The sequence below is a fragment of the Mesoplodon densirostris genome, chromosome X (genome assembly GCF_025265405.1).
Source record: "Mesoplodon densirostris isolate mMesDen1 chromosome X, mMesDen1 primary haplotype, whole genome shotgun sequence".
Taxonomy (NCBI): Eukaryota; Metazoa; Chordata; class Mammalia; order Artiodactyla; family Ziphiidae; genus Mesoplodon; species Mesoplodon densirostris.
The window spans coordinates 83,865,764-84,009,942 of NC_082681.1; the positions used below are offsets into that span (position 1 = coordinate 83,865,764).

At 38.7% G+C, this 144,179-nt stretch overlaps 1 protein-coding gene across 1 annotated transcript; it reads right to left on the bottom strand.

Moving 5' to 3' along the window:
• Positions 1-9,056: 9,056 nt before the first annotated feature.
• HEPH (hephaestin) lies at positions 9,057-117,482 on the bottom strand. Its single transcript, XM_060086944.1, has 21 exons — positions 117,346-117,482; positions 110,668-110,870; positions 108,807-109,051; positions 107,612-107,824; positions 92,620-92,802; positions 91,286-91,540; positions 88,621-88,789; positions 87,332-87,468; positions 74,880-75,011; positions 72,225-72,436; positions 71,073-71,223; positions 68,430-68,642; positions 59,768-59,981; positions 58,077-58,216; positions 57,167-57,298; positions 19,535-19,641; positions 18,219-18,444; positions 15,658-15,797; positions 14,642-14,804; positions 11,725-11,769; positions 9,057-9,394 (listed from the first exon to the last, which is right to left on the bottom strand). The coding sequence occupies exons 1-21, from the start codon at positions 117,367-117,369 to the stop codon at positions 9,162-9,164; spliced, it is 3,537 nt and encodes a 1,178-aa protein (XP_059942927.1). The 5' UTR covers positions 117,370-117,482; the 3' UTR covers positions 9,057-9,161.
• Positions 117,483-144,179: the final 26,697 nt, after the last annotated feature.

The window sequence follows — 144,179 nt, forward strand, 5'->3', positions numbered from 1 at the left end:
TTGCCTCTTGTAATTGTTTTTGTTTTAAAGTCTATTTTTTCTGATATGAGAATTGGAACTCCAGCTTTCTTTTGATTTCCACTTACATGGAATATTTTTTTCCATCTCCTCACTTTCAGTCTGTATGTGTCCCTACGTCTGAAGTGGTCTCTTGTATACAGCACATATACTGGTCTCCTTTTTGTATCCATTCACCCAGTTCATGTCTTTTGGTTGGAGCATTTAATCCATTTACATTTAAGGTAATTATTGATATGTATGTTCCTATTACCATTTTCTTAATTGTTCTGTGTTTGTTATTGTAGGTCTTTTCCTTCTCTTTTGTTTCCAGCCTGGAGAAGTTCCTTTGGTTTGGTGGTGCTGAACTCTCTTAGCTTTTGCTTGTCTGTAAAGTCTGTAATTTCTCCATCGAATCTGAATGAAATCCTTGCTGGGTAGAGTAATCTTCGTTGTAGGTTTTTCCCTTTCATCACTTTAAATATGTCCTGCCCCTTCCTTCTGGCTTGCCGAGTTTCTGCTGAAAGATCAGCTCTTAAACTTATGGGGATTCCCTTGTATGTTATTTATTGTTTTCCTCTTCTGATTTTAATATTTGTTCTTTATATTTAATTTTTGAGAGTTTGAGTAAAACGTGTCTTGGCATTTTTCTCATTGTATTTATCTTGTATGGGACTCTCTGTGTTTCCTGGACTTTATTACCTATTTCCTTTCCCATATTAGGGAAGTTTTCAACTATAATCTCTTCAAATATTTCTCAGTCCCTTTCTTTTTCTCTTCTTCTTCTGGGACCCTTATAGTTCAAATGTTGGTGCATTTAATGTTGTCCCAGAAGCCTCTGAGACTGTCCTCAATTCTTTTTTTTTTTTTTTTTTTTTTTGTGGTACACTGGCCTCTCACTGCTGTGGACTCTCCTGTTGTGGAACACAGGCTCCGGACGCACAGGCTCAGCGGCCATGGCTCATGGGCCCAGCCGCTCTGCGGCATGTGGGATCCCCCAGACCAGGGCACGAACCCATGTCCCCTGCATCGGCAGGCGGAACCCCAACCACTGCATCACCAGGGAAGCACTGTCCTCAATTCTTTTCATTCTTTTTTCTTTATTGTGCCCTGCAGTAGTTATTTCCACTATTTTATCTTCCACATCACTTTTCCGTTCTTCTGCCTTAGTTATTCTACTATTTACCCTTTCTTTGTAGAGAATTTTTAATTTCATTTATTGTGCTGTTCATCACTGTTTGTTTGCTCTTTATTTCTTCTAGGTCCATGTTAAACGTTTCTTGTATTTTCTCCATTCTATTTCTGAGATTATGGTCATCTTTACTATCATTATTCTGAATTCCTTTTCAGGTAGACTGCCTACTTCCTCTTCATTTGTTAGGTCTGGAGGGTTTTTAACTTACTCCTTCAACTGCTCTGTGTTTCTCTCTCTTCTCATTTTGCTTAACCTACTGTGTTTGGGGTCTCCTCTTCACAGGCTGCTGGTTCGTAGTTCCCATTGTTTTTGATGTCTGTTCCCAGTGGCTAATGTTGGTTCAGTGGATTCTGCAAGATCCCTGGTGGAGGGGACTAGTGCCTGTTTTCTGGTGGTTGAGCCTGCATCTTGTCTTTCTTTTGGGCAGGTCCACATCTGCTGGTGTGTTTTGTGGTGTCTGTTGCCTTATTATTTTAGGCATTCTCTCTTCTAATGGATGGTGTTGTTTTCCTGTCTTGCCAGTTGTTTGGCCTAGGGTGTCCAGCACTGTAGCTTGCTGTTCTTTGAGTTGAACTGGGTCTTGAGATGGAGATCTCTGGGAGATTTTTGCCATTTGAAAATCCGTGCAGCTTGGACGTCTCTTGTGGACCAGTGTCCTGAACTTGGCTCTCCCACCTCAGAGGCACAGTCCTGATGCCTGGTTTGGGCACCAAGAGCCTGTCATCCACACAGCTCAGAATAAATGGGACAAGAAGAAGAAAGAAAGGAAGAAGATGATAAAACAATATGAAATAATGTTATCAAAATAAAAATTAACAATTATATTTTTAAGTAATAAAAAAACAAAGAAAGAAGAGAGCAACAAAACCAAAAAAAAAAAAACATATTCAGCAATGATAACAAATGCAATAAACTATACAAAAAAAAAAGAAAAAAAAAAAACCCGGAGAGACAGAACCCTATGACAAATGGTAAAAGCAAAGCTATACAGACAAATTCACACACAGAAGGATACACATACACACTCACAAAAAAGAGAAAAGGGGGAAAAAAAGCAAAATATATATATATAGTTGCTCTCATAGTCCACCCTCTCAATTTGGGATGATTTGTTGTCTATTCAGGTATTCCACAGATGCAGGATACATCAAGTTGATGGTGAAGATTTTATCCGCTGCTCCTGAGTTTGCTGGGAGGGATTTCCCTTTCTCTTCTTTGTTTGCACAGCTCCTGGTGTTCAGCACTGGATTTCACCCCTCCTCTGCATGTAGGTCCCCTGAGGGCATCTTTTCTTCACTCAGACACGACGGGGTTAACGAATCAGCTGATTCAGGGGCTCTTGCTCACTCAGGCTGGGGGTGAGGGAGTTGCACAGAATGCGGGGCGAGCCTGCAGTGGCAGATGCCCGTGTGACGTTGCACCAGCCTGAGGCATGCCGTGTGTTCTCCCTGGGAATTTTTCCCTGGATAACGGGACCCTGGCTCTGGGGGGCTGCACAGGCTCTTGGGAGCGGAGGTGTGGATAGTGACCTGTGCTTTCACACAGGCTTCTTGGTAGCTGCAGCAGCAGCCTTAGCATCTCGTTCCCGTCTCTGGGGTCCACGCTGATAGCCGTGGCTCACATCCATCCCTGGACCTCTTTTAAGTGGTGCTCTTAATCCCCTCCCTTCGTGCACCAGGAAACAAAGAGGCAAGAAAAAGTCTCTTGCCTCTTTGGCAGCTCCAGACTTTTGCCCGGACTCCCTCCCAGCTAGCCATGGCACACTAGCCCCCTTCAGGCTGTGTTCAGGCAGCCAACCCCAGTCATCTCCCTGGGATCCAACCTCCAAAGCCCGAGCCTGAGCTCCCAGCCCCCGCCCACCCCGGCGGGTGAGCAAACAAGCCTCTAAGGCTGGTGAGTGCTGTATGCACTGATGCTCTGTGCAAGAATCTCTCCGCTTTGCCCTCCATACCCCTGTTGCTGCACTCTCCTCCATGGCTCTGAACCTTTCTCCCTCCACCAACCACAGTCTGCACTCACAAAGGGGCTTCTCATGTGTGGAAACCTTTCCTCTTTCACAGCTCCCTCCCACTGGTGCAGGTCCTTTCCCTATTCCTTTGTCTCTCTTTTTTTCTTTTTTCTCTTTAGCCCTACCCAGGTACATGGGAGTTTCTTGCCTTTTGGGATGTCTGAGGTCTTCTGCCAGCGTTCAGTATGTATTCTGTAAGAGCTGTTCCACATGTAGATGTATTTCTGATGTATTTTTGGGGAGGAAGGTGATCTCCACGTCTTACTATTCTGCCGTCTTGAAGCTCCTCTCCCAATCTATGTTTTTTAAAGTTCTCACAATTTGCAGTGGAAAGAATGGGTAGTGGGAAGGCAAGGGTAAAAGTATGAACAGAGAGGAGGTTATTGCTTTTGTTGAGTTGAAAGTTGATAGTGGCCTGGACTTAGCTGGGGTTGTAGCAATGTTAAAAATAGATTGATTTTGGATACATTTTGTATATATTACTGGTAGAAATTATGGTTATATTGGAAGTTAGGGGTGAGGGAAAGGGAGGGCTGAAGGATGACTCTTACATTTCCATCTTGAATAGCTTAAGAGATGGTGATACCATTTGCTGAAATGGGACAGAATGGAGGAGGAGCACATATAGTGGGAAAAAGTAATATTTCTCCATTAGACATTAAAATATGAATTTCCTTTTCTACATCCTAAAGACACAATACAATCTTAAACTTCCTGCTGTCATATATGTTGTTAGCCTGGCATAGAATGCTTTTTCACCTATCTACCAAGTTTCTCCTCATCCTTCAAGGTTCAACTGAAGTATACTCTCTTCGCTATTCCTCCTGATCCCTCCCAGTTATCTGGTTCTTCCATCTACTTTCAGAGTGCTTTACTTATAACTGTCTTCTGTACTGGAAAATGAGCTTGAACAGTTTATCCCTGTATCCTTTAGTGTCTAACATAGTGTCTGATTTTTTTTTAATTGTAACATGAGACTGGCTGGAGGTATGGACAAGATGGCTGACTAGGTAGACGCTGACCTCACCTCCTCCCATGGACACAATGAAACTGCAACTATTCAAAGAGCAACTATCCATGAGAGCAACCTGAAGACTAGCAGAAAAGATATGCTACAGCTAAAGATACAAATAAGGAATTACAAGATGAGTAGGAGAGACAGAGCTTCCGTATAGTTGAGACCCATATTCCCTGGTATATAACCACGAAAGGAGAATAATCCCAATTGCACTCATTCTTCCCACATTGGGCTCTCCAACCATGCGGTCCTGCACCAGTAAGATGAGCCCCCAGAACATTTGACTTTGAAGGCCAGTGGAGCTTTTTGGAGAGACAGAAGACTGTGGGAAACAGAGACTCCACCATTAAAAGGCACACACAAAATTTCACATGCTCTGAGACTCAGAGCAGAATCAGTAATTTTAAAGAAGCCTGGGTCAGATCTGCTTACTGATTTTGGAGAGCCTCCTGGAGAGGCAAGAGGCAATTGAAACTCATCCTGGTGACACAGACACTGGCATTAGCCATTTGTGGGAGCTCATCCCACCAAGAGTACACTGGTGTTGGTAAGCACCATTGTTGCTTATTAGTGCTGAACCTGGCCCCACCCATCAGCCATTTGGCACCAGTTCTGGGATGCTCCATGTCAGGCAGCTAGCAGAGCAGGAATATAGCCATACTCACCAGCAGGCCAGCTTCTGTAGGACCCCCACCCCAAGACCCAAGCCCTCCTGGGATTGGACCCGCCCACCAGAGGGCCCAGGAACCAACCCCACAAACTAGTGGACCGTTACTAACCCTGGAACCCAGCATCACCCACCAGGGCATGGGCAACAGCCCCAGCATCCCCTGAGCCTTGTTCCTACCCACCCTTGTACTGACAACATCTCTGAGACCACCAGGGTCATGCAGCCAGTGATGCTGGGACCCAGCTCCACCCATCAGTGTGCTGTCATTAGCCCTAGGACTTCCTGGGCCCTGGCACCACCCAGAAGTAGGACAACTTCAGCTCCAGAAACTCTGGGTCCCATAGCCAGAGACCCTAGGACCTGGCTTTGCCATCCTGTGAGCTGGCACCAGCCCTGGCACCAGCCCTCACCCACCAGCAGCCTGGCACCAGCCCCAGGATCACCAAGGCCCTGTAGGCAGCTGTGTCAACACACAGTGCAAACACCAGCAGCCTGGCACCAGCCCCAGGATTCCCTTGTCCCTTGCCTTATCCACCTACCTATACCAACTCTAGGGTATCCAGGGTCCTGCAGAGACCCACCAGTGTGTTGGCATTAGCCCTGGGTCATCCTGGGCCCTGGAGCTCGACACCAGTGGGCCAACACCAGCTCTGGGAACCCCTGCCCCACAGCTAGGGACCCCAGGACCTAGCTCTGCAAGTCAGTTGACACCCAGGACCGAGCTTCAGCTGCTTGTGTGCGAGCACCAGCCCTTTGACCACGGCAGCCTTGCATCCAGCTGTGGAAAGAACCAGCCCATCCTCTAGCAGGCCAACACTACCGCAGGATGTCCTGGGGCCCCACCCAACAGCAGGTCGACACTTGATCTGAGATCCCTGGCACTAGAGCCAGCCACCATGGGACCTGGCTATACGCACTGGTGGGCCAGCACTAGCCCTGAGATCCCCCTGAGCTCAGTAGCCAGTCAACCTATGACATGGCCACAACCATCTGTGGCTTGACAACAGGATCTGGAGTCCCCTGACTGTGAAAGCAGCCGTACCAGGACATGGCCTTGATCACCTGTGGCTCACAGCCTCTGCAAAAGGCAGTGTCTGGCAACCAACTGGATAGGGGAACAGTCCCACCTACCAGTGTCCTCACAGTAATCAGCCCACCACAACAGAAGTACCCACACAGCCCACATAGAGGGCACCCAGAAAGTATACTGTCTTTTCTCATTCAAGTTGTGATTTTACTGATTCTTGGTATGATGGAACTCTGAATCATATTAAAACGATCTATTTTAGGAGGCAGTAACCCTGTTTATGTTTAGCATAAGTCCTGGCATAATTTTGTGTTCCAATGGCAATGTAACTTTCAGAGACTTTGCTGTGCTTTTCAGTTTTGCTTGGTTTCTCTGGTGTCACTGAGGTTCCTGTTGACCTCTTCCAGAACCATTATTGTCTCTGGGTAGGAAAAGGGATTCTCCAGCTTACAGGCACAAAGAGTGCTTCCTGGGCTGCAGCTTGCTATGTTGGGATTCTCCTTGCAGTTGCTTCCTAATGTCTAACTGGGGGAGGAGAGTCTCTGGTCAGCAGGGATGAAGAGCATCTTCCATGGTTACTTGATGTAAGCAAGGCTCCTCCCCAGTCCCTCGTTCCAGAGACCCAGGCCCACCTGGGGTTGTCACTAGGACTCCTTTTTGACTTTGGGCTGCATTCTTCTAGGTTAGGTGTTAGCAAGATGCTTTGTTGCTATGTTTCTCTTTCTTTTTCAGGCTGCCTTCCTCTTCTCTATCTTTTTGAGCCCTTCTATTGTTGTCTTTTTTAAAAAATTATTTCCAAGGTTTATTTATCTCCAGAGAGAGGTGAACATATGGCAGCTCATCTAAACTGTAAGTCCAATTTATGTTTTTCAAGCATCACTTTTCTGCATGGAGAATCAATTGTAGGAGGCTGGAGTGAATGTAAGGATATAAGCAGGAGGCTTCCACACAAATCCTGGTAACAGATGGTTATGTTTTTGTCTGGGGTGGTAGCAATGAAGATAGAAACAGCTGAATAAATTAACGATATTTTGGAGAAAAAACAAGCAAGGCTTACTTTGGGGATTTCTGACTTGAGCAATTGAATGGATGGAAGTGCCAATTAATTGTCAAAAATACCTCCTACATCCCCACAGGGAGAACACCCACTACAAAAATGCATACTTTTCTGTAATACATGGGCTTGAGTTTACATTCCCCAATCAGGAGCAGGGTTACACATTCAGAAGAAACTTATCCCCATCCCACCTACTTCTCCTTGTCTCAGATTCGTGACTGAGACCACCTTCCATTTACATACAAATTACAATAATTGAGTAGAGTCCCCAGAGTGCACTGAGTTTTCAATAACCTTCACGTTAACAATACACCAACAGAGTTCTGCTGTTAAGTGCATTGATTATGCAATGGTTTAAATACTCTCATTTGATTTTATCACTAACAATCCAAATCTTCTCCCTACTCCACGCCCTGATATGTTTCTGAGACTTCCAGTAAAGCTCTCCACAGAGCCATTGACCACAGTAAACCAAGATGAATGATGGGCTCTGGCCTGTGTTTTACCCTCTAACTTTCAACATTATTTAACACCTGAACATCAGCTTTGTGGGTTTCTACAGTTAATCTGCAAAGTGTTGCTAACTAGGCAGACAGTTTGGAGACAGGAAAAGGGAAGTTGGATTCAATATGGGTAACAAATGATGGAGATTAGTGGAGTTTCCCTGATATAGAAGGATGAAGCAGGTATTTGGAGTCGAACAGATGAAGGCTTGAATCCCCACTCAATTTTTATCTGAATGGCCTGGGGTAAAATCACTTACTCTCTATAATCATTTGTTTACTAAAAGGTAAAACAAAGTATCACCCTGATAGAACTAAAGGAAGTAAAATGCAATCAGGTATTAGATGCTTTGTAAAGTGTAAAGCACTATGCATTTCAGCTATTATTTTAACTGTCCCTGATGCCTCTTCCATTCTCCACTTGCCATGTAAAATGGTATTATGGATACTATAGTAAGAATGGGCCATCTTATCCCATCCCTACTCTGTGTCTTGTCTGTGCTCTCTGACCAAGGTTTTAGAGAGGATTGAACTTGTAAGTGACAAAGGAATATTGCTTTAAATTACCAGAGGAAGGATTCTACCCTATAAAGAGACCCCCAAAATTGCAAGTAGACCTCTCATACCCCCAACTACCAAAAGAGCCCATTAGATCTGTGCCCACCTCTCCTTGCCCAGTGTAAAGGTTTGAGCCTAGTTTCAGCCCTCTATTTCCCTCTGGCAACTTTTCTTTGCATTCAGAATACTTTTGGCACTTATGGGTCAAAAGATGGTACCTATCACTCTGATTCTGCGGCTTCCTCTTGGGCAGCTTCTTCACTTCCAAAACACAAACCTGCAGGGTCCACAAAGGATAGGCAGACCCATTCTATGCCCAAAACTAGTCACCCCCACCAGTCTCGCTCAGTACTCTCTTTTTCAATAACAGTCACAACCTCCCAGAGACCACAGAGACTATCAAATTCACCAAGTTCACTCTTAACGGTGTTCTAACAAGCATTTTAATGTGTAGGATTTTATGACTAAAACATGAAGAGGACACTCAACATTCCCTTCAGTGCAACTGTGCCAAGAACTTGGAGTACTGGCTTCCTGAGGAGCTTTTGCCTCCAAAGGCTGTAGTTGCTCATGACAACAATATTCCATCTACCCACTTAACCAAAATAGTCCACTGCCAAGAAGAATCAAAATACAATTTGGATCTTAAAATCCCAACCCACCCATTCCCCATCATGCCTATGTTCTTAGTCCTTAGTTTAGATTTGGATTATCATCACAGCTCACTTAGCCTCAGTTCAAACTGAACTTGCCTAGGTCCTGGAAAGCAGTAGAAACCTAATCAGTAACCCTTACTCTTGGTATCTACTTTGTGAGAAGAGTCTGTTTTTAGAAATTTTCAGACCTTCCAAGTGTCAGTGGGTGATATAATATAGCTGTTGAAATTTGTGATATTAGATACTAGGGGACTCACTTAGCCCCAGGTGCCCAAGTGGAGTAAAGAAACTAAAGAAAAAGAAAGCATATCATTTCCATGTAAATAAATTAGTGAAGAAATACTCTCTTGATTTTGATTCCCTCCTCTGTCTCTCTAAAACCCATGCCCCTTTGAGAGTGACAGTGAGGTCAGCTGCTAGCCCATGGCCTGCTGGGAGTGTGTCCCAGATGTGCAGTTCCAGGATCCAGCTGTTATTGCTTGAGAGACAGAAGCTTGAAGCTGTCATCCAGGATGGATCTCCTGTTGCGCCGTAGCTTTCTCTGCCGATGCTGGTACCACACCACACCACCAAGAGCCAGAGCAATGAGCAGGAGGGTGACACCCATGGCCATCAAGACAGAAGTCAGTATCTTGATATCCTTTACAGGGATTTGCATGCCCAGCATCCTCACATTGCTTTCTCCAATGTCTCTTGGGATTGCTACTGAAATGGAACAAGAGGCAAGTGGGAATCCTGGGATGGAGAATACTCTAAAATATCTTCTTTTATAGTCAACTCTGGGAGAGGAGAAATAAGGTCATCCAAATAGGACAGAGGAACTATCCTAATCCCTCAAAAGATCAGCCAGTGATGACAGATTCGGAGGTTACAGAGAACCAGCGTAACAAAAGGCCATAGCTTAGAAAATTATTAGGAAGCATTGAGGCACCAATAACCCCATGGAAAGAGCTAACACTAAGAGTGAGAAGGGCCTTGACATATTTCTTTAAATATATAAAAGCCTGTGATGTAGAAAAAAAAAAGAATTGAATTTGGTTTGCGTGGTTCCAGAGGGTAGAACTGGGAACAGTAAGTAGAAACTCCTGAGAAGCAGTTTGACTCAATTATCTAGCTTATCAATACTCACTTTGACCATTGGACCATGACAAGAGCCTGCCTCTGTGCTGTCTGGTCTCTCACATCTTTGGGTCATTATAACATTGATGTCACATTGATCTTTCTAGTTGAAATATCTAATTTTCTTAGTTCCTGGCATACAAACTTTTGATGATCTCCAATTAGCCTATGGAATAAAGCTCAGACTCAAGTCAGACATTGCAACTCTCACTATCAGTTTCTAACTTAGCCTACACTTATTTACTATCTTCAGGGATAGCAACTCATTCTTTGTTCTGCAGAATGGGTGAGCCTCTTTCAGGTCTCCAAGACTTTCTCATGCTCCTCCCGTTGCCTGAACACCCTTCTTCTTCCTCACCATTCTATCCCTAGCTTAAACATAGGTCTAAGCAAAGCTTTCTTAATTCAGCTGTATAACTAACAATGGTGTTTCTTTTGTGTGCCCAAAGTACCTGTACTGTTTGTACTCCCACAATTTACTTGCTTGGGCCAAGTGACCTAATTCACCCTCACCTCTGGATTTCAGTCTCCTCTTTTATAAAATGGGGAGAATAACCATACTTAATTCAGTGGTTTATTGTGAGACTTGAGTGAGTTGATGTTCATAAAATATTTAACATAGCTCCTGGAAGACAGCAAATGCACAATAATTGATCAGTTATTATTATTTTTTCCCCACTTAAAAAAAATAACATATAGTATCCAGCACTGCAATTATTGTCTCTGTGTCTCATTCCACTTTTAGACATGAATCTCTTGGAAAATAGTGACGATGTCTTACTTTTGTGGTGTCTCTGGCAGTTAGTATGTGTTTGAATGTATAACTGGATGAATCAATATTCTTACAGAACTGAGAGAAGATGGAATATAATGAGTTCAAATGGGAGCTGGGAAACATTCTGGTTTTGAGTTTACATTCTACCACTTACTTCTCTTGTGACCTTGGAAAAATCACTTTCCATCTCTCAGTTTCTCATGCAGAAAATATTGGGCTTTAGTAGACCACCAGTTTTGAGGGGTTTTCCCCACTGTTGAACTTTTTTAACAAACAAGAGCTTATGAGGATGTATGTATGTATGTACACACTGATATGTACAAATTCATATACAAATGTATGCACAAAATATGTATATATAAAAATATATGTGTGTGTATATATACAAATACATATACATATATGTATGTCACTGCTCTCTCTGCTTCACCTTACCTCTCCCTAACCCTCCAGGACATAACCTAGTCCCCTGGTTGACTGTTTATAAGATACTTAGATCATTAGGACCTTTCCAAACAGAGCTGAAAAATCTCCAGACTAAACTGAAGATCTCTAACATCCATTCTAGCTTCTCACAACTTTCTGAATCTTTCTCAGTTCAGGTACAAATGAGGTAGAGAGTGAAAGCATTATTTGAACCCAGCCTGGATAGAACAAGAATCTCTATTTTCTGGAAGGACAGAAATGGATGGTTCTAAAGCATCAACTATTTAGTATTCTATAGTATTCTATACCTGGTGCGGACTGAATGGCATTTGTCCTAGTTTCACACTGTCCTTGTGGGGAATTCATGTCTGTTCTATAGCACCTTCATTCACAACTCAGCATGACCTTGAATTTTATTTCCCCTCACACATTAGTAAGAGGATAAGATAGCAGCCTTCAACTGAGCATGAGGTAATTTTCCTCAACTCAGGATGTTGGGCATGGGGGTCAGAGAGAATAAACCTGCTGAGGGAAGCTTAACTGGAAGCTTAACCTTAGATTCCTGACTTCTGAAGTCTTAAATAAATCTCAGGATGTTTTCTGCTAGTATTGAGGTCACCTTTCAGCCATGAGAAACCCATCTTCTAGAGGCACTGAACTTTTCCCCAAATGCACAACATATATAACTACCCAATCTGTGTATCATTCTCCCTACCTTTTCCAGTCTCTTCAGAGATGATGGTGGTAGTGCTTAAGTGTTCTGGAGGAAAAAGAGAAAAGAGGTTAGTCCTATTCTTGTTTCCTACCTATCCACAGGCTTGTTGTAGGAGGTTAGCATTGGTTGGAGGAAACTCTCTGTGATATAGTAAGCAAAACGGAGGTGACTGAAATTAACTGTCTTGTGATCAAAGTCAGTATTGGTATATGGATTTGATTTTGAGCAGTGACACAAAATATAAGCAAGAGCATAGGCTTAGGAGTCCAAAAGGTAAGTCACCCCTCTGCCAAAATTTACATATTTATTGGCACTTTATCCTCATTATTGCTATTTTTGCCACCTTTCCCCATCCTTCTTTCAGGAAGCCCCTGCTCTTTGTCAAAGCTGCATCCCTACATATTCAACCTTTTTAGAATACTTCTTCCTCTTCTTGCTTTAATGAGGCTGAGCTCTTTTCTGAGAACTATACTTCCTTTTTATCTTCTCAATACTGCTTTGAGATTATTTATTATTTCTCCCCTTTTTGCAAAGATCCATCTCTTTTGAGGCTTATATTATTTGGCTAAAAAATCACAACCACTTCTTGTCACTGTTACCTAACAGTTCTCTTCATTCATGGAAGTCTTTGGTACGTGGCTCAGTCTTTCTTGTCTTCAATTCCCATCATGAGTGTTGACCTATCCAACACTTAAGCTGCACAGTTTTTAAACCTCTTAACTCTAACAAATTTCAAATATACTCCAATTCTATCAACCACTCTTATGGTCACATTGGACTAATTATGCAGAATTGCTCCATCTCATAAGTCTAAAATCTAACAACATCCTCCTATTCTCTCCATGTTCTAATGCTATTTATTCTATTTCACCTGTTATTTTCTCCTCTCATGAAGACCTCTAGCTCCTGGACACTTCTATTTTTCTAACCTCACCAGCTTCATCCTGTTTTTTTCTTCCATTCCTGGCCAGGCTGGACTCCATTTTCTATCACTTCAACTACTAACTTACCAGGAAAGTTATAATCATTTGCTGAAACCCCAGTAACTATACTTTCATTGCATTTTTTTCTGGTATGATGAATGCTGGTGGAGAAACGTCACACAATTATAAAGATCAGTATTCTTTGGGTCCAACTTCAACTAAGTCCTCAGTGCTGCTTGGCAATACTTAATTTATTTTCCATCACTCAGAGTAACTTTTTCCCCACCACCCAGAGTTGTTATTTCATAACCACTTTACCCACTCTTCTCAAGCCCCTTACACTATCATCTATCTTTCATTCTCAGTAGATGACTCTGTCTCTCCATCACAGATGAAACACAGACCATTAGACAGAAATATCTACCTTTTTGTCAAGCTGCTCACCCAAACCTACACATTGGTCTTTTTCTGTTTTCTCTCTTCTTTTAGTAGAAAAAGATGACCTTACCCCACTCTAATATTTTTTGTAACTCTGGCTTTCATCCCCTGCTTCTTCACCGGGAAGCCCTTTCCAACAATTAGTCTTTTATTCCCTATCTGTCTTCAACTCTTCCCTCTGGTTGGCCTGTTAGCTTATATGTGATTGGAACAATATCAAATTAGACCATAGTCTGTCAAACAAACAAAAGGTAAATAGGTAAAATTTATGGACTGGCTCATTATTATAGAGAGAGGTAAGCTATTATTATTCATGGAAGTTCCTTGATGATATATATTGATGCAGTCTCTTATCTATTAGATGGTCCATATTTGACATGACCCGTTACTACACATGGAGACAATCTATTGCTTTGGATCTATAACATCTTGATGATACATCAATTCACCACTTGACTTTGATTCTAAGGACTGACAGGATACAACAAAGAATTATGTGTGCCTGTCTGGGTGGTAGGGAATAGTACTACAGTAGTAACTGGAAGACACATTCTAGCAGTATGTGTTACCAGAGAACAAAGTTTTCCAAAGATATAAGAAATCATAACGTATAATTATTTGTCTCCCTCCCTGGGGGTAAATAGCAGAGTTGTATTTTCTACCCTGGTTTGCTAGCCCTGTTTAAATGTCTAAAGACATATTCCCACTTTCTATTCCTGCTGACAGAATGTCAATGGCTGGGAATCCCAGAATACCTACCTCAATATAACCAGTTTTCAAAACAGCATGACTTAAAAAAAAAAAAAAAAAAAAAGAACAGGAGAAAAAATAACTTCTCTTGATTCATGTGGGTCCCAGGAGTTTCTATTGAGCCTCTTGCAAGGGGGACAATGATGAGTACTGGATTCAGGTTAAGAGGCTTAAGAAGTGAGACTCAACCCTTTAATGGCCCAAAGACACAAAATTCAACACAGCCTATTCTTCTATGTTATTGGTGGTGAACAAAGATTTATTGGTAAAGAAAATACCCTGGCTATTACTTCTCCATATAACAAATACAAGGAAAAAGTTTTTTCCATCCTTGTTAGCATCTCTCTGGGATTAGTTGTAATTGAAGGCTAATATCTCTTTCCAGCCTTAGACAATCCCCACAAAACAAACCAATTAAGGGGTGACTGTTAGAATTATATTTTTCCTTTATATAAAAAATAACATTAATAAGATTCCTTTGAAATAATTAATACCTCTAATAAACTCTAAAATAATAAATTTACATACAAATTAAATGTATTCAAAGGAAGCAAATCTACACTAAACATCAATGCATACAGCCCAGCCAGGCTGAGTCAATTCATGTGAGCTCAACAAGTATCAAAGAAATTAGGAGGGGGCATGGGCAGGGGAGCAACAGGGAATGAGAAATATTGGTTGGGAGAACATGAGAAGGGGTCTGTTCTGTCTTCTTGGGATCAGAAGTTGGATGTAAGTCACTTCTTGGATTATCTGGTTCTTACAGACTAGATACAGTGCTAGAAGATAGCTTAATTAGGCTTTACCTCTTTGGGACAAAACCATAAAGACAGTCTCCATGCCAGCATGGACATGGTCTGTAACATGACAGTGAAGCAGCCATGTCCCAGGGTTGCTGGTCACCATCTCCACAACCTCAAAAGTCCCTGGGAACAGATCCACCACGTCTGCCCGGTAGCTCTCTCCACTCTGCAAGAGAGATTGTGGGTGAGAGAGAGAAAGTGAAGGGTAGAGATAGTCTCAGAACTTATAGGACTTAAAAGGCTTGGGTATCCACACCAGGGACATAGAACTTTAAGATTCACAGACCAGAGAACAGCTTAAAGATTCCATCTTATCCATCTCCTCTGTGAACCCACCCATACAAACTGACTCAACAGAGGAGACTCTCTCCTCCTAATTTTTCTTAAAGTCTCCCAAAGTAAAGTTCATTTAGTCTTTCATTAGGGGGCTAAAAACTAGTATATCCATAATTTTTAGCAGGCTTAAGCCTTGACCCCTAGGAAGGATCCACATATTTATTTTAGAAATGAAACTCAATTTAGTTTCTCCTCTATGCCACCACCTTTATCAGGACTTCTAAGTCTTTAAGTCCACATTAATGCCTACAACTCTGACCCCTTTTCCTAAGGCAAAATCTTCTTCTTCAAAACCCACATGTAGTCGCATATAGGTCCTAAATTGAAGTTCTGGAATGGATTAAGGACTTTCAGAGATTGTGAGACACTACTCTGAAATTTCTTACTCAGTCTGACTGCTTACTGGACCTCAAGTCCCTGACTGAGACCCAATTACATTTATTCCTTCAATCTCTGTATCCCATAAATGAGCCATTCATTTCCTCTATATCATAGGAGAAAACTAAGGCCTCGAGGGCAATGACTGACCTTGGGATACAAAGCCAAACTAGAATTCCCTGATCAATATTCCACGTACAAGACCTTTCTTCTTTTAACTGATTATTATCATGTTTCTTTTTATTCTCTTCTTTCTTAATGGATATCAAAGCACTCTGAGGGACTCAGCCTTCTTTCCAGCTCACCCGATAGAGAAAGCTTTCTGCATGGAAATGGACAGTGTGTAGGTCGATATCTTGTCCCATGGCCAGCATGTACCAAGCCACTCGTTCTCCTTTGTACATGGTAAGACCCCTGAGATTGGCATAGAGCTTTCCATTAATGGCTGTAAGAGAAGAAAAACTATTTTATATTTCTCATTTTGACTTACCACTGCCACTACCCTAGAGCTAATCTCTATCATCTCTGATGATAGCAATACCCTCCTAAATTCTCTCATTTTTATTCCATTTGTCCCTCTCCAGTCTATCTTCCACATTGGTGTTATAAGACTGGTCTTTCTGAATAACTAATATGATCATGCTATTCTGCTGCTTAAAATACTTTAATAGCTCCCCCCTGCCAAAAATATCAAGTCCATGCCTCCTTAGCTCAGCCAACAAGGTCCTTCAAAATAGAGCCCCAAACTACCTTCCAAAACTCATCTACCACTATCTAACATATTTATTTCAATTAAGGTGATTTTTTCACCATCCCCCCATATGGCCCCATATTCATGTTCTCTGTGTTCTTGCTCATGTTTCTGATCTTCCCTCCCAGAAATTTTCCCTCCTTTTATCCATCTTTTCAAAGTCCAGTCATACCTTCACCTCTTCTAATAATACTTCCCTGATCTAGCACCTCTCAGCACCTCTCATTGCCTGCATTACTTTCCACATCTGAACTCCTCTAGTACTGTCTATACTACCCTTTGGAACTCACTAGAAACTGCCTTCTACATTTACCTATCTTTTAATTTGTGGAATTTTATATCCCCAACTAGGTTGTAGGTTTCTATTAGGCAGGGAATAAATGTATATACTATATTCCTTGTATTCTTCAGAACACCTAGCAGACACCTGAGCCTACAATAAATGTAAAAAAAAAAAACCTGTCATATTCTTGGAAGTTATAATGACATTAACACATGGGACTCATCACCTGCCTCTTCCCAGGCCACATCCTATGCTTTAAAAACAACAAACCACTCATCACCATGTTAATTCACACTGTCAAGACTATGCCCAGGATACACTCCCCCACTTTTCATGTTATCACAGAGGGAAGATGATTTATACCCTACATCCCAAGAGAGGAAATAATGGAAGGAACATTTATAGCCTATTTACTCTGGCCAAATTTTGTATTTGAGAGAAGGGACTAAATATGCTCAACTCAGTCTGACCATAGAAAGTGGTGCAGATGGATTTGTTATTCCATCATGGAGAAGATTTTGTCCCTGTGAAGGAGGAGGGTATTGTTGTCCCTCTATGTCAATGACAGGATGAAAAATCTATACATTGTTGGGGGAGTATTAGTAAGCCTATTTTGTTGCAGAACTAAATTCAGTTTGCCAATTAGCTTTCTCAGTAAGTTCACATTTGATCTTAAGCGTCTCTGCCTCTTTCTCAATTGGTTCAGGAATCTGGAAGTGAGGGAAAGGGTATTATTTGTTAGCCCTCAGACACCAACATTATTTTTTTTCTCTAGTGCCAGCACTCAGAGAGTTTTCAACAAATGCTTGATAGGTAGATAGATTGATAGCTGAAGAGTTTGGATGAATAAACATAAACAAACAAATGGAAATGAGCATTAGCTAAACCCCTGTACTAGCAAGATCTGTGTCCTCTTTCCATTTTTGTTTTGGGCAATTTATTTCTCTGATTTGAAAGGAGCTAAAAAATTCATTTTGTAAAGTTTATGAATCACTGGATTCCATGTGAATCACTCATATTTCCATCAAGGGGAAATAGCTAGAATCTGTGTGACAATGAGATACTACTTTTGAGTTCCAGTAGAGTCACCATCAAAACTGCAACTTACCCTCAAATCAAAGAAATACTATACTAGAAGAGCTAGTGAGAAATCACTTCATACTTAAATTCTCCCTCTTCTTTGAGATTTTCTCTATTTTTTTAAAGATACACAAATCTCTAGAACGAAGGCAGGCTTGAGTGCACAATTTACCTCCAAAATCCATTTGAGCATCAAGAAGCTCTTATTTGTATGTAATATAACCCAGTATGCTGCTCTCTGAGGCTCTCTCTCCAATCCTTCCATCTGTAAATTGAACCTTTGTTTTAAAAATAGATTAAAAGATAAGCTGTCCTTCATTTGTCTATATTAGAATATATTGAGAAAACAGATCTCAGATCCAGAGTGGTAAGGAAATAAGATAATATTGAGAAACTAAACTCAGAATTTTTAAGTAGAGAGGCCCTAATCAGCCAGTGCACCAGTTACATTGAGGGTCATAAATGTCCATCTTGCCTTCTCTAATATGTTAAAATGTGCTAGTGTCACCAGAGCAACTTTACAGAGTCAGCTTCCTGCTTTCTGGGCACTTGAACTAATGTAGACCACATTACCTATTTTATGTATGAAATATATAATACTGTAGTAGGAGACATTTCTTCTAATTTGTCCCCATTCCACTTTCCTATCCTTTCAGAAATTATGCTCCCTTGGGTTGTGATGGGCCTATCAGATACCCCCATGCAGCCAGTAGGGACTTCTTTGGAAGAGGGTTAGGTTCTTTTCTACAGACCATGCATTTTATTGCTCTCCAAGAAAGTCTCATCCTGTAGGTTAATATGGCCTGGATCCTGGGGCCCATAAGTTTCCACATTCTCTTCCAGATACCAAGACTGGTTCTCATCAAAAATCAAGAATAACAAGGCAAATTCTCGGTCCATGTCACGTCGTCCTCCATTGGGCTCTAGGATGCCCTTTCGGCAGATGGCCAAGGGTCCCACCAGGCCACTGTACATGTCCTAAGGATAGGAGGAAGAGGGAGAGAGTGAACTATATGGAGTTGTTTCTGGGTGGTAGTGCTCTGCAGAGAGACAGGCTAACATCCAAGCCCACTGTGCCCTCAGCAATTCATCATAATGTCTTGTATTTATAAACACCTCAACTATATTACCTGAATTCATCTTCACTATCATCTTGGGACACAGGTAAGATATGCTATCTCACTAATGATTTATCTCTGCTGGACTATTCGTTGATCTCCAAACTCACCAATCATTTTCACAACACAATGCCTTTTCTCAGGCTGTTTCTTCTTCCTGTAATGCCCACCCCCCCACCATATCCCTATCTTTTATCATAATGCTATTCAGCTTTCAAGGCTCAATGTTTATCTACCTACCATTATGTTGCCTTCTCCAGTTTCCCCCTCGTTCATCCTCTCCTCCAAGCAAAAGTAATCATTCTCTCATGGACCCCCACAGCAGTTTCTATTAAATGGTTTTAAAGATCTGCTTATACTATGCTATATTTAAAATTTATTATATATATATATGTATATATAATATATATATTTAATGTTAACATTATGTTTATATTCATCTGTCTCCCACAACTAGATCACACTCTTTGAAAATGGGAACTGTATCTTACATTTGTATCATCCAAAGCACCAGGTAAAATGTAGTAGGCTCTCAATAAATGATAGCTGACATCTGCCTGTGGATGGGTGGCTACATAAATAAGCCCATTTTCAAGGAAACAGAGGCAAAATGACTTGCCTAAAGTCACTTCAAAAGCAAGACAGAACAAAATTTGGGTTAGAAACCCAATCTCTTGACAACCAATCCTAGGTTTCTTAAATGATAACATACTGCCTTATATTATCCAAGAAGAAGAAACAAAGAAGAAAATCCTCAGAACTAACATGTGGTGTTACCTATTCCCTTCATCCCTCCTCCTACCTACTAGAATAAGCCCAGCATTTGAGGAATTTCACCTGAACCCTGGACTTTAGTGCTGGGCTTCTTATTACATCTGTTTAATAACTTATTTTTGCTAGGCAGCCTGCCCACTTCTGAGACAACTCCAGGAAGCCAATATTGTCTTTACCTTGATGGGATCCACTGCAGAATAATAGATCCAGGAAACACAAGTAGAATCATTGGGCCCAGGGCCAGATCTCTCTGGAATGTTCCATTGGTAAGTGAGAACTTCACCTAGAAGTGGTAACAGGAGTCTCCAGTTGGACCAGATTAGAAATTTCTCCCAGTTCCCGGGTATCCCTAAGAGGTTGTGGCAGGTGAGTCCCAGGACCTTTAAGATATTTCTCCATCATTTCCATATCAGTCTTCATTTTATTTTTGTGACTTTATTCTTCTCCCTCCTGGAACACCCTCAACATCTCTTCTACTGTCCCTATCTTTAAATATTCAGGTCCAATACTCTAGTAAGGTAGTTCTGCTACTATTCTCCCTGCTTATAATGACCTTCCTTCTTTGGCTCTGTTTTGGTCTCCTTATCCTGCTGCTGCCTCCTAAATGCAGATGTTTCTTCAAGGCTCTGGCTCTAATCCTCTTCTCCTCTTTTTCCATACTGTCTCCATGGAAGCTTTCAGCCATCTTTCTGACGTCAATTATGATCTGCGTGTATTGATGTCTCAAATACTTAGACAGACTTTCCTTGTCATTAAGCTCCAATCAAAAATGGGCATAGAGAGAACGTACCTCAACATAATAAAGGCTATATATGACAAATCCACAGCAGGCATCATACTCAATGGTGAAAAACTAAAGCATTTCCTCTAAGATCAGGAACAAGACAAAGATGTCCACTCTCACCACTATTATTCATCATAGTTTTGGAAGTCCTAACCACGGCAATCAGAGAAGAAAAATAAACAAAAGGAATACAAATTGGAAAAGAAGTAAAACTGTCACTGTTTGCCGATCACACGATACTGTACATAGAGAATCCTAAAAATGCCAACAGAAAACTATTAGAGCTAATCAATGCATTTGGTAAAGTTGCAGGATACAAACTTAATGCACAGAAATCTCTTGTATTCCTATACACTAATGATGAAAAATCTGAAAGAGAAATCAAGGAAACACTCCCATTTACCATTGCAACAAAAATAATAAAATACCTAGGAATAAACCTACCTAGGGACACAAAAGACCTGTATTCAGAAAACTATAAGACACTGATGAAAGAAATTTAAGATGATAACAACAGATGGAGAGATATACCATGTTGGTCTTTTTGAAGAATCAATATTGTGAAAATGACTCTACTACGCAAAGCAATCTACAAATTCAATGCAATCCCTATCAAATTACCAATGGCATTTTTTACAGAACTAGAACAAACAATCTTAAAATTTGTATTGAGGCACAAAAGACCTCGAATAGCCAAAGCAGTCTTGAGGGAAAAATATGGAGCTGGAGGAATCAGACTCCCTGTCTTCAGACTATTTATTTATTTATTTGTTTGTTTGTTTGTTTGATGGGATTAACAGAAACAAACTACTATATATAAAATAGATATGCAAAGAGGATACACTGTATAGTACAGGGAATTATAGCAATTATCTTAAAATATCTTATAATGGAGTATAATCTGCAAAAATATTGAATCATGATGTTGTATAACTAAAATTAACATAATATTGTAAATCAAAGACTGAACATTGGGGACAGAGTCAAGATGGCAGAATAGGAGGATGTGGAGTTTGCATCTCCTCACAAATACATCAAGAATACATTGGAACAATTCTCAGAGAGCACCTACCGAACACTAGTGGAGGACCTCGGACACCTAAGGGGACAAAAAAATCCCTGAGCAAGCAGGTAGGATGAAGGAAAGAAGGAAAGGGGGAAGAAAAGTGGAAACAGGATGGGACCAGTGCCCCTGAGGAGGAGCTAAAGGAGAGCAGAGGTTCCCACACTCAGAAAAGCTCACTTACAACCAGGGGAAGAGTGGTGACAGAGAGGGACTTTCAGAGGATTGGGAGATTGGAGGGGAGTGCAGCAACCAGTCTGTGGAAGGCAGGACAGAGTAATACCTATTCACATAGTCTGTGCCACAGCCCTGCACACCCCAGCCTGAGTTGTGTATAGGAGGGCTGGGTGCTGGAGAGTGAGGTTTGGAGAGTGAACCCAGAGAAGGGGTAGCTGTTGGTTGTGAGGAGACAGCCTGAGGCAGCAGGAGGGAAGGGCTCCACAGCCAGAAAGGTTTGCAGAGGAAGCCCAGGCCACCATGGAGGTGAGATGCAATTGTTGAGTGGTGTGCAAAGGGCAGGGCTGCCATTGGAATGCCCTTTCCCACTCGTTGGGCTGGCCTCCTTGGGTAACGTCAGTTGTGCATGCCTGAGCAGGCTCGCCCACCCTGAAAACCAGGGTTCCCCTCACCTGCTCAGGCCTTGGCAAACCTGCTAGGGCCCCAGGCCTGAGCCACATCCCTGCCAAAGCCTCCTCCGGCCACATGGGTCCAGGTGGACCTGAGCAAAACTCCCCCAAAGCATCCATGGGCTCTGTGGGTCTTGGCAGTCTGCTACCACCCCTGACAAATCTTCTTTTGTCCACGCAGGTCCTGGCAGGCTGAGCACCACCCTTCTCCAAAGTCTCCTCCATCTGTGCCAGCCCCTGAAGCCATGCCCATGGAAGTCTGCACTTCATCTGGCCTATGCAAGCATGTGTGCTCCAGGCCAGCTTCAGGAGCAGATGCTGGTGAGAAGAACACAAACAGAGATGGGGATGACACAGCTGGTCCAGAGACCTACCAAGAGGTCTTGGAGGAACTCCTGGGTAGGTGGGGGTTGGCTGTAGCTCACCATGGGTGCAGGGACATTGATAGTGGAGGCATCACAGAATTTTCCATTTTTTAATTTTTTTTTATATTTTTATCTTTAACTTTATTTTTTAAACTTTTAAAATTATTTTATTTTATCTTTTTGCTGTTGTTCTATTTTGTTTTGTTATTTCATTTTTATTTTTTCTAATATATTTTTTATCTTTCTAATTTTATTTTTCTTTTTATTCTTTGTTATTGTCCTGCTCTTTGTTATTTGTTGTCCTTTTCTTCCTATTGGATTGCTATTTTGATATTTTTGTTTAGTTTTGTTTTGCTTTATTATTTTCTTTTGTTTTTATCCTTTTTTTCTAGTTTTGATTTTTTGTGTGTGTCATTTTTGTGTGTTTGTCTTTTCTTCACTTAGCTTTTCTTTTAGTTTGTTTTTTGATTTTGTTTTCAGTTTTCTGTTTGGGTTAGTTTTGTTTATATTATTGATTTTGGTTTTGGGGCTCTCGTTCATTTTGGTGTCTTCTTGTTTTTTGCTTTCCTTGGGGTTTTTGTTGTTGTAGTTGTTTGTTTGTTGTTTTGTTTTTTGTTTATTTGGATTTGTTTTATTGTCTTTGGTTTTATTTGTCTGTTTGTTTTCTTTTGTTTGTGCGATTGTTACTTCTTATTTTTGTTGGTTCGGTTTTGTTTTTATTATTTGCCTTGGAATTTGTCTGTTTTTTGTTTGTTTGTTTGCTTTTGTCACATCACACAGCTTGCAGGGTCTTGGTTTCCAGGCCAGGGGTTAGGCCTGAGCCCCTGTGGTGGGAGCACCAAATTCAAACAGCTGGACTATCAGAGAACTACAGGTCTCACGAAATATTAATCACTGTGAGGTCTCGAAGAAGTCCTCCTCTCAGCACCAAGATCTGGCTCCACCCAACTGCCTGCAAGCTCCAGTGCTGGACTCCTTAAGCCAAACAACCAGCAAGAGAGGAAAACAGCTCCACACATCAACAAAAATGATATGACAGAGAAATATGTTACAGATGAAGGAGCAAGGTAAAAACCTACAAGACTAAATAAATGAAGAGGAAATAGGCAACCTACCTGAAAAAGAATTCAGAGTAATGATAGTAAAGATGATCCAAAATCTCAGAAATAGAATGGAGGCACAGAACAAGACAAGGATACCCACTCTCACCATTTCTGTTCAGCACAGTATTGGAAGTCCTAGCCACAGAAATCAGGTAAGAAAAAGAAACAAAATGTATCCAAGTTAGAAGAGAAGAGGTAAAATTCTCACTATTTCTAGTTGTCATAAGACTCTATATAGAGAACTCTATAGTCTCCACACAAAAACTATTAGAACTAATAAAGAAATTCAGCAAGGTTGCATGGTACAAGGTTAATATACAGAAATCTGTTGCATTTCTTTACACTAACAATGAAATATCAGAAAGAGAAAGTAAAAAGTAATCCTGTTTAAAATGGTGTCAAAAAATACCTAGGAATAAACTTAACCAAGGAAATGAAAGACCTATAAACTAAAAGCTATAAAACATTGAAAACAGTAATTGGAGATAATTCAAGGAAATTGAAAAATATCCCATGCTTTTAGACTGGAAGAATTAATATTGTTAAAATGGCCATACTACCCAAATCAATCTACAGATTTAATACAATCCCTTCAAAATACCCATGATATTTTTCACAGAACTAGAACAAATAATCTTAAAGTTTATATGGAATGAAAAAAGACCCAAAATTGCCAAAACAATCCTAATAAAAAAGAACAAAGCTATACTTCCAGACTTCAGACAACACTACAAAGCTACAGTGATCAAAACAGCATGGTATTGGCACAAAAACAGACATTTGGATCGATGGAACAGAATAGAGAGTCAAGAAATAAACCCACACACCTACAGTCAATTAATCTTTAACAAATGAATCAAAACTGTACGATGGAAAGAAAGCAGTCTCTTCAACTAGTGGTGTTAAGAAAGCCAGATGGCCACATGTAAATCAATGAAAATAGAACACTCGAACACTCCCTCATACCATATTCAAAAATTATTCAAACTGGTTTAAAGACTTAGATCTAAGACATGAAAGCATAAAACTCCTAGAAGAAAACAGAGGCAAAACATTCTCTGACATAAATCATAGCAATATTTTCTTAGTTTGCTCTCCCAAGGTAAAAGTAATAAAAGCAAAAGTAAACAAATGGGACCTAATAAAATCTAAAAGCTTTTGCACAGCAAAGGAAATCATCAATAAAACAATAAGACAACCTGTGGAATGGGAGGAAATATTTGCAAACAATGGAACAAACAAGAGATTAATATCCAAAATATATAAACAGTTCATACAATGCAATATTAAAAAAATAAAGAACACAATCAAAAAATGGGCAGAAGACCCAAATAGACATTTCTCCAAAGTAGACATACAGATGGCCAACAGTCACATGAAAAGATGCTCAACATCGCTAATCATTACTGAATTGCAAATCAAAATCACAATGAGGTATCACCATACACTGGTCAGAATGGCTACCATCAAAAAATCTACAAACAACCAATGCCAGAGAGGGTGCAGAGAAAAAGGAACCTTTGTACACTGTTGGTGGCAATGTAAATTGGTTCTGCCTCTATGGAAAACAGTAAAGAGTTTCCTTAGAAAATTAAAAATGAAGCTACAACGTTATGCTGCACATATATTCAGAAAAGGTGAAAATTCTAATTCAAAAGATATGTTCACCCCAATGTTCATAGTAGCACTATTTATAGTAGCCAAGACATGGAAAACACCAAATTGCCCATCACAGATGATTGGTTTAAGAAGATGTGGTATATTGGGCTTCCCTGGTGGCACAGTTGTTGAGAGTCCGCCTGCCAAAGCAGGGGACACGGGTTCGTGCCCTGGTCCGGGAAGATCCCACATGCCATGGAGTGGCTGGGCCCGTGAGCCATGGCTGCTGGGCCTGTGCATCGGGAGCCTGTGCTCTGCAACAGGAGAGGTCACAAGAGTGAGAGGCCTGCATACCGCCAAAAAAAAAAAAAAAAGATGTGGTATAGATATACAATGGAATATTACTCAGCCATAAAAAAATAATGAAATATTGTCATTTGGAAAAACATGGATGGACTAGAGAATATTACACTCAGTGAAGTAAGTCAAACAGAGGAAGACAAATACTATATGATGTTATTTATACGTGGAATCTAAAATATAATACAAATGAATCTATATACAAAATAGAAATAGACTCACAGATATAGAAAGCAAACTTATGGTTACCAAAGGGGAAAGGGAGAGGGGAAGTGATAAATTTGGAGTATGGTATTAACAGATGCAAGCTACTGTACATAAAATAGATTAGGAACAAGAGTTTACTGTATAGCACAGGGAAATATATCTATATCTATCTATATATATATAACTGAATCACTTTGCTGTACAATATTGTAAATCAATTATACTTCAATAAAAAAATCGGAAACAAAAAAAACTAAAATCACAAGTGAGTGTAGGGATATTTTACCAACCTCACAGAAATAAAAAGGATTATAAGAAAATACCAAAACACTTATATATCCACAAATTATATAACCTAGATGAAATACACAAATCCCTAGAAATATACAAATTACCTATCAATACTATCAGTTTTTGATTTCATGTATGTTGGAGTTCTGTTGTTCAATGTGTGCATATTTAGGACAGTTTTTGTTTTATTTTTGAGAATTGATCTCTTTACTATACTGTATTATATTTCTTATTCCTGGTAGGTTCCTTAGTCTAAAGTGTACTTTCCCTGACAGTACTATTAGCAATGTTAGTGTTTACATGGTATGTCTTTGTCCATTCTTTCACTTTTATCCTATTTTTGCCTTTATGTTTACAGTGAATTTATTTTATATAACATATAGTTGGGTAATCTTCAAAAATCCAGTATCACAATATACATCTGTTTTTATTGGTGTGTTTATATTTGTTTAAATTTAAAATTATTATTGTTATCATGGAAATAAACTCTATCATATTGGTAGCTTTTTTCGATTTTTCTATCTTTTGTATTTTTCCTTCTTTCTTGCTTTCTTTGGCATTAATTGAGCATTTTATGTGATTCCATTTTTTCTCTATTATTAATTCACTCTACCCCTTTAAAAATGATTTTACTTATTGCTCTGGAATTTACAACATATATTGGAATCTATCTTCAAATAATATTATATTGGTTACTATGTAGCAAGAGATCTTTCCAACTGTATATTCCCAATACACCACTTCCAATCATTGTGGTATTTTTTGTCATATATTTTATATTTGCATATAGAAAAATACACTACATTAATAAAGTTTTCTTTTAGACAGTCTTTTGAGCACTAAAATGAAAAAAAAATTTTTATCTTTATTTATTCTATTTCCAGCACTCTTTATTTCATTGTATAGTTATCACTTGCTTTCTGGTGACATGTCAGTTCTTCCTGAAGTGCTTTCTTTAAAATTTATTGTAATATAGATATACTAGCAATGAATTCTTATAGCCTTTTTTTCTGAGAATGTTTTTAGTTTTCCTTATTTTCACAGCATATATAATTCTTCACTGACAGTATTTTTATTTCAGCACTTTAAAAATGTTTCATTACTGCTTTCTTGCTTTTATAGTTTCTGATGAGAAATCTGCCATAAGTTTTATCTTTGTTCCTTTGTATGTAATGTGCTTTGGTGTTATTTTCCTGGCTGTTTTCAAGATTTTCTGTTTGTCTTTGGTTTTAGTAGACTTTACATGGCATGACTAAGGGTGTTTGCAAGTGTGTGTGTGCATGTGTGTGTATTTATTTGTTTGCTTTTGGTAATTATCCCCATTGGTCTTCTCAGAGCTTCGTGATTCTGTAGTTCTGTGTCTACTGTTGATTTTGGAAAAGTTTCAGCTATTATTTCTTTAAATCTTTTGCTTTTCCTATCTCTCTTTCTTCTCTTATGATTTCAATTTCATTTACGTTAGAGTGTCTGATATTATCATGCAGAACTTACATGCTTCATTCTGTTTCTTTTTCCTCTTTTTTGTCTCCTAGTGTTTCAGTTTTGGTATTTTTTACTGACCTATCTTCAAGGTCAGTAGTCATTTTCTCAGTTGTGTGAAGTCTACTGAAGAGACCATTGAAAAGCCTCTCTCTCTCTCTCTCTCTCTCTCTATTTTTCATTTCTAGCATTTTCATTTGATTCTCTCTTATAGTTTTTAATTTCTCCACTGAAATTATCATCCCATTTTGCATGTTTGTCACCTTTTCCATTAAGGCCTTTAACATATTAATTGTAGTTATTTTAAAATTCCTGTCAGGCAGTTCCAACATCTATGTTATACCTGAATTTGGTTTGTTGTTTTTGTTTGTTTGTTTCTTAGAAGTATGGGTTGTTGAGGAATAGGAATCTGGTGTTCCCTAATATGCAAATTTTCCTATCTTCCAAATTCTTTTTTTTAAGTGAAAAGAATCTAGAAGTCAAAGGCTAAACTGTATGATTCAATTTTTATGACATTGTACATTGGAAAACCATAGGGATGTAGAACATAAGGAAAGTGGTTGACAAAAGTGGCAGGATTGGGGGAAAGGTTTGACTACAAAGAGGCAGCCTGAAGAAGTTTTTTGGGGGTAATGTAACTGTTCTGTATCTCAGTTATGGTGGTGAATACACAATTACATGCATATTCAAAATCCATGAAATTCTACAGTATGAGTGAATTTTACTAAATATAAAGTTATTTTTAATTAAAAAAATTCTAAAACAGAAGTATTAGTCCTTCCCTCTGTTAGAACCTTGGGTATTGACTAGGCCATGATCTGTGTGGTCAGGTCTTAAACTCTGCTGGGTAACATATTTTTCTTTGGCTGGGAGCCATGCAAGTCATCAGATGATGAAGTACAACACATGTATGGCTGAACAATTAAAATATCTGGGGCCCCTAAAATATTTATATTTGAAATGATTGTCACTTATACACAGAATTCTGATCCAAGTATGCACAAGATCCTTAGTTATTTAAAAACATGGATCAATGACCCTCATCCACAATCATGATTGCTGAATTCTGAAAGTCAGGATTTTGGTGCATAATGGAAATTTGAAAAATGCCTTGATTTCCATTTTAGGCTTTTTAAAAGAGTCTGATTTCAATTTAATTTTACTGTAAAATATTTTCATTAATGTATAATATATACTTCCTTGAAAAAGGCTAAAAAAATTCTTATAGCAGGAACACAGATCACTTCAGTCACTGTTGAAGAACCAATTATTTCCCTGAGTTACTGAAGTTTTTTTAATGCTGATGGGAGTGACAGTGAAGGATACAGAAGTAGCCTAAGATTTGAACATTAGCCAAAAGAAAATGGATTGCCCAAAAAGAATTCTCAACAACCAGATCACTTATATCTGCTGTTGGAAAGCTGCTTGCAAGCATCTGGCTATTAAAGCAGACACAAAAAGCAACCCTCTTTACCAGAGGGTAAAGAAGTCTCATCATCACAGGGTTCTCAGGAGGCAGTCTAAGACACAATGTAGGAATGTTGTGAACACACTTCCTTTCAGGAAAACATCAAATCTAAAGCTACTTATGGGAGAATTTCCTCTGAAAACGTCCTGAAAACTAGCTGAGTGGTTCCTTCACATTGGCAAATGAGAAAAGGATCATATCGAGGCAGTAGGAGAGGCTGAGACATGGTCTTACCATAAATCCCACCCCAGTTCAACAATCCAGAATTAGGAGGGAACTCACAAAACCGAAGCTTCTCCCTGAGGAGCAAAGTGTTCATACCTCATATCAGCGCCCTCCCCCTTTAATACCTGAACTTGAAATATGAAGCTGTAAAATACCTGGCTTTTTAAACCAATGGGGCTCATGTTCATGAGATCCAAAGCAACGTAGTGAACTAAGAAATACCTTCTAAATGGCTCACATGCAGACTCACTTGCCCCAGGGCCCAGCATAGAGGTAACCATTTGAAAAGCACTCAGACTTTATGTCAAAGAAATTCATTGCTAATCTTAAAGCACTGACCTAAGGAGCAGGGACATGTTTGGATAATCTCCATGGATGAATATGCTGGTGGACACCATTTTCACACTCTCCCTCTAAAATGCTAAAGCTGACAAGAGCTATTTTTTCTCAATGGGTGCCATCTTTACCCACCAATTGGTGGGCACCATCTCTGTGCTCTGTCTCTCTCTCTCTCTCTGCCTTGATAAAGCTGGCAGGCACTAAGTCTTTTTTCCCTCAGTAAGTGCCACCTTCACTGTTGCCCTCTGCTACTATCCAGAATGCCAGTATCTCCCAGAAGGAAGCTTTTATACATGTCTGGTGCCCCAGTTTTTATATCTGGTGCCCTGGTTTATGTGGCTGCAGCCCAGGAGATTCCCCTTAAATGCCTGGCTCTGGTGGCCAGGGGGGCTTGTGTTCCTGGGTAACATGGGATTGTCACAATCAGAGAGACAGGTCCTAGAAGGCTACCATCCCTGGGGTACTGCACACACAGCAGACTGAAACAAACCCCCTGTCTTTCCTTGAAAGAGGCCCGTTTGTCCTGGAGTTTTGGCTTTGTGTGTGGGGGACGAGGGCTGTCTTCAGGTAAGATAAAGAGTTTTCCAGACAAGCAAAAATCTTAAGAAGTTCATCAGTACTAAACAAGAAAACTAGCATGGTGGATAAAAGACAAAAATAGTTAAAATAACTATAAATACAATAATTAGTTAAGGGATATACAAAATAAAAAGATATAAAATGTGACATCAAAAACATACAATTTGGGGGGGGAAGAGTAAAAATGTAGAGTTTGAGAATACATTCAAACATAAGTTGTTATCAACTTAAAATAGATGGTTATAAATAGAGGTTGTTATATGTGTCGTAGTAACTACAAAGGAAGACCTATAGTAAATACACAAAAGATAATGAGAAAGGAGTCCAAGCATATCACTAAAGAAAGTCACCAAACCACAAAAGTGAGCATGAGAAGAAGAAACAGAGGAACTACAAAACAGCTAGAAAATAATTAACAAAATGGTAATAAGTACATGATAAACATAGGATTATCATGAACATAGATGCAAAAATCCTCAACAAAATATTAGCAAACCAACATCAACAATACATTAAAAGGATCATACACCATGATAAAGTGAGATTTATTCCAGGGATGCAAGAATGGTTCAGTATCCACAAATCAATCAACATAATTATACACCACATTAACACAATGAAAGATAAAAGACATATAATCATCTCAATAAATGCAGAAAAAGCGTTTGCAAAATTCAACATCCATTCCTGAAAAAAACACTCAACAAACTGAGAAGAGATGGAATGTACATCAACATAATAAAGGCCATATATGACAAGCCCACATATAACATCATATTCAATAATGAAAAGCTGAAAGTTTTTCCTTTATGATCAGGAACAAAACAAGGATGCCCACTCTCACAATTTTTATTCAACATAGCATTGGAAGTCCTACCCAGGGCAATTAGGCAAGAAGAAAAAATAAAAGGTACTCAAATTAGAAAGGAAAAAGTAAAACGGTCACTATTTGAGGATGACATGATCTTATATATAGAATACTCGAAATACTCCACCAAAAAACTTTTAGAACTGATAAACAAACTCAGTAAAGTTGCAGGATACAAAATCAACATACAGAGACACATTGTGTTTCCATACACTAATAAAAAACTGTCAGAAATAAAAATTAATAAAATAATTCCCAGTTATAATTCCATCAATAAGAATAAAATACTTAGGAATAAAATTAACCAAGGAGGTGAACTACCTGAAAAATAAAAACTATAAGACAGTGAGGAAAGAAATTGAAGAATACACAAATAAATGGAAAGCTATTCATGGATTGGGAAGAATTAATATTGTTATAATGTTCATACTACCCAAAGTAATATGCAGATTTAATGCAATTGCTATCAAAATTTCAATGGCATTTTTCACAGAAATAGAACAATTCTAAAATTTGTTCAGAATCACAAAAGAATCTGAATGGCCAAAGCAATTTTAAGAAAGAAAACTAAAGCTGGAGGCATCATGCTCCCTGGTTTCAAATTATATTACACAGCTACAGTAATCAAAGCATTATGGCACTGGCATAAAAACAGATACATAGATCAATGAAATAGCATAGACAGCCCAGAAATTAACCCACACTTATATGGGCAACTGATCTACAACAAAGGAGACAAGAATATACAATGGTGAAAAGACAACCTCTTCAATAAATGGTGTTGGGAGAACTGGACAGCTACATGTAAAATAATTTAACTAAACTACTTTTCACACCATATACAAAAATAAACTCAAAATTGATATAGATTTAAATATAAGACCTGAAACTGTAAAAATCCTAGAATAAAACATAGGCACTACACTCTTTGATGTTGGTCTTAACAACATTTCTTTGGATCCGTTTCATCAGGCAAAAGCAACAACAAAAAATAAGCAAATGGGACTACATAAAACTAAAAAGCTTTTGAATAAAAAAAATTTTTTTTCAAAGAAACGAAAAGGCCACCTACTGAGTAGGAGAATATATTTGCAAACAGTATATCCAATAAGGGGTTAATATACAACATATACAAAGAACTCATACAATTCAACATTCAGAAAAATAAACAACCTGATTAAAAAATGGGCAGAGGATCTGAATAGACATTTTTCTAAAGAAGACATCAAAATGGCCAACAGGTACATAAAAAGATGCTCAACATCATTAATTATTAGGGAAACGCAAATCAAAAACCATGATAGCAACTCATATCCATTAGAATGGCTATTATCAAAAAGGCAAGAAATAAGTGTTGGCAAGGATGTGGGAAAAAGGGAGCCCTTGTGCATTGTTGATGGGAATGTAAATTGGTGCAGCCACTATGGAAAATAGTATGGCAGTTCCTCAAAAAATTAAAAATAGAACTACCATATGATCAAGTAATTCCACTTCTGGGTGTTTATCCAAAGAAAACAAAACCCCTAATTTAAAAAGATATATGCACTCCCACATTTATTTCAGCATTATTTACAATATCCAAGACATGGGAACAACCTGAGTGTCCTTCAGTGAATAAAGTTGATGTGATATATATGTGTGTGTGTGTACACACACACACACATACACACACACACAGTGGAATTCTATTCAACCATAAAAAAATAAAATCCTTCCATTTGTGACAAATGAATGGATCTTTAGTACATTATTATGCTAAGTGAAATAAGTCAGAAAAAGTCCAATACCATATGTTCTCACTTATATCTTAAATTACAAAAAAATAAACAAACAAAAATAAACAACAGAAAACCCAAGGTCATAGATACAGAAAGCAGATTGGTAGTTGCCAGAGGCATGGGTTAGGAGTTGGGCAAAATGGGTAAAGGCAGTCAAAAGGTACAAACTTCCAGTTGTAAAATAAATGTCATGGGGATGCAATGTAAAACATGGTGACTATAGTTTATAATACTGTATTGCATATTTGAAAGTTGTTATGAGAGTAGATGTTCAAAGTTCTCATCACATAAAAAAATGTAACTATGCATGGTGACAGATGTTAACTACACTTATTACAGTGATCGTTTCATAATGTATACAATTATTGAATTATTATATTGTACATCTGAAACTAATATAATGTCAAATGGCAATTATACTTCAATAAAAAAGAAGCCTCCTCATACAAATCCAAGATTGCTGTTGTCATTACCATAGATGAACAGTGTCTCTGGGAAATCTGTTGTCTGGGGCTTCAAAACAGACTTGAGGTTCTTTAATGCAGTGATGGGTACCTTTCAGGAGTCTGGTGAAGCAGACCTGATGGTTGTGTTTCTCTCAAAATCCTAACTTGTGTGCATCTTCAATAAGAAGTCTTTATCATATCCAGATATATCCAGTTGACCAATCTGTTACATAGTTTTACTGAAGACAGTTTTTATGATGTCTTGTGATCAACTGTGTAAAGTGTTCCAGTTTTAACTTGTGATATTTTTGTAATGAATTGTTTATAATATGTTGTAGCTGTACTTAACTTAGCCCATCTTTAACTTAGGGTAATTGTTTACAGACATAATTATGTGGGCACTGTTGATTTGGAGTTGACCACCTGTTAATATGCAGAAGAGATAGATGATAGTTCTTGATTCTTGTGATGAATGTCTCTATATGTTAATGATTTGTTGGTTAGCACTTAAGGTACTAGAATTGATATACACGTAATATAGCATGCTTCTGAAATACAATTTATTATTTAATCTAGATGTTTAACAACACTATTAAAATATAAACTTTTCCAAGGGTGTAATTTTTCCATGTATAATTTACAGTCTCTTTAGAAAAATAAATATGGTGTCTATAGAATGTGCTATGTGCATTTATAACAGCTATTTATATATTATGGTGTCAGTATTTTTAAATTACATGTTTTACATAGATATGTGGGAAAACATTTTTAAGGTGGGTGTACAGTTACGACTCTAACTACATGATACTTTTTTTTGTTTTTTTTTGTTTTTTGTTTTTTTGGTTTTTTGCGGTATGTGGGCCTCTCACTGTTGTGGCCTCTCGCGTTGTGGAGCACAGCCTCCAGACGCACAGGCTCAGTGGCCATGGCTCACGGGCCCAGCCTCTCTGTGGCATGTGGGATCTTCCTGGACTGGGGCACAAACCCGTGTCGCGTGCATTGACATGTGGACTCTCAACAACTGCACCACCAGGGAAGCCTGATACTTGTTTTTATAGTAGTAAAATATTATGCTGCATTATTACTTGCATAATCCTCATTTCACCACAAGTTAACCAACACTCTAACTGATAATACAGACACTAAACTAGGATTTAATAAAGATTTTAGGTTAAAATACAAGTTGCTCATGCCAATATTCTGAAGTAGTAAGTACAGTTTTTCAACAGTGGTGTGATTGGCCTCATAATTGGGTTGGGTTTTTCCTCTTTACTAAGAAGAAATTTATTGAATACAGGAAAATTTGTATGCCATATGGGAGTATGTATTATAAAACCTTTAAATTTCTTTGGGGAAGAGGGGGAGGTATACAAATTCCAAGCTTACCAGAACCTATACCATTTAAGATGGTTTGGAGATTAGGGCATGTCTGGTATAACCATCTTGGAAAAATCACTATACAGAGGTAGGCTTCAAAGTAGTTTTAAAATGATCCTTCTATTAAAGGTTTTAGTCATTTACATTGACTAAAATTTAAATAAAGTTATCATCTTCCTTCAAAAAAGATCCGTAGCAAAGAGTGAGAAAAGTTAGCTGTATCCCCCTTGAGATTAGGAAAAAGCTAAGGGTTACCACCACTATCAATATTAGAGATCCTGGCAAACACATATGTCAAAAAGGAAATAATAAGTAGAAGGATAAAACACTCGTTTTTTGCAGAATCAACAAACTACAGAATTAATAAGGAAATTCAGGAATCCTACCAGATAAAAGATTAAATTATAAAAATCAATAGCATTTAACTATATTAGCAATAATCAATTAGAAATATAATGTAAAATTATCAACAAAAGCAATAAAACATCCACATATTAACTTAATTAGGCATATGTAATAGCTTAATGGGGAAATTTTCATAACACTATGAAAAAAGTGTTATGTGTCTTCACAAAGAAGACTATCTGAAAAATGGAAAGTTATTCCAACAAGTGAATAATATAAAAGTGTCAATTTTCTCTAAAATAATCTATAAATTCAACACAATGAAAATTCAAAATCGTAGTTGGATTTGTTGTTGAACTTGATAAACTTACTCTAAAATTTATATGAAAAAATAACACATACTTCAGTCAATCCTGAACAAAGGAGACCTATCCTCCAAATATTAAGACAAATTTCAAACTTATATTAATAAAAATAGTATAATATTGTTACAATAACATAATAACATACAAATACAACAGAATAAAAACTTGGAGTCAGATCTATTTATTTAAAGAAAGTAAACACTGAATGTCCACCAACAGGAATGGATAAAGATGTGGTACCTATATACAATGGAATATTACTCAGCCATAGAAAGGAATGAAATTGGGTCATTTGTAAAGATGTGGATGGACCTAGAGAGTGCCATACAGAGTGAAGTAAGTCATAAAGAGGAAAGCAAATATCATATAATAATATGTGATATATGCTTGCATATATGTGGAAAGCAAGTATCATGTAATAATATGTGATATATGCTTGAATATATGTGGAATCTAGAAAAGTGGTATAGATGATCTTATTTGCAAAGAAGAAATAGAGACACAGACATAGAGAACAAATGTATGGATACCAATGGGGAAAGGGGTGGGTTGGGAGGAATTGGGAGACTGGGACTGACACATATACATTATTGGTATTATGTATAAAAAAGACAACTGATGGAAACATACAATATAGCACAGGGGACTCTATCTAATGCACTGTAGTAACCTAAATGGGAGGGAAGGCTAAAAGGGAGGGGATATCTGTATGTGTATGGCTGATTCATTTTGTTGTGCAGTGGAGGCTAACACAACGTTGTAAAGCAACCATACTCCAATAAAAATTCATAAAAAAAGAAAGTAAACTATAAAGGTGGCAAAAACAAGTAAAATGGGGAAGAGCTGAATTGTTTAAGACATGGTATTGAGAAAACTTGCTCACTATATGGAGAAAAAAATTAAATGGATACCAGCTAATGGAACATAGAAAGGTAGATTCTGGCATTATTAAAGATCTGAATGTGACAAACTTATAAATAGAAGATAATATAGCCCAATATCTTTGTGACCAGAGGTGGAAAGGACTTTATAAACAAAACTTATAAAGCACAAATCATGAGGCCAAAATTTGATTACAAATGATGTTCTGTTCAACAAACAACACCATGAACAAAATGAACAGATGAATGACAAATTGGGAAAGAATACCTGCAATGTATAAAACAGATAAGGGACTAATAACTAAAATATAGAAACTCTTGAAAATCAAAAAGAAAAATCTATCTAGAAAACCCAGTCTGTCTAGAAACCCCAGAATCAGAACACTTCTCACTCCTTTCAGTGTATTTGGCTGGCCTGAGCTGCCATTATTTCATACCTGGATTAATCTAATTATCTTGGTCACTCTTTATTGTCTAACTCACTCCCTAAGTGATCTCATGCATATTATATCTTTAAATATCATCTACATGATGATGACTCTTAAATTTCTATCGAGTTCACACCTCTTCTCTAATTTGGCTACACGTGTAGCCAAATACCTACTTGATATTTCCACATCTTAAACTTTATTTCAAACTTCTCCATTTCATTAAATGACAACTATTTCCATTGGTCCAGACCAAAAACCTTGAAATTATCTTTTTCTGCTCTTTCCCCCTCCCATCTCACATCTAGACCATCAAAATATCTCATTGGATCTACCTTAAAAACCCATCCTAAATATGACCACTGCTCATCACTTCCAAGCTACCGTCATCTCATCATCTCTAAACAGAATTACTGCATTGCTTCCTAGATCATCTCCCTAATTCTTTCCTTGCCTACTTATAATCTCTCCTCAACACAGCAATCGGATTGATCGTGTTAAAATGTAAGTCAGATCATGTCACTCCTCTGCTTAAAATCTTCCAATGGCCTCCCAATCCACTCAAAGTTCCTATTATGGCCTGTAAAACCCAACATAATCTGCTTCCTGCTCTTCTTCCACTTTTAACTTTCTGACCTTTTCACCTACACTTCTCCCTGTGGCCTACTCAATTCCAGAATACTAGCAGTCTTTCTCTTCTTGATCAGAATGAATACACTCTTGCTTCAGGGTCCTTACCCTTGCTGTTCATTTTTCTTGGAATTTTCTCCCCTTCCTCGAATACACTTCTCATAGTTGTCTCCCTAGCTCCTTATATCCATCAGGTCTCAAATTAAATGTCACTGCCTCAGGAAGATTTATACACCTCTCCCTCCACCCTGTCACACTATCTTCTTCTGCTTCCTTCATAGAGCTTACCTAATTTTGTAAATATGTATGTATCTATTAGTTTCTCACTTATTACCTGCTTTCTCGCCTAGACTGTAAAATTTATGAGGGCAGAGGTCACATTGGTTTTACTAAACAATTTGCACTACAATATTTATTAGTGAACACCCAATTTTTTTTCATTAGACATTTGTATTTCTTCCTTCATAAATTTCCTGTCTATATACTCATTTTTCTTTTGCTACTCTTTAAAAAAAAATAAGTATCCTATATGTAGTAACAATATCTTATGTGTTAAACATCTTTTTAGGGTCTCAAACTTAGAAAAATCTATCTCCACCCAGAATTCAGATAATTTTTCATCTATATTTTCTTTTAATTCTTTTATTTTTAAGCTATTTTGCCTTTAATATGTTTGTAATTTATTTTAGCATATGGTAATAAACAGAGATCTAATTTTGTTTTTGGCAAGAGACAACTTGTCCTAAAGCCATATATAGTCCTCTCTCGGTATCCATGGGGGATTGGTTCCAGGAACCACCATAGATACAAAAATCCATGCTTAAGTCTCATATAAATGGTACAGTATTTGCATATAACCTACACACATCCTCTCATATACTTTAAATCATCTCTAGATTACTTATAATAGCTAATATAATGTAAATACTATGTAAATAGTTGTAAATAAAATGTAAATGCTATGTAAATAGTTCCTGGCCCATGGCAAATTAAAGTTTTGGTATTTGAAGCTTTCTGTAATTTTTTTCTGAATACAGTTGACCCATGAACAACACAGGGTTAAGGATGCCAACCTTCCACACAACTGAAAATCCACATATAAGGACTTCCCTGGTGGTGCAGTGGTTAAGACTCCGTGCTCCCAATGCAGGGGACCCGGGTTTGATCCCTTGTCAAGGAACTAGATCCCACATGCATACTGCAACTAATAGTATGCATGCCACACCTAAGGAGCCTGCAATCAACAACTAAGGATCCCGCCTGCTGCAGCTAAGACCTGGTGCAACCAAATAAATAAATAAATATGTTTTAAAAATGATATAAAAAATGAAAATCCACATATAACTTTATGGTTGGCTCTCCATATTCGTGTTTCCTCATCTGTGGATTCAACCAATCACGGATTGGGTAGTACTTTAGTACATATTTATTGGAAAAAATCTGCATATAAGAGGACCTGTGCAGTTCAAATCCATGTTGTTCAAGGATCAACTAACTATATTTTCAGTCTGTAGTTGGTTGAATCCATGGATGTAGTTGGTTGAACCAGTGGATATGGAGGGCTGACTGTATTGATCAATTTTTCTTTCCTGCCATTGAAATGCTAGATTTTTCTAATATTAAGCTTGTATATACACTCAGCATTAGAGGCAAGAGGAAAGATTTCTATGCTATTGTGATGATATTAATACAGGACCACAAGAATATCTGACTTTTATTAGTTACTCCTCTCCTTGAGGCTTTTGAAAAACTTTGACTTAAAGTCCTAAACAAAGCTTCCTCATTCTAGCCCCTTGAAACTAAGATAGCTCGATCTGCAGTTCAGGCATAACACAGAAAACCAGTTATATGAGCCTTAACTCATATAACCAGTTTACCCACTTGCAGGCACAGATCAACTTACCACATGGAAATAGGCAGTGAAATAGAGAGTGCTGAGATGAGAGAAACAGTAACACTGCCCACTAGTAAGGCATTGCCCAACAAATATCCTGGGTTCTGACTAATCAGTTTAATAACATTTCCTTAGTGAGGAGACCTAAGGAGGGAGGTAGAAAGAAGAAATGTGGGCTAGTAGTGGAATAGTTGTATTCCCACAGCTGTTGACAAAGATAGAACTTTGAGTCGGTTTCAGGGATTTTTTTTGTCCTATTAATTATTTTTTAACAGTACCATGCTGCTTTAATTATTGTACCTTTATAATACACTGTAATATTGGGTTGTGTTAGTCTACTCTCATTAATCTTTTTTATTAAAGAGTAGTTGATTTACAATATTATGTTAGTTTCAGGCGTACAGCATAATGATTCAGGTTTTTTCTGATTATATTCCATTATAGGTTATCACAAGATATTGAATATAAATTCCTGTGTTATGCAGTACATCTTTGTTGTTTATCTATTTTATGTATAGTAGTTTGTATCTGTTAATTCCATACTCCTAATTTGTCCCTTCCTCCTTTCCTCTCCTCTTTGGTAACCATAAGTTTGTTTTCTATGTCTGTGAGTCTGATTCTGCTTTGTATATAGACTCATTTTATATTATTGTATTATTCTTTAGTTTCCACATATAAGTGTTATCATATAGTATTTGTCTTTCTCTGTCTGACTGACTTCACTATGTATTATATTCTCTAGGTCCATTCATCTCATTCATCTTTTAAAATACTTCTTGGATCTTCTTGTCCAGGCATTCCTTATTCTTCCAAATGAACTTTACATACAATCATTTCATTTAAGTATAAAAATGTCCAATTGTGCTTTTGATTAGAACTGCTTCAAATCTATAAATTATTTAAGGTAAATCACCTCCTATTAAATAATGGTATTTTTCAAAGTTCCATTCTCAGCTCAATGTTATTGTCACTTTACACACTATCTCACTAGGTGATCTCACATATGATCATGATTTCAACTATCATTTATTGTAGTTACTGGTGACTGTTAAAGCTCAACATTTTTACAGATATTTCTTCCAAATTACGAACCCATACTCAAATTGAGTACAGCCTCCTATTCTTTTTTTTTTTTTTTTCAGTACGTGGTCCTCTCACTGTTGTGACCTCTTCTGTTGAGGAGCACAGGCTCCAGACGCACAGGCTCAGCGGTCATGGCTCACGGGCCCAGCCACTCTGCGGCATGTGGGATCTTCCCAGACTGGGGCACTAACCCATGTCCCCTGCATTGGCAGGTGGTCTCTCAACCACTGCACCACCAGGGAAGCCCAACCTCCTATTCTTATCAGTGTTCTCTTTTCCACCTTGATGTCTTACAGGTACCTTATATTCAAGACAATCAAAAATAAACTTAATATCTTCCCCCTCTAAATAAACAAACAAACCAACAAACAAAAACACCCCATATTTCATGCTTTTTTATCTTCTTTTGTGAGTGGTACCACCATCTAGGTGTTTAATCCAAAAAATCAGTTTGTAATCCTTAACTCTCTCTTACCCTCTAACACCTGTACAATCATCATGTCCTATTGATTATCCATTAACATCCCTCAAACCCAACTAATTCTCTCAATCCTCGTTTCCTACCACTTTTGTTAAAGTCATTATCAGCACTTGTATGTACTACTACAACAAACTTCTAAATGTTTTCCCTGCTTCCAATGTATCCCCTTTCTCCTTTTACTCATTTATTGATGATTTTAGTACCTGGATCACCATCTTCCTTTCTAACCCAATCTCTACCACTCTTCTAAGTAATTTTAAAGTCTATATGGATGACTCATCCAACACTCTAGCCTTTCAGTCCCTTGATCTTAATTCCAGTAACTTTCACTTCTACTTTACTTTAGCCCCTGGTCAAACCTCAGACCATCTTGTCACCTGAAATTGCTCTTCTTAAGTCTTAAAATTAAGCCACACTCACTGTTTCCACTCCCAAATCTCACAATTGCTCTTTATTCCATTATAATCTGGCTTCTTTTCCCACCAATTTATGAAAAGCACCAGCCATTCCTCTGTTGCTATATCCAATGGGAAATTTTATGTTATCTTAATCTCTCTGTGGAAGCTGAAACTGTTGACCTCTTCATCTTTGAAATGATCCTTTAAACATTTTTGATACAATCTTATCCTGGTTTTTCGTCTAACATCTTGCTCACTTTTTCTCACGCTTACCTTTCAATTAGTATCTCCCTTAAAAGTTGGTTTTCCTCAGGGTATCATTCTGGGATTCCTACTGTCCCATTAAATATACTCTTCCAGGGTGACTGTGTTTATTTCTTTGCCTTCAATTACTACTTAAATGTTGAGGTTTTTCACATTTATTCCCTCAGATCCTACCTTTCTTTTGAGCTTTGGACCTTTATGTCTATTAGATATCTCTATTTGGTTGTCTTACACACATCACAAATTCAAGAAATTCAAATGTGAACTCACCATCATCCATTCTTCCCCACCCAAATCAGTTTCTGCCCATGTTCCCTATATTGGTGAATCACATTACCATATATCTGGTTGTCCAGGACAAAAATGTGGGAATCATTCCAGGATTTTTCTCCAAATATCTGGCTGTCATTCAAGAATCCTTCTCCTTCTCACCTTCCATATCCAATTAATCAAATCTTGTTGATTCTACATACTTGATCTTTTTAGAACCCTTTCCTCAACATTAAATTTCATCTCTCTTCCTACTGAATCTTTACATATTGCATTCCCCACATACGGAACTCTATTTTCCCTACTTTTCTTCTACACTATCATTTACCTGTATACGTACTTCTCATTCTTTAGATTAGTGGTTCATAAGGTGTAGTTCCATATCCAGCAACATCAGAATCACCTAGGAACTTGTTTGAATAAGAAAATTCTTGAACCCTATCCCAGACCTACTGAATCAGAGGCTCTGGGGTTATTCCCAGAAATCTATGATTTAACAAACTTTCCAGGTGACTCTGAAGCATGCTAAAGTTTGAGAACTACTGATTTAGATCTCAGCTATCACCTACTCTGGGAAACAATCCTTGACCATTCAAACTTTAGATTAGGTACCCTATTCTACACTTCCATGGCACATTTTTAAAGCCCCTATTTAACAGTTAAAACATGGGATTATAATTACTGGTTTACTTATCTATCATAATAGCCCAAGTTTTTTTAGGGTATGAAAAAGTATTATTCCCCACTCTTTCCATAATTTCTAATATTTCTCCTGCACCCAGTAAGCCTCCAGTAAGTGTTTATTCAATGAATGAATGCATGGAAGATAATGTAGTCAAGATTATGGTAACCCTACATTTAGTATTAGAAGTTTAGTATATGACTGGAGTTAGGATTTAGTCTGTACTAAGAGGACAAGAACTTTATCTATGGTTGACTTTACGAAACAGTTTGTGGTCTGGGACAGGCCACTCTCTGGTCATGATTAGGAGCTCAGACAATAACAAAGTTCAACTTCAGATCTAGAGAGGGTTAGAAGCTAAATCTGTATTCAGTGCTAAAGACAATATAAGGCTCCATGTGTGGCAAGTGTTGAGTATGTCTTTGATTAAACAAAAGACCTAAGGTGGTGGAATATGGTGGAAGAGGAAGATGCGGAGATCACATTCCTCCCCACAGATATATCAGAAATACATCTACACGTGGAACTGCTCCTATAGAACACCCACTGAACACTGGCAAAAGATGTCAGACCTCCCTAAAGGCAAGAAACTCCCCACGTACCTGGTAGGGAAAAAGAAAAAAAACAGAGACAAAAGAATAGGGATGGGACCTGCACCAGAGGGAGGGAACTGTGAAGGAGGAAAGGTTTCCACACACTAGGAATCCCCTTCATGGCCAGAGACTTTGGGTGGCAGAGGGTGAAAGCTTCGGATACATGGAGGAGAGTGCAGCAACAGGGTTGCAGAGGGCAAAGTGGAGAGATTCCCGCACAGAGTATCGGTGCCAACCAGCACTTACCAGCCCGAGAGGCTTATCTGCTCACCCGCTGGGGTGAGTGGGGGCTGGGAGCTGAGGCTCGGGCTTTGGTAGCATCATAGGGAGAGGATGGGGGTTAGTGGCGTGAACACAGCCTAAAGAAGTTAGTGTGCCACAGCTAGCTGAGAGGGAGTCCAGGAAAAATTCTGGACCTGCCAAAGAGGCAAGAGACATTTTCTTCCCTCTTTGTTTCCCAGTACGCGAGGAGAGGGGATTAAGTGCACTGCTTAAAGGAGCTCCAGAGACGGTTGCGAGCCACGGCTAACAGCGTGGACCCCAGAGACGGGCATGAGACGTTAAGGCTGCTGCTGTCACCACCAAGAAACCTGTGAGCGAGCATAGGTCACTATCCATACTGCCCCTCCCGGGAGCCAGGGCAGCCCGCTACTGCCAGGGTCCTGTGATTCAGGGACAACTTCCACGAGAGAAAACACGGCATGCCTCAGGCTGTTGCAACGTCATACCAGCCTCTGCCATCAAAGGCTCGCCCCGCATCAGTACCCCTCCCTCCCACCAGCCTGAGTGAGCCAGAGCCCCCAAATCAGCTGCTCATTTAACACAGTCCTGTCTGAGCAAAGAACAGACACCCTCAGGTGACCAACATGCAGAGGCAGGGCCAAATCCAAAGCTGAATCCCGAGAGCTGTGCGAACAAAGAAGAGGAAGGAAAATTTCTCCCAGCAGCTCAGGATGTGGATTAAATCTCCACAATCAACTTGATGTACCCTGCATCTGTGGAAAACCTGAATAGACAACGAATCATCCCAAATTGAGGAGGTGGACTTTGAGAACAAGATATGTTTTTTTCTCCCCTTTTCCTCTTTTTGTAAGGGTGTATGTGTATGCTTCTCTGTGAGATTTTGCCTGTAAAACTTTGCTTTCACCATATGTCCTAGGGTTCTCTCTGTCCGTTTTATTTTTATCATTTTCTTTGCATTAAAAAAAATCTTACTAATTATTTTTTATTTCAATAACTTTATTTTATTCTATTTTAAACTCTTCCTTCCTTCTTTTCTTTCTTTCTTTCTTTCTTTCTTTCTTTCTTTCTTATTTTCTCCCTTTTCTTCTGAGCCGTGTGGATGAAAGGCTCTTGGTGCTCCAGACAGGAGTCAGTGCTGTATCTTTGAGGTGGGAGAGCCAACTTCAGGACACTTGTCCACAAGAGACCTCCAAGCTCCACGTAATATTAAAAGGTGAAAATCTCCCAGAGATCTCAGTCTCAACACCAAGATGCAGCTTCACTCAACGACCAGCAAGCTACAGTGCTGGACACCCTATGCCAAACAACTAGCAAGACAGGAACACAACACCAGCCATTAGCAGAGAGGCTGCCTAAAATCATAATAAAACCACAGATACCCCAAAATATACCACCAGATGTGGAACTGCCCACCAGAAAGACAAGATCCAACCTCATCCACCAGAACACAGGCACTAGTCCCCTCCACCAGGAAGCCTACAAGACCCATTGAACCAACCTTAGCTACTGGGGACAGACACCAAAAACAACGGGAACTACGAATCTGCAGCCTGAAAAGAGGAGACCACAAACACAGTAAGATAAGCAAAATGAGAAGACAGAAAAATACACAGCAGATGAAGGATTAAGTTAAAACCCCACCAGATCTAACAAATGAACAGGAAGTAGGCAGTCTACCTGAAAAAGAATTCAGAATAATGATAGTAAAGATGATCCAAAATCTTGGAAACAGAATAGAGAAAATGTAAGAAATATTTAACAAGGCCCTAGAAGAACTAAAGAGGAAACAGGCAGTGATGAACAACAGAGTAAATGAAATTAAAAATACTCTTGATGGGATCAGTAGCAGAAAAACTGAGGCAGAAGAACGGTAAGTGACCTGGAAGATAAAATAGTAGAAATAAATACTGCAGAGGAGAATAAAGAAAAATGAATGAAAAGAACTGAGGACAGTCCCAGAGACACCTGGGAAAACATTAAATGCACCAACATTCAAATAGGGGTCCCAGAAGAAAAAGAGAAAAAAAAAAGATTGAGAAAATATTTGAAGAGATTATAGTTGAAACTTCCCTAATATGAGAAAGGAAATATTTAATCAAGTCCAGGAAGCACAGACAGTCCCATAAAGGATAAATCTAAGAAGAAACACAGCAAGACACATATTAATCAAACTATCAAAAATTAAATACAAATAAAACATATTAAAAGCAGCAAGGGGAAACAACAAATAACACACAAGGGAATCCCGTAAGTGTAAAAGCTGATGTTACAACAGAAACTCTGCAAGCCAGAAGGGAGTGGCAGTACATATTTAAAGTGATGAAGGAGAAAAACGTGCAACCAACATTACTCTACCCAGCAAGGATCTCATTCTGATTTGACAGAGAAACTAAACCTTTACAGACAAGCAAAAGCTGAGAGAGTACAGCACCACCAAATCAGCTTTACAACAAATGCTAAAGGAACTTCTCTAGGCAAGAAACACAAGAGAAGGAAAAGACTTACAATAACAAACACAACACAATTAATAAAATGGGAATGGCAACATGCATATCAATAATTACCTTAAATGTAAATGGATTAAATGCTCCCACCAAAAACCAAAGACTGGCTGAATGGATACAAAAACAAGACCCATATATATTCTGTCTACAAAACACCCACTTCAGACCTAGGGACACATTCAGACAGAAAGTGAGGGGATAGAAAAAAAGATATTCCATGCAAATGGAAATCAAAGGAAAGCTGGAGTAGCAATTCTCATATCAGACAAAATAGACTTTAAAATAAAGTCTATTGCAAGAGATAAAGAAGGACACTACATAATGATTAACTGATCAATCCAAGAAGAAGATATAACAATTATAAATATTTATGCCCCCAACATAGGAGCACCTCAATACATAAGGCAAATACTGACAGCCATAAAAGGGGAAATCGACAGTAACACAATCATAGTAGGGGATTTTAACACCCCACTTTCACCAATGGACAGATCATCCAAAATGAAAATAAATAAGGAAACAGAAGCTTTAAATGATACATTAAGAAATATGGACATAATTGATATTTAAAGTACATTCCATCCAAAAACAACAGAATACACATTTCTCGCAAGTGCTCATGAAACATTCTCCAGGATAGATCATATCTTGGGTCACAAATCAAGCCTTGGTAAATTTAAGAAAATTGAAATTGTATCAAGTATCTTTTCTGACCACAACACTACAAGACTAGATATCAATTACAGGAAAAGATCTGTAAAAAATACAAACACATGGAGGCTAAACAATACACTACTTAATAACCAAGCGATCACTGAAGAAATCAAAGAGACAATCAAAAAATACCTAGAAGCAAATTACAATTGAGAGACGATGGGAAGATGGAGGAAGAGTAAGACACGGAGATCACCTTCCTCCCAACAGATGCACCAGAAGTGCATCTACATGTGGAACAACTCCTACAGAACACCTACTGAATGGTGGCAGAAGACTTCAGACCTCGCAAAAGGCAAGAAAGAACCCACGTGCTTGGGTAGGGCAAAAGAAAAAAGAATAAACAGAGACAAAAGGATAGGGACGGGACCTGCACCAGTAGGAGGGACTGGTGAAGGAGGAACTGTTTCCACAAACTTGGAAGCCCCTTCGCAGGCGGTGACAGCCAGTGGCGGAGGGGGAAAGCTTCAGGGCCGTGGAGGAGAGCAGAGCAACAGGGGTGCAGAGGGCAAAGTGGAGAGATTCCCCCACAGAAGATCAGTGCCAACTGGCACTCACCAGCCCGAGAGGTTTGCCTGTCCACCTGACGGGGTGGGCGGGGCTGGGAGCTGAGGCTCGGCCTTTGGTTGGAGTGCAGGGAGAGGACTTGTGTAGGCAGCATGATCACAGCCAGCAGGGAGTTAGTGCACCACGGATATCTGGGAGGGAGTCCGGGGAAATGTCTGGAGCTGCCAAAGAGGCAAGAGACATTTTCTTCCCTCTTTGTTTCCTGGTGCGCAAGGAGAGGGGATTAAGAGTGCTGCTTAAAGGAGCTCCAGAAAGAGGCACCAGCTGCGGCTAAAAGAGTGGACCACAGAGACGGGCATGAGATGCTAAGGATGCTGCTGCTGCCACCAAGAAGCCTGTGTGTGAACACAGGTCACTATCCACAACCCCCTTCAGGGGAGCCTGTGCAGCCCACAACTGCCAGAGTCCCGGGATCCAGGAACAACTTCCTTGGGAGAACACACGGCACAACTCAGGCTGGTGCAACGTCACCCCAGCCTCTGCCAACACAGGCTCGCCCCACACTCCGTACACCTCCCTCCCCCCGGCCTGAGTGAGCCAGAGTCCCGGAAGAGGCTGCTCCTTTAACCCCGTCCTGTCTGAGAGAAGAGTAGAAGCCCTCCGGCGATGTACATGCAGAGGCGGGGCCAAATCCAAAGCTGAGCCCCGGGAGCTGTGAGAACAAAGAAGAGAAAGGGAAGTCTCTCCCGGCAGCCTCAGAAGCAGAGGATTTAAGCTCCACAATCAACTTGATGCACCCTGCCCCTGTGGAATACATGAATGGACAAGAATCATGCCAAATTGAGGAGGTGGTCTTTGAGAGAAAGATTTGTTATTTTTCCCCTTTTCCTATTTTTGTGATTGTCTATGTGTATGTTTCTGTGTGAGATTTTGTCTGTATAGCTTTGATTCCACCATTTGTCCTAGGGCTCTATCTGTACCTTTTTTTTTTTTTTTGGTTTGATTTTTTTTTCTTTAAAAAATATTTTTTCTTAATAATTATTTTTTTATTTTAATAACTTTATTTATCTTATTTTATTTTATTTTATCTTATTTCTTTCATTGCTTCCTTCCCTCCTTTCTTTCTTCTTTCTTTCTTTTTCTTTCTTTCTTTCTTTCCCTCTCTCTCTCTCTTTCTCCTTCCTTTCTTTCTTTCTTTCTTTCTTTCTTTCTTTCTTTCTTTCTTTCTTTCTTTCTTTCTACTTGTTCTCACTTTAATCCTGAGCTGTGTGGATGAAAGGCTCTTGGTGTTCCAGCCAGGAGTCACTGCTGTGCCTCTGAGGTAGGAGAGCCAACTTCAGGACACTGGTGCACAAGAGACCTCCTAGCTCCACATAATATCAAATGGTGAAAATCTCCCAAGATATCAATCTCAAAAATAGCACCCAGCTTCACTCAACGAGCAGCAAGCTACAGTGCTGGACACCCTATGCCAAACAACTAGCAAGACAGGAGCACAACCCCACCCATTAACAGAGAGGCTGCCTAAAATCATAATAAGTCCACAGACACCCCAAAACAAACCACAAGAAGGGGACCTGCCCACCAGAAAGACAAGATCCAGCCTCATCCACCAGAACACAGGCACTAGTCCTCTCCACCAGGAAGCCTGCACAACCACTGAACAAGCTTTAGCCACTGGAGACAGACACCAAAAACAATGGGAACTACGAACTCATAGCCTGCAAAAAGGAGACCCCAAACACAGTAAGATAAGCAAAATGAGAAGACAGAAAAACACATAGCAGATGAAGAAGCAAGATAAAAACCCACCAGACCTAACAAATGAAGAGGAAATAGGCAGTCTACCAGAAAAAGAATTCAGAAAAATGATAGTAAAGATGATTAAAAATTTTGGAAATAGATTAGAAAAAATGCAAGAAACTTTTAACCAAGATCTAGAAGAACTACAGCTGAAACAAGCAACAATGAACAACACAATAAATGAAATTAAAAATACTCTAGATAGTATCAGTAGCAGAATAACCGAGGCAGAAGAACGGATAAGTGACCTGGAAGGTAAAATAGTGGAAATAACTACTGCAGAGCAGAATAAAGAGAAAAGAAAGAAAAGAACTGAGGACAGGCTCAGAGACGTCTGAGACAACATTAAACACACCAACATTTGAATTATATGGGTTCCAGAAGAAGAAGAGAAAAAGAAAGGGATTGAGAAAATATTTGAAGAGATTATAGTTGAAAACTTCCCTAATATGGGAAAGGAAATAGTTAACCAAGTCCAGGAAGCACAGAGAGTCCCATAGAGGATAAAACCAAGGAGAAATACACCAAGGCACATATTAATCAAACTGTCAAAAATTAAACACCAAGAAAACATATTAAAAGCAGCAAGGGAAAGACAACAAACAACACACAAGGGAATCCCCATAAATTTACCCGCTGATTTTTAAGCAGAAACTCTGCAAGCCAGAAGGGACTGGCAGAACATATTTAAAGTGATGAAGGAGAAAAACTTGCAGCCAAGATTACTCTAGCCAGCAATGATCTCATTCAGATTTGATGGAGAAATTAAAAACTTTAAACACAAGCAAAAGCTGAGAGAGTTCAACACCACCAAAACAGCTTTTACAACAAATGTTAAAGGAAATTCTCTAGGCAAGAAACACAAGAGAAGGAAAAGACTTACAATAACAAACACAAAACAGTTAAGAAAATGAGAATACGAGCATACATATCAAAAACTACCTTAATTGTAAATGGGTTAAATGCTCCAACCATAAGACACAGATTGGCTGAATGCATACAAAAACAAGACCCATATATATGCTGTCTACAAGAGAAGAACTTCAGACCTAGAGACATATACAGTCAGAAAGTGGGGGATGGAAAAAGATATTCCATGCAAATGGAAACCAAAAGAAAGCTGGAGTAGCAATTGTCATATCAGACAAAATAGACTTTAAAATAAAGACTATTAAAAGAGACAAAGAAGGACACTACATAATGATCAAGGGATCGATCCAAGAAGAAGATATAACAATTGTAAATATTTAGGAACCCAACATAGCAGTCCCACAATACATAAGGCAAATACTAACAACCATAAAAAGGGAAAATGCAGTAACACATTCATAGTAGGGGACTTTAACACACCACTTTACCCAAAGGACAGATCATCCAAAATAAAAATAAATAAGGAAATACAAGCTTTAAATGATACATTAAAAAGTTGGAATTAATTCATATTTATAGGACATTCCATCCAAAAACAACAGAATACACATTTTTCTCAAGTGCTCATGGAACATTCTCCAGGATAGATCATATCTTGGGTCACAAATCAAGCCTTGGTAAATTTAAGAAAATTGAAATTGTATCAAGTATCATTTGCAACTACAATGCTATGAGACTAGATATCAATTACAGTAAAAGATCTTTAAAAATACAAACACATGGAGGCTAAACAATACACTACGTAATAACCAAGTGATTGATGAAGAAATCAAAGAGGAAATAAAAAAATACCTGGAAACATGTGACAATGGAAACATGATGACCCAAAATCTATGGGATACAGCAAAAGCAGTTCTAAGAGGGAAGTTTAGGGCAATACAATCGTACCTTAAGAAATAGGAAACATCTCAAATAAACAAACTAACCTTGCACCTAAAGCAATTAGAGAAAGAAGAACAAAAACCCCAAAGTTAGCAGAAGGAAAGAAGTCATAAAAATCAGATCAGAAATAAATGAAAAAGAAATGTAGGAAACGATAGCAAAGATCAAAAAAGCTAAAAGCTAGGTCTTTGAGAAGACAAACAAAATTGATAGACCATTAGCCTGACTCATCAAGAAAAAAAGGGAGAAGACTTAAATCAATAAAATTAGAAATGAAAAAGGAGAAGTAACAACTGACACTGCAGAAATACAAAAGTTCATGAGAGATTACTACAAGCAACTGTATGGCAATACAAAGGACAACATGGAAGAAGTGGACACATTCTTAGAAATGCACAACCTGTCAAGATTGTATCAGGAAAAAATAGAAAATGGAACAGACCAATCACAATCACTGAAGTTGAAACCATGATTAAACATCTTCCAACAAACAAAAGCACGAGACAAGATGACTTCAGAGGCGAATCCTATCAAACATTTAAACAAGAGCTAACACCAATCCTTCCCAAACTCTTCCAAAATATAGCAGAGGAAGGAACCCTCCCAAACTCAATCTACGAGGCCACCACGACCTTGATACCAAAACCAGACAAGGAAGTCACAAATAAGAAAATTAGAGGCTAATATCACTGATGAATATAGATGCAAAAATCCTCAACAAAATACTAGCAAACAGAATCTAAAAGCACATTAAAAGGATCATACACCATGATCAAGTAGGGTTTATGCCAGGAATGCAAGGATTCTTCAATATATGCAAATCAATCAATGTGATACACCATATTAACAAATTGAAGGAGAAAAACAATATGATCATCCCAATTGATGCAGAGAAAGATTTTGACCAAATTAAACACACATGTATGATAAAAACCCTGCAGAAAGTAGGCATAGAGGGAACTTTCCTCAACATAAAAGAAGCCATATATGACAAACCCACAGCCAACATCATCCTCAATGGTGAAAAACTGAAAGCATTTCCACTACTATCAGGAACAAGACAAGGTTGCCCACTCTCACCACTCTTATTCAACATAGATTTGGAAGTTTAACCTCAGCAATCAGAGAAGAAAAGGAAATAAAAGGAATCCAAATAGGAAAAGAAGAAGTAAAGTTGTCATTGTTTGCAGATGACATGATAGTATACATAGAGAATGAGACCTAATAAAGTTAAAAGCTTTTGCACAGCAATGGAAACCATAAACAAGACCAAAAGACACCCCTCAGAATGGGAGAAAATATTTGCAAGTGAAGCAACTGACAAAGGATTAATCTCCAAAATTTATAAGCAGTTTATACAGCTCAAAAAGAAAAAAACAAAAAAAACCCCAATCCAAAAATGGATAGAAGACCTAAATAGACATTTCTCCAAAGAAGATATACAGACTGCCAACAAACACAGGAAAGAAGGCTCAACATCATTAATCATTAGAGAAAAGCAAATCAGAATAAACTGAGATATCATCTCACACCAGTCAGAATGGCCATCATCAAAAAATCTAGAAAAAATAAATACTGGAGAGGGTGTGGAGAAAAGGGAACACTCTTGCACTGTTGGTGGGAATATGAATTGGTACAGCCACTCTGGAGAACAGTATGTAGGTTCCTTAAAAAACTACAAATAGAACTACCTTATGACCCAGCAAACCCAGTACTGGGCATATACCCTGAGAAAACCATAATTCAAATAGAGTCATGTACCAAAATGTTCATTGCAGCTCTATTTAAAATAGCCTGGAGATGGAAACAACCTAAGTGTCCATCATCGGATGAATGGATAAAGAAGATGTGGCACATATATACAATGGAATATTACTCAGCCATAAAAAGAAATGAAATGGAGCTATTTGTAATGAGGTGGATGGACCTAGAGTCTGTCATACAGAGTGTAGTCAGTCAGAAAGAGAAAGAAAAATACCATATGCTAACACATCTATATGGAATTTAGGAAAAAATATGTCATGAAGAACCTAGTAGTAAGACAGGAATAAAGATTCAGACTTACTAGAGAATGGACTTGAGGATATGGGAAGGGGGAAGGGTAAGCTGTGGCAACGCGAGAGAATGGCATAGACATATATACACTACCAAAAGTAAAATAGATAGCTAGTGGGAAGCAGCCACATAGCACATGGAGATCAGTTTGGTGCTTTGTGACCACATGGAGGGGTGGGATAGGGAGAGTATGAGGGAGGGAGACACAGGAGGGAACAAATATGGGAACATATGTATAAGTAAAACTGATTCACTTTGTTATAAAGTAGAAAGTAACACACAATTGTAAAGCAATTATACTCCAATAAAGATGTAAAAATATATAAATACATAACAATGGAAACACGATGACACAAAATCTGTGGGATGCAGCAAAATCAGTTCTAAGAGTGAAGATTTTAGCAATACAATCCTACCTTAATAAACAGCAAACATCTCAAATAAACAACCTAACCTTGCACCTAAAGCAATTAGAGAAAGAAGAAGAAGAACAACAACAAAAAAAAAAACCCCAAAGTTAGCAGAAGGAAAGAAATCATAAAGATCAGATCAGAAATAAATGAAAAAGAAATGGAGGGAACAATAGCAATGATCAGTAAAACTAAAAGCTGGTTCTTTGAGAAGATTAACAAAAGTGATAAACCATTGGTCAGACTCATCAAGAAAAACAGGGAGAAGACTCAAATCAATAGAATTAGAAATGAAAAAGGAGAAGTAAGAACTGACACTGTAGAAATACAAAGGATCATGAGGGATTACTTCAAGCAACTCTATGCCAATAAAATGGACAACCTGGAAGAAATGGACAAATTCTTAGAAATGCACAACCTGCCGAGACTGAACCAGGAAGAAATAGAAAATACAGCAGAACAATCACAAGCACTGAAATTGAAACTGTGATTAAAAATCTCCCAACAAACAAAAGCTCAGGACCAGATGGCTTTACAGGCGAATTCTATCAAACATTTAGACAAGAGCTAACACCTATCCTTCTCAAAATCTTCCAAAATATAGCAGAGGGAGCAAACACTCTCAAACTCATTCAACGAAGCCACAATCACCCTGATACCAAAACCAGACAAAGATGTCACAAAGAAAGAAAAGTACAGGCCAATATCACTGATGAACATGGATGCAAAAATCCTCAACAAAATACTAGCCAACAGAATCCAACAGAACTTTCCAAGTATCATACACCATGATCAAGTAGGGTTCATTCCAGGAATGCAAGGATTCTTCTATATAGGCAAATCAATCAATGTGATACTCCATATTAACTAAAAGAAGTAGAAAAACCATATGATCATCTCAATAGATGCAGAGAAAGCTTTTGACAAAATTCAACACCCATTTATGTTAAAAACCCTGCCGAAAGTAGGCATAGACAGAACTTTCCTCAACATAATAAAGGCCATATATGACAAACCCACAGCCAACTTCATCTTCATTGGTGAAAAATTGAAACCATTTCCACTAAGTTCAGGAAGAAGAGACGTTTGCCCACTCTCACCACTATAATTCAACATAGTTTTGGAAGTTTTAGCCACAGCAATCAGAGAACAAAAAGAAATAAAAAGAATCCAAGTCAGAAAAGAAGAAGTAAAGCTGTCACTGTTTGCAGATAACATGATTCTATACATAGAGAATCCTAAAGATGCTATGAGAAAACTACAAGAGCTAATGAATGAATTTGGTAAAGTAGCAGGATACAGAATTTATGAACAGAAATCTCTTGCATTCCTAATGATGAAAAATCTGAAAGTGAAATTAAAAAAGCAATCCAATTTACCATTGCAACAACAAGAATAAAATACCTAGGAATATACCTACCTATGGAGACAAAACACCTGTATGCAGAAAATGATAACACACTGATGAAAGAAATTAAAGATGATAGAAACAGATGGAGAGATATACCATGTGCTCAGATTGGAAGAATCAACATTTTGAAAATGACTCTACTACCCAAAGCATTCTACAGATTCAATGAAATCCCTATCAAAATACCACTGGCATTTTTCACAAAACTAGAACAATAATTTCACAATTTGTATGGAAACACAAAAGAACCTGAATAGCCAAAGCAATCTTGAGAAAGAAATATAAGCTGGAGGAATCAGGCTCCCTGACTTCAGACTATACTACAAAGCTACAGTAATAAAGACAGTATGGTACTGGCACCAAAACAGAAATATACATCAATGGAATAGGATAGAAAGCCCTGAGATAAGCCCACACACATTTGGTCACCTTATCTTTGATAAAGGAGGCAAGAATATACAGTGGAGAAAAGACAGCCCCTTCAATAAATGGTGCTGGGAAACTGGACAGGTACATGTAAAGGTCTGAAGTTAGAACACTCCCTAACACCATACACAAAAATAAACTCAAAATGGATTAAAGACCTAAATGTAAGGCAGACACTATCAAACTCTTAGAGGACAACATAGGCAGAATTCTCTATGACATAAATCACAGGAAGATCCTTTTTGACCCACCTCCTAGAGAAATGGAAAGAAAAACAAATTAAACAAATGGGACCTAATGAAAGTTAAAAGCTTTTGCACAGCAAAGGAAACGATATGCAAGACCAAAATACAACCTTCAGAATGGGAGAACATATTTGCAAATGAAGCAACTAACAAGGGATTGATCTCCAAAATTTACAAGCAGCTCATACAGCTCAATAACAAAAAAACAACAACCCAATCCAAAAAGGGCAGAAGACCTAAATAGACATTACTCCAAAGAAGATATACAGATTGCAACAAACACATGAAATAATGCTCAACATCATTAATCATTAGAGAAATGCAAAGCAAAACTACAATGAGATATCATCTCACACCAGTCAGATTGGCCATCATCAAAAAATCTAGAAACAATGAATTCTGGAGAGGGTGTGGAGAAAAGGGAATACTTTTGCACTGTTATTGGGAATGTAAATTGATACAGCCACTATGGTGAACAGTATGGAGGTTCCTTAAAAAACTAAAAATAGAATTACCATACGACCCAGCAATCCCACTGCTGGGCATATACCCTGAGAAGACCATAATTCAAAAAGAGTCATGTACCAAAATATTAATTGCAGCTCTATTTACAATATCCAGGACATGGAATCAACCTAAGTGTCCATCAACAGATGAATGGATAAAGAAGTTTTGGCACATATATACAATGGAATATTACTCAGCCATAAAAAGAAGTGAAATTGAGTTTTTTGTAATGAGGTGGATGGACCTAGAGTCTGTCATACAGAGTGAAGTAACTCAGAAAGAGAAAAACAAATACCACATGCTAACACATATATATGCAATGTAAGGAAAAATAAATAAATAAAAAGGCCATGAAGTACCTAAGGGTAAGACAGGAATAAAAGTACAGACCTACTACAGCACGGACTTGAGGATATGGGAAGGCAGAGGGTAAGCTGTGACAAAGTGAGAGAGTGGAATGGACTTATATACACTACCAAACGTAAAATAGATAGCCAGTGGGAAGCAGCTGCATAGCACAGGGAGATCAGCTCAGTGGTTTGTGACCACCTAGAGTTGTGGGATAGGGAGGTTGGGAGGGAGCGACATGCAAGAAGGTAGAGATATAGGAACATATGTATATGTATAACTGATTCACTTTGTTATAAAGCAGAAACTAACACACCATTGTAAAGTAATTATACTCCAATAAAGATGTTAAAAGAAAAAGAATAAAGGGCTTCCATGGTGGCGCAGTGGTTGAGAGTCTGCCTGCCGATGCAGGGGACGCGGGTTCGTGCCCCGGTCCAGGAAGATCCCACATGCCACTGAGCGGCTAGGCCCGTGAGCCATGGCTCCTGAGCCTGCATGTCCGGAGCCTGTGCTCCGCAATGGGAGAGGCCACAACAGTGAGAGGCCCGCATACCACACACACACAAAAAAATAAAAATAAAAAAATAAAATAAAATTTATGTACCTTAAAAAAATTGGGGATATATATATATATATATATATATATATATATATATATATATATATATATATATCATGTAATATTATTCAGTCTTAAAAGGGAAGGAAACCCTGTCACACATTACAACATGGATGAACCATGAGGACATGATGCCAAGTGAAATAATCTAGTCACAAAAGGTCAAGTACTGTATGATTTTACTTACATGAGATACCTAGGTCAAATCCATAGAGACAAGAAAGTAGAATGGTGGTTACCAGGGGCTGGGGAAGGGTGAATGGCAAGTTACTATTTAAGGGGTATAGAGTTTTAGCTTTGCAAGATGAAAACAGTTCTATGGCTGGATGACAGTGATGGCTGTACAACAATGTGAATGTACTTAATGCCACTGAACTGTACACTTAAAATGGTTATGATGGCAAATTTTATGTGTGTTTTGCCACAAATTTTTTAAATGGAAAAAGCAGGCATAAAATCAGTGTTATAGTGACACAATGTGAAAAGGATTCAACCCACTGTTGCTGGCTTTGAAGCTGGGGGCATCGGGTGTGAGCCAAGGAATGTAGGTGGCCTCTAGAAGCTGGAAAGGACAAGGAAATTGATTCTCCCCTAGATCCTCTAGAAAAGAACACAGGCCCTGCCAAAACCTTTATTCTAGTCCAGAAAGACCCATGTCAGACCTCTGACCTACAGAACCAGAAGATAATAAATTTGTATTGTTTTAAGCCACACATACACACACACAAAAAAAGACCTAAGGTGAGCAGTCTGTTTTGAGATTGAAAAAAATGAGTATTTCATAGGGACAAATTCAGACTGAGGCTTCATTCTGGTTAATATTCCTGTTTCTGTTTGCTAAGGGCATATATATATATTTTTTTAAAGGAACAAGACATAAGGGTGAAAAGAGATGCTTCACATGTTCCTTCACTAAGTGTTCCCACTCACCAGGCTCAGCAGCCAGTGGCCAGCCGGTGTTAGATTCTAGCACTCCATGGGCATGCATAGAGTAGGGCCGGCTGGCATTGTTCTTGAACACCACAGTTAGAATATCACCAACCTCTCCTCTGATAAGTGGGCCTAGTATACACAAAAGAATAAAAAGTCTCATTAGTAGAATAGTGGAACAGGGACATTAAAGACATTTAAAAAGGGATATACATAGGAGTTCCCTAGAATTAGGGGTTTGCTGGGAGAAAGGGTCCTAAAACTGAAAGTCATGACTGACTCCATTTTAAAATTCAGAAGTCCTTGAGCTGATACTGCTACCCACAGGATAAAGGTACTTCAACAAGATTATGCCTCCAATTATCCCTACTTTTCCCACCCCAACTCTCTTTGTATAATAGCCCAAGTTTCTAGATATTCAGGGCTCTGTGGAATCATTGTTGGTAAGGAGTGAGAGTTTGACACAGAGTACAGAATTGCTGTGTTCCCTTCAAGGACCAGTGGGTCCCTTCCGTGTGAAGATAAGAATGATGAAACTCATTGGCTCCTATGAAAGTGAAGAAACTACAGCAATAATTGCAAGGGTGTAAGGGTAATATGCTTCTCTGTACCATTTTTCCTACTCTTCGATGTTCCTAAGTTCCCTTGCTTTTAGCATTGAAAAAAAAATCATCACCTTTACAGATCCCTAGATATAGAGGCCTGGAAATAACTGGTTTAGGTTGCAGCAGAATTCATGAATTACCCCCATATGATTGCTTATTTTCATGGATGATTTATAAAATATGACCATAGCTCCACTATAAGGAAAACTGATAATGAGGAATGGAGAGGCCTTTCTGATATGACATGACCTTCCTAGGAGCATCACAGGTTTCTAGACACTAGGAGGGAAGTGGAATTCCCTTACCTAAGATTCCCAAGTGTTCCTCTGATCCAGTCCTTGGCCGTCGGACCCTGAATGTACCATCAGTGTATTCCCTGAATACAGCTTTCTTGTATCTGGAACCCAGGAGTCCATCTTTGTTGCTCAGGAAGATGTGACCATAACTAGAGGAATCCAAAGAGTGGCATCAGCACCTTGTCCTTAACCCCTCATTTTCAAGTATGGGAAAGCTATGTCAGACCCAACCTCATGTCACAGGTATAAGAAGGTGAGGCCTATTCCTTCTAATATCAGATTACACACTTTGGCTGCATATCTACAGTTAAAGATGGCATATTTCAATATTTATTCATATTTCCTTGTTTTCTATCACCCAGTTAGGAATTTATAGTAAAATTAATCTGGTAAGAATCAGAAGCCGTGAACTCTAGCTCCAGCCTTAATGATGTCTTAGATGGAATTAGTCTGACAAAGAACAAGGTACAGGTGGTAAGAGAATACTAACTGCTTCTGTTGCTGGTGGATAAGGGGTAGGGAGAGGTAGGAAGAAAATGAAATCTTACAGATTTCTCATTATGGGATGTTTTCCTGTTTGCAGAGAGCTTTATTATTCATTTTATCATTTGATCGTCCCAATAGGCTGATGAGGTATGTATGTCCTAGAGGTGGAATCCAGTGATCTAGAGGTGACAGGGCTTAGCTTCATTGATACTATCAGCCAGAAAGGGAGCCAGGGCTTAGATTAAAGGCTGGTCAAGTTCTTTCAACTATACCACATCACTTTAAAGATGAGTAAACCAGAGTCCAGAAAAGGGAATTAATTTTTTCTAGCTTGCAGAACAAGTTAGCAAAAAGGCTTCAACCTTCAAAAACCAACATAAAGATTGGCAAAGGGTAATGAGAACACCAAAAATAAACTATAGTGGAAATTGCTAAACTGTACCATAATTTCCAGTCTCCCCTCCTTCCTTCTTAGTAATAGAATCACCTAGGTTTTAGCTGAGCATATGGCTGCCTAACCAGAGATTACGCTTCCTGGACTTTCTTGCAGCTAGGTATGGCCATATGAATAAGTTCAGGATAACGGGGTTTCAGATAAAGTAATGTAATACAACTTCATGTCCTTGCCTCACAGACAATGCTGCTTGCCATGGATTTAGTTCCCATTTCTTGATAGCTGGAATGACTACAACTGGAAGAGATGTCTTAGTTCCAGAGATGAAGGCAAGTGTTATGGGTGACTGGTTAACCTATTGGCCCTGAACTGCTCATATTTGTACTTAAGCAAGAAATAAAATTCTAACATATTTAAGCCACTCTATTTTGGGTTTTTTCTTCTGTACAGCTTAGCCTCTATCTTAATGATATTTTGTCAAGGGACATCTGAGCTTGGGGACATTCAGTCCCTTGAGTAAATTCCCTATAAATTTTAAGTCCCAATATCAGTGCTTCTGGCTAACAAGAGGAAAGGATGCCAAGACTGAGAGCATGAGGATGTGGGCAAGGTTTTATTTCAACTCTACAGTATAACAACATAGACAAAGCACTGAGTGCCAGCTTACCTGTGTTCTAGTCCTTCCTCTAGATTTGTTGGTATCTTATTAGTTGACTTTAGATAAGTGCCTCCTCAGCTCAGAATTTCAGTATCCTCCTCCATTTCAGTAAAATGGTCCAGAGCCTTTGAAAGTGTGATCGCTTATTTTCTGAAGCCTTACCTGTCCTTCTCAGACTGGTTGTGCCATTCTAGTTCCCAGCTCCTGTCAGGGCAATAGTCCCACTCCATCTCTTCTGCCATGATGTAGTAGATCCTTGCAGCTTGGTAACGTTGACGAGGGTTAGCTTGGCGGCCAGGACACTGGGAGACATTATAGATTGCCCTCATCCCTGCTTCTCTATGGCTGCCTGCCTGGCAGTAAATTTCAAATGTCCCTGAGGTAAGAACAGAGAGAAAACCTGAATCAAAATACCCCTGTATTGTGCCTGAGGGAGTTCCTACTTCTCTCTAGGCATATTGCAGAGAGTGGGTAGTTTTAGATAAGGTTTTTCTATGCATTAGATAAAAGATTATTACAAGTTTAGAGAACAATGAGCACAGAGTTTAAGAGCTCTGGTGCCAAAGCTACATAGTCTGGGTTTAAAACTAAACCTGCCACTAGGATGACCAGCTCCTCCCTGTTTACCAAGGGCTTCTCTAGCTTTAGCACTGAAAGTCCCACATCCCTGGAAACTCCTCAGTTCTGAGCAAACCGTGATGGTCAGTCACCCTATCTGACACTTATTATCTATATAACCTTCAGGAAAATTTTAAGCCTCTGTATGTTTCAGTTTCCTCATGGTAAAGTGGGGGGCATTTTACTTAATAGGATTTTTTAGAATTAAACACAATAATATGTAGATATTGCTTGGCACATTATAGAGTAAATGTTCAAGTGAAACTATAAGTAAGTAAATAAAGCTGTAATTATTTGAAGGAAGCAATTGACCAATTTTCTCCTTTCCTACCAAGTCTCAAAGAAATAAATGTGGGCTTAAATATATATATATATATATATATATATATATATATATATATATATATATGAATTTCTTGATCACAAGAATTCTTACATCAGAGAGCTTTGGAATGGCTTTCCCTAGGTTTTTTACAATGAAATGTTGTTTGGATATCAGTCTTAAATATCTGAGTTGTAGAGCTGCCTGGATCTAATCTCAAGATTCAGGTTTCTATGCCAAGGACACATAGGCTCATAGACTACTGATCAGGAGAAACTACCTTTTTTACATTTTCCCCAGTATTCCTTCCTTTACTGCTGACTACCTATACCACCACTACAAATTCCTCCTAGCTTTTCTGTTTTTTTTTCTTTCTTTCTTTTTTTTTTTGTGGTATGCGGGCCTCTCACTGTTGTGGCCTCTCCCGTTGCAGAGCACAGGCTCTGGACGCGCAGGCTTAGCAGCCATGGCTCATGGGCCTAGCCGCTCCGTGGCATGTGGGATCTTCCCGGACCTGGCCACGAACCCGCATTCCCTGCATCAGCAGGCGGACTCTCAACCACTGCGCCAACAGGGAAGCCCCCTCCTAGCTTTTAAAAGGCTCTATGGGCTAGCTCCAAACTATTGATGCAATCCCACTTAGCACTCTGTCCCAAACTCAACCAGTGCTTTAACTAAATCTGTCCCTGATTGCCCCTCTCACATATCTCATTCTTATCTTGGAATTTTCACTCATGTTATTTTTACTTTTCTGGAATAGACCTGCCCATCCCCTTCCCCATAAATATCTATAAGAGTTCACTCATTCTCCAAGACCCAATTCATGCTTCATCTCTTCCAGAAAGTCCTCACTGACTACTCTGGCCCACATTGGACTCTATGTTCTTGGCCTCTCTACTCTTAAAACACTTTACATCTAAATCACATGGTTAAGGACTAAGTTCTCCTCTCTTTAAAAAACAGTCCTTTCCACTAGTTTATAGACTTCTTGAAAAATATCTAGTATTTTCTTTCCATATCTACTTTCTGACTTTTCTATTTCCCTTATACCCCAAATCTATTCTATCAGTAAATCTTATCATCTCTTCCCTCACAGTCATCCTTCTGTTTCCACTCTCACTTCCTTAGTCAAAGCCACTATCATCTCTCACCTGGAAAACTTCAATGGTCTCACAACTGTCTCCTCTGGTTCTCCCTCCCACCTCAAACATTCTCCAAACAAGATACAGGGTCCTCTTTAACAAATATGATCCAGAGCACATTGCTCCCTTGTTTAAATGCTCCATTCATACTCAGAATACAATTCAAGTTCCTGACTGTGGTCTATAAGGCCCTATATAATATGACTCTTGCCAACCTCTATGATTTCATACGATGTCAGGATTCCCCTTTCTCACTACACTCCAACCATATTGGCCTTCTTTCTGACCCTTGAACAAACCACGTTTATTCCCACCTTGAGACATTTACACTTGCTTGTCCCTCTGCTCAGAATATTCTGCTCAGAGATCTTCATATAGCTCCTTCCTCCCCATTACTTAGATCTTAAATGTCACAGTCTCAGAGTGGTCTTCCCTAAATACCTTCTCTAAAGCTCCAATCAGTTTATCACACCATTGTATTTTATTTCCTTCATGACATATATCATGATCTGAAATTATCTTATTATTTTATGTGTGTGTGTTTGTTGTAGATCTCCCCTGGGAGTAAGTATCATGTCTATCTTTTCACCTCTTTATCCCAGTCTTAGCACATGGAAGGTGTGCAATAAATATGTGTTGAGTGAATGAATTCTGTGCAAATGAATGACTGTATACACTGGCCAAACGTCATAGCTTAGGGGTTGGTATGGAGAAGAAAGTCTGATGATCACTGGAGGGAATGGGAAAAAATAGAAGCCTTTTTGAGAGAACCATGTGACCTGGGACTATCACATCATCTTTTATGGACATTGTTGTCCAAGGTGATTCTTTTAAAAAAATAATATATTTATTTATTAATTTGGCTTCACCAGGTCTTAGTTGTAGCACACGGGATCTTTAGTTGTACCATGTGGGTTCTAGTTCCCTGACCAGGGATTGAACCGGGGCCCCTTGTATTGAGAGTGTGGAGTCTTAGTCACTGGACCACCAGGGAAGTCCCCAAGTTTCTTCTTTTTCAATGCTTTTCTGCCTTTGGCATCTGAGTCTCCTCCTACCTCTGTGACCAATCTTTTTCCTTTCTCCTTAACCTAGTTTATCTTCTCCCTTCTACCACTTAAATGTTGATTTTTGATTTAAGTTTTATTTCCTATAACTTTACATGCTAAAGGACTTCAACTATGAAAATACCCAAATTTCTCTCTCTAGGCTGGACTTTTCCTCCAGTGTTTAGATTTCTACCCACAGCTATCTACTGTAAAGTCCACACAACTTGGACTTCACAAGAAATTTAAAATTCAACATGCCCCCAAATGAGTGCTTCTACCCAAACCTTACTATCCTTTCCTTGCTTCTGTGTTTGCTCATTTGGTTAATGACACCACCATCCATCTAGTGCACAAGCCAAACGAAAACCTCAGACATCCTTTCTTCTTGCTCAGCCCCTCAGCAAAGTCCTGTCATTTCTCTCTCAAATATCCCTTAACTCTGCCCCTTCTCTCCATCCCTATTGCTCCCACTCACTGTCAGACTCTCATCACCTCTTTCAAGGGCCTCCTGCTCTACCTCCTCTTAAACCTTTTTTCTTGGTGTTCCTCAACAAGGCTGGTATTAGAAGTTTGTGTGGGATTAGTTTTCATTGTTTAAGACTGTCTTACATATTGCAGAAAGCTTGAGAATCTCTGACTCCCACTCTCTAAATGACAGTATCACACTCCTATATATCCAGTCATTGTGACAACTAAAATTATCTCCACACATTTCCAAACACCTTTTAGCATATTGCCTTAGTTGAGAACCATTGAATAAAATCAATCTATGCAACTTTCTCTAAGCATATGCTGCTTTCAAGTCACTGCCCATGTGGTTCCTACTGTCTATAAGACCCTCTTCACCACCTATCCAGTTTATTTGCCTGGTGACAGTTTACTCTTCTTTAAACGCTCAGTTTGAATGTCTGCTTTTCTAGGAAAGATTCACTCCAAAAGTCAGACAGAATTTGTTATAGCTTCCCATGTGTTACTATAGCCCTTGGCTGATAACATTATCATAACATTGTGAATATTGTTTACATGCATTTCTCCTTTTCACACTAACTGTGAACTGCCTCATTCATCCTCACATCCCTAGCATCTAGACCAAAAAGTGGAAGAAAAGAGATATTTACTATGTATGGGGAAAATCTAATTGTAAAAGAAAGGTAAAATAAAAAGTGAGGTAGAAAAAAGGAGAAACATGAAGACAAGAAGAGGGAAAAGATACAGATTAAAGGAAAAGGAAAAAGAAGAAAATAAACAAGAAGAAGGGAAAAGGAAAAGAAATAAAGATAAAAGAAAAAGGAGAAAAGAAGATTAAAAACAAAAATACAAAAAAAGAAACAAAAAAGGTAGGAAAAATCAAAGGAAGAAAAATAAAAGAAGTGAAAAAAAGAGAGAGAAGGGAAGGAAAAGAAGGAAAGGAAGAAATAGAGATAAAAAGAATACAAGGAGAAAATGAAAAGAAGGGAAGATAAAAGGTAAGATAGGAGAAAAATAGATGAAAAAATGGAAGAATGAAGGAAGGAAGAGGGAAAAGAGAAGAGAGATATAAAAAGGAGAGAAGCAAAACAAAAAGAAAGGATGAAAGAGGAAGAGGAAAAAATGGGAGAAGGGAGAAAAAGTAATGGGGAAAGAAAAGAGTGGGGAAAGGGGGAAAAATAAATGAATAAAGAATGAGTTTTAATGGTGAAAGAGAGAAAAGAAACTCTGAAGGACCAGAGCAGTAATAAATCTTCTCTTTGCTGCTGAGAAATCTAACATGAAGTTGGTGGAATATAGCACATTACAAGCTCTAGCTTCTTTTTCTGCCACTTTCCCTGGCTATCAAAGCTCTAGTGTCAGTGGTTCTTTTGGAAAAGCTGAGGTGTATTATTCAGGACATTTTTAAGTGCAAAATCATCATTTCTATTAAATATAATTAATATTTGAAATTAAAATATTATTAGAATTTAAAGCAAAGCAAAAACAGGATTAAAAACAGTCACCAATAAACCCACAACACTCGCACTCTTAGCATTTTGCTGCATTTTTTCTGGGAATTTATTCTTCTGTTTTGTTAAACATATTGTAAACATCCAGCAAGCAACATGTTGAATCTCCATGGTGATGCTTTAAGTCATCTGCAAAGCTGCTTAATTGCATATTTATATTTACTGATCTTCATTGCTACCCCCTTTTTTTAGTATTCCAAAGCCAGATTCTGGTTCTGGCTTTTCCATTAACTTGGTAATTTTGTCCTGTCTTTGGGGAGCTACTCACAATGGTCTCTCTCAGTCTTAATCAGAGACTAAACTCTAAAGGTAGAATGAAGGAGACTTCAGATTAAAGAGATTACCTAGGAGTAAGAATTGACAGGGGTTGATGGAGAAGGGGCAAGAGGGAAAAAAATAGAGCTGACATTCCTAACATGAGAAAATCATTCCCCCCCCGAGATCTCTGTCTCTTCCACCCATTAGCAAAATAAGTGAAAGATGATCTCGAAGGGGCTGTACCAGTTCCAACATTCTATGACTCGAGGATTGTTCACAAAGAGGAGAGTTTGAAAGGACTGGAAAATGCAAAGGTAAAAAGAGTTTGGGCTATTTCTAATAAGAAAACTCAGGAGTCTTGACCAAGATTAACCTTTTAAGCCTTTACTGTTATAAACCCATTCACTGCCTCTCCTCCCATGTCTTTAAGCCTTCTACAGTCACTCTCCTTGGGCCTTAGTGTGGCACAAAAATAATTTCACTCATCCAGAGTAAGAATGAGTCCCACAGACCTGGCTGGGGAGCCTGGCTAATTTCATAAGAAGGATATTAAACCTAGGGTTTGACTTTGGGACCAAGGCTAGAGAGATGGGTCTCTTTTTTCAGAAGTTCCCCACCTTAGCACTCACTACAAGAACTTAATTCTATTGTCCCTTTCAGCCCCATTAATGACTATTTCTAATTTGCTAACAACAACTCTTCTTGACCAAGAAAATATCCTATGTAGATGGAGAGAAATGAGGACCCAAATGACCTGTTTATGTCAAGTTTTTGTCAAATCCAGTGCCAGGCTGAAATTATTAACTTGTCAAGGAAACTTGCTTTGTTTAAGGATTTTTTTCTCAAATATGAATGCAATTTACAGAACTAAAATAAAACTTTAGTGGGAACTGCATTTAACTGACAAATTTTTCTTACAAACACTATTGTCACCTACTGCCTGGAGAAAAGAATACACCCTAGGCACTGCAAAGAGAAATTAAGATATTTCTGTTTTAGTATAGATCAATGGAACAGGATAGAAAGCCCAGAGGTAAACCCACACACATATGGTCATCTTATCTTTGATAATGGAGGCAAGAATATACAATGGAGAAAAGAGAACCTCTTCAATAAGTGGTGCTGGGAAAACTGGACAGCTACATGTAAAATAGTGAAATTAGAACACTTCCTAACACCATACACAAAAATAAACTCAAAATGGGTTAAAGACCTAAATGTAAGGCCAGACACTATAAAACTCTTAGAAGAAAACAGGCAGAACACTCTATGACATAAATCACAGCAAGATCCTTTTTGACCCACCTCCTAGAGAAATGGAAATAAAAACAAAACAAAACAAAAAAAATGGGACCTAATGAAACTTCAAAGCTTTTTCAAAGCAAAGGAAACCATAAACAAGATGAAAAGACAACCCTCAGAATGGGAGAAAATATTTGGAAATGAAGCAACTGACAAAGATTAATCTCCAAAATATACAAGCAGCTCAATAGCAAAAGAACAACAACCCAATCCAAAAATGAGCAGAAGACCTAAATAGACATTTCTCCAAAGATATACAGATTGCCAAGAAACACAAGAAAAGATGCTCAACATCACTAATTATTAGAGAAATGCAAATCAAAGCTACAATGAGGTATCACCTCACACTGGTCAGAATGGCCATCATCAAAAAATCTACAAACAGGGCTCCCCTGGTGGCACAGTGGTTGAGAGTCCGCCTGCCGATGCAGGGGACATGGGTTCATGCCCCAGTCCGGGAGGATCCCACATGCTGCGGAGTGACTGGGCCCGTGAGCCATGGCCGCTGAGCCTGCACGTCCAGAGCCTGTGCTCCTCAACGGGAGAGGCCACAGCAGTGAGAGGCCCGCGTAACGCAAAAAAAAAAAAAAAAAAAAAAAAAAAAAATCTACAAACAATAAATGCTGGAGAGGGTATGCAGTAAAGGGAACACTCCTGCACTGTTGGTGAAAATGTAAATTGATACTACCACTATGGAGAACAGTATGGAGGTTCCTTAAAAAACTAAAAATAGAATTACCATACGACCCAGCAATCCCACTACTGGGTATATACCGTGTGAAAACTGTAATTCAAAAATAATCGTGTACCACAATGTTCACTGCAGCACTACTTACAATAGCCAGGACATGGAAGCAACCTAAGTGTCCATCGACAGGTGAATGGATAAAGAATATGTGGTACATATATACAATGGAATATTACTCAGCCATAAAATGAAATGAATTTGGGTTATTTGTAGTGAGGTGGATGGACCTAGATTTTGTCATACAGAATGAAATAAGTCATAAAGAGAAAGAAAAATACCACATGCTAATGCATATATATGGAATCTAAAAATAAAAAAAAAAAAGGTTCTGATTATCCTAGGGACAGGACAGGAATAAAGACGTAGACATAGAGAATCGACTTGAGGACATGGGGAGGGGGAAGTTTAAGCTGGGATGAAGTGAGAGAGTAGCATTGACATATCTACACTACCGAATGTAAAACAGATAGCTAGTGGGAAGCAGCTGCATAGTACGGGGAGATCAGCTCGGTGTTTTGTGACCACGTAGAGCCATGGGAGAGAGGATCAAGAGGGAGGGGTTTGGGGGATACATGTATCCATATAGCTGACTCACTTTGTTATACAGAAGAAACTAACAGAATATTGTAACGCAATTATACTCCAATAAAGATGCTAAAAACATAATCAAAATACACAAAAAAGAGAAATTACTGCCACATTATGAAATATCAGACACAGATGGAATCTGAAGAAACATTCTAGTCAAATTTCATCATGAAAGAAGGATAGGGAGAGGGAAAGGGAAGAGGAGAGGGAAGGAAGGTGGGACAGAGGGAGAGAGGGGGAAGAATGAACAAAAAAAGAAGGAAGAAATCTAGCCACAGAGAGGGGAAGTAATTAGACAAAAATTGGACAGCAAGTTAATGAAAGAGCTTGGACTAGAAGTTCCTGTGTTCTGATTCCTAGGCTGCAACTGTTACAGCACACTTCGCCCCCCACTCCCACCAGAAGTTTACAAAACTCCTCACAGAATATCAGAGTTGGAAGCACTTATAGGTACATCTCATGGACCTCTTTTCCAATGCAAGGGTTAAATCTATAGAATATCTACATGGCCAAGGGGCTATGCAACCAAGTCTACCCTCTATCTATACAAGAATTGCCCTGATACTGGGCAGCATCTCTACTTCTCTCTTGTTGTTTCAGAAAAGAGCTTCCTCAGCTCTTTATTCTGCCTGCAACTGAGAAGAGAATCCAAATAACCAAAACATGGAGTACACATTGAGGAAGGAGAAGACATAACTGTTTTGAAAAGTTCACAAGTACCCTCAACATGACTTTTCTTTTCTCTTCACCAGCCCCCCACCTCACCCAGCCCAATGCCCAATAAAGTTTCTCAGCCTAGGGCCAGCTGCTAAAGCACTTACCAGGGTTGTCAGGCTGCATGATGGCCATAACAAAGGTGTGAGGAAAGAGCATGGCTGCACTCTTTCTCATGCCCTGAAGCTGCACAGTGTTGCCCTGGAACGTGACCCCATGCACATCAGTCTCTGTGCCCAGGCCAACCAGATGCCAGGCCACTGTGTCACCCTTGCACATGTCCAGCCTGGGCAAGTTAGAGAACAGAAACCCGTTAATGGCTGGAAAACAAAAACACAAGACAAGATAGGGAGGTGAGACCAGACTACTTGGGCACCAGCCAGCAGAATGGCATCAGCTCTGTACTAAGTTTTCCCACAACTTGAAACTTCGGAGTCATTCTCCACTCTTCTGCCTTCTCCCCTAAGCCGCTTTAGTTCTACTTATGAAGAGCTGCCTCTTTGGGACGAGGGCCCTATTGTCCTTTCTGGCCTTACCTGCTGCCCCTCCTCCACCATACTTCACATCCTGGCAAAACTGAACTACTCTCCACTCCCACAACTCTCTCTCTCTCTCTCTCTCTCTCTCTCTCTCTCTCTCTCTCTCTCTCTCTCTCTCTCTCACACACACACACACACACACACACACACACACACACACATACAAGTATTAATCTTTCCTATTTCCACTTTCTTGAAACTCTTCTCCCTTGGCTTCTGTAGCACCATGTGTCCTTGGTTCTCTTATAACTTTTCTGAATGTTCCTCCTCCATCTTGTACTCATTCTCCACGCCTCTGTAAAGTGTTGGAGAGAACCTTGGAGTTCCCCAAGGTTCCTTCCTCAGCTTTCAATCCGTTTCCTCCTTTTCATCTTCACTCCCACTGCCTTATTTCTGGCTCTCATCATCTCTGGCCTGAACTCCCACACAAAAGCCTCCTCCCTGGTACTCCTACCTATAACCTATCCTCCCACTCTCTTTCACACACACATACACACCATTATCCTGTGAGCTCTAGTTGCCTCTGTATCCACAAGGCCTTAAACATGGTAGGCACGTAGAAAATACTTGTTGATTTTTCACATGCTGTTCTCTTTGCCTGGAATAAACTTTCCCTCTGGTTTCTCTCTACAGCAAATTACTACATATCCATAATGCACTAGCTCAAATATCATCTACCCTGTAAAACAGTTTTTACACTCTTTCTGGCTTCCTTGAATCTTTTCTCCCTACAAAATTCTGAAATGTCACTTACCACAGCTTCCAGTGGTTTACTTACAAATTTATCTCCCACACTAGATTGACCTAGCATGAAGCACATCATTTTTTGCAAGCACCTCGCATGTTACCTAGTACTTATCAGTTGTCAAATAAATTCAGACTGGAATAAACTTGGTTTGTAGACTGTATTACTTTTTTCAACTGATGTAACTGACTGGTAATGAGAACCAAGAGATAGAGCCAAAAGATAACACACTCGTTCTTGACTCTCTCCCACCCTGCATACTCCGCTCAAAAATACAGGGACACCTGCTTGAAGCTGATCCCTTTTCAATGTTCCTACATCCACTGGAACCAGCTTTAATGAGTAACTTTATTTGGTCATCCCCTGGGATGCTGATGGAAACATCGCTAACTGCTTGATTCTGCTTCCCCTACCTATAATGTTTGATTGCAAAGTTATTCAGACTTCAAGGCTCAGTCAAGCACTTCCTTCTTCCAGGAATCCTTTAACTGGATTGTTCCTCATTAATATTCTCTTTTTCTGAACGCTATGCCACTTAAAAGCTGTTCCACACAATTTAGCACTTAATTATAATCTGTCTTGGATATTCTATAATTGTTTCATGGGCATTAGTTTCAATTCATTGCAAAATGCTGAGAGTTCCTTACAAACTTGGACCATGACTCCCCATTAATTCACGCACCCACCCACCTATTCATTAATTTAGTAGTTCACTAGTTCAATAACTACTTACTCTATATTAGACCATGTAAAGGATACACAGATAAACAACAAACAATACTCACCTTTAAGGAGTCTACACTCTAGCAGAAGTCAAAAGGCACGTAACAAATAACTACAATATTTTGGCGTGTATGGAACTTGCTATTGAAAGAGTCTGATAAAAATACAATAGTAGTTAGTAAGAGGGTGTCATCATCCTGGGACTTGGTAATAAGAAATGAGGAGGAGGTAGCTTTTGAGTAGGGCCTTAGAAAATGAGAAGAATTTCCACTGGCTAAGAGCAAAAATGTAAGGAGGGGTATTTCAAGCGGAAGACAAAGCATTACAAAAGCATGGACTCAGAAGAGTACAGGGCATGTCTATACAGAGAAAATATCCCTCTTCTTTGGCTGGAGTATGGGGTTGGGAAGCAAGGATAGTGGGTGATAAGAAAGAAGGAGATAAGACTGGAAAGGTATCATCCCAGCTTACTCTCCTCATTCTCTAGCGGATTCTTTGTGTGCAATCCTCATTTTACAGTATCTTTTTCCAGTGTCTCCCATACTGTGTAACACAGAACAAAGCACAAGAAGGTGCTGAGTATAAGATATGTTGTTTTATGTTTAATACCTTGATGTAGCTTGTCTCTTGGGAAGAGCTGACCGATAGGATCAATGTTTTCAGGAATGGATCATGATTAAATCTAGGCTAGATTTTACTTATAATCTCTCAGTTGTAGCTTAGGGTAAAAGCACTCCCCATACCATGCATCCGATTAGAGTCTTGAAAACCCTTGACATCCTCTGAGATCAGTCGGGAATCCAACATAGCAGCTGCTTGATTGGCATTGCTGTACCAGCTCTTGTTCTCATCCAACACAGTGAAAAGGAGAAAGAATTCTTTATCCACTCCTTTCTGTAGCCCCAGTGGAAGAAAACAGAGTGGGGAATAACCACAGTTTCAGCAGTTGTGGACTGTGCAGCTTCAGAACCCAATGATCCCTGATTATTTTCCATTTCCTTTTCCAAACACAGATCCAAGCCCGTATCTCCTGCCTAGAGCTGCAGTTGTTGCTGTAAAGTTTTTCCTCAGGTAACTTCAAATTGCAAGTGGGTGAAGGGGGTTAGAATAAAGTGATAAGACTGGAGGGGAGGGATGTATGAAAGAGGGTAGGGAAGAGGCACAAGATTGTGCACAAGACTGATGAAGAGGTACAGAGTGTGATAGAAGAGAGCCTGGAATCAATTAAGGGGAAGAGTGGGGAAAGACGGCTGGGAGATCAGAGAGGGGGTGGTGGAGGATTCTATGGGGAGGGAGAAGCTAGAAAATAAAAGAAAAAATAATTATACTAATTACAAACTTACTATTATTTTATTATTAATTTTAGTAATATTATTATTATTACTGCTAACATTTACTGAGTGTTTACTAGGTATCAGACACTGTGACAAGCACTTTATATGGATTGTTTTAATTAGTGTTCTCAGAAACCCAAGATACATTCTTCCATTGTTAACCCTTTACTGTAGATGAGGAAACTGAGGCAAAGAGAGTTTAAGTAATTTGCTCAAGGTTAAACAGCTAAGATTTATGGGCTGGTTATGAAAGAAGGCAAGAAAATAGTAAGGCAGAGTTAGGAATTAGGAGCAAGTTTTAAGGGCCACTGAGGTTAAAACAATGAGGAGATGTTGGGAGAATATAAAATAGAAAGGAATAGAGACTAAGGAAGATATGTGTTTGTGAACAAAAGAATAGCATGCAAGATAGCATGAAGTCACCAACTATTAATTTCTGATTCAATAACTTGTTTTTTTATTCCTTCACTTCTAGAACCCAGTTCCATGCTTAACTCCTATTCAGCAACCCAACCTCATCCTCTTCCCAGCAAGCTTTCCAGCCAGAAACCATGGCAATACCTGCTTGCCATCTGCACCCAAGGCACCGGCCTTGCACACAAGCAGGGGGCCCACCAGACCAGAATTTGTATCTCTTATGGGATCAGCAGCAGAGAAGTACATCCAGGTGAGACAGGCAGGATCCTGAGCAGTGGGGCCAGCATTGGGAGGGACTATCCAGCGGTATGTTACTTTCTCAAAGGGCTTAGCCACCAAGCCAGGGTGGGATGAGCCTATAGGAAATGACATAGAATTCATTACTCACATTGGCTAGAGTGAGTATCATCATCTCCAAACAGTGAAGTAAAGATCATAATCTACAAAGCATTTTGGAGTAGCAGTAGGAGAAGCAGCAACACAGAATATAGAATATTAAAAAAAGATTCTGAGTAGGAGTCAAGAGACTAGAGTTTGGTTTCTGGTTCTGCCACTACTTGTGATATGAATTGGGGAAATTTAAATTTCCCTAGGTTTCAGTTTTCAAAACTCATAGAACCCAAGGATTGAAAGAACTTTTAAAACTTATTTGGAATATCCCTCACTTAAAAACATACATTCATCTCCTCTTGTAGTCCTACCTCTGCTTAAAAATATCCAGAGATAGAAGATTCACTACCTACCATCATAGCCTGTTTCATCTTTGAATGGCTCTAATTGTTGAACATATTTTCCTCTCTATGTGTATTCATGTATGTGTGGATGTGTATATGTTATGTATGTATGTGTGTGCATGTGTGTGTATATATGATACTAAAAATGTAATTCCTTAAATAGACACAAGTCATGGTCAGGCAATGCACAGAAATTTTATTTTATATGTTCAAACCTATTAGTAATCAAATTAGTACAAGTGAAAACATAAATTTTTTTGCCTGTCAAATTAACAAAATTTTACAAATTATAATAATCAGTTCTGGTGATAAGTGGTTCAAATGGCACTTACTCCTCTCACTCACCTATAAAAAGGGTAAGTGTAAATGAAAATAACCATTTTAGAAAAAATGTTGACCGAATGTATCAAAAACCTTAAAAAGTTTATGTCCACAGAAAAAAAGTAAGATACAAAATAAATACTGAAAAGAATGTTCAACCTAATGCAAATAGAAGTAACAGTGAGTTTTGATGTTGTTTGCTTACAAGACTGACATTTTGACAATGATTAAAATGGCTGCCCTCTGCTGGTGAGGTTGTAAGAAAATGTGTCCTCCCTCTTGGTAGCTGTTGTTGGAACTCCAAATTGATGTGATTGCAAACTTTTCCAGAGAGCAATTTGGACATAGGTACCAGAAATTTTCATGTGTGTATCCTCTGATATAATTCTACATCTTAAATATATATTCTGATGAAATAATCATAAAAGTAGGCAAAGAAGCATACATAAGGATATTTGTAGTATAACTAATCATATGGTGGTATAATTTAGAATGGTTTTAACTTATTTTTTCTTGTTCATTCATTGTTCCTAACTCTTTAAATTTTCAAACATACAAAAAACGTTAAAGGAAAGTGCAATAATTACCCTACTACTTGGAGTTGATTGTTAACATTTGGCCACCTTTTTTCTCTTTTTGTACTTTTTAAATTTTATTTATTTATTTATTTATTTATTTATTATTTATTTTTACAGTAGGTCCTTGTTGGTTATCTATTTTATCACAGACTTGGTCATCTTTAATTTATCTAAATCTATGTGTATGCTTACTTTTTCTAAATCATTTGGAAGTGAAATGCAAGCATAATGACATTTTACTTCTAAATACATCAGTAAGCATCTTCTATAATACCATAATAACATTAGCACACCTAAGAAAATACCCTAATATCATCTAACATCCAGACAAGTTTTGCACGTTGCCCTTGGTGTTGTCTCTAATTCTTTTCCCTATGGTATTGATTTCTTGAAGAGACTAGACCAGTTGCATTGTAGAATGTTCTTTTATTCCAGATTTGTCTGTAAGTTTGCCCTTTATGCTTTCAGTATTTTTTGGTATTTTTGGCTTGAGGTTAGCAGGTGTTAATATTATTCTCGGGGAAAACAAGAAATTAACTACCCAATAATCCCACTTCTAGGATTTTTTCCTAAGGCAGTAGTCCAAACCAAATATATATATTCATTCATTGCAACATGATTTACAAATATTAAAAAAATAATGAAAGCAACCTACATGTCCAAATAATAGAGGATAAGGTAAAATCTATGTGTTAGAGTATTATATAGTCATTAAAATGTTTGTAAGATTATAATGACATAGAAAATGGACACAATATAATGGTAAGTGAAAATAGTATGATACCAAACTATACAAAATATATCATCACAAGTCTATAAATATATAAATTTGTATAAACACAGAAAAATGTTAAAATGTATATAAAATATATTGGCAATTTACTTATGAATGAAGTTTATTTATTTTATAATTTTCCATGTTTATCAAAATTCCATAATACATGTGTTATTTTTATAATCAGAATATATTTAAATATATTTAAAAGTAGTTGTCTCTTATTGATCCCAGCTCTGTCTCACTAAAGTATCATACATTCATTCAACAACATCCATCCATGGCAGTTAATTCTGCCTTCTTTTCTCTCTTTCACTCCTTTATTTATTTGTCCTCTAGAGGTACGTGTTATTATCTGCAGCCCACATTACTTGAAACCCTGGCTGCTCACCATCATTGTACACAGTTCCCTCGGAGTCTTTCTCATAAAAGACCCCATGAGGCTGTATGCTGAATGGCTGGGAGGCACGGTTGTAGAAGATCACCTGGATGGTGTCACCCACCTCAGCCCGGATCACTGGCCCTGGAAAATGGGAAGGAGAGACAATGGTAATGAAAACAGGATGATCAGGTAGGATGGAAGTAGGAGAGGGAAGAAAAGAAAAAAATAAGTGAAAAATATAGAGAACTTTTCCCTCTGCAATAATAAGAATAATCTTTTTCAGGTATATTGCAATTTACAGTTATAAAAAGCACTTTAAAGTCCACCATCTCATTTTGATCTTCAGTCACCATTCTAAGGTATAAAAAGCAGACGATATCTTCATTTTTCAGATGCAGCTCAGAGAGTTGGAATTGATCTGCCCAAATTCAAATGACTGATTAGGAAGAGAACCACGTCCTGAAGCCAGGGTTTTGTCCTACTCCACTGTCAGGTCCAATCCCATTTCCCCAGTTCCCACAACTGCATTTCCTGCTAGAACTCAACTAAAAATCTGAGCTTGCCTCAATCCTAAACTGAATTGAAACAGATGAAATTATTATAACTTCTAGTCAGTTCCTGGACTAGGTAATCTAGCCATGACTTCTACACTTACCTTTCTTCCACTACCTACCACATCTAACCTAGCCTGGAACACTTTGAGATCAAGAAGAAATACCAAGACAATACCTTGAGTACTTTGGTGGCTCTAACCCTAGTTCAGGGTTTCTGGTGTAGTTTTTACTCAATTGCTACTCCTAGTGCTGCACCTCTATTCAAAGAATTGGAACCAATACCCCACTTACAATAATGGAAAAAAACAACTATACAAAAGATAAACAAAGAAATGAAGACAAACCACACAATAGACCAACTAGATATAATATATACAGAACAATCTACCCAACAAGAACAGAATACACATTCTTGTCAAGTGCACAGAGAACACATTCCAAGATAAACCATAAGTAAGGCCACAGATTAATCTCAATAGACTTAAAAATATATCATACAAAGTACTGTCTCCATCCACAATGGGATAAAGTAAGAAAATAATAACAGAAGGAAAACTGGAAAATTCACAAAATTGTGGAAATTAAGCAACACACTTTTAAACAACCATTATATCAGAAAAGAGATCATAAGGGAAATTACAAAATATGTAGAGGAAAATGAAAATGAAAATGACCACACAACATACCAAAAGATGAGAGGTAGTAAAAGCAGTGCTAAGGGGGAAACTTATACCTATAAACACATTTAAAAAACAAGAAAGTTTACAAACCAACAGCCCAACTTTACAACTTAAGGAATTAGGAAAATAAAAGGTAACAAAAGCCAAAGCTAGCAGAAGAAAGGAAATTATAAAGATTAGAGCAGAAATAAAATATAGAATAGAAAAACAATTTTAAAAATCAATGAAAATGAATATCAAGAACCTTCAAGATGGTGGAGGAGTAAAACGTGGAGATCACATTCCTTCCCACAAAACATCAAAAATACATCTACATGTGGAACAACTCCTGCAGAACACTTACTGAATGCTGGCAGAAGACCTCAGACTTGCCAAAAGGCAAGAAACTCCCCATGTGCCTGGGTAGGGCAAAAGAGAAAAGTGAAAAAAAAAAGACAAAAGAATAGGGATGGGACCTGCACCTCTGGGAGGGAGCCGTGAAGGAGGAAAAGTTTCCACACATTAGGGAGCCCCTTCACTGGCAGAGACGGTGGGTGGACAGTGGGGAAGATTTCGAGCCATGGAGGAGAGCACAGCAACAGGGACACAGAGGGCAAAGCAGAGAAATTCCCACACAAGGATAAGTGCTGACCAGCACTCACCAGCCAGAGAGGCTTGTCTGCTCACCCACTGGAGCAGGAGGGGGCTGGGATCTGAGGCTCTGGCTTCGGAGATCAGATCCCAGGGAGAGGACTGGGATTGGCTGCATGAACACAGCCTGAAGGAGGCTAGTGCACCACAGCTAGCCAGAAAGGAGTTGGGAAAATCTCTGGAACTGCCTAAGAGGCAACAGACCATTGATTCGGGGTGTGAGAGGAGAGGAGATTCAGAGCACTGCCTAGATGAGCTCTATAGATGGGCACGAGCAGGGTGTGAGAGGAGAGGAGATTCAGAGCACTGCCTAGATGAACTCCATAGATGGGCGTGAGCTGCAGCTATCAGCATGGACAGCAGAAGCAGGCATGAAACGCTAAGGTTGCTGCTGCAGCCATCAAGAAGCCTGTGAGCAAGCACAGGTCACTATCCACACACACACACACCTCCGCCCCCCCAGGAGCCTGTGCAGCCCGCCACTACCAGGGTCCCGAGATCCAGGGACAACTTCCCTGGGAGAACAAATGGTGTGGCTCAGGCTGTTGCAACATCACGCCAACCTCTGCCACCTCAGGCTCACCCTGCATTCTGGACCCCTCCCTCCCCCTGGCCTGAGTGAGCCAGAGCCCCCTAATCAACCACTCCTTTAACCGCATTCTGTCTGGGTGGGGAACAGACAGCCACAGGAGACCTACATACAGAGGCGAGGCCAAAACGAAAGCTGAACACCAGGAGCTGTGTGAACAAATAAGAGAAAGGATAATCTCTCCCAGCAGCCTCATGAGCAGCGTATTAAATCTCCATAATCACCTTAATGTACCCTGCATCAGTGGAATACCTGAATAGACAATGAGTCATGCTAAAACTGAGGTGGTGGACTTTGGGAGCAACTGTAGACGTGGGGATTGCTTTCTGCATCTAATTTGTTTCTGGTTTTATGTTTATTTTAGTTTAGTATTTAGAGCTTATTATCATTGGTAGATTTGTTTATTGATTTGGTTGCTCTCTTCCTTTTTTATAACATATATATTTTTTCCTTTTTCTCTTTTTGTGAGTGTGTATGTGTATGCTTTTTTGTGTGCGTTTCTGTATAGCTTTGTTTTTACCATTTGTCCTAGGGTTCTTCTCTCTGTCCATTTTTTTGTTTTTCTTTTTCTTTTTGTATAATTTTTAGTGGTTGTTATCATTGGTGGATTAGTTTTTGGGTTTGGTTGCTCTCTTCTTTCCCTCTTTTTAAAATTATTTTTTACTTTTTATTTTTAATATTTTTTTCTTTTAAATATTTTATTTTATTTTTCTTTCTTTTATTCCCCCCCTTTTTTTTTTTGGAGCTGAATGACTGAGAGGGTCTTGGAGCTCCAGTATGAGCCTCTGAGGTGGAAGAGCTGAGTTCAGGATATGAGTCTACCAGAGACTTCCTGGCCCCACCTAATATCAAAAGGTGAAAGCTCTCACATAGATCTCCATCTCAATGTTAAGACCCAGCTCCACTCAACAAACAGCAAGCTGTAGTGCTGGACACCCTAGACCAAATAATTAACAGGACAGAAACATAACCCCACCCATTAGCAGAGAGGTCACCTAAAATCATAATAAGTTCACAGACACCCCAAAACACACCGCTGGATGTGTTCCTGCCCAGCAAAAAGACAAGATCCTGTCTCATTCACCAGAACATAGGCACCAGTGTCCTCCACCAGAATTCCTACACAACCCACTGAAACAACCTTACCCACTGAAGGCAGACAACTAAAACAACGGGAACTATAAACCTGCAGCCAGTGAAATGGAGACTCCAAACACAGTAAGTTAAGCAAAATGAGAAGACAGAGAAATAAAGAGCACATGAAAGAGCAAGGTAAAAACCCACCAGACCAAACAAATGAAGAGGAAATAGGCACTCTGCCTGAAAAACAACTCACAGTAATGATAGTAGATGATCCAAAATCTTGGAAATACAATGGATAAAATACAACAAATGTTTAAAAAGGACCTAGTATACTAAAGAGCAAACAATGATGAACAGCACAATAAATGAAATTAAAAATTCTGTAGAAGTAATAAATAGCAGAATAACTGAGACAGAAGAATAGATAAGTGGCTTGCAAGATAAAATAGTGGAAATAACTACACAGAGAAGAATAAAGAAAAAAGAACAAAAATAATTAAGGACAGTCTCAGAGACCTCTGGGACAACATTAAATGCATCAACATTCAAATTATAGGGGTCCCAGAAGAACAAGAGAAAAAGAAAGGTACTGAGAAAATATTTGAAGAATTATAGTTGAAAACTTCACTAATATGGGAAAGGAAAGAGTCAATAAAGTCCAGGAAGTACAGAGAGCCCATACAGGATAAATCCAAGAAGAAACACGCCAAGACACATATTAATCAAACTATCGAAAATTAAATACACAGAAAAAATATTAAGAGCAGCAAAGGAAAAGCAACAAATAACATACAATAAAATTCCCATAAGGTTAACAACTGATTTTTCAGCAGCACCTCTGCAGGCCTGAAGGGAGTGACAGGATATATTTAAAGTGATGAAAGGGAAAAAACTACAACCAAGATTCCTCTACCCAGCAAGGATCTCATTCAGGTTCGATGGAGAAATTAAAAGCTTTACAGGCAATCAAAAGTTAAGAGAATTCAGCACAACCAAACAGCTTTACAACAAATGCTAAAGAAACTTCTCTATGCTGGAAACACAGGAAAAGGAAAAAAACATACAAAAACAAACCCAAAACAATTTAGAAAATGGTAATACTGACATACATATCAATAATTACCTTAAATATAGATGGATTAAATGTTCCCACCAAAAGACATAGACTGGCTACATGAATACAAAAACAAGACCCATATACATGCTGTCTACAAGAAACCCACTTCAGACCTAGGGACACATACAGACTAAAAGCGAGGGGATGGAAAAAGTTATTACATGAAAATTGAAATCAAAAGAAAGTTGGAGTAGCGATAGTCATATCAGACAAAATACACTCTAAAATAAAGACTACTACAAGAGACAAGGAAGGATGCTATATAATGATCAAGGGATCAGTCCAAGAAGAAGATATAACAATTGGAAATATTTATACACCCATCATAGGAGCAGCTCAATATATAAGGCAAATGTTAACAACCATAAAAGGGGAAATCGACAGTAACCCAATAAGAGTAGGGGACTTTAAGACCCCACTTTCACCCATGGACAGATCAACCAAAATGAAAATAAATAAGGAATCACAAGCTTTAAATGATACATTTAACAAGATGGACTTCATTTGGTATTTATAGGACATTCCATCCAAAAACAACAGAATAAAATTTCTTCTCAACTGTTCATTGAACGTTCTCCAGGATGGATCATATCTTGGGTCACAAACCAAGCTTTGTTAAATTTCAGAAAACTGAACTCATATTAAGTATATTTTATGACCACAACTCTATGAGGCTAGATATAAATTACAGGAAAAATGGGTAAAAATTACAAACACATGGAGGTTAAACAATACACTACTTAATAACAAAAAGATCACTGAAAAAATCAAAGAGGAAATAAAAAAATACCTAGAAGCAAATAACAATGAAAGCAAACTGACCCAAAACCTATGGTATGCAGCACAAGCAGTTCTAAGAGGGAAGTATATAGCAATACAATCCTAACTTAAGAAACAAGAAAAATAAACAACTTAAACTTACACCTAAAGCAATTAGAGAAAGAAGAAGAAGAAACAACAACAACAACAACAACATAAAACAAAAACCCGCCAAAATTAGCAGAAGGAAATAAATCATAAAGATCAGATCAGAAATAAATGAAAAAGTAGTGAAGGAAATGATAGCAAAGATCAATAAAGCTAAAAGCTGGTTCTTTGAGAAGATAAAAAAATTGATAAACCATTAGCCAGAATCATCAAGAAAAAAAGGGAGAGGACTCAAATCAATAGAAGTCAAAATGAAAAAGGGCAAGAAACAAATGACACTGCAGAAATACAAAGGATCATGAGAGATTATGACAAGCAACTATATGCCAATAAAATGGACAACCTGGAAGAAATGGAGAAATTCTGAGAAAAGCACAACCTTCCAAGACTGAACCAGAAAGAAATAGAAAATATAAACAAACTAATCACAAGCACTGAAATTGAAACCATGATTAAAAATCTTCCAACAAAGTCCAAGACCAGATAGCTTCAAAGGCGAATTCTATCAAATATTTAGAAAAGAACTAACACCTATCCTTCTCAAATTCTTCCAAAATATAGCAGAGGGAGGAACACTCCCAAACTGATACTATGAGACCACCATCACCCTGATACAAAACCTGACAAAGATGCCACACACACACACACACAAACTACAAGCCAATATCGCTGATGAACATAGATGCAAGAATCCTCAACAAAATACTAGCAAACAGAATCAAACAGCACATTAAAGGGATCATACACCATGATCAAGTGGATTTTATCCTGGGAATACAGGATTCTTCAATATATGCAAATCAATCAATGTGATACACCATATTAACAAACTCCAGGATAAAAATCATATGATCATCTCCATAGATGCAGAAAAATCTTTGACTAAAATCAACGTCCATTTATTATAAAAACCCTCTGGAAAGTAGGCATACAGGGAACTTGCCTCACCAAAATAAAGGCCATATATGACAAACGCACAGCCAACATCATTCGCAATGGTGAAAAACTGAAACCATTTTGACTAAAATCAGGAACGAGACAATGTTGCCCACTCTCACCACTATTATTCAACATAGTTTTCGAAGTTTTAGGCACAGCATTCAGAGAGGAAAAAGAAATAAAAAGAATCCAAATCGGAAAAGAAGAGGTAAACCTGTCACTGTTTGCAGATGACATGATACTGTACATAGAGCATCCTAAAAATGCCACCAGAAAACTACTAGAGCTGATCAATGATTTGGTAAAGTAGCAGGATGTAAAATGGAGAAATATACCATATTCTTGGATTGGAAGAATCAACACTGTGAAAATGACTCTACTACCCAAAGCAATCTACAGGTTCAATACAATACCTTTCAAACTACCAATGGCATTTTTCACAGAACTAGAAAAATTTTTTTTTACAATTTGTATGGAAACACACAAGACCCTGAATAGCCAAAGCAATAGTGAGAAAGAAAAACCAAGCCGGAGGAATCAGGCTCCCTGACTTCAGACTATATTACAAAGCTACAGTAATCAAGACAGTATGGTACGGGCACAAAAGCAGAAATATAGATCAATGTAAGAGGATAGAAAGCCCAGAGATAAACCCATGGACTATGGTCACCTTATCTTTGACAAAGGAGGCAAGAATACACAATGGAGAAAAGACAGCCTCTTCAATAAGTGGTGCTGGGAAAACTGGACAGCTACATGTAAAAGAATCAAATTAGAAAACTCCTTATCACCATACACAAAAATAAAGTCAAAATGGATTAAAGACCTAAATGTAAGGCCAGACGCTATAAAAGCCTCAGAGGAAAACATAGGCATAATACTCTGTGACATACATCACAGCAGATCCTTTTTGATCCACTTCCTAGAGAAATGGAAATAAAAATAAAAAGAAACAAATGAGACCTAATGAAACTTAAAAGTTTTTGCAAGCAAAGAAAACTATAAACAAGATGAAAAGACAACCTTCAGAATGGGAGAAAATATTTGCAAATGAAGCAACTGACAAAGGATGAATCTCCAAAATATACAAGCAACTCATGCAGCTCAACAGCAAAAAACAAACAACCCAATCTAAAAATGTGTAGAAGACCTAAATAGACATTTCTCCAAAGAAGATATACAGATTGCCAAGAAACACATGAAAGGATGCTCAATATCACTAATCATTAGAGAAATGCAAATCAAAACTACAGTGAGGCATCACCTCACAACAGTCAGAAAGGCCATCATCAAAAATCTACAAACAATAAATGCTGGAGATGGTGTGGAGAAAAGTGAACCCTCTTGCACTGTTGGTGGGAATGTAAATTGATACAGCCACTATGGAGAACAGTATGGAGGTTCCTTAAGGAAACTTAAACTAGAACTATCATATGACCCAGCCATCTCACTACTAAGCATATACCCTGAGAAAAACATAATTCAAAAATATCATATACCACAATGTTCATTGCAGCACTATTTACAAAAGCCAGAACATGGTATCAACCTAAATATCCATTGATAGATGAATAGATAAAGACAGTGTGGCACATATACACAATAGAATAATACTCAGCCATACAAATAATCAAAATTGAGATATTTTCAGTGAGGTGGATGGACATAAAGACTGTTATACAGTGTGAAATAAGTCAGAAAGAGAAAACCAAATACCGTATGCTAACAAATATATATGTAATTAACAAAAATGGTTCTGAACAACTTAGAGGCAGGAGAGGAATAAAGACACAGACCTAGATAATGGGCTTGAGGACATGGGGAGGTGGATGGGTAAGCTGTGTGAAGTGAGAGAGTAGCATGTACATATATACACTACCAAATGTAATATATATAGCTAGTGGGAAGCAGCTGCATAGCACAGGAAGATCAGCTTGGTGCTTTGTGTCACCCTAGAGCGGTTCGATCGGGAGGGTGGGAGGGAGATGCGAGAGGGAGTGGATATAAGGATATATGTATACATATAGCTGATTCAATTTGTTATACAGCAGCAACTAACACAACATTGTAAAGCAATTATACTCCAATAAACATATAAAAAATCAATGAAACCAAAAGTGGTTCTTTAAAATGGTAAACAAAATTTAAAAATCTTTAGTTAGATGGAGTAAGAAAAAAGTATAGGAGATTCATATTACTAAAATCAGAAATGAAATTGGGGACATTACTACTGATTCTACAGAAGTAAAGAAAAAATGTTTATAAGATATTATATAAAAAGATTATAAGAAATATTATTAAAAAGATAATTTGTTTGTAAACCAACAAATTGGAAAACCTAGATAAAACAGACAATTCCTAAAACAGAAAACCAACTAAGCCTTAATCATAATGTAATAGAAAATCTGAAAGACCTATTAAGAGATTGAATCTGTCATCAAAAATTTGGGAACTAAGAAAAGCCCTGGACCTGATGGCTTTATTTGTGAATTCTACTAAACATTTAAAAAAGTAATACCAATTCTCAAATTTCCCCAAAAAAATTGTAGAGGAGGGAATACTTCCTAAATTATTCTATGAGGTCAGCATTACACTGATATCAAACCCAGGCAAAGATATTACAAGAAAACCACACATCAATATTACTTATGAACACTGATGCTAAAATCCTCAATGAAATACTAGCAAAACAAACTCAGTTGCATATTAAAAAGATTACACTGTAAAGCAATGATACTCCAATAAAGATGTTAAAAAAATAAATAAAAATACATTCAATTCTTAAAAAAGCAAAAAAACAAAAACAAAAACATTACACACCATGACTAAGTCAGTTTTATTCCTGGAATGCAGGAATGTTTCAACATACAAAAATTAATCAGTGTAATATGTTAACAAAATGAAGGGAAATAATGATCATGTTGATTGATGCAGAAAAAATACTGGACAAATTTCAACACCTTTTAATAATTTTAAAAAATCCAGAAACTAGGAATAGGAGTCTACTTCTATATAATAAAAGCCATATATGAAAAACTCACAGCAAACATCATACTTGATGTTGAAAGACTGAAAAGTTTTCCTCTGAAATCAGGAAAGAGCAAGGATTCCTGCTTTTACCACTTATATTCAACATATTACTGGGACTTCTAGCCAGATCAATTAGTCAAGAAAAAGAAATAAAAGATATCCAAATTGGAAATGAAGAAGTAAAATTATCTCTGTTTGCAGATGATAAGATCTTTATCATACTTATTTAGAAAATCCTAAAGTGCCCACAAAAAAACTTAGAATCAATGAATTAGGCAAAGTAGTAGGATACAAAATCAACACACAAAAGTCAGTTGCACTAACATTGAAAAATCTGAAAAAGACATTATAAAAGCAATTCCATTTATAATACCATGAAAAAGAATAAAATACTTAGAATTTATTTAACCAAGGTTGTGAAAAATTTGTAGAATTAAAACTACAAAACATTGCTGAAATAAAATAGACATAAAAAATGGAAACACATTGCATGTTCATAGGTCGAAAGACTTAATATTGTTAAAATGTCAATACTACCTATAGATTCAGTGAAATCTCTATCAAAATCTCAATGATGATTTTGAAGAAGTGGGAAAACCCTTTCTAAAATTCATATGTAATCTCAAGGGACTCCAAATAGCAAAATAATCTTGGGGAAAAAAGAACAAACTAGAAGACATCACATTTCCTGATTTTAAAACTTATTACAGAGCTATGGTAATCAAAACAGTGTGATATTGACATAAAGACAGACATATAGACCAATGGAATAGTATAGAGAGCCCAGAAATAAATAAACCCTTGCAGATATGAGGATAGTCTTTTAAACACATGGTGCTGGGAAAACTGGATTTTGATATGCAAAAGAATGAAGTTGAACCCTTATATAACACCATATGCAAAAATTAAATAAAAGTAGATCAAAGATCTAAATGTACCTAAAACCATACAACTCTTGTCAGTAAACATAGGGCAAAATATTCAGGACTCTGGATTTGGCAATGATTTCTTGGATATGACACCAAAGACACAGGTAACTAAAAAAATAAATAAATAAATAAACATATTGTATTTCATGAAAAAAAATTTGTGTGCATCAAAAGACACTACCAGCAGAGTGAAAAGGCAGCCCACAGAATGGAAGAAAATATTTACAAATCATACATCTGACAGGGGATTAATATCCAGAATATATAGCGAACTCCTAAAACTCAACAGCAACAAAATAATCCAACTAAAGATGCACAAAGGACTTGAATAGACATTTTTTTCTGAAGAAGATATACAAATGGCCAATGGGCACATGGAAAGATGCTCAATGTCACTAATCATCAGGGAAATGCAAATCAAAACTACAATAAGCCAACTCCTCCCACCCATAAGGATGGATACTATGAAAAAAATCAGAAAATAAGTGTTGCCAAGGATGTGTAGAAATTGGAACACTTATGCACTGTTGGTGGGATTGTAAAATGGTGCAGTCACTGTGGAAAACAGCATGGTGGTTACTCAAAAAATTAAAACTACAATTACCATAAGACCCAGCAATTCCACTTCTATGTATATACCCAAAGTAATTGAAATCACGTCTCAAAGAGACATTTGTACACCCATATTCATAGCAACATTATTCTAAACAGCTAAAATGTGGAAGAGAACCAAGTGTCCATTGATAGATGAGTGGATAAGCAAAACTACAATGGAAATTCTGCAATATACTACAACATGGATGGACCTTGAGGACATTATTCTAAGTGAAATGTTAGTCACAAAAAGACAAATATTATAAAATTCCAGTTATATGAGGTACTTAAGTTAGTCAAAATCATAGAGACAGAAAGTAGAATGGTGGTTGCCAAGCACTAGGGGGAGGGAAGAATGGGTAGTTATTTTTTAATAGTATAGTGCTTCAGTTTTACAAGATGAAAAGAGTTATGGAGATGGGTGGTGGTGATGGCTGTGCAATGCTATGAATGCATTTAATACCATTGAACAGTGCACTTTAAAATGGTTAAGATGGTCAATTTTATGTTATGCATATTTTACCACAATAAAATATTGAAGAAAAACAAGGACTGGGGACCAATACTGAATACCAGCTAATGATAGCTCCTTACTACTCGCCACCCACCCTTTTTCCCAAACCCAGGTGGGTTTCTGCTCCTTATATCTCCCCATCCAGCTAATGAAACAGCAATTGTCCATGTTCAGGTCTCCTAAAATCAACTGGCAGAAACCTATCCCCAGAATATGGTTCATTACATTATTTCATTTTCAAAGTTTTCTCCCATCTGATCTATCTTATTTCCTGCTCTACCAAGTGACTAAGCCACACCCAACCTTCCTATAGTATTTCAGTGCTATACAGTGCTTTAGGCCTTCTAGATACCTTCTCTAAGGTCAGGGCCTAAGCTTTGTTCCATATCCCTCACCATAGCAAGCATGTCTGCATGTCATGCCAATCTGCTCCTGGTCCCATATTACCAAGAACATGAACAGTCTTACTGCCTTATATAGCCCTTCAGAAATACACCTAGAGAATAACGTTTAAAAGTGTGATATGTACAACACTGCTATCAGAAGATGTTCAATGAAAAAAAGCTTTCAGTAGTAAAGTAAATATAAGAAATGCTATATACACTACTCCCATTTTGGAGATTCATGATGAACAAAAATAAATCCAAGGCTCTGGGAAGCCTGCATCAAAGAACACTATTTGACTGTTTAACTTAGTGTTTTGCAGACAAATTCAGACCTATAACACTTTCTCACAAAACACTCATCTCTTGGGACTTGCTTTGGGAAATGTTGGTCTAAAGTGTGTTTCTAAGCTGTCATCAGCCTCCAGTTTCTAAGCCCTTCCCAATTATCTGGCTCTAGTCAATTAAATTCACAAGTTAAGGATTCCTCACCCAGGATTCCAAGATGCTTATCTTCCTCCAGCTGCACCTTTTCCTGGAATGTCTCATCTTGGAAGGCTTCATATCGAACTTTCCAGTAAGTACCTCCGATTCGGCTAGAGCTTTTCTGGAAGAATTTATCTGAGCCACTGGCATATAAGGAGGCAAATTTCAAATGATTTAGCCATGTGTCAAATAGGTTTCCATCTCACCCTTTTTCTCATCAAGTTATGGATCTTTGTGATTAGGAAGGACCTCAGAGATCATCCAGGTTAAATTCCACCCACTGAAGATATCTCCTCTGGTGACAACACAAATTAGCAATACACAGCTTCTGCTTGAGCTTTCCAAGATCAGGGAACTCATTTTCAGAGAAAGCAATTCCTTTTACTGTCGTATAGAAATAGGCTGAAATCTTCTTGCTTGTAAGTTCTAAACACTGAGATCAGTTTTGTTCTCCAGAGTTAAGTAGTCTTACATCTGTCCTTAATCATCCTCAGATACTCAAGATCCTTTCTTCCCTTAATCAATAATATCTTTTTTCAAAAATGAAAACCCACTAACTTAGCAAGACCAGCTTCAGATTCTTAGAAGCCATGCTGACACCCAACTGCCTACTTTCCTTTGTTTTCTGTAGATTCATTCCATTATGTCCTACTGGAAGAATAAACATGATTGGGTGTCCTAGGATATTTCTCCATAAACTCTCTTAGTCATCTATCAAGTGCCTCTTTTGAAAAACCTTGAATCACTGATAGACCAATGAGTCAGTATAACTTAAGGCCTAGCAACTGATTAGGGCACTAACCTTCTACTCTATCTTGCCCACATCTGAGTCATGGATGGGGCATGAGAATTTGGAGAAATTCCTCCAAAAGGATGAGCACGGAATGGCCACAGGCAGGTTGCTTCCCCTCTTCCTACACTTCTCAGAGTGCATTTTACACTTCAGCTTAAATGCCTCCTTCAGACTATGGTAAAGAAAGGAAGGAGCAAAGAGGTAAATAATTAGTAAATTAGAGTTGGAGAAATGCCATTTTAAATGATCTGGTCCCACCTGGACCTTCTTTTCTGCTTGGACTCTTTGCTGGGAATATGACATAACCATAAAAAAAGCTTTATAGCTCCCCAAGAGCAAGCACTTCTGGGGGCCACAAGAATTTGGCTATCAGTTGTGTGCCATGTAACTTCAGGCAAACAATGTCTGTGATCTCCAAGTGAAGTGAGAGACTTCTGAGAGGGAGTAATAGGTGTTTGTGGTTGGGCCCAGGAGTAGGGAGAGGGAATACACTACCTCTTACCTGCCTGGCTCCTTCAAATTCTTCCCCGTACTCCCATCATGCCCCATTGGTCCGTAGTCCCATTGAATCTCATGGGCCTCAATGAAGTACTGCCGGACTTTGCCTGTGAGTAGGTTCATGGGAGGTGCCATGGAGCAAGACTTGATCTTGTAGAGTGCTTGCATGCCATCTGCAGGAAGAACATCATGGCTAGCTCCATTCTGCCCAAAAAATCTTCTACCCAGGTGACTCAGCTTTCTCCTTCTCCTAATGTTTCCCCTTTCCACCTTCCACTAGGCTCTTTACCCCTGCCTCCAAATGGGCTACTTTCTCTCACTCCTAAAGAGCCTAGCTGGGAGAGAGGGAGCCTGTGTGGGAATTCAAATATCTCCACCTGCTCACCATCTCTGACTCATTTACCAGACCCTTGCTCTTGCCTCTGCAAAATGCTTACATTTTAACAACATCACAGAGCTTGAAGTAAAAATACCTGAGTTCATGTCCTAAACTTATCCTTATCTATAGGACCTTAGGCAAGTAACTTCCTAGACCTGAGATTAACCCCTGATTTGTAAATGGGAAGAATAGGGAAATCTACCACACTAGGCCCATGGGAGCATCAAATTTTAAAAAGAGGAGTAAGTTATTTGTAAAGTGGGAAGCTCCCAAAGTAATGGAACATCATCTATACATGAAGATGAAGCTTCACACTTGGGACTGTCAGGAAAATTTAGATTCTAAGTAGCGTTTCCAAATGCGGAAGATGTTACATTGAGGCATAATGGTAATGGATGATACTGTGTTATATTTGCTTGGCTAATTATAGAGGACATTCAGGCACATTATCTCATTTGAGTCTCACAACATCCCAAGGATATTTGAAATTTGAAATCATAAATCAGAGGCATGAAGAAGGAGGAGGTAAGGATATTTATTTTTTTTGAATGTGTACTATATGCCAGACCCTGTGTCAGGTAATTTATATATGTTATGTCCTTCAGTCCTCATAACTAGCCTGTGAAGCAGACTTTTAATGTCTCCTTTTGAAGATTAAGAAAATTAAGGATCAGAGAGGTTAAGTAAATTGCCCAAGATTACATAACTAGTCAGAGGTAGAGTTGAGATTTAAGCGCATATATATATATATATATATATATATATATATATATATATATATTTTTTGTGTGTGTGTGTGTGTGTGTGTGTGTGTGTGTGTGTGTGTGTGTGTGTGTGTGTGGTACATGGGCCTCTCACTATTGTGGCCTCTCCCACTGCAGAGCACAGGCTCCGGATGCGCAGGCCCAGCGGCCATGGCTCACGGGCCCAGCTGCTCCGTGGCATGTGGAATCCTCCCGGACCGGGACACGAACCCGTGTTCCCTGAATCGGCAGGCAGACTCTCAACCACTGCGCCACCAGGGAAGCCCGCACCTAGATTTTAACTGCAAATTTGAGTACTCGTTTTCTTCTCTTGTATCCAGGATCTTGGTCTCATCATTCCCTCGTCTCTAAGGTTCAAAATCTCATTATCTCTCTGAAACCTCATTACAACTTGATATGGTAGGAATCATTATTGCAATCCTCATGAGGAAACAGACTCAAAAAAGTGATACGTCTTATCAAAGGTAACTAACTGGTGGAACCAGGTTTTGAATCCAGGCTTGTCTGGCTCTAAGGCTTATGTTTGTTTCACTATTGCACTGCATCCCTAACCTCCATCCACATTCATACTCTCTTACCCAGGTACATTTGGTACTGAGGGCAGAACCTGGACAATGGAACATGAATACCTGGCTCCTATTGGGTCAAACTTACCATTCCAGAATCAATATCCCACCAGTCTATAATTCCTCACCTACTCAAATCCACTTTCACATACTCATATATCACTTTCATGACACTCACTTGATTTACCATACTTCAAATAATTCTAGAAAGTGAGAGCTGAAGAAGATCTTAGAAACTATTTAAACCCAATCCCCCATTATATATATATATATATATATATATATATATATATATATATATATGGCAAATGAAGCATAGAAGTGGGAATGGGTTTTTCCAAAGTCACACAGTGATTTCTTCAGTTTTCCACAGAGCTGAGACAAGTTGAACCTTCTAATCACCTACCTAATGCTCTTTCCATTGTCTCATAGGTTCCTCTGCTCCTCTGATGTTACTCACTGCACAGGGTCATTACCTCAACCATTCTCCTTCTAAAAACCAAACCTTCTAAACCTATTGCTGTTGGATTATAACTAGAGTGTCACTACTTGTCCACAATACTACATGATCTCCTGAAGAAGGCTTACTCTTCTTTAACTAATTACTTCTTCACTCGCTGTTCAATTAGCAGCAAATATTATCAAGTCTTAATTCCTTAGAATTCTGAGCAAAAAAAAAAAGCAGCTTAAAATTTCACTCATCCATTCCTATACCACCTTATGTTAGAGATGGGGAAGATGAAACTCAGAGAGCAATGCCCCAGGTCACCTTGCAATTTAATGGCTGAGCCAGGAAAGAACCTGGAATCCGAGAATTCTAATCTAATGTTTTATCATTTATATCCAACTATCTCACCTGAAAGACTAATCTTATGTCTCCAGGTCAGAAACCCAGTCTCCTGTTAACCATCACTGCCACCTACGTCCTGTATCTGAAAGATCAGAGATGTTGGATCTCACCTTGCAAGTGACTATTCACCTGACAGCTAATTAACCAGGTGCCAGGTTCCTGGGGTACCATCTCAGCAGTCACAAAAGTGGCTGGAAAGATATGAGCCACATCAGTTCGGTGGCCTCGGATGGTCAGCATCTGTCCATGGAAGAAAGCTGTGTGGACATCTACCTCATTGCCCATGCCAAACAAGTGCCAGGCCACACGCTTCTGTGCACACATGCTCAGATCTGGTAAGTTTCCAAAGACGAATCCATTGATTGCTGTAAAAGAAAGTATCAGAGTTAGGAAAGGACAGCCCAATGAGAGAGGCCTTACCATCTGACAATAATAATAGATAACAGTTAGATGAGGATTCAAAGAGCACACTGTGCTGACCATATGTATTATCTTATATAAATCTCACAAACATCCCTGGGAAATAGGCAGAATTCACTGTTATTATGGAAAAAAATATGAAAATCAAGGCTCAGAGAGCTAAAGTTACTTCTCTCCCAAGACCACAAATTTATTATGTGGTAGAGTCAGTATTCCAACCCAGAAATCTGAGGAAGCTTTCTAAGAAATTCAGTTTATTTTACAAACTTTCTTTCCATCTAAGCCAATTTCCTTTTGAAATTTCCACAGGACAGTTGTCAAGTTCGCTAACTAATTATCATAGTTATTACAAGCAATTGGTATAAAACTAAGAGAAATTTGAGCTGTCCAAGCCATTCTTTGCATCTTCCCTCTGAGTTTTTACCTCTCCTTGGGACTCTCTCATTTTGAGCCCACCTCTGTCACCAAGTAAATCACTCCCATAAATAAACGAAAGCAAAATCACTTACTTTCATTTCTAAAATCAGTTCTCTGTCCATGCCTGAGGCTTTCATGCCTTTAGTTTGTTTTAAATTTAATTAAGATGTTAACTCCCTTATGGGAAGTCTTTTATTTTCTCTACAAAATGTGTAATTTTCACAGTTTGCATCCTTTTTAGAAGAAATGTTAACTAATTATATCAGTAGGCAATCCTCACCAAATTGACTTGAGCATATAGTATATGACTTTGGAGTCCACAGCCTGGGCTATTCCACTTTAGAAAGCAGGGTACCTAATGGCAAGAGCATAGACTACGCAGTCAGATATATCAGGGTTGGAATTTTAGCTGTGCCATTTATTTTCTGTGTAATCCTAGAGCCTCGGTTTCCTCATGAGTAAAACAGGGGAAAATCACCTACTACTCATGGTCCTTGTGAGAATTAAAAGGACCAAGGTATGTGAAAACATCGACCAAATGCTAGGCCCAGTGGAGACCCTCTATCAATGTTCACTGTCATAGTGTGGCCACATACTCCCAGCTTACCATGCATCCTATTGCTCTCCTGAAAGGTCTCATCTTCTAAGTCCACTGAGGCAGGGTCTGAGCAGTAAGTGGCAATGTTCTCATTGATATGCCAGCTAAGGTTCTCATCTATCACACTAAAGAGCAGGAAGAAATCATTGTCCACGTCCTGCCTCTGAGGAGGGAAGTTCCCATCCAGGGTTCCTAGGGAAAGTAAGAAAAGAGCCTTAAAGAAACTTCTTTCTTTTTTTTTTTTAATTTTATTTTACAAATTTAATCAGTTATACATATACATATGTTCCCATATCCCCTCCCTTTTGCGTCTCCCTCCCACCCTCCCTATCCCACCCCTCCAGGCGGTCACAAAGAACCGAGCTGATCTCCCTGTGCTATGCGGCTGCTTCCCACTAGCTATCTACCTTACATTTGGTAGTGTATATATGTCCATGCCGCTCTTTCACTTTGTCACAGCTTACCCTTCCCCCTCCCCATATCCTCAAGTCCATGCTCTAGTAGGTCTGTGTCTTTATTCCTGTCTTACCCCTATGTTCTTGATGACATTTTTTTCTTAAATTCCATATATATGTGTCAGCATACAGTATTTGTCTTTCTCTTTCTGACTTACTTCACTCTGTATGACAGACTCTAGGTCCATCCACCTCATTACAAATAGCTCAATTTCATTTCTTTTTATGGCTGAGTAATATTCCATTGTATATATGTGCCACTTCTTCTTTATCCATTCATCCGATGATGGACACTTAGGTTGTTTCCATCTCCGGGCTATTGTAAATAGGGCTGCTATGAACATTTTGGTACATGTCTCTTTTTGAATTATGGTTTTCTCAGGGTATATGCCCAGTAGTGGGATTGCTGGGTCATATGGTAGTTCTATTTGTAGTTTTTTAAGGAAGCTCCAGACCGTTCTCCATAGTGGCTGTACCAATTCACATTCCCACCAGCAGTGCAAGAGTGTTCCCTTTTTTCCACACCCTCTCCAGCATTTATTGTTTCTAGATTTTTTGATGATGGCCATTCTGACTGGTGTGAGATGATATCTCATTGTAGTTTTGATTTGCATTTCTCTAATGAGTAAAGATGTTGAGCATCCTTTCATGTGTTTGTTGGCTGTCTGTATATCTTCTGTGGAGAAATGTCTATTTAGGTCTTCTGCCCATTTTTGGATTGGGTTGTTTGTTTTTTTGCTATTGAGCTGCATGAGCTGCTTATAAATTTTGGAGATTAATCCTTTGTCAGTTGCTTCATTTGCAAATATTTTCTCCCATTCTGAGGGTTGTCTTTAGGTCTTGTTTATGGTTTCCTTTGCTGTGCAAAAGCTTTGAAGTTTCATTAGGTCCCATGTGTTTATTTTTGTCTTTATTTCCATTTCTCTGGGAGGTGGGTCAAAAAGGATCTTGCTGTGATTTATGTCATAGAGTGTTCTGCCTATGTTTTCCTCTAGGAGTTTGATAGTGTCTGGCCTTACATTTAGGTCTTTAATCCATTTTGAGCTTATTTTTGTGTATGGTGTTAGGGAGTGATCTAATCTCATACATTTACATGTCCCTGTCCAGTTTTCCCAGCACCACTTATTGAAGAGACTGTCCTTTCTCCACTGTACATTCCTGCCTCCTTTATCAAAGATAAGGTGACCATATGTCCGTGGGTTTATCTCTGGGCTTTCTATCCTGTTCCATTGATCTATCTTTCTGTTTTTGTGCCAGTACCATACTGTCTTGATTACTGTAGCTTTGTAGTATAGTCTGAAGTCAGGGAGCCTGATTCCTCCAGCTCCATTTTTGGTTCTCAAGATTGCTTTGGCTATTCGGGGTCTTTTGTGTTTCCATACAAATTGTGAAATTTTTTGTTCTAGTTCTGTGAAAAATGCCAGTGGTAGTTTGATAGGGATTGCATTGAATCTGTAGATTGCTTTGGGTAGTAGAGTCATTTTCACAATGTTGATTCTTCCAATCCAAGAACATGGTACATCTCTCCATCTATTTGTATCATCTTTAATTTCTTTCATCAGTGTCTTATAATTTTCTGCATACTGGTCTTTTGTCTCCTTAGGTAGGTTTATTCCTAGATATTTTATTCTTTTTGTTGCAATGGTAAATGGGAGTGTTTCCTTGATTTCACTTTCAGATTTTTCATCATTAGTATATAGGAATGCCAGAGATTTCTCTGCATTAATTTTGTATCCTGCAACTTTACCAAATTCATTGATTAGCTCTAGTAGTTTTCTGGTAGCATCTTTAGGATTCTCTATGTATAGTATCATGTCATCTGCAAACAGTGACAGCTTTACTTCTTCTTTTCCAATTTGGATTCCTTTTATTTCCTTTTCTTCTCTGATTGCTGTGGCTAAAACTTCCAAAACTATGTTGAATAAGAGTGGTGAGAGTGGGCAGCCTTGTCTTGTTCCTGATCTTAGTGGAAATGGTTTCAGTTTTTCACCATTGAGGATGATGCTGGCTGTGGTTTTGTCATATATGGCCTTTATTATGTTGAGGAAAGTTCCCTCTATGCCTACTTTCTGCAGGGTTTTTATCATAAATGGGTGTTGAATTTTGTCAAAAGCTTTCTCTGCATCTATTGAGATGATCATATGGTTTTTCTCCTTCAGTTTGTTAATATGGTGTATCACGTTGATTGATTTGTGTATATTGAAGAATCCTTGCATTCCTGGAATAAACCCCACTTGATCATGGTGTATGATCCTTTTAATGTGCTGTTGGATTCTGTTTGCTAGTATTTTGTTGAGGATTTTTGCATCTATGTTCATCAGTGATATTGGCCTGTAGTTTTCTTTCTTTGTGACATCCTTGTCTGGCTTTGGCATCAAGGTGATGGTGGCCTCGTAGAATGAGTTTGGGAGTGTTCCTCCCTCTGCTATATTTTGGAAGAGTTTGAGAAGGATAGGTGTTAGCTCTTCTCTAAATGCTTGATAGAATTCGCCTGTGAAGCCATCTGGTCCTGGGCTTTTGTTTGTTGGAAGATTTTTAATCACAGTTTCAATTTCAGTGCTTGTGATTGGTCTGTTCATATTTTCTATTTCTTCCTGATTCAGTCTTGGCAGGTTGTGCATTTCTAACAATTTGTCCATTTCTTCCAGGTTGTCCATTTTATTGGCATAGATTTGCTTATAGTAATCTCTCATGATCTTTTGTATTTCTGCAGTGTCAGTTGTTACTTCTCCTTTTTATTTTCTAATTCTACTGATTTGAGTCTTCTCCCTTTTTTTCTTGATGAGTCTGGCTAATGGTTTATCAATTTTGTTTATCTTCTCAAAGAACCAGCTTTTACTTTTATTGATCTTTGCTATCGTTTCCTTCATTTCTTTTTCATTTATTTCTGATCTGATTTTTATGATTTCTTTCCTTCTGCTAACTTTGGGATGTTTTTGTTCTTCTTTCTCTAATTGCTTTAGGTGCAAGGTTAGGTTGTTTATTCGAGATATTTCCTGTTTCTTAAGGTGGGATTGTATTGCCATAAACTTCCCTCTTAGAACTGCTTTTGCTGCATCCCATAGGTTTTGGGTCGTCGTGTCTCCATTGTCATTTGTTTCTAGGTATTTTTAAATTTCCTCTTTGATTTCTTCAGTGATCACTTCGTTATTAAGTAGTGTATTGTTTAGCCTCCATGTGTTTGTATGTTTTACAGCTCTTTTCCTGTAATTGATATCTAGTCTCATAGCATTGTGGTCGGAAAAGATACTTGATACAATTTCAATTTTCTTAAATTTACCAAGGCTTGATTTGTGACCCAAGATATGATCTATCCTGGAGAATGTTCCATGAGCACTTGAGAAAAATGTGTATTCTGTTGTTTTTGGATGGAATGTCCTATAAATATAAATTAAGTCCATCTTGTTTAATGTATCATTTAAAGCTTGTGTTTCCTTATTTATTTTCATTTTGGATGACCTGTCCATTGGTGAAAGTGGGGTGTTAAAGTCCCCTACTATGATTGTGTTACTGTCGATTTCTCCTTTTATGGCTGTTAATATTTCCCTTATGTATTGAGGTGCTCCTATGTTTGGTGCATAAATATTTACAATTGTTATATCTTCTTCTTGGATTGATCCCTTGATCATTATGTAGTGTTCTTCTTTGTCTCTTCTAGTAGTCTTTATTTTAAAGTCTATTTTGTCTGATATGAGAATTGCTACTCCAGCTTTCTTTTGGTTTCCATTTGCATGGAATATCTTTTTCCATCCCCTTACTTTCAGTCTGTATGTGTCTCTAGGTCTGAAGTGGGTCTCTTGTAGACAACATATATATGGGTCTTGTTTTTGTATCCATTCAGCCAGTCTGTGTCTTTTGGTGGGAGCATTTAGTCCATTTACATTTAAGGTAATTATTGATATGTATGTTCCTATTCCCATTTTCTTAATTGTTTTGGGTTCGTTATTGTAGTTCTTTTCCTTCTGTTGTGTTTCTTGCCTAGAGAAGTTCCTTTAGCATTTGTTGTAAAGCTGGTTTGGTGGTGCTGAACTCTCTCAGCTTTTGCTTGTCTGTAAAGGTTTTAATTTCTCCATCAAATCTGAATGAGATCCTTGCTGGGTAGAGTAATCTTGGTTGCAGGTTTTTCTCCTTCATCACTTTAAGTATGTCCTGCCACTCCCTTCTGGCTTGTAGAGTTTCTCCTGAGAGATCAGCTGTTATCCGAGTGGGGATTCCCTTGTGTGTTATTTGTTGTTTTTGCCTTGCTGCTTTTAATATGATTTCTTTGTTTTTAATTTTTGACAGTTTGATTAATATGTGTCTTGGTGTATTTCTCCTTGGGTTTATTCTGTATGGGACTCTCTGTGCCTCCTGGACTTGATTAACTATTTCCTTTCCCATATTAGGGAAGTTTTCAACTATAATCTCTTCAAATATTTTCTCAGTCCCTTTCTTTTTCTCTTCTTCTTCTGGAACCCCTATAATTCGAATGTTGGTGCGTTTAATGTTGTCCCAGAGGTCTCTGAGACTGTCCTCTGTTCTTTTCATTCTTTTTTCTTTATTTTGCTGTGCAGCTGTTATTTCCACTATTTTATCTTCCACCTCACTTATCCGTTCTTCTGCCTCAGTTATTCTGCTATTGATCCCATCTAGAGTATTTTTTATTTCATTTATTGTGTTTTTAATCGATGCTTGATTCGTCTTTAGTTCTTCTAGGTTCTTGTTAACTGTTTCTTGCATTTTGTCTATTCTATTTCCAAGATTTTGGATCATCTTTACCATCATTATTCTGAATTCTTTTTCAGATAGACTGCCTATTACCTCTTCATTTGTTAGGTCTGGTGGGTTTTTATCTCGCTCCTTCTCCTGCTGTGTGTTTTTCTGTCTTCTCATTTTGCTTATGTTACTGTGTTTGGGGTCTCCTTTTTGCAGGCTGCAGGTTCGTAGTTCCCGTTGTTTTTGGTGTCTGTCCCCAGTGGCTAAGGTTGGTTTAGTGGGTTGTGTAGGCTTCTTGGTGGAGGGGACTACTGCCTGTGTTCTGGTGGATGAGGCTGGATCTTGTCTTTCTGGTGGGCAGGTCCACGTCTGGTGGTGTGTTTTGGGGTGTTTGCGGACTTTTTATGATTTGAGGCAGCCTCTCTGCTAATGGGTGGCGTTGTGTTCCTGTCTTGCTAGTTGTTTGGCATAGGGTGTCCAGCACTGTAGCTTGCTGGTCGTTGAGTGAAGCTGGGTGCTAGTGTTGAGATGGAGATCTCTGGAAGATTTTCGCCGTTTGATATTATGTGGAGCTGGGAGGTCTCTTGTGGACCAGTGTCCTGAAGTTCACTCTCCCACCTCAGAGGCACAGCACTGACTCCTGGCTCCTCAATTTGGGATGATTTGTTGTCTATTCATGTATTCCACAGATGCAGGGTACATGAAGTTGTTTGTGGAGCCTTAATCCGCTGCTTCTGAGGCTGCTGGGAGAGGTTTCCCTTTCTCTTCTTTGTTCTCACAGCTCCTGGGTCTCAGCTTTGGATTTGGCCCCGCCTCTGCATGTAGGTCGCCGGAGGGCGTCTGTTCTTCGCTCAGACAGGACAGGGTTAAAGGAGCAGCATCTTCGGGGACTCTGGCTCACTCAGCCCGGGCGGGAGGGAGGGGCACGGAGTGTGGGGCGAGCCTGCAGCGGCAGAAGTCGGCGTGATGTTGCACCAGCCCGAGGCGCGCCGTGCGTTCTCCCAGGGAAGCCGACCCTGGATCCCGGGACCCCGGCAGTGGCAGGCTGCACAGGCTCCCGGAAGGGCGGTGTGGACAGTGACCTGCGCTCGCACACAGGCTTCTTGGCGGCGGCAGCAGCAGCCCCAGCGTCTCACGCCCGTCTCTGGGCTCCGCGCTTTCAGCCGCGACTCGCGCCCGTTTCTGGAGCTCCTTTACGCGGCACTCTTAATCCCCTCTCCTCGCGCACCAGGAAACCAAGAGGGAAGAAAAAGTCTCCTGCCTCTTCGGCAGCTCCAGAGTTTTCCCGGACTCCCTCCCGGCTAGCTGTGGCACATTAGCCCCCTTCAGGCTGAGTTCTCACTGCCAGCCCCAGTCCTCTCCCTGCGCTCTGACCGAAGCCCGAGCCTCAGCTCCAGCACCGCCCGCCCCGGCGGGGGAGCAGACAAGCCTCTCGGGCTGGTGAGTGCCGCTCGGCACCGCTCCTCTGTGCGGGAATCTCTCTGCTTTGCCCTACCCAGGTATGTGGGGAGTTTCTTGCCTTTTGGGAGGTCTGGGGTCTTCTGCCAGCGTTCAGTAGGTGTTCTGTAGGAGTTGTTCCACGTGTAGCTGTATTTCTGGTGTATCTGTGGGGAGGAAGGTGATCTCCGCGTCTTACTCCTCCGCCATCTTACCCGGAAGTGAGAACCTTCTTTCTTGGAAGCAGAGGAAGATGGCAGAAGAGTAAGACACGGAGATCACCTTCCTCCCCACAGATACATCAGAAATACATCTACACGTGGAACTGCTCCTATAGAACACCCACTGAACACTGGCAGAAGACCTCAGGCCTACCAAAAGACAAGAGACTCCCCATGTACCTAGGTGGGTAAAAGAAAAAAGAAAAAACAGAGACAAAATAATAGGGATGGAACCTGCACCAGTGGGAGGGAGCTGTGAAGGAGGAAAGGTTTCCACATACTAGGAAGCCCCTGAAGAGTGAAGCTTCGGAACTGCGGAGGAGAGCACAGCAACAGGGGTGCAGCGGGCAAAGCAGAGAGATTCCTGCACAGAGGAGCGGTGCCCACCAGCACTCACCAGCCCCAGAGGCTTGTCTGCTCACACGCTGGGGTGGGTAGAGGCTGGGAGCTGAGGCTCGGACTTCCATCGGATCACAGGGACAGGACAGTGGTTGGCGGCATGAACACAGCCTGAAGTAGTTAGTGCACAATGGCTAGCTAGGAGGGAGTCTGGGAAAAAGTCTGGACCTGCCCAAGAGGCAAGAGACTTTCTCTTTCCTCTTTGTTTCCTGGTACACCAGGAGAGGGGATTAAGAGCACTGCTTAAAGGAGCTCCAGAGATGGGCACAAGCTGCGGCTGTCACCACGGATCCCCACAGATGGGCATGAGATGCTAAGGCTGCTGCTGCCGCCACCAAGAAGGCTGTGTGCAAGCACAGGTCACTACCCGCACCTCCCCTCCCAGAAGCCTGTGCAGCCCGCCACTGCCAGGGTCTGGTGATCCAGGGACAAGTTCCCCGGGAGAATGCACGGTGTGCCTCAGGCTGCTGCAATGTCATGCTGGCCTCTGCCGCCTCAGGCTCGCCCCACATCCGTACCCCTCCCTCGCTCCAGCCTGAGTGAGCCAGAGCCCCCATGTCAGCTACTCTTTTAACCCCATCCTGTCTGAGTGCAGAACAGAAGACCTCAGGCGACTTACACGCAGATGCATGGCCAAATCCAAATCTGAACCTCAGGAGCTGTGCAAAAAAAGAAGAGAAAGGGAAATCCCTCCCAGCAGCCTCAGGAGCAGTTGATTAAATCTCCACAATCAACTTGATGTACCCTGCATCTGAGGAACACGTGAATAGACAACGAATCATCCCAAATTGAGTAGGTGGACTTTCAGAGCAAGATATGTTATTTTTCCCCTTTTCCTCTTTTTGTGAGTGTGTATGTGTATGCTTCAGTGTGAGACTTTTGTCTTTATAGTTTTGCTTTCACCCTTTGTCCTAGGATTCTGTCCGTCCATAAGTTTTTTTTTTACTTTAAAAACTTTTTTTCCCTTAATAATATTTTTTTAATTTAATAAATTTATTTTATTTTATCTTACTTTATTTTATTTTATCCTCCTCCTTTCTTTCTATTTTTTCTCCTTTTATTCTGAGCCGTGTGGATGCTCTGATTCGTTCTTGGTGCTCCAGCCAGGAGGCAATGCTGTGCCTCTGAGGTGGGAGAGCCAACTTCAGGACGCTGGCCCCCAAGAGACCTCCCATCTCCATGTAACATCAAAAGGCGAAAATCTCCCAGAGATCTCCATCTCAACACCAAGACAAAGTTTCACTCAAGGACCAGCAAACTATAGTGCTGGACACCCTATGCCAAACAACTAGCAAGACAGGAACACTGCCCTATCCATTAGTGGAGAGGCTGCCAAAAATCATAATAAGGGCACAGACATCCCAAACCACACCACCAGACATGGACCTGCCCAACAGAAAGACAAGATCCAGCCTCATCCACCAGAACACAAGCATTAATCCCCTCCACCAGGAAGCCTACACAACCCACTGAACCAACATTAGCCATGGGGCACAGACACCAAAAACAACAGGAACTACGAACCTGCAGCCTGTGAAAAGGAGACCCCAAACACAGTAAGATAAGCAAAATGAGAAGACAGAAAAACACACAGCAGATGAAGGAGCAAGGTAAAAACTCACCAGACCTAACAAATGAAGATGAAATAAGCGGTCTACCTGGAAAAGAATTCAGAATAATGATAGTAAAGTTGATCCAAAATCTTAGAAATAGAATAGAGAAAATGCAAGAAACATTTATCAAGGACCTAGAAGAACTAAAGAGGAGACATGCAATGATGAACAACAAGATAAATGAAATTAAAATACTCTAGAAGGGATCAATAGCAGAATAACTGAGGCAGAAAAACGGATAAGTGACCTGGATGATAAAATAGTGGAAATAACTACTGCAGAGCAGAATAAAGAAAAAAAGAATGAAAAGAAGTTAGGACAGTCTCAGAGACACCTGGGACAACATTAAATGCACCAACATACGAATTATAGGGGTGCAAGAAGAAGAAGAGAAAAAGAAAGGGACTGAGAAAATATTTGAAGAGCTTATAGTTGAAAAATTCCCTAATATGGGAAAGCAAATAGTTAATCAAGTCCAGGAAGCACATAGAGTCCCATACAGGATGAATCCAAGGAGAAACACACCAAGACACGTATTAATAAAAATATCAAAAATTAAATACAGAAAAAACATATTAAAAGAAGCAAGGAAAATACAGCAAATAATACACAAGGGAATCCCCATAAGGTTAAGAGCTGATCTTTCAGCAGGAACTCTGAAAGCCACAAGGGAATGGCAGGACATATTTAAAGTGATGAAGGAGAAAAACCTACAACCAAAATTACTCTACCCAGCAAGGATCTCATTCAGATTTGATGGAGAAATTAAAATATTTATAGGCAAACAAAAGCTGAGAGAGTTCAGCACCACCAAATCAGCTTTACAACAAATGCTAAAGGAACTTCTCTAGGCAAGAAACACAAGAGAAGGAAAAGAGCTAAAATAACAAACCCCAAACCATTAAGAAAATGGGAAAAGTAACATACATATCGATAATTACCTTAAATGTTAGTGGATTAAATGCTCCACCAAAAGACACAGACTGGCTGGAAACAAAACAAGACCCATATATATGCTGTCTACAAGAGACCCACTTCAGACCTAGGGACACATACAGACTGAAAGTGAGGGGATGGAAAAAGATATTCCATGCAAATGGAAATCAAAGGAAAGCTGGAGTAGCAATTCTCATATCAGACAATATAGACTTTAAAATTAAGACTATTACAAGAGACAAAGAAAGACACTACATAAGGATCAAGGGATCGATCCAAGAAAAAGATATAACAATTGTAAATACTTATGCACCCAACATAGGAGCACCTCAATACATAAGGCAAATACTAACAGCCATAAAAGAGGAAATCGTTAGTTACACAATCATAGTAGGGGACTTCAACACCCCACTTTCACCAATAGACAGATCATGCAAAATGAAAATAAATAGGGAAACACAAGCTTTAAATGATACATTAAAAAGATGGACTTAATTGATATTTATAGGACATTCCATCAAAAACCAACAGAATACACATTTTTCTCAAGTGCTCATGGAACATTCTCCAGGATAGATCATATCTTGGGTCATGAATCAAGCCTTGGTAAATTTAAGAAAATTGAAATAATATTAAGAATTTTTTCCAACCCCAACGCTATGACACTAGATATAAATTACTGGAAAACATTTGTAAAAAATACACGCAAATGGAGGTTAAATGGAACACTACTTAATAACCAAGTGATCAATGAAGAAATCAAAGAGGGAATAAAAAATAATGACAGTGGAGACACAAAGACCCAAAACCTATGTGATGCAGCAAAAGGAGTTCTAAGAGGGAAGTTTATAACAATACAATCCTACCTTAAGAAACAGCAAACATCTCAAATAAACAACCTAACCTTACACTTAAAGCAATTAGAAAAAGAAGACCAAAAATACCCCAAAGTTAGCAGAAGGAAAGAAATCATAAAGATCATATCAGAAATAAATGAAATAGAAATGAAGGAAACGATACCAAAGGTCAATAAAACTGAAACCTGGTTCTTTGAGAAGATAAGCAAAATTGATAAACCATTAGCCAGAGTCATCCAGAAAAAAAAGGAGAAGACTCAGATCAATAGAATCAGAAATGAAAAAGGAGAAGTAACAAATTACACTGCAGAAATACAAAGGATCATGAGAGATTACTACAAGCAACTGTATGCCAATAAAATGGACAACCTGGAAGAAATGGGCAAATTCTCAGAAATCCACAACCTGCTGAGACTGAACCAGGAAGAAATAGAAAATATGAACAGACCAATCACAAGCACTGAAATTGAAACTGTGATTAAAAATTTTCAAACAAACAAAAGCCAAGGACCAGATTGTTTCACAGGCGAATTATATCAAACATTTAGAGAAGAGCTAACACGTATCCTTCTCAAACTCTTCCAAAATATAGCAGATGGAGGAATACTCCCAAACTCATTCTATGAGCCACCATCACCCTGATACCAAAACCAGACAAAGATGTCACAAAGAAAGAAACTACAGGCCAATATCACTGATGAACTTAGATGCAAAAATCCTCAACAAAATACCAGCAAACAGAATCCAACAGCACATTAAAAGGATCATACACCATGATCAAGTGGGGTTTATTCCAGGAATGCAAGGATTCTTCAATATACGCAAATCAATCAATGTGATACAACGTATTAACAAAGTGAAGGAGAAAAAAACATATGATCATCTCTAGATGCAGAGAAAGCTTTCAACAAAATTCAACACCCATTTATGATAAAAGCCCTGCAGAAAGTAGGCATAGAGAGAACTTTCCTCAACATAATAAAGGCCATATATGACAAACCCAGAGCCAACATTGTCCTCAGGGTGAAAAACTGAAAATGTATCCACTAAAATCAGGAACAAGACAAGGCTGCCCACTCTCACCACACTTATTTAACATAGATTTGGAAGTTTTAGCCACAGCAATCAAAGAATAAAAAGAAATAAGAGGAATCCAAATCGGAATAAAGAAGTGAAGCTGTCGCTGTTTGCAGGTGACATGATACTGTACATAGAGAATCCTAAAGATGCTACCAGAAAACAAGTCATGAAGAACCTAGGGGTAAAACAGGAATAAAGACACAGACCTACTTGAGAATGGACATGAGGATATGGGGAGGGGGAAGGGTAAGCTGTGACAAAGTGAGAGAGAGGCATGGACATATATACACTACCAAATGTAAGGTAGATAGATAGTGGGAAGCAACCACATAGCACAGGGAGATCAGCTCGGTGCTTTGTGACCGCCTGGAAGGGTGGGATAGGGAGGGTGGGAGGGAGGGAGATGCAAGAGGGAAGGGATATGGGAACAGATGTATATATATAACTGATTCACTTTGCTATAAAGCAGAAACTAATAAAAAAAGAGATTCTAACATTAAGACAGATGGGGGTGAGGGGAAGGATTTTAATAAAAAGAGGAAAAATTAAAGTAAAAAAAAAGCTACAAGAGCTAATCAATTAACTTTGTAAAGTAGCAGGCTAAAAAATTAATACACAGAAAACTCTTGCATTCTTATACATTAATGATGAAATATCTGAAACTGAATTTAAGAAAATACTCCTATTTACCACGGCAACGAAAAGAATAAAATATCTAGGAATAAACCTACCTAAAGAGACAAAAGACTTGTATGCAAAAAATTATAACACACTGATTAAAGAAAGTAAAGATGATAGAAACAGATGGAGAGATGTACCATGTTCTTGATTGGAAGAATCAACATTGTGAAAATGACTCTACTACCTAAAGCAATCTACAGATTCAATGCAATCCCTATCAAACTACCACTGGCATTTTTCACAGAACTAGAACAAAAAATTTCACAATTTGTATGGAAACACAAAAGACCCCGAATAGCCAAAGCAGTCTTGACAATGAGAAATGGAGCTGGAGGAATCAGGCTCCCTCACTTCAGACTATACTACAAAGCTATAGTAATCAAGACAGTATGGTTCTAGCACATAAACAGAAATATAGATAAATGGAACAGGATAGAAAACCCAGAGATAAACCCACGCACATATGGTCACCTTATCTTTGATAAAGGAGGCAAGAATATACAGTGGAGAAAGACAGCCTCTTCAATAAGTGGTGCTGGGAAAACTGGACAGGTACAAGTAAAAGTATGAAATTAGAACACTACCTAACACCATACATAAAAATAAACTCAAAGTGGATTAAAGACCTAAATGTAAGTGCAGACCCTATCAAACTCTTAGAGGAAAATATAGGCCGAACACTCTATGACATAAATCACAGCAAGACCCTTTTTGACCCACCTCCTAGGGAAATGGAAATAAAAACAAAAAATAAACAAATGGGACCTAATGAAACTTCAAAGCTTTTGCACAGCAAAGGAAACCATAAACAAGAACAAAATACAACCCTCAGAATTGGAGAAAATATTTGCAAATGAAGCAACTGACAAAGGATTAATCTCCAAAATTTACAAGCAGCTCATGCAGCTCAATAACAACAACAAAAAAAAAACACAAAAAACCCAATCCAAAAATGAGCAGAAGACCTAAATAGACATTTCTTCAAAGAGGATATATATATTGCCAACAAACACATGAAGGAATGCTCAACATCATTAATCATTAGAGAAATGCAAATCAAAACTACAATGAGATATCATCTCACACTGGTCAGAATGGCCATCATCAAAAAATCTAGAAAGAATAATTGCTGGAGAGGGTGTGGAGAAAAGGGAACACTCTTGCACTGTTGGTGAGAATGTAAATTGGTACAGCCACTATGGAGAATAGTATGGAGGTTCCTTAAAAAACTAAAAATAGAACTACCATATGACACAGCAATACCACTACTGGGCATATACTCAGCGAAAACCATAATTCGATAAGAGACATGTACCAGAATGTTCATTGCAGCTCTATTTACAATAGCCAGGACATGGAAGCAACCTAAGTGTCCATCAACAATTGAATGGATAAAGAAGGTGTGGAACATATATACAATGGAGTATTACTCAGCCATAAAAATAAACGAAATTGAGTTTTTTTGTAGTGAGGTGGATGGACCTAGAGTGTGTCATACAGAGTGAAGTAAGTCAGAAAGAGAAAAACAAATACCATATACTAACACACATATAAGGAATCTAAGAAAAAAAAAGAAAGTCATGAAGGACTTAGGGGTAAGTTGGGAATAAAGACACAGGCCTACTAAAGAATGGACTTGAGGATATGGGGAGGGGGAAGCATAAGCTGTGACAAAGTAAGAGAATGGCATGGACATATGTACACTCCTGTACATAAAATAGATAGTGGGAAGCAGCCGCATAGCTCAGGGAGATCAGCTCGGGGGTTTGTGACCACCTAGAGGGGTAGGATATGGAGGGTGGAAAGGAGGGAGATGCAAGAGGGAAGAGATATGGAAACATGTATATGTATAACTGATTCACTTTGTTATAAAGCAGAAGCTAACACACCATTGTAAAGCAATTATGCTCCAATAAAGATGTTAAAAAAAAAGAACCTTCTTTCTTTAGCAACAGTAAGCTGTAAGGGGTACTCATAATTAATGAATAGAAAAAAAGGGGCCCTAAGAGTCTATCAGCAATAGAAAAGTAGGTAGAGACTTCTGCTGCTAATTTCTATTTCTAAATTCCCCACATGAAACCACCAATTCAGTTGAACCTATGACTTGATGGTGAGGTACATAGGATCTAGAATAATTCCTTCCCACCATCGCTGCCTATATCTTCAACTCAGGGCTTTGATCTTACCACACTCCTGTAACACACAGGTCTTCAGGCCTGACTACACCTTAAACATATCATATTTCAAACCAAACCCACAATCCTCCCCACATTCTGATGACTACACTTCCAATCCTATCCAACAGGCTGTTAAACTTACTCTTATGTAACTTGACTTCCATCATTACTAATTCGAGTTTTTTTAAGTAAAATAAGAAAAAAAGAAAGTAGCAAAGTGTTTTTAAGTATTTTGTTTCTGTTTTTTTGCTTGTTTTTAGAAAAAACAAGTAGTGAAATAGAAAAAAACAGTGAAAAGGGGAGTTTGGCAGGATTTATTCCTATTAATAAACTAGGGTGCTAAATTAACACTCCCCAGGCTGCTGCTTAATATGTAGGTGACTCAGCAATATCACTGCTTCCCCTAGATATCCCAAACTGTATCTCACAGCTCACATTTGGGGCTTATACCTCTTTTACAGGTTATAAGAGGTCCAATGAGGCCAGTAGCAATGTCTCGTGGAGCATCTACATGAGAATGGTAGATCCAGGTGAGGCATGCTGGGTCAGCATCAGTGGGTGCATGGCCTTCTGGAATGGTCCAGTTGTAGATGTGGCTGCCTCCCGGGGGAACAGAGTCATCAGCTTTCAGCCAACCAGAGGAACCATCTGGATATAAGGATCCTAGAAAATGAAATTGCATATGTTTAGTCCCAGGGTGAGTGAGAAGGAGCCTGGCAGATGTAGAAGCCGGGAGAGGGACGTATGGAATACCTAGTTCCAGTCTTGTGGAAGGAAGAGTTCTAAAGTTCAGCACAGTGTTCCTCACAACCTAAGGAAGGCACAGATTCAGGTAATATCTAGCCAAGAACGCTAGACCTCAAATCAACAGTGGGTAGAATGGTAGCAGCCCTTGGGGAAGGAGCTATGACCATAGAAAGTGCTATACAGCCTAACATAGTAAGGCTCTAGTGCAAAGCCAATAACCTGGAGGCAAGAGAAAAGAAAAAAATTACCTTCCTTCAAGCACTCACTTTGAAAAACAGAAAGAAGACAATCACAGAATTTCCATCTAAAGGCAACTTAATGATCAATTGCTCTATTCCCATTTTATGAAAGAGAAAACAGAGGGAAAATAACTTGCCCACAGGGAGTTAATGGTCAAGTCAAGACATTCTGAGTTTGCTCTCTATTCCCCTCACTCACCGTTGTGTCAGTACTATAGGCCATTGGGCCTGGGATAGTAGGAGATACAGATGAGTAAACCGATCTCCCTCTTAAGAAAAACAATAGGCCTTTTGGAAGACTGTGGCACAAGAATATCGCTCCCTTACATTCACAGAACACTCCTCTCTTTTCAAAACACAGTCAAATATTTTATGGAAAAGCCATTCAAGTAATTCTTTGTGATAAAAGGTAAATTGAATCTCTACATTCTTAATGAAGAATTTGAGGTTCAGAGAGGGACAGTGACTTGCCCAAAGTGACACAGTCTGTGAATAGCAGAACTGATAACAGTACCCAGCCATATTTTCTCTGAGGAGAGTCCTTGCCACCTCAGATCAAAAAGGAACACTATCTTCATTCCCAGCTCCTCTCTCTCAGATGGCAGTAAAGAAAAAGGGATATTTGTTGCAGGTAGGAGAAAAAGGATGGGCTGATTTACCTTCTGAGTCTTTCTCATAGAAAACGCCATGTGGATGGATTGTGTAGGGACGAGTGGCAAAATTCTTCAGGTGGACAAGAATGATATCTCCCACCTCAGCCTTCAACACTGGCCCCAGAAAGCCCAGCCAGGCTGGCTGAACAATTTCATCCATGTATGAACCATCTCTGTATTCCTTGTAGATGGTCTTCTTGTATCTGCTCCCTATTCGGTTCTTGTCAGACTTCAGGAAGTTGGAAGCTACTCTGGGAAGGAAGGAAAGAGAAAGCCACAATTTTGCCTTTTTTTCCAGAGGTGGCTGACCAAAAAGTGTCCATCTTTTTTTAGGGCAAAACAAGAGGAAATGGGATTGTACTGATCAAAACATGAAAGCTTTACGTTAGAATTTAATTGTTAGACAATGAGAAGTATTAAGTTAAACCATATGAATTTGCTGATATTTGAGCAATTTTTTTTCCTACAAAATAGACAATTTCTCTCAGTAAAGCCTAATATATAATAATGGGGAGGCAACCAACTATGGACAGACTCTTTTTAAGTGATCAACTCCCTATCCAGGTGGCCTAACTTAGTGTTGCCCTGCTGTATATGGGAAGTCTTATAGCATAGTGGTTAAGTTCACAAACTCTGGAGCCAGGAAGTTTCAATTAAATGCCAATATTGCCATTTCCAAATCTGTAGGACTTTGAGCAGGTTACTTAACTTCTCTGTGCATAATTTCCCCATCTGTAAAATGGAGATAGCCATGGTACCACTTATTACTGGTGACTAAAATAATTAAAATACATAAAGAGTTTAGAAAAGTGCCTGGAAAATAGTAAAAATTTAATAAATGTTAACTATTACTTCGAAGTATTGGAGAAGGGGATAACAAAGTTATCCCTCAAAGATACTTTTAATACAGACTCTGTGACTCCAAAACTAGATGAGTAGAAAAATGGTTTGTTAAGAAAGAGAGCTGTTTTTCTTATTCTAATTCTTCCTAGAGAGCTCTGAGATGTTACAGTCAACTTTGAAAAACTCTGAGGCTTTGGAGAGACAAAGCAATTCATGATCACAAAAGATTTTTTAATACATTAATTCGATTTTTTCAATGGGCATTTGTGGAACACCTGCAAAGCTCTAAGATCAAGAAAGGTTAATCCTGTGGGATCTGTGAGAGGCAGAATGGTGAGAAGAGTACCAGCTTTGCATCCACATTACCCAGGTTCAAATCCTAGCTCTCTGTTTATTAGCTGTTGGACTTGGGCAAGTCACTTGATCTCCCTGAGCCTCAGTTTTCTCATCTATAAGATGAGAATATTCATACTCACCTCCTAAAGTTTCTGTCAGAATTAGGTGGGACAAAGTATATAAATTTCTAGTACGGTACCTGTCACAAAGTGTTACATAAGTGATAGCTATTGCTGTTCTTTCCTTGATTCTAAGGCTGATATTTTTTTCACATTTTTACATATCTTAAATCAGTATAGTTCCATTGAACTATGGCAGCATACATATACTACACACATCTTACAAACACTGTATATATATCATGTTTTTTTTTCTTGTTTAAAAGCTAAATACCTATTATTAAAACAGCATTGTGGATATCACCTTAGAATCAAGGCAATATGGAATGACCTTTAGGACCCTAAAAATACTTAGGCACCTCACTGTGGAAAACTGAACTCCATATGCGATACTGGCTCCTGAGTCAACTAGTCATCTTCTCAGGAAATGTATCACTGGGCTTATGGCCCAGAGAGATCAGGAGCTGGCTGCAACCACACCCTGGGGAAAGGTCTTCAAGAGCTACCTATTGACCTCAAGAGTGCCCCTCCCTAACTCCATCTCTAATTCCACAAGAGATTAAACCTACGTGTCACTGTCCAGAGGCTGGTTCGTGATGACATTCCTTCCCGTAGGAGCATAGTTCCACTGCACGTCCTGGATGCCCAGATAGTAGACTCTAGTGGCCCCATCAGTCAGTCGGGGCCACAAGGGTTGCACGAACAGCAGAGCCCATAGAAGATGGCCTGGCTCCATGGCCCACATTATTCTGGGAAACTGGCAAATGAATAGCTGCCGGTATAGAAGAAAGAGAACAAAGGGGCTTTGCATGTGTCTGGAAAAGTAAAGAGGCAAGAGGCAGACTGAGTGACTGAGAAAACAAAAACCGATTAGCCTAGAATCTCTGCCTTATCTGTTTCCTTTCAACAAATGTTCAAGGATCTCTACACATTGGACTTTGGAGGGCAAAGTTAAAAATCATTTGTACTGACAATTGTGTATCACTTTCCTCAGAAGAGAAATCTGGATCCATTTTCTTCAGCAATGTAGAAAGAAGAATATACTCTGGCCCAAAAATTAGGAAACAGACATCAGTAGCCCGATTGAGCCACTGACTCACTCGGTACCCAAATCAGGTCACTAATTCTCCCTGTGTCTCTGTTTTCACCATTACCACTTTCCATCCTCTATGAACTGTGTTTAAAAACAAATGAGAATTCACCAAAATGCATTTATTAGAATGTTCATAGACCCAAACTGGAAACAGTCAATATGTCCATGAACACTGTAATGGATGAGTAGAGGATATTTTATTCATATAATGGAATTCTATATAGCAATGGTAATGAGCAAAGTAACACTGTACATGAAAATATGGATGCCTCTCACAAATACAATGGTGCAGAAAGAAACCAGACACAAAGGGTATACATCATATGATTTCATTTATATAAAGTACAAAATCAGGCAAAACTAATCTATGCTGTTAGAAGCCAGGATAATGTTTTCTCTTAAGGTAGGGATCAGTGACTAGTAAGGCAGAGGAAGAAGGTTTCTAGGAAATGTTCTGTTTCTTGATTTACTTACTGGTTACATGGGTACGCTCAGTTTGTAAAAATACACTAAGCTGTGAACTTAGCACATTTATCAGAAGAAATGTACTCTGCTGGTTCTCTGCCATGCACAAATCCATTTAATGTGTTCACTCTTGAGTCAGAGTTAGAACTAAGCTTCTAAACTTTCATTCTGATACATCAGCCAGGCAGTTAGACTTTTTGGGGCTGATATGAAGTACTCAGTCATACTATACACAGCTACAGTCAATCCCAGAAACACAGGCTACATAACATAAACACACATATACATACACTTGCATATACATAGACACACGCAGTCTTATCTAAAAGCAGAGATGCAGACACTTACATCCACACTAGAACCACAGTGTCACATAAGACCTTAGTCACTTTCAAAATAATAATAATAATAATAATAATAACCTACAATGGAAAAGAATCTGAAAAAGTATATATATATATATATAACTGAATCACTTTACTATACACCAGAAACAAGCACAACATTGTAAATCAACTATGCTTCAATTAAAAAAATAATAAAAATCAATATTTATAGTGTGTGCATGACATGTCAGACATTGTTCTAAGTGCTTTACAGATTAAATCATTCAATTCTCACAGCAACACTATGAAGCAGATGCCATTATTATCCCCATATTATAGAAGGAGAAACCACAGAGCAGCAGTATAAGATAATTTGTCCAAGTTTACCTAGTTAACAATCAGTAGAGTTGGGTTGTGAGCTCAAGGAAGTATGAGTCCAGTGTCTATGTTTTTTTTTTTTCAATTGAAGTATAGGTGACTTACTATATTATGTTAGTTTCAGGTTTACATGTTCTTAATTACCATGCTATACTACTTTTCACAAAATATACTTGCACACACAGAAAACATTTACAGACATATCTTGTTTTACTGTGCTTCACTTTATTTCACTTCACAGACATTGTGTGTTTTACAAATTGAAGGTTTGTGGCATTTCTGTATTGTCAGATGATGTTTAGCACGTTTTAGCAATAAAATATTTTTAAATTCAGGTATGTACATTTTTAAAGATGTAATACTATTACACACTTAATAGACTACATTATATTATAAAGATAACTTTTACATGCACTAGGAAACCAAAAAATTGTGTGAAGATTTATTACAATATTAACTTTATTGCAGTAGCTTGGAACCAAACCCACAATATCTCCAAGATATGCTTGTATATGCCTATAGCTATAGTTATATCTGAGAAAACCCCATACACTCTGAAACATGCAATCATATGTAGTTATGATCATTTCCAGAAACAGACATATATATTCATATGGGCAGAGATCCATCTAATCAATATCATTCATGATGATGATAATAATGATGGTAACTATCATTCATGCAGAAATTACTACACACTAAATGTGATGCTCACTTTTTTTATATATATAAATTATTTCACTAAATCCTCAACCTAAGCACATGATATTAGGGACAATTAATCAAAAATATGCACAGACTCACAAGAGGATAGGAAATCCCCAGATATTTACCCTGATTGATAAACAGAACTATAGATTTCCCAACATATTCTCAGACCCCTCCACACAAAGTAGTGGCCCAAGTGTGTAATATCCAGTCTTCATATGACATTTGGAAGAAAGCCCTTGATATGTGGGAGGACCTGTTCTTGGATTCCTCTTCCTAAAACCTGGCTTTCTTACTGACCAATTGTGTAGTCTTGGGTGATATTTAGCCACTCTGGACCTGTTTTCTTATCTATAAAATATATCTAATAATATAAGCCTTGGAGAAGTAAATTAGAAAACTTACATGAAAAAGCCCCAGTACAATTAGTGTTTAGAACATAACAGACAGTAAATGTTGGTTTTCTTCCTCTTCCTTCTCCCTCCTGGTGACAGTTTGTTAATTTATCCTTACTGTCTCTCACACATCTTATGTTCTATATTTCAACTCTAAGGGCTAACTTAAATCCTAACTGCTCCAGAAGGCCCCCTCTAGCCTCTCCATATCACTGTCCTCTGAAGAACTATTTACTCTCTATAACACCCAAATACATGAAGTCAAACTTTGTATTATTATTTTCTTTGTCTCATAACCTGCCTCATGAACTGTCTTTACTTACCAGATTGGACTGTAAACTCCTTGAGCGTGGATGTCACATCTTAGAGGTCTTTGTGTATCTACTGGCAGATATGGTGATGGGGACCCTGTAGGTGTAATGTAAACGGCTACTGCTAAAGTGACATAAAACAACATAGACACACATTTTCCCACCAGCTGACTTTAGTCAAGTTCGCCACTGGTTCAAAGAGTGACCTTAGTGAGCCCCAGTTTTCTCATCCATAATATAATAGAGCTGGACTATAACTTACTTTTGGGGGGTCATGGATCTTCAGGAATATAATGAAATGAAAAACACAGAACTACAAAAATGTTTTATATAAAGAGCTCTCAAAGAGTCTTTCTAGCTCTCACATTCACTGATGAAATACAGGGGCATTCACATGCACCAACATATAGTACCACATATGGATACACAAATAGCATGTCCTCAGCAAGGAGGGAGTGTCCTTGATTCAATGAGAATCTGAATGCAACATGCACCCCCTTCAAGCTTCCTTATCAAAGAGGTGTCAGCAAGCCTGTTGTGCCTTAAACTCACGTAGAGAGAAAACTGTCCCAGGTAAGAGTTTCACAATTGAAGAAGCACATGGTTAACTTGGAAATATTCCCAGAAGAGACTGGTATAGAACTTCAGCAGTAAATGAAAAAGCATTCAAAGGGTGACTAATGACCAAAAGGACTAGAGAATAGAACCTGGGAAAAATGCAACTTAGCATTTGCCTAGCACTTTCCACTGTACAGTATGTTTTTCATATATTCCATATTATTTAATTCTCACATTCTTGTGAGATAAGGATTTTCTTCCTCATTTTGCATTGAGGACACAGGCTTTGAAATCAGACTGCTTAAACAAATCCTGGCTTCGCTTTTCCTAGCTCTGTGACTTGATAAACTGCTTCACTTCTCAAGCCATAGTGTCTTGATCTTTGAAATAGAATTAATATTATTTGCTACATCTCAGAGTAGTTGTGAGGATTAAATAACTTAAGGTCTGTAAATGAATAGAACACAAATAAGTACTCAAGTGCACAAGAGATCAAAAAGTACTAGTGGCTATGATTATTACAGACAAGGAAATAGCTTTAGAACTGAAAATTGCCAGAATCACAAAGCTTTAACATTTTATGGATAGCCATAACACATACACACTCATAAGTTCCTATATACAATAACACATTGTAAGCATATAGGCACATGTATATGGCTGAGATTAATTTCTTTGGAAGGAAAATGATATATGAAAAGAACCAGAACTTTTGAGTCAGATAAACTTAGGTTTGAGTGCTGTTTTCAGCTGTGTTTGAAAGAAATAGAACCAAGGAGTTAGTAGGTATCTGATAAGTATAAGTTTTCATTTCTTCTAGTCACTAACTTCCCTTTTTATTCCCAAAGCTGCATTTGTTGTTGCTACTTTTATTGTTGTTTTTTTTAAAACTTGGTTTATCATTATAAAACAGAAGAAAGGGAAAGCCCATAACATTCTTTTAGAATCACTTGGATATTTCATGGTAAAATTGAAAGTCTTTAGACTCTAGAAAAATAGATTCTAGTTCTGAATTCATCATTTATTAGTTGTATGACATGGAACAAGTCACCTAGTTTCTTGAGCCTTGATTTCCTCATCTCTTAAATGGAGATAATCTCTGCTTTGGACTCCCTATTAGGTTGCTATGAAGATAAAATGAGATGAAGGATTTGAAAGCCCTACATAAACTTTTCACTTGGACAGGGCTATTTTTTTCTCAGCTGAGCCCACAGGAGGAGGTCTTATAGAAAGGTCAGACTGAGGAGGAAAAATAAAAGGGAAAGGTAAAAGGAGAAATGAAATAAGGTGAGCAAGAATCCTGGAGGAGAGTAAAAAAAGAGGGCAAAAGGAAGAGGTGCTCAAAGGAGGAGAGAGAGAGAGAGAGAGAGAGAGAGAGAGAGAGAGAGAGAGAGAGAGAAGGGATTTCTGGGATGCTTCTAATTAGACATAGTTTAGTCAGTGTACACTGAGACTAGTCAAAACTTCCTTTCCTGGCATCCCAATGTTACCTGGTCCTGGTCTCCATCATCCATGACAGTTTGCATCACTGTTTCCCCTAGAATTTGCAAGTTGTTCCTTTAATGAGAAAATGCTCTTTTCTCTCTGAGTTTGAATAGACTGGTCTGGACACTCTCATCCTAGACAAAGAATCACTCAGCTGGACACAGAAATGCTGAGCTATCCTTGAGGTTTCATCTCCAATTTCAGGAGTCTTACTAATAGAACCCTCCATCAAGATCGACCTTTTGGTCCTCCGCTTTCTTAATGCTGTGTGGCTTTTTCTTTACCTTGTGACTCAAAATAGGGGATTTTCTCACCTTCAGTGGGTATGGGACTTTACTGGAAGGGAAATTGGGGAGAGTGTTTAAAGTCTCAAAAGAGTAGTACAAGTACAATTTATATTATTTTTTAATCATTATCACTGTATCTTAGTATGTCAGAGATGGGAAAATGGAGGCCCACAGAGGAAGAGACTCACCTGAAGTCCTGAGAGCTAGTACTAGAACCTAAGATCCTCTAGCCTGGCAATCATGTCCAGTATATTATCACCATACTGTTCCTGGGACAATATGATTTCACTACATATTTGCATTTGTATTAAGGAGGTTTCTTTATTTCCTCACACCCCAGTTGTGGTATAATAGAAAGTATACTGATTTGAAACTAGAAGACCTAGATTCAAATTATCTTTCTTGCCTGTAATAGCTATGTGACCTTTCAACAGGTCACTTTCACCTATTTGAGCCTCAGTTTTCTCATCTAAAATTGGGGATAATATTTATTTCACAAGATTGTTTTGAGGTTCAAACAAAATAATGGATATATGAGCCCCTAGCAAAGGGCTTAGAATACAGTAGATGCTCAGTAAAAAATTGAATGTATTTGAGATACATACATCCATAAAAACCTTTAGAAACTATATTTTTTCAATCCCTGATGTGACATATAGAAACCTGAGACCAGAGAGATGAAGGGGCTTGCTCAAAGTCAAGCAGCCAGTTACTGACAAAGCCAGAATTTGAACCCATATTTTCTAAAATATTTCTTCTACTTAGGCACTAAGTGTGAGAAATAATTCAGATTTTATGCTGATAGCTTAGTTCAGCTATAATTTACTGCCTTACTCTGTGTCTATCTGGATCTCAAAGTATGAAACTAAATGATCATTTTTAAGTGCTTGAGCTTCCCATTTATGTAGTCCTCAGATCCATTATTTCAATAAACCCCACAAACTGTGAGACAGAAAATGAGCACACTATTTCAACAGGAATATTAACTACTCTCTACAACTCCAGGATCGTCTCTGAAACAGCTGAGCCAGTGTGGTCCTGGCCATTTTGGTGAGAGGAGCAAAGAGAGTGTATTGTCCATTTTAACTTTCCTGCACACCAAGCCATGCTTCCTCCAACTTCTCAGCCACTGACTGTCTCTTCTAGTGGCCCAGGATTCCCCTAAACCAAGCTGAATAAAGGTTTTCTTCAAGGAAAGGAGGGCAAGGTAGGGTTTGGAAAGAGAGGGGAAAAAAGCTTACCTTTGCTGCAGAAAACACTTCCATATTCGTGCCAGTGGCCTAGTGATGCTAAGCTGCAGACCCCAGCATGAGTCTGCCAGCCCTGCTCAGTCTGTATCCTGGGTTACAGAGCCTTTCTCATAAATAAAGTCGGAGGCTCCAATTTGGCTGGTGTTACTGGAGAGGGGTGAATAGAGGCTGGGGCAATTCTGGGTGCCCTCTTTTCCAGAAACTAAACTGCTGGAATGTCTTGTTCCGGGCCTGGTTTAGTACAAAACCCGGGACAGTTCTTTGACCATATCCGGTATTTTCCAAATCCCGGTTAGGATCTCCAGAGGAATTACAAGAGGGTGGGCTGCACTTCTCTTATCTCAGCTTGCTGGTTGGTATTTGCTGAGAGGGGGAAGGAAATGCACTGTCACTGTAGCCAGTCAAAGCTCACAGGAGGATTCCAACAGCCTCGTTTAAGAAATAAGGCCCTCTGCAAGGGTTACAAGATGTGAAAAGAGCCCCCATCCCCATCAACATTTTCCCTTGTTGTTAAGTACAGTTATCAGCCCTCCTAATATTCTGAGGCTGTAGTTGCTTGGTAATAGAGAAAAATAAAACTGGTAATAAAACAAAGAGCTTTCTACCTGCCAGTCCCTATATTAACCACTTTTCATGCATTCTCTCATTTAAGTTTCACAATTATTCTGTGAAATGAATACGCTAATTCTCTTTTTTTTTTTTTTTATGGTACGCGGGCCTCCCACTGTTGTGGCCCCTCCCGTTGCGGAGCACAGACTCCGGACGCACAGGCTCAGCGGCCATGGCTCATGGGCCCAGCCGCTCCGCGGCATGTGGGATCCTCCCAGACCGGGGCACGAACCCGTATCCCCTGCATCGGCAGGCGGACTCTCAACCACTGCGCCACCAGGGAAGCCCAAATGAATACGCTAATTCTCTTTATTTTACAGCTGAAGAAAAGCAGGCTCTGAGAGAGAAAGTAACAGTTCAAAGTCAAACAATTAAGAAGTAAAAGGGGGGGCGGATTTTACTGGGTCTGTCTAAACTCTTAGCTACCACACTACCACACTGTGCTACTTCAGGGAGAAACACAGAGAGCTCTTTTGCAATGAAGGGAGTGACTTCACAGTTATTGAGTGCCTGCTGTCCACCAGTCACTGCTAGATTTTTTTAAATGTACATTAACTCTGCCTCTGCCATTTTTAGCAGCTCCTAGAGTAAAACCCCAGGGCTGTATTACTCACATTTTCCGTTGAGGAGACCGGATGTAGCTACAAGATAGCCTGGATTAACATAGGTCAGCATACTAAAAACTAAGAAGACCCAGAAGAATTGGAAATATTAAATTAAAAAAAAAAGAACTAATAAAAATAGCAAAACGGGGCCAAAAATGTCTGGGTGAAGCTGGAGTCTGGATTTGTTTAAAGCCAGAGGCCATCTTTGTTCCTGTTAGAAAGAGACGGTACTGAAAAATCACTGGTCTGAGTCAAGTAGCCTAGGTTCCAACCCCAGCTTGCTCTTGCAGTAATCAGCTATGTGGCATTGGCTCAGGCCCTTCTCTTCTTTGGGCCTCAGTCTTTCCATTTGTACAATGAGGGCCTTAAACTAGATAAGGACCCTCTCAGCTCTATAAATTTACATATCTAGGATTCCATGAAGAAGGCACATTCTTGATAATAAGAGTAGAAGAAAAAGAGGTTTTAAAGATGCAAAGTGTAAGAAAAGAATGGTTGCAGAGTAATTCGTGGAGAAAAGGAAGAGAACTCCATGCATCTTTAGAAAGGATGGCATCTACCCACCAGAACCAGGTATAGGAAGGAGAAAGGTATGATGGCAGTTCCACCACCTAGTATCCTTACTTTGTGATGGGGTAATCTTGGCTAGGAGCAGATGTTGTTCCCCAGGCAGTCTCAACACATTTTTCTCTCCTGGATTTAAAGTGTCTGGAGCAGGGTCCAGGGAGGAGGAGTCAAAGACTGAGCCAGTGGGGCAAAGTCTGGGTCATAAACCAATGAAGGTGCTTAAAGGTGCCTAGACATTTAGGAGCTTCCCCCACATACTGCACCCCAGGCTAACCCAAGTAGAAGCACCAATAGGGAGAAGGCAGGAAGCACATTTCTTCAGCTCCTTCAGAAATTATCAATGATCAAGGGAAGCTGGATCAGGCCACAGCAGCCCCTGGGACGATCTGTCTCTCCCCCAACTTAGCACAGATGTAGACCTTGAAGCTAGAGTGGGAATGTGGAGACCAAACCCATTAAGCTGGGATCCAAGTCCAGGCTTAAAGGCATTTATGACAGGGAGGGGTAGGTATAAGGCCTGTGTTCTGACTCACAAAAGACAACAATATACAGGTCTTATGGACACACTTGAGTCAACACAGTGAAGAATGCAGGAGGCCAGCCAGCTAGGCTAGGTTTCTGAGCCTGCATTATTCATTCAGCATTTCACTGAAAGGGCACACAGTGCCTACTTCTGCAAATCCTGGGCATATTTCTAGTGCCTTTCCTCAAGAATCACCTAAAAAAGGTTTAAGTTGATACCTATAGACTAGGATGGTAAACTATTTCAGTCAAAGGCCAGTTAGTAAATATTTTATGTGCAGAACATAAAGTCTCTGTCTGTCATAACTATTAAAATAGGCCATTGTAGCATGCGGGGTATATCTATATTCCAATAAAAGCCAATTTACAAAAACAAGCAGCAGACCAGATTTGGCCCATGAGTTGTAGTTTGAAAACCCCTATAATATAGACATTTACAATAAAACAAAATTATTAAGAGTGTGGAAACTAGAATCAGACATCCTAGATTGAAATCCCAATTCTGACACTTCCTGATTCTGTGACCTTGGAAAAGTCATCTAATTCTTCTAAACATCAGTTTTATGTCTGGAAAATGAAGATAATAGTACCTATTTTATAGGGCTGTTATAAGGACTGAAATAAAAGTTTACATGTGAACTATTTAACAGAGTGACTGGTACATAGTAAATGCTCAAAATGAGTTATCATTTTAAAATTTTTAATAAAGAAATCTAAATTATTCTGTCCTGATTCTTAGAAAATAAGTTGTATTAATTCAGGGAGAAAAGGAAGAGTGTTTCAAGAATCCTAGTTTTAAGTTTTAGTTATGCTACAAAAGAAAACACAGTGATCTTGGATAAGTCACTTTGCCTTTATGGGACTCAGTTCCATCACCTCTAAAATGGAGAAGATAGTCCAGACTTGTCATTTTTCAAAATTATTTTTGGTGGCAAAACTATTTCCCCAAAGAGAATCTTATAGTAAACCCCCACTATCTATGGAAGTCTCATCTTTCCTGTGGAGCACTACAGGCAAGTTAGGGGGAGAAAGGAAATGGGCAGGGATGAGGATACCCAGGGACCTACTCATTTGTATGCCTGCCCATGCAGACAATGTGGTTAACCCTGGAGCACCAGTAAGGACCTTCATTGAAACTAAAAGCATGTTTGAGAAGCACAAGACCAGAATGTGCTTAAGCATTCTTCAAGTCTTAAATTCTGTTACTAACCCATCCCTTCATTTATTCATTTACTCAGTCAATGTTATCTGTGTATGGACAATGTTATCTGTGTATGGACAATCACAAGGGCATGGCCCTGGGATGTCTACAAAGATGAGAAGATCACAGGGAACTTCATGCTAGGGAAAGGCTATCCAGTGTGAGAACCATGGGGTTTGGAGTCAAAAAGACCAGGGTTTGTATCCCGGCTGGCTCCTTCTGAGTTGTGTGACATTGGGCAAGTCACTTAACCTTTCTGGCTCTCTGGTACCTCATCTGTAAAACTGGAACAATAACACTTCCATGACTGAAACATTGTGAGGATTAAATAAGCTGGAATTTGCATGAACCCTTGGAACAGTGCTCAATACCTTAGGGACTGTCAATAGATATTCCTTTTCTTCCCATCTTCCCCACAGTGAAATTTAGTGGCAACATCAGTTACCTTGTGAAAATAAAAAACCCTGAGCAGTGCCCTGGCATAGCCAGTCTACCACTTTATCTCAGGACTCTGATGAGCTTGCCCTTAGCAGTTTTTAAAAAGATGCCTTCTGGGAAAAGACTGAGGGATGCAGGTAGGAAGATAGGAAGGGGTTGTCCCCTAGATACCACACCTCTGAAGCCACTGTTCTCCATTTTCATTACCCACCACCACTTCTCACCAGCAGGCTCTATCATGCTTTGAAAGGATTGATCTACACTGTTGTGATGTGTTTCCCTGGCTCCCTCAGGTGACACTGCCTGGTTCTTGAGCTCTGGTTCTTGAATTCGACTTGCTGCTTTCTTAAGTCTTCTAAGGCAGTGGGTCTCACACTTGGGCATGCACCAGAATCCCTTGGAGTGTTTGTTAAGACACTGAGTTTCTGATTCAGGAAATCTTGGGTGAGGACCAATAAGTTGCATTTCTAACAAGTTCCCAGGTGATTCTGATGCTGTTCATCTGAAGACCACACTTTAAGAACCATTGCTCAGGGCTAAGGGACTCTGGCTCTGAAGCTCAACCCCTGCCAGCTAACTTGCACTTGTAGACTGATTTTGACAGCTCTCAACAGCCTTGGTCTTCAGGTATACAATATTTGGTTCTAGGTCAAAAAGTATATTTCCTTTAGCTTCCTAGTACCTCATTCATTTGGAGTCTCCCTGAGTGTCCTTCCAACACTTATTTGTCCACTCCCTTTGCCTCAGACCCTTCTTGCTTGCCTGAATAAACTTCCCTTTCTCCTCCACGCTCAGTTAACATGTCTTGTTTTCTGGCTGCCATCTTTGAACAGCTCTATAAATGGCATCAGCTTCTCCTTCCATCTTTCCTCTATATTCTCATGTGGCTTCCTGACTGTGGGCTATGGGCACAGACAGTGAATCTGTGAATCTTCGCTCTGCCTCTCCCTGAAGTATGTGATCTTGGGAAAGATACCTGAGTTCCCCAAGCCTCAGTTTGTCATCTGTAAAATCAGGCTGTGAAAATAAAATGTAAAAATGTCTATAAAAAGTCCTAGTGCAGCACTTGTCACATAGTAAGATATCAGTAAATGTTAGTCTCTTTTTCCTTACTTTCTCTACTTTTCTCATTCCAGCCTACCCCCACCTCTGCTACTAAGGAGCTGGCAACAAGTAAGAAGGATAAAACAATGCAGGAATAAAAAACCTTTAATTAGTATAAAATAACATAGTAAGTGAGAGAAGGGGGGCCTATACAAAGTGTTACAACAATTAAGAGAAGGAAGATGTCTTTTTTTTTTTTTTTTTTTTTTTTTTTGCGGTACGAGGGCCTCTCACTGTTGTGGCCTCTCCCGTTGTGGAGAACAGGCTCCGGATGCGCAGGCTCAGCAGCCATGTCTCATGGGCCCAGCCACTCTGCGGCATGTGGTATCTTCCTGGACTGGGGCACGAACCCGTGTCCCCTGCATCGGCAGGCAGACTCTCAACCACTGAGCCACCAGGGAAGCCCAGGAAGAAGTCATTTTCAATAGGTGTGTGTCAGGATAAGCTTCATAAATGACTGAATGATATCATTTTCCCTCCCACTTCCATTTCTCAAGCCAGAAATCTAAATGTCATTCAAGATTCCTGCCTTCTCCATCACTATCCACACACATTTCATTGACAAATCTTGACATATTTATATTTTAAATATCTTTTGAATCCACCCACTTTTCTCCATCTCCACTGCCATAGCCATGATCTGAGACATGCTCATCTCCTCATTGTTCTTTTTGTCTTCATTCTTGCCTCCCAAAATCTGCTCTTCAAATAACAACCAAAGCTATTTTGTCCAAAACACAAATGTATATTTTCCCCTTACTTAAAATCCTCCAAAGTGCTTGCCTTATTGATTGAAGTTAGAGTAATATGGAGATTAACAGGGCTCTTGGGTAAGGATAACATTCAAACTGGTGAAATGTTCCTCGTGTGTGTGTGTGTGTGTGTGTGTGTGTGTATGTGCACATGCACATATGGAAATATCTCCAAGATATATCATTAAGTAAAAGATAAGGTACAGAACAACGAGCATTTTGTGTTTGCTTCATTCACACACGCACATACATCTATGTATATACTTATATAGGATAATAAGGAATTTTTCTTCTGGAAATCATCACAAAAATATTTTTAACAGTGGTTTTCCTTTAGGGAGAGTGACCTAGTTGGGGAGGAGCATGAATTTCATTTTTTTACTTTGAACTGTTTCAATTTTCAAACCTCATACATTAATTGGTTTTATAAAGGTTATCTAGAAAGTGAATATATACTGACTTTTGTTTCTTTCTTTGTATTCCTATGCATAAGAAAATTATAACTCTTATATTGAGAAAATTAATGACTTCTCATTTTCTCTAAGATAAAGGTCAAACTCTTTAGCAATGCTTATATGGCCCTTTGTGATTTAGCTCCTCCTACCTAATCTTTCCAGCTCACTGTTTGCCATTCCTCACCTCATACTCTATGTTCCACCCATACCGGAGTTCTATCAGTTTGTCCATTTTCCAAGGTACTATGTGCTTTCTCTTACCTCCAGACTTTATATGTTGTTCTATCTGGCTCAAACACTCTTTGCTCTATTATTTTTACAACTCATCTTTTGGGTCTCAGTTTAGAATTCCCTTCCTCCAAGTGGTCTTCCCTGACTTCCTGTGTTTCTCAGTTAGGTGGTCCTGCCATGTGCTCCCAAAACACAATGTATATTTAAGCAGAGTTTATTGAAATTGCTTGTTTAACTGCCTGTCTTCACAACTTACAATGGAAACCATCTGAGTTCAGGGATCACATCTTTCTTGCTTCCCATTGTAGCCTCAGAGCCTAGTACAACACTTCATATAGACTTGGTGCTCAATAAACACTTGCTAGATGAATGAATGATGACAAACGTAATCAATAAGACACTTTTTGGGCATGCTCAGCAAAATCCTAAGAGACAACAGCTGCATTCATAACCTTCATTTGGGAAGATGACTTAGGTAGGACATTTCCAGTTTTAAGGTTGACTTAGTTGTACTTGATAGTTTCACTATTTGACCAACAAGTCTATTACCAAAACGTCCTGTGTGTCTGTCACTGTCAGTCCCTATGCTTTTCTAATTGACCAATTGTAATGAGCCTGCCCCAGTTCCTCGAAGCACCTAACCCCCAAATCCACCTGGGTTACCTCGGGTTAGAAGAATAGTGAGCAAAAAAGGCCTCAGAAGGCATGGATGTTGTTTACTTCCAGATTAGGTTGCTTCACAGGGCCCTTAAAGGAGCTGCATTTACGTGTTTTATATTCTGGGTTAAGCAGCCATGTAGACCTTCATTCAAAGAAACAGTTCTTAGCAAAATAAATCAGAAAACTCCCAATACAACAATCTTTCCTTATGACTATACAAACTCTGTTTGGATGCCTCCAATAATCGAGAGCCCACGATCTCCCAAGACAACTCATTCAACTTCCCAGTTATTTTCCTTACATTAAATAGCTAAATATCTGTCTTATTCTACCTTCTGTTTATTGGTTCATTTTTCTACTGAATTTAGGACTCCTGAGCAAAAATTATAGTCAATGCCATCTGACCTCTTTTTAACAGGAAAAAAAAAAACTAGCTGTCTTGTGGAAAATATTTCCTCTCTTGGGCACGTACAGTGCAGTGCTGGCTCCCAGGTCTCATCTTTTCTTTGTTCTCATGCCAATATTTTCTTCATTTCCAGAGAATTGTGGTAGGAAATGCCACATTCAGGAGACCTTCAAGATGGCGAAAGAGTAAGACATGGAGATCATCTTCCTCCCGACAAATATATCAGAAATACATCTACATGTGGAACAACTCCTACAGAACACATACTGAATGCTGGCAGAAAACCTCAGACTTCCCAAAAGGCAAAAAACTCCCCACATACCTGGGTAGGGCAGAAGAAAAAAGGAAAAACACAGACATAAGAATAGGGACAGGACTTGCACCTCAGGGAGGGAGCTGTGAAAGAGGAAAAGTTTCCACACACTAGGAAGCCCCTTCACTGGCAGTGATAGGGGTTGGTGGTGGGGAAGCTTCAGAGCCACAGAGGAGAGCACAACAGCAGGGGTACATAGGGGAAAGCAGAGAGATTCCTGCACAGAGGATCTGTGCCGACCAGCACTCACAAGCCTGAGAGGCTTGCCTGCTCACCCACCAGGGCGGGTGGGGCTGGGAGCTGAGGCTCGGGCTTCAGAGGTCAGATCCCAGGGAGAGGACTGGGGTTGGCTGCATGAACACAGCCTGAAGGGGGCTAGTGTGCCACAGCTAGCCAGGAGGTAGTCCAGGAAAATGTCTGGAGCTTCCTAAGCGGCAAGAGACCATTGTTTTGGGGTGTATGAGGAGAGGGGATTAAGAGAGCTGCCTAAACGAGCTCCAGAGATGGGTTTGAGCCGTGGCTACCAGTGCAGAACACAGAGACAGACATTAAATTTTAAGGCTGCTACTGCAGCTACCAAGAAGCCTGTGTGCAAGCACAGGTCTCTATCCACACCTCCCCTCCCAGGAGCCTGTGAAGCCCGCCACTGCCATGGTCCCGTGATCCAGGGACAATTTCCCTGGGAGAACACATGGAGCTCTTCAGGCTGTTGCAACATCTTGCTGGACTCTGCCACTGCAGGCTCACCCAGCTTTCTGTACCCCTCGCTCCCCCCGTCCTGAGTGAGCCAGAGCACCCTAATCAGCTGCTACTTTAACACCGTCCTGTCTGAGCAAAGAACAGATGTTCTCAGGTGACCTACATGCAGAGGCAGGGCCAAATCCAAAGCTGAAACCCAGGAGCTGTGCAAACAAAGAAGAGAAAGGGAAATTTCTCCCAGTAGCCTTAGGAGCACTGGATTAAATCTTCACAATCAACTTGATGTACCCTGCATCTCTGGAATACCTGGAAAGAAAACGAATCATCCCAAAAGTGAGTCGGTCAACTTTGGGAGCTACTGTAGGCTTGGGGTTCTCATCCTGCCTCTAATTTTTTTCTGGTTCTAGTTTATCTTAGTTTAGTATTTAGAGTTCATTGTCACTGGTAGAGTTGTTTACTGATTTCATTGCTCTCTTCCTTTTTTTTTACATATAGATATGCATATATATTTTTTCCTTTTTCTCTTTTTGTGTGTATGTGTATGCTTCTTTCTGTGAGTTTGTCTGTATAGCATTGCTTTTACCATTTGTCCTAGGGTTCCCTCTGTCCATTCTTTTTGTTTGTTTGGTTGGTTTTAGTATAAGTTTTAGTGTTTTTTATCATTGGTGAATTTGTTTTTTGGTTTGGTTGCTCTCTTCTTTCTTTCTTTTTTTTTAGTTACTTTTAATTTTTTTAAGTTTTAATATATTTTTTAATTGTTTTATTTTAATAGTTTTATTTTATTTTATTTTATATTTTTCTTTCTTTCTTTCTCCCTTATCTTCTGAGCCATGTGGCTGACAGGGTCTTGGTGCTCCAGCTGTGTGTCAGGCCTGTGCCTCTGAAGAGGGAGAGCCAAGTTCAGGAAATTGGTCCAGCAGAGACCTCCCAGCTCCAAGAAATATCAAACGGCAAAAGATCTCACAGTGATCTGCATCTCAATGCTAGGACAAAGCCCCATTCAAAAACCATCAAGCTACACTGCTGGAAACACTATGCCAATAACTAGTAAGACAGGAACACAACCACATCCATTAGCAGAGAGGCTGCCTAAAATCATGATAAGGTCACAGACACCCCAAAACACACCACCAGACATGGTCCTGCCCACCAGAAAGAAAAGATCCAGCCTCATCCTCCAGAACACAGGCACCAGTGCCCACCACCAGGAAGGCTAGACAACCCACAGAACAAACTATAGCCACTGGGAGCAGACACCAAAAATAATCGGAACTACGAACCTGCAGACTGAAAAATGGAGACCCCAAACACAGTAACTTAAGCAAAACGAGAATACAGACAAACTCACAGCAGATTAAGGAGAAAGGCTAAAACCAACGAGGCCAAACAAATGAAGAGGAAATAGGCAGTCTACCTGAAAAAGAATTCAGAATAATGATAGTAAAGATGATCCAAACTCTTGGAAATAGAATGGAGAAAATACAAAAAGGTTCAACAAGGACCTAGAAGAAATAAGAGCAAACAAAAAAAGATGAACAATGCAATAAATGAAATTAAAAATTCTCTAGAAGGAATCAATAGCAGAATAACTGAGGTGGAAGAATGGATAAGTAACCCAGAAGATAAAATAGTGGAAATAACTACTGCAGAGCAGAATAAAGAAAAAAAAATAATGAAAAGAATTGATGACAGTATCAGAGACTTCTAGAACAAAATTAAACACACCAACATTCGAAGTATAGAGGTCCCAGAAGAGGAAGAGAAAAGAAAGGGTCTGAGAAAATATTTGAAGATTATAGATGAAAACTTCCTTAATATGGGCAAGACAATAGTCAATCAAGTCCAGGAAGCACAGAGAGTCCCATATAGGATAAATACAAGGAGAAACACACCAAGATACATATTAATCAAACTATCAAACATTAAATACAAAGAAAAAAAATTAAAAGCAGCAAAGGAAAAAGCAAGAAATAGCATACAAGGGAATACCCATAAGGTTAACAGCTGATCTTTCAGCAGAAATTCTGAAAGACAGAAGAGAGTGGCAGGACATATTTAAAGTGATGAAAGGGAAAACCCTATAAGATTACTCTACCCAGCAAGGATCTCATTCAGATTCATCAGAGAAATTAAAACCTATATAGATAAGCAAAAGCTAAGAGAATTCAGCACCACCAAACCAGCATTACAACAAATGCTAAGTAACTTCTCTAGGCAGAAAACAGAAGAGAAGGGAAAGAACTACAATAACAAACCCAAAACAATTAAGAAAATGGTAATAGGAAAATACAAATTTATAATTACCTTAAATGTAAATGGATTAACTGGTACAACTAAAAGACATAGACTGGCTGAATGGATACAACAACTAGACCCGTATATATATGCTGCTTACAAGAGACCCACATCAGACCTAGGGACACATTCAGACTGAAAGTCAGGGGATGGAAACAGATATTCCATGCAAATGGATATCAAAACAAAGGTGGAGTAACAATTCTCATACCAGACAAAATAGACTTTAAAATAAAGACTATTAAAAGAGACAGAGAAGGACACTACATAATGATCAAGGGATCAATCTAAGAAGAAGATAGAACAATTGCAAATATTTATGCACCCAACATAGGACCACCACAATACAAAGGCAAATGATAACAGCCATAAAAGGGGAACTCGACAGTAACACAATCATAGTATGGAAATTTAACACCTCACTTTTACCAAAGGGAAGATCATCCAAAATGAAAATAAATAAGGAAACACAAGCTTTAAATGATACATTCAACAAGATAGACAATTGATATTTATAGGACATTCCATCCAAAAAAACAGAATAAAATTTATTCTCAAGTGCTCTTGGAACATTCTCCAGATTAGGTCATATCGTGGATCACAAATCAGGCCTTGGAAAATTTAAGAAAATTGAAATCATATCAAGTATCTTTTCCGACCACAACACTATGAGAGTAGATATCAATTACAGGAAAAAATCTGTAAAAAATAAAAATACATGGAGGCTAAACAATACACTGCTAAATAACCAACAGATCACTGAAGAAATCAAAGAGGAAATCAAATCATTGTGTAAACACAATGACCTATGGCATGCAACAATAGCAGTTCAAAGAAGGAAGTTTATAGCAATACAATCCTACCTCAAGAAACAGGAAACATCTCAAATAAAAAACTTAACCTTGCAACTAAAGTAGTTAGAGAAAGAACAAAACAAAATACACAAAAGTTAACAGAAGGAAAGAAATCATAATGATCAGAGCAAAAATAAATGAAAAGTAAATTAAGGAAGCAATAAGCAATAAAACTAAGAACTGGTTCCTTGAGAAGGTAAACAAAATTGATAAAACATTAGCCAGACTCATCATGAAAAAGGGGGAGAGGACTTAAATCAATAAAATTCAAAATGAAAAAGCAGAAGTAACAACTGACACTGAAGAAATACAAAGGATCATGATAGATTACTACAAGCAACTATATGCCAATAAAATGGACAACCTGGAAGAAATGGACAAATTCTTAGAAAAGCACAACCTTCCAAGACTGAAGCAGGAAGAAAGAAAAAATATAAACAGACCAATCAAAAGCAATGAAATTGAGACTGTGATTAAAAATCTTCCAACAAACAAAAGCCCAGGACCAGATGACTTCACAGGTGATCCTATCAAACATTTAGAGAAGAGCTAACACCTATCCTATTCAAACTCCTACAAAGTATAGCACAGGGAGGAACACTCCCAAATATATTCTACAAGGTCACCATCACCCTGATACCAAAACAAGACAAAGAAGTCACAAAAAAAGAAAACTGCAGGCCAGTATCACTAATGAACATAGATATAAAATTCCACAACAAAATACTAGCAAACAAAATCCAACAACACATTAAAAGGATCATACAACATGATCAAGTGGGGTTTATCCCAGGAATGCAAGGATTCTTCAATATATGCAAATCAATAAATGTGATACACCATATTAATAAACTGAAAGATAAAATCCATATGATCATCTCAATAGACACAGAAAAAGCTTTCAACAAAATTTAACACCCACTTAAGATAAAAACCATACAGAAAGTAGGCATAGAGGGAACATACCTCATCATAATAAAGGTCATATATGACTAAACCACAGCCAATATTGTTTTCAAAGGTGAAAAACTGAAACCATTTCCACTAAGATCAGGAACAAGACAAGGTTGCCCACTCTCACCACTATTATTCAACATAAGTTTTGGAAGTTTTAGCCACAGCAATCAGAGAATAAAAAGAAATTAAAGGGATCCAAATCCAAAAAGAAGAAGTAAAGCTGTCACTGTTTGCTGATGAAATAATACTATACACAGATAATACTAAAGATAATACCAGAAAACTACTAGAGCTAATCAATGAATTTGGTAAAGTAGCAGGATACAAAGTTAATGCACAGAAATTTCTGACATTCCTATACACTAGTGATGAAAAATCTGAAAGAGAATTTAAGGAAACACTCCCATTTACCACGGCATCAAAAAGAATAAAATACCTAGGAATAAACCTACCTAAGAAGACAAAAGATCTGTATGCTGAAAACTATAAGACACTGATGAAAGAAATGAAAGATGATACAAAGAGATGGAGAGATATACCATGTTCTTGGATTGGAAGAATCAACATTGAGAACATAACTATACTCCACAAAGCAATCTACAGATTCAATGCAATCCTTTTCAAAGTACCAATGGTGTTTTTCACAGAACTAGAAGAAAATATTTCACAATTTGTATGGAAATGGAAAAGACCCTGAATAGCCAAAGCAATCTTGACAAAGAAAAACGGGGCTGGAGGAATCAGGCTCCCTGACTTCAGACTATACTACAAAGCTACAGTAATCAAGACAGTACGGTATTGGCACAAAAGCAGAAATATAAATCAATGGAAGAGGATAGAAAGCCCAGAGATAAACCCCCACACATAAGGTCACCTTATCTTTGAATAAGGAGGTAAAATATACAATGCAGAAAAGACAGACTCTTCAATATGTGGTGCTGGGAAAACTGGACAGCTACTGTAACAGAATGAAATTAGAACACTCCCTTACACCATACACAAAAATAAACTCAAAATTGATTAAAGAACTAAATGTAAGGCCAGACACTATAAAATGCTTGGAGGAAAACAGGCAGAACACTCTATGACATAAATGACAAGATCCTTTTTGACCCACCTCCTAGAGAAATGGAAATAAAAACAAAAATAAACAAATTGGACCTACTGAAACCTAAAAGCTTTTGCACAGCAAAGGAGATGATAAACAAGGCAAAAAGACAACCCTCAGAATGGGAGAAAATATTTGCTAATGAAAAAACTGACAAAGGATTAATCTCCAAAATTTACAAGTAGCTCATGCAGCTCAATAGCAAAAAACAAACAACCCAATCTAAAAACAGGCAGAAGACCTAAGTAGACGTTTCTCCAAAGAAGATACACAGATTGCCAGGAAACACATGAAAGGATGCGCAACAGCACTAATCATTAGAGAATTGCAAATCAAAACTACAGTGAGGTATCACCTCACATCAGTCAGAATGGCCATCATTAAAATATCTACAAACAATAAACGCTGGAGAGGGTATGGAGAAAATGGATCCCTCTTGTACTGTTGGTGGGAATGTAAATTGATACAGCCTCTATGGAAAACAGTATGGATGTTTCTTTAAAAACTAAAAATAGAACTACTATACGACCCAGCAATCCCACTCCTGGGATATATCTGAGAAAACCATAATTCAAAAAGAGTCATGCACCACAATGTTCATTGCAGCTCTATTTGCAATATCCAGGGCATGGAAGCAACCTAAGTGTCCGCTGGCAGATGAATGGATAAAGAAGATGTGGTACGTATATGCAATCTAATATTACTCGGCCATAAAAATGATGAAATTGAATTATTTGTAGTGAGGTTGATGGACCTAGCATCTGTCACACAGATTGAAGTAAGTCAGAAGATAAAAACAAATACCGTATTGTAATACATATATTTCAATCTAAAATAAAAAGGTTTTGAAGAACTTAGGGGCAGGGCAAGAATAAAGACCCAGACTTAGAGATTGGACTTGAGGATATGGGGAGGGGGAGTGATAAGCTGGGACTAAGAGAGAGAGTGGCATCGACATACTATCAAATGTAAAATAGATAGCTAGTCATAAGCAGCTGCAAAGCACAGGGAGATCAGCTCAGTGCTTTTTGACCACCTAGAGGGGTGGGATAAGGAGGGTGGGAGGGAGATGCAAGAGGGAGGAGATATGGGGATATATATATATATATATATATATATATATATATATATAGTAGCTTCTGAATGTATTGATTGTAGCAGTATTGTATTAATAATTAATTTCCAATATTTTTTTCTTTTAGCCATTATTATTTATTCAAATTTGAAATACAAAAAAAAAAAAAGAGAGAATGCCATATTGGTGGCTGGCTTAACCACTGACTAGAGGAAGTGGTCATCTTCATGATATCATTTAAGGGACTCAAAAGCACCTACACTGCCTCCAAACATGACATCTTTGTTTGGAGTCATTGGACCTAGTAGTGAGAAATATATTCTAGTCCTCTCTATGCCACAATCTCATGTGTTACCTGGGGTGGCCTATTTTCCTTCTTTGGTCTTAGTCTTGTCACTTGTACAAGGAGAGCCTTGTATTAGCTGGTCTTTGAGGTCCCTTCCAGTTCTCACATCCTATATTTCCATGATTCAGTCTTTTGAATTAGAGCCCACCAGCATCCAGAAAGCTTATGCAGAAGTCTGAATATTATTTATACGCCCTCTGTGTTTGCCTGAGTGAATTTATGGGAAGTTCACCATTTGGGGAAATGACTTATGTGCAGTTTCAAACCCTGAATCTCTATTCACATCCATAAAATGCAGACATTCTCACAATCCAGCATCTCTTCCAGGAAATGTGAACACAATCTAATCTCAGGATATAACCCAGGTTATTGTAGATGGGTCCCTTCTCAGCCTTATTTTCCAAACAATTTGATCTATTCCTTTGGCTACCTGTTACTCTTCTGCAGTGTATTAGGGAGTGAGGTAGGCAAAATAATGCCTCTCCCAAAGATGTTCATATCCTAATCCCCAGAACCTATGAATATGTTACATGAACAAGAGGAATTAAGGTTGCAGATGTAATTATGGTTGCTTATCAGCTGACAATCCACCTGGAACTGAATCTTTTAATTCCACTTTAATTCTCTGCCACTTCTTTATTGTGAAATTTAGGCAAGTTTCTTAAACCTCATTGTGCTTCAGTTCTCTCATCTATAACATGGAGATAGTAATATGTCACAAGATTGTTTTGATGATTACATGAATAAATACATGGTAAGTATATAAATAGCTCCTAGCACATACAAGATACTCAATAAATATTAGTATTACTCATGATATCTTCATAAATTTTATTAATAGCTTTGACTGCTATGTTTTAGTCAAAGGAATACATAATTTCTGCTTCTCTGATTCATTTAAATTTTATAAGAAATATAAGGAGACTTTACTTTCTGAGGTGATGTTTAGATATAAAAATAGTGTGAGGCAAAAAATTTATAGATGCCAAAAGGAAATATCAGTTTATAACCAGAGCCTAATTTTGGAGTGTAAACATGTTTCATCTCACCCTCCACACACACACCTTACTTGAAATGTTCTTGCTTTCACTGATCCAAATCCTTCCTGTCCTTGAAGGATGAGTTTAAATCCTATCTTCTCCAGAAATTCTTCTCTGACTCCAGTCTTCATGAATTGCTTTCACTTCCAAAATTCTAGAGCAGTTTTAGTTGGTACCAAGTAACATTGTTTTTAGTTCAATAATGTCTCATATCACGTTCTAGTACCTCAGTGTTGGAGTTTTGTCTTATAAAGAGGGCAAGATATCTATCATCTCCCTAATCACCAGGACTGATTCACATGACTCACATGGTTACCTTTTCTTCCTTAGTACACTCCTGGTGATGAAAGAAATACAATGGGCATTGCAGACACATAGTAGTCTGACTGCCAAGCCCAATGTGAAGGAAACTGTGTGAGCATTGTTTAAAAGCAGGTTTACTGGGTTCATTATTTGGATCTCTTAGAGTCAGGCATAATGTTCTGCACATAATATCTGTTGGATGGATGCATAAAGGAATACAATGCTGGCACATATTAACAAAGTACAAAGTAGATTCACCAAAATCTAATGAGCTAATGAATACTTAGATTAAAATTGTTATTCTGGCAAAGTATGGTTTTGGGGAAGGCAAATGCATTCCTTCAATATTTTTAAAAGCAAAAACATTTTTTAATTGGGGTATAGTTGTTTTACAATGTTGTGTTAGTTTCTACTATACAGCAAAGTGGAATTCCCTGTGCTATACAGCAGGCTCTCATGAGTTATCTATTTTATACAGATTAGTGTGTATATGTTAATACCAATCTCCCAATTCATCTCACCCTGCCTATCCCCCCTTGGTGTCCATACGTTTGTTCTCTACATCTGTGTCTCTATTTCTGCCTTGCAAACCAGCTCATCTGTACCATTTTTCTAGATTCCACAAATATGCATTAATTTACGATATTTGTTTTTCTCTTTCTGACTTACGTCACTCTGTATGACAGTCTCTAAGTCCATCCAGGTCTCTACAAATGACCCAGTTTTGTTCCTTTATATGGCTGAATAATATTCCATTGTGTAAAGTACCACATCTTTATTCGTCTGTTGATGGACATTTAAGTTCCTTCCATGACCTGGCTATTGTAAATAGTGTGGCAATGAACATTGGAGTGCATGTGTCTTTTTGAATTATGGTTTCTCTGGGTACATGCCCAATAGTGGGATTGCTGGGTCATATGATAGTTCTATTTTTAGTTTTATAAGGAACCTACATACTGTTCTCCATAGTGGCTGTATCAATTTACATTCCCAATAGTGCAAGAAGGTTCCCTTTTCTCAACACCCTCTCCAGAATTTATTATTTGTAGATTTTCTGATGATGCCCATTCTAACTGTGTGAGGTGATACCTCATTGTAGTTTTGATTTGAATTTCTCCAATAATTAATGACATTGAGAATCTTTTCATGTGCTGCTTGGATATCTGTATGTTTTCTTTGGAGAGATGTCTATTTAGGTCTTCCACCCATTTTTTGCATTGGACTGTTTATTTTTTTGATATTGAGCTGCATGAGCAGTTTGTATATTTTGGAGATTAATGCTTTGTCCATTGATTCACTTGAAAATATTTTCTCCCATTCTGAGGGTTGTCTTTTCCTCTTGTTTATGTTTTCCTTTCCTGGGCAAAAGCTTTTCAGTTTCATTAAGTCCCATTTATTTTGTTTTTATTTCCATTACACTAGTAGGTGCATCAAAAAGTTCTTGTTGTGATTTATGTTCATGAGTCTTCTTCCTTTGTTTTCCTCTAAGAATTTTAAGTGTCCTCTGGTCTTACATTTAGGTCTTTAATCCATTTTGAGTTTATTTTTGTGTATGGTGTTAGGGAGTGTTCTAATTTTATTCTTTTACATGTAGCTGTCCAATTTTCCCAGAACCACTTACTGAAGAGACTGTCTTTTCTCCCTTGTATATCCTTGCCTAGTTTGTCATAGATTAGTTGACCACAGGTGCTTGGGTTTATCTCTGGGCTTTCTATCCTGTTCCATTGATCAGTATTTCTGTTTTTGTGCCAGTACCATACTGTATTGATTACTGTAGCTTTGTAGTATAGTCTAAAGATAGAGAGCCTGATTCCTCCAGCTCCATTTGTCTTTCTCAAGATTGCTTTAGCTATTGGGGGTCTTTTGTGTTTCCATACAAGTTGTGATTTTTTTGGTTCTAGTTCTGTGAAAAATGCCATTGGCAATTTCATAGGGATTGCATTGATCTGTAGATTGCTTTGGGTAGCACAGTCATTTTCACAATATTGATTCTTCCAATTGAAGAACATGGTATATCTCTACATCTGTTTGTGTCGTCTTTGATTTTTTCATCACTGTCTTATAGTTTTCTTCATACAGGTCTTGTCTCCTTAGATAGGTTTATTCCTAGGTATTTTATTCTTTTTGTTGCAATGGTACATGGGATGGTTTCCTTAATTTCTCTTTCTGATCTTTTGTTGTTAGTGTATAGGAATGCAAGAAATTTCTTTGCATTAATTTTGTATCTTGCAACTTTACCAAATTCACTGATTAGCTCTAGTAGTTTTCTGGTGGCATCCTTAGAATTTTCTATATATAGTATCATGTCATCTGCAAAGAGTGACAGTTTTAATTCCTCTTTTCCAGTTTGAATTACTTTTATTTCTTTTTCTTCTCTGATTACTGTGGCTAGGACTCCCAAAACTATGATGAATAATAATGGCAAGTTCCTGATCTTACAGGAAATGTTTTCAGTTTTTCACCATTGACAATGATGTTTGCTGTGGGTTTGTCATATATAGCCTTTATTATGTTGAGGAAGGTTCCCTCTATGCCAATTTTCTGGAGTTTTCTTTTTTTATCATAAATGGGTGTTGAATTTTGTCAAAAGATTTTTCTGCATCTATTGAGATTACCATATGGCTTTTATTCTTCAATTTTTTAATATGGTGTATCACACTGATTGATTTGCATATATAAAAGAATCCTTGAATCCCTGGGATAAATCCCAATTGATCATGGTGTACAATCTTTTTAATGTGTTGTTGGATTCTGTTTGCTAGTATTTTGTTGAGGATTTTTGCATCTATATTCATCAGTGATTTTGGTCTGTAATTTTCTCTCTTTTTTTGTAATATCTTTGTTTGGTTTTGGTATCAGGGTGATGGTGGCCTTCTAGGATGAGTTTGGGAGTGTTCCTTCCTCTACAAATTTTTGGAAGAGTTTGAGGAAGATGGGTGTTATCTCTTCTCTTAATATATAATAAAATTCACTTGTGAAGCCATCTGGTCCTGGACTTTATATGTAGGAAAATATTTAATCACAATTTCAATTTCATTACTTGTGATTTGTCTGTTCATATTTTCTATTTCTTCCTGGTTCAGCCATGGAAGGTTATACCTTTCTAAGAATTTGTCCATTTCTTCGAGGTTGTCCATTTCATTGGCATGGAGTTGCTTGTAGTAGTCTCCTATCATGTTTTGTATTTCTGTAGTGTCCATTGTAACTTTTCCTTTCCCATTTCTAATTTTATTGATTTAAGTCTTCTCCCTCATTTTCTCGATGAGTCTGGTTTAAAATTATCAATTTTGTTTATCTTCTCAGAGAACCAGCTTTAGTTTTATTGATCTTTGCTATTGTTTTCTTTGTTTCTATTTCATTTATTTCTTGTCTGATTCTTATGATTTCTTTCATTCTATTAACTTTGGGTTTTCTTTTTTCTTCTTTCTCTTGTTTATTTAGGTGTAAACTTTGATTGTTCATTTGAGATCTTACTTGTTTCTTGAGGTTGGATATTTTTGCTATAAACTTCTCTCTCAGAATTGCTTTTGCTGCATCCCATAGGTTTTGGGTTCTCGTGTTTTTGTTGCCATTTGTCTCTAGGTACTTTTTGATTTCCTCTTTGATTTCTTCAGTGTTCTTTGGTTATTTAGTAGTGTATTTTTTAGCCCCTGTGTGTTTGTGTTTTTTAAGTTTTTTTTTCCTGTAATTGATTTGTAATATCATAGCATTGTACTCGGAAAAGAAGTTTGATATGGTTTCAATTTTCTTAAATTTACTGAGGCTTGAACTGTGACCAAAGGTATGATCTATCCTGCAGAATGTTCTGTTTGCACTTCAGAAGAAAGTGTAATCTGCTGGTTTCGGATGGAATGTCCTATAAATATCGATTAAATCTCTCTAGTCTATTGTGTCATTTAAAGCAGCCATCCCCAACATTTTTGGCACCAGGGACCAGTTTCGTGGAAGACAATTTTTCCACGGATGCAGGGGGGAAGGTACATCTGGTAATGCAAGTGATGGGGAGTGATGAGGAATGGTAGAAGAAGCTTTGCTCGCTCTCCCACTGCCCACCTCCTGCTGTGTGGCCTGGTTCCTAACAGGCCAGGGACTGGTACTTGTCCACAGCCTGGGTGTTGGGGACCCCAGATTTAAAGGTTGTGTTTCCTTATTAATTTTCTGTCCATTGGTTTAAGTGAGGTGTTGAAGTCACCCACTATTATTCTGTTACTGTTGATTTCGCTTTTATAGTTGTTAGCAATTGTCTTATGTACTGAGGTGCTCTTATGTTTTTGGTGCATACATATTTATAATTATTATATCTTCTTCTCAGATTTACCACCTGATCATTTTGTAGTGTCCTTCCTTATCTCTTGTAACAAACTTTATTTTAAAGTCTATTTTGTCTGATATGTGTATTTCTACTCCAGCTTTCTTTTGATTTCCATTTGAATGGAATATCTTTTTCCATCCCCTCACTTTCAGTCTGTATATGTCCCTAGGTCTGAAATGGGTCTCTTGTAGACAACATATATATGGATCTTGTTTTTGTATGCATTCAGCCAGTCTGTGTGTTTTAGTTGGCGCATTTAATGCATTCACATTTAAGGTAGTTATCAATATGAATATTCCTATTACCATTTTCTTAATTGTTTGGGTTTGTATTTGTAAGTCCTTTACTTCTCCTGTGTTTCCAAGTTAGAGAAGTTCCTTTAGCACTTGTTGTAGAGCTGGTTTGGTGCTGCTGAATTCTCTTAACTTTTGCTTGTCTGTAAGCTTTTGATATTTCTGTTGAATGTGAATTAGATCCTTGCTGGGCAGAATAATCTTGGTTGTAGGTTTTTCCCTTTCATCACTTTAAATATATCCTGCCACTCCCTTCTGGCCTCCAGAATTTCTGCTGAAAAATAATCTGATATCCTTATGGGGATTCCCTTGTGTGTTATTTGTTGCTTTTCCCTTGCTGCTTTTTAATATTTTTCTTTGTGTTTAATTTTTGTTAGTTTGATTAATTGTGTCTCAGCATATTCCTCCTTGGGTTTATCCTGTGTGGGACTCTCTGGGCTTCCTGGACTTGATTAGATATTTCCTTTCCCATTTTAGGGAAGTTTTCAACTATTGTGTCTTCAAATACTTTCTCAGACCCTTTCTCTTTCTCTTCTTCTTCTGGGACCCAATACTTTGAATGTTGGTGCATTTAATGTTGTCCCAGAAATCTCTGAGACTGTCCTCAAATTCTTCCATTCTTGTTTCTTTATTCTGCTCCACAGCATTTATTTCCAGAATTCTATATTCTGGCTCACTTATCAGTTCTTCTGCCTCAGTTATTCTGGTATCTATTCCTTCTAGAGTATTTTTAATTTCACTTATTGTTTTGTTCATCACTGTTTGCTCTTTAATTTTTCTAGGTCCTTGTTAAATGTTTCTTGTATTCTCTCCCCTCTATTTATGAGTTTTTAGATCATTTTTACTATCATTACTCTGAATTATTTTTCAGGTAGACTTCCTATTTTCTCTTCATTTGTTTGGTCTTGTGGGTTTTTACCTTGCTACTTCATCTGCTGCATATTTCTCTGCCTTCTCATTTTGTTGACTTACTGCCTTTGGGTTCTCCTTTCCACAGACTGCGGTATCTTAGTTCTTCTTAATTCTGGTGTCTGTCCCCAGTGGGTGAGGTTGGTACAGTAGCTTGTGTAGACTTCCTGGTGGGTAGACTGCTACCTGTGTTCTGGTGGGTGGAGCTGGATCTTGTCCCTCTGATGGGCAGGGACACATCTGGTGGTGTGTTTTGGGGTTTCTGTGAGATTACTATGACTTTAGGCAGCCTGTTTGCAAATGTGTGGGGTTGTGTTCCTTTCTTGTTAGTTGTTTGACATGAGGCGTCCAGCAGTAGAGCTTGCAGGCCTCTGGGTGGAGTCAGGTCTTAGTGTTGAGATGGAGACTTCTGGGAGAACTCTCACTGATTAATATTCCATGGGACAAAGAGTTCTCTGGTGGGCCAATGTCCTGGATTTAGCTCTCCCACCTCAGAGGCTTAGGCCCAATCTCTGGTTGGAACACCAGGACCCCAGAAGCCACATGGAATGGAAGAAAAGGAAAAAAAAAGAAAACAAATAGACAAACAAATCACTGAGAAAAATGGTAAAAGCAAAACTGAACAGACAAAAACAGGCAAAGAAACGTGCACACACACACACACAAAAAGAAAAAAAAGAGAAAACAAAAGAGAGCAAGCAAACAAATAAACACACCCGAAAATGAAAAGAAACACTAAAAAGTAAACTGACAAAAACAAAATATCAAAAATGGATCAAACACAGAAAGCAAACTAAAAAAGGGCAAAGAGGGGCTTCCCTAGTGATGCAGTGGTTGGGGGTACGCCTGCCGATGCAGGGGATGCGGGTTCATGCCCCAGTCCGGGAGGATCCCACGTGGCGCAGAGTGGCTGGGCCTGTGAGCCATGGCTGCTGAGCCTGCGTGTCTGGAGCCTGTGCTCTGCAACGGGAGAGGCCACAACAGTGAGAGGCCCGCATACCGCAAAGAAAAATAAATAAAATAAAATAAAATAAAAAAGGGCAAAGAGAGTTGAGGAAGATGGTGGAAGAGTAAGACACGGAGATCAATTCCTCCCAACAACAGATGCCCTCAGGCGACCTACAGGCAGAGGCAGGGTCAAATACAAAGCTGAACCCCGGGAGTTGTGTGAACAAACAAGAGAAAGGGAAATCCCTCCCAGAAGCCTCAGGAGCAGCAGATTAAATATCCACAATCAACTTGATGTACCCTGCATCTGAGGAATACCTGAGTAGACAAAGAATCACCTGAAATTAAGGAGGTGGACTTTGGGAGCAAGATATATAATTTTTCCGCTTTTCCTCTTTTTGTGAGACTGTATGTATATGCTTCTGTGTGAGATATTGTCTGTATAGCTTTGCTCTCACCACTTGTCCTAGAGTTCTGTCCGTCCGTTTTTTTGTTTGTTTCTTTGTTTATTTTTGAATTTTTTTTCTTTTTTTTCTTTTTTTCTTTTTTTATTTGTTTCTGCTTTATAACAAAGTGAATCAGTCATACATATACATCTGTTCCCACATCCCTTCCCTCATGCATCTCCCTCCCTCACACCCTCACCATCCCACCCCTCCAGGTGGTCACAAAGCACCGAGCTGATCTCCCTGTGCTATGCGGCTGCTTCCCACTATCTATCTACCTTACGTTTGGTAGTGTATATATGTCCATGCCTCTCTTTCACTTTGTCACAGCTTACTCTTCCCCCTCCCCATATCCTCAAGTCCATTCTCAAGTAGGTCTGTGTCTTTATTCCCGTTTTACCCCTAGGTTCTTCATGACATTTTTTTTTAAATTCCATATATATGTGTTAGCATACGGTATTTGTCTTTCTCTTTCTGACTTACTTCACTCTGTATGACAGACTCTAGGTCTATCAACCTCATTACAAATAGCTCAGTTTCGTTTCTTTTTATGGCTGAGTCATATTCCATTGTATATATGTGCCACATCTTCTTTATCCATTCATCCGATGACGGACACTTTGGTTGTTTCCATCTACGGGCTATTGTGAATAGAGCTGCAATGAACATTTTGGTACATGTCTCTTTTTGAATTATGGTTTTCTCAGGGTATATGCCTAGTAGTGGGATTGCTGGGTCATATGGTAGTTCTATTTTTAGTTTTTTAGGGAACCTCCATACTGTTCTCCATAGTGGCTGTACCAATTCACATTCCCACCAGCAGTGCAAGAGTGTTCCCTTTTCTCCACACCCTCTCCAGCATTTATTGTTTCTAGATTTCTTGATGATGGCCATTCTGACTGGTGTGAGATGACATCTCATTGTAGTTTTGATTTGCATTTCTCTAATGATTAATGATGTTGAGCATTCTTTCATGTGTTTGTTGGCAGTCTGTATATCTTCTTTGGAGAAATGCCTATTTAAGTCTTCTGCCCATTTTTGGATTGGGTTGTTTGTTTTTTTGCTATTGAGCTGCATGAGCTGTTTATAAATTTTGGGGATTAATCCTTTGTCAGTTGCTTCATTTGCAAATATTTTCTCCCATTCTGAGGGTTGTCTTTTGGTCTTCTTTATGGTTTCCTTTGCTGTGCAAAAGCTTTGAAGTTTCATTAGGTCCCATTTGTTTATCTTTGTTTTTATTTCCATTTCTCTAGGAGGTGGGTCCAAAAGGATCTTGCTGTGATTTATGTCATAGAGTGTTCTGCCTATGTTTTCCTCTAAGAGTTTGATAGTTTCTGGCCTTACATTTAGGTCTTTAATCCATTTTGAGCTTATTTTTGTGTATGGTGTTAGGGAATGATCTAATCTCATACTTTTACATGTCCCTGTCCAGTTTTCCCAACACCACTTATTGAAGAGGTTGTCCTTTCTCCACTGTACATTCCTGCCTCCTTTATCAAAGATAAGTTGACCATATGAGCATGGGTTTATCTCTGGGCTTTCTATCCCGCTCCATTGCACTATCTTTCTGTTTTTGTGCCAGTACCACACTGTCTTGATTACTGTAGCTTTGTAGTATAGTCTGAAGTCAGGGAGCCTGATTCCTCCAGCTCCGTTTTTTGTTCTCAAGATTGCTTTGGCTATTCGGGGTCATTTGTTTCTCCAAACAAATTTTGAAATTTTTTGTTCTAGTTCTGTGAAAAATGCCAGTGGTAGTTTAATAGGGATTGCATTGAATCTGTAGATTGCTTTGGGTAGTAGAGTCATTTTCACAATATTGATTCTTCCAATCCAGGAGCATGGTATATCTCTCCATCTATTTGTATCATCTTTAATTTCTTTCATCAATGTCTTATAATTTTCTGCATACAGGTCTTTTGTCTCCTTTGGTAGGTTTATTTGAATTTTTTTTCTTAATAATTATTTTTTATTTTAATATCTTTGCTTTATATTATGTCACTTAATTTTATTTTATTTATCCTCTTTCTTTCCTTCCTTCTTTCTTTCTTTCTTTCTTTCTTTCTTTCTTTCTATGTTATCTCCATTTTATTCTGAAACGTGCAGATGAAAGGCTCTTGGTGCTCAAGCCAGGAGTCAGGGTTGTGCCTCTGAGGTGGGAGAGCCAACTTCAGGACACTGGTCCACAAGACACCTCCCAGATCCATGTAATATCAAATGGCGAAAATCACCCAGAGATCACCATCTCAACACCAAGACCCAGCTACACTCAATGACTAGCAAGCTACAGTGCTCCACACCCTATGCCAAACAACAAGCAAGACAGGGACACTGCCACATTCATTATCAGAGAGGCGGCCTAATATCATAATAAGGCCACAGACACCACAAAACACACACCAGACGTGGACCTGCTCACTAGAATGACAAGATCCAGCCTCATCCACAAGAACACAGGCACTAATCCCCTCCACCAGGAAGACTACACAACCCACTGAATCAACTTTACCCAGTGGGGACAGACACCGAAAACAACGGGAACTACGAACCTGCAGCCTGCAAAAAGGAGACCCCAAATACAGTAAGGTAAGCAAAATGAGAAGACAGAAAAACACACAGCAGATGAAGGAGCAAGATAAAAACCCACCAGACCTAACAAATGAAGAGGAAATAGTCAGTCTACCTGAAAAAGAATTCACAATAATGATAGTAAAGATGAACTAAAATTTTGGAAATAGAATAGAGAAAATGAAAGAAACATTTAACAAGGAACTAGTAGAACTAAAGAGGAATCAAACAATGATGAACAACAGAATAAATGAAATTAAAAATACCCTAGAATGCATCAATAGCAGAATAACTGAGGCAGAAGAACGGATAAGTGACCTGGAAGATAAAATAGTTGAAGTAACTGCTGCAGAGCAGAATAAAGAAAAAAGAATGAAAAGAACTGAGAGCAGTCTCAGAGACCACTGGGACAACATTAAATGCACCAACATTCGAATTATAGGGGTTCCAGAAGAAGAGAAAAAGAAAGGGACTGCAAAAATATTTGAAGAGATTTTAGTTGAAAACTTCCCTAATATGGGAAAAAAAATAGTTAATCAAGTCCAGGAAGCACAGAGAGTCCTATACAGGATAAATCCAAGGAGAAACATGCAAAGACACATATTAATCAAACTATCAAAAATTAAATAGAGAGAAAACATATTAAAAGCAGCAAGGGAAAAACAACAAATAACACACAAGGGAATCCCCATAAGGTTAACAGCTGATCATTCAGCAGAAACTCTGTAAGCCAGAAGGGAGTGGCAGGACATATTTACTGTGAGGAAGGAGCAAAACGTACAACTGAGATTACTCTACTCAGCAAGGATCCT

Coding starts and splice junctions, on each gene's coding strand:
- HEPH (XM_060086944.1), bottom strand. CDS start 117,369: ATGGAAGTGTTTTCTGCAGCAAAG. Junction 88,790..91,285: donor GGTGAATAGTCACTTGCAAG/GTGAGATCCAAC, acceptor TTCTTCCTGCAG/ATGGCATGCAAGCACTCTAC. Junction 9,395..11,724: donor CTCTGAAGAGACTGGAAAAG/GTAGGGAGAATG, acceptor GTTCCATTTCAG/TAGCAATCCCAAGAGACATT.